General features: G+C 35.7%; 2 protein-coding genes across 10 annotated transcripts; one reads left to right on the top strand and one right to left on the bottom strand.

Moving 5' to 3' along the window:
- The first annotated feature begins 30,200 nt into the window (after positions 1–30,200).
- Positions 30,201–54,305, top strand: Znf711 (zinc finger protein 711). Of its 8 annotated transcripts, none has more exons than XM_076562716.1 (10): positions 30,207–30,310; positions 32,093–32,210; positions 33,719–33,823; positions 40,395–40,940; positions 44,597–44,752; positions 45,362–45,499; positions 48,153–48,287; positions 49,040–49,084; positions 50,758–50,901; positions 51,612–54,305. In XM_076562716.1, exons 3-10 carry the CDS (start codon positions 33,745–33,747, stop codon positions 52,787–52,789), a joined length of 2,421 nt encoding a protein of 806 aa, XP_076418831.1. In that variant the 5' UTR covers positions 30,207–30,310; positions 32,093–32,210; positions 33,719–33,744; the 3' UTR covers positions 52,790–54,305. The 8 variants fall into 8 exon arrangements, with proteins under 8 accessions (XP_015844569.1, XP_076418831.1, XP_076418834.1 ...); XM_076562719.1 differs by lacking the exon at positions 48,153–48,287 and adding an exon at positions 33,112–33,370 and having other exon boundaries at positions 30,208–30,310; XM_076562718.1 differs by lacking the exon at positions 30,207–30,310 and adding an exon at positions 33,112–33,257 and having other exon boundaries at positions 32,091–32,210.
- Positions 54,306–58,644: 4,339 nt separating this feature from the next.
- Positions 58,645–133,160, bottom strand: Pof1b (POF1B actin binding protein). Of its 2 annotated transcripts, XM_076562903.1 has the most exons (17): positions 133,059–133,160; positions 132,619–132,942; positions 118,493–118,567; positions 109,666–109,746; positions 101,461–101,562; positions 97,357–97,530; positions 88,597–88,727; positions 84,293–84,320; positions 82,923–82,997; positions 78,671–78,763; positions 77,713–77,826; positions 76,569–76,721; positions 76,162–76,281; positions 73,897–74,025; positions 72,974–73,056; positions 62,596–62,710; positions 58,645–60,563 (listed from the first exon to the last, which is right to left on the bottom strand). In XM_076562903.1, the coding sequence occupies exons 2-17, from the start codon at positions 132,901–132,903 to the stop codon at positions 60,558–60,560; spliced, it is 1,764 nt and encodes a 587-aa protein (XP_076419018.1). In that variant the 5' UTR covers positions 132,904–132,942; positions 133,059–133,160; the 3' UTR covers positions 58,645–60,557. The 2 variants fall into 2 exon arrangements, with proteins under 2 accessions (XP_076419018.1, XP_076419017.1); XM_076562902.1 differs by lacking the exon at positions 58,645–60,563 and having other exon boundaries at positions 62,557–62,710.
- Between the last annotated feature and the right edge of the window lie 11,019 nt (positions 133,161–144,179).

Raw genomic sequence — 144,179 nt, 5'->3', positions numbered from 1 at the left:
AGCACAAATAGGTCTTGAAATATTACAAATATAAGACACAAAGTTGAGTATGTAGGGGAGGGGTGGTTGATCTGGCAAGAACTGGTGGAAGGGGATGAATACACTCTAAATGTGTTGCATGGAATTCTAAAAGAGGTGTAAAAAGGGGGAGAACTTTAAACAACAAGCCAGCAAGATGAACTCAAACTCAGTATTCTTATAATAACTAATCCACTCCCACATTAAAGACATTAATCCACTAATAAGGACAGAGGCTTCATAATCTAGTCACTATACATTTGCCTTTGGAATTATTTATATAATACATATAATACATAAAATTTGGGGAGTATAACTCAATTATAGCACTATATATCATCAAGTATCTGATGAAGAACATCAGAGGAAAGAACACTTTAAAAGTCACCATAATGCAGTGGGGAGGGGCTTGGACCTGCCTCAGCTGGGTGTGCCAGGCTCTGCTGACTCCCCAAGGGAGACCTTGACTTGGGGGAGGTGGGGATGGGGGGTGGATTGGGGGTGGAGGTTGGGGGGTGGGGGAAAATCTGTGGTTGATATTTAAAGTGAATAGAAAATGTCTTATAAATAAATAAATAAATAAATAAATAAATAAATAAATAAATAAATAAATAAATAAATAAATAAATAAATGTCACCATGAAGGATCAATCAGCAAGACTACGGACATAGCTCCAGGGTAGAATACTTACCTAACACGTATGAGGCTGTAGGTTTCAATCTCCAGCGCGCACACATACACAGAGAGAGAGAGAGAGAGAGAGAGACAGACAGACAGACAGACAGACAGACAGACAGACAGATAGAAGACAGAGACAGACAGAGACAGAGACAGAGATGTAATCTGGAAAAACAAAATGTGAAAGAGAGACACTGTACAGGAAAATTAGTTTGTTTTCAACAACATGTATAAAGTAAATGCAATTAGTAAATTCTATTCGTAAATGGAATGAAAAGTGACCCAAGTCAGGTTAGGTGGTGCATGCCTATAATCCCAGGACTTGGAATGTAAAGGCATAGGAATCATGATAAATTCCAGGCCAGCTTGGACAGCATAACATGTTCCAGCCCAGCTAGAGTTATGAAGTAAGATCCTGTTTCCAAAAACAAAGAACAAATAAAAAAAGTGACTTGGGGAACACATTAAACAATTGCAACATATGGACTGTGTCTGGATCCCAATTTAAACATTTTTTTTCAAAGACATTACATGAATATTGAATACTGGTTGGGTATAAGGAATTATCATTTATTGGACCCTCTGGGCTGGAAATGGGACTCTTAGGATTTTCAGAGTTTAGAGAACTAGAAATAGAGACAACTGAGCAGGGCTCAGATATATAACAATACTCCTTTTTTTCTCTCACCTGCCACCTCCTGTATTTAAGTCAAGCTTAGGCTACATAATAGACTGTTTCAAAACAATTGAGCTCAAAACACTTGTTAATTCTAGTGAAACTGAAGGGGGGACTAGCCACCTGCTTATTGCACCCACTTTTCATTTCAGCTTCTTGGTCTGTGAGAAAACTTAGGACAGGATGGATCTAATGAAAAATATAAATCTCTGAAGAAAGACAGAAAAACAAACACTAAAAAAGAAAAGACATCTCATGCCCATGGATTGGTAGAACTAAAGTGAAAATGACCATTCTACTAGAAGCTATTTGCAGATTCAATGCAATAAAAATATAAATCTCCATCCATTTCTTCACAGAAATAGGAAAAACATCCTAAAATTAATATGGAACCTCAAAAGACCCCAGATAGCCAAAGCAATCTTGAGGACAAAGAATAGCGATAGAGGAATTACAATTTCAGATGATAAGATATATTATAGAGTCATAGACATCAAAACAATATGGTACAATCACAAAAACAGACATGTAGACCAATGGAATAAAACTGAAGATCCAAACATGACCTCACATAACTTTAGTCATTTAATATTTGATAAACAAACAAATAAAAACCCCACAAAAATACACTGTATAAAAGAAAGCTGTCATCAACAAATGGTGGTAAGAAAACTGGATATCCACATGCAAAAGAGTGAAATTAGGCTCCTATCTATCACCTTGCACAAATACTAACTCCAAATGGGTCAAATACCTAAATGTGAAACCTGAAACACTGAAATGATAGAAGAAAACATAGGCAGCACCCAATATGAATAGATATAGGAAATGACTTCCTGAGTAGGATTCCATTTGCCCAAGAATTAAGGCCAACAACTGACAAGTGGACTTCATAAAACTAAAAAGCTTCTGCACAGCTAATGAAACAATCAACATGGTAGAGAGAAAGCCTGTAGAATGGGAGAGAATCTTAGCAAGTTATACATCTGATAGAGGTTTAATATCCAGAATATGCAAAGAACTAGAAAAACAAAGAGTCAAAAAATATTGAAGACCTAGACATAAATCCACACACCTATGGACACCTGATTTTTGATAAGGAATCCAGAAAGACACAATGGAAAATAGAAACCATCTTCAACAAGTGGTCCTGATCTAGCTGGATGTCTGCATGTAGAAGAATGCAAGTAGATCCATATCTGTCACCTTGCACAAAACTGAAGTCCAAGTGGATCAAAGATCTCAACACAAAACCAGACACACTGAACCTGATAGAAGAGAGTCTTAGTTAGGGTTTCTATTGTGGTGAAGAGACACCATGACCATGGCAATTCTTATAAAGGAAAGCATTTAATGGGAGCTAGTTTACAGTTTCAAAGCGTTAGTTCATTATCTTCATGGTGGGACATGGTGATATGCAGGCAGTCATGGTGCTGAAGAAGGAGCTAAGAGTTCTATATCCTAATCCACAGGCAGCAGAAGCAACTGTGTGTATCACATTGGGCATAACTCAAGCATATCAGACTTCTCTAATAGTGACACAATTCCTTTAACAAGGCCACACCTCCTAATAGTGCCTCTCCCTCTGAGCCAAGCATGCAAACACTAGTCTATGGGGGCCTTACCTATTCAAACCACCAAAGAGAGAAAGTAGAGAAAACCTTGAACACATTGGCATAGGAGACAACTTGGTAAACAGAACACCTATATCACAAGCACTAAAATCAAAGATTAGTTAATTCGATCTCATGAAATTTAAAAGGTTCTATAAGGCAAAGGAGACCATCAATAGTACAAAACAGCAACCTACAGAATGGGAAAAGATTTTCATCAACTCCACATCTGACAGAGGGCTACTATCCAAAATATATAAAGAAACTAGACATCAACAAATCAAATACTCCAATTAAAAATGAGGTACAGATCTAAGCAGAAAATTATCAATAAAGGAGTCCCAAAGGGCTGAGAAAGACTTAAAGAAATGTTCAACATCCTTAGCTGTACAAATCAAAATGATTTTGAGATTCCATCTTACAGCTGTCAGAATGGCTAAGATCAATAACACAAGTGAAAACTCATGCTGGTGAGGTTGTAAAGGAAGGGGAACACTCCTCCATTGCCGATGGGAGTGCAAACTTGTACAGACACTATATAAATCAATATGGTAGTTCCTCAGAAAATTGAGAATTGATCTACTTCAAGTCTCAGCTTTACCATTCCTGGACATATACCCAAAGGCTGCTCCATCCTAGCATAAAGACACTTGCTCAACTATGCTTGTAGTGGCATAGTAGCCAGAAACTGGAAAAAAGCTAGATGTCCCTCAACTGAAGAGTGGATAAACAAAATGTGGTACATTTACACAATGGAGTATCACTCAGCTGTTAAAGACACCAACATCATGAAATTTGTAGGAAAGTGGATGGAACTAGAAAAACATCATCCTGAGTGAGGTAACCCAGACCTAGAAAGAAATATGGTCTGTACTCACTTATAAGTGGACATTAGCTTTTAAGTAAATGATAATCATGCTATAATCCACAGACTCAGAGAGGCTAAGGAAAAAGAAGGGCTAGGGGGAGGGATAATTCATGGATCTCCCTGGGAAGGGAAAATAGAACAGATTTTGCCAGGGGACTGGGGTGGTGGTCGGGGAGATGGGAACAGTAACAATCAGGTATGGGGTGGAGAGAAAGAGTATGGAGAGAGAGTGATCTGGAATTGGTGGTCAATATGGAAACTTAGTATAGTAGAAATTTCCTGGAATCTATGAGAGTGACCCAGTGAGGACTCCTAGTAATGAGGGTATAAAGCCTGAACTAGCCATCTTCTGTAACCAGGAAAGCAGTGGGGATGGGACATCAACACTACCACAAACCTTCAACCCACACCTGTCCTACCTGCAAGATGTGCTGGGATAGTGCTTCAGAACATGTGGAAGTGACCACTCAATAGTTGGTTTACCTTGAGGTTGAAGCCACAAGAGGTAGCCTAGGCTGAACAGTGCCTGGATGGCCAGGAACTGAAAATTGTATAGCCCAGAGACTTAGGGTAGAAGCAAACATGATCAGAATTTTTTAAAAAATCAATTAAATGATTCATAATATTATTCTACTATACTCATAGATCAGTGCCTAGCCCAATTGTCCTCAGAGAGGCTTCCTCTGGCAACTGATGGGAGCAGATGCAGAGAGTCACAGCCAAACATTAGGTGGAGCTCAGAGAATCCCTCAAAAGAGGGGGAGAGAGGATTGTAGGAGTCAGATGGGTCCAGGACACCAGGAGAACATGGCCCACAGAACCAAATAAGAGGGGCTCATAGGGGCTCACAGAGACTGAAGCAGCAATCATAAAGACTACATGGGTCTACATTAGGTTCTCTGTATAAATGTTGTGGTTGTTTAACTCAGGGTTTTTTGTGGGACTCTTAACAGTGGGAGTGGGGGTGTCTCTGACTCTGTTGCCCGGTCTTGGGACCCTTTTCCTCCTCCTGGGTTGCCTCTTCCAGCCTTGATATGAGAGATTGTGCCTTAACTTTTTTTAGATGCATATGGAATTTAGATGCTTGCATTTTTTGAATGACTAATGCTGTTTATTGAAAGAGGATGAGGTCTTAAATACAGGTTTACAGCACAATGGGAGAACCCCAGAGGGCAGAAGTTCGCAACCCATGTTTTACAGTCTTGCATCTAAGCTGTTAATGCCCAAAATGCAGGATACACAGAAAAGGAACTTCCCGTAAGCATTCAGGAGGGTGGAATCTGGCAGGGAATTAGCATAAGGAGGATATCAAGGTCAAGGTCAGCAAGCAAAGCAACAGTTACCCAAAATGTAGGCCAGGGACCTACAGGTCCCCCCTTTTACTAAAAAAATGAGCTTCAGACTTAGGTTGCGTGGGACATCAGCAGGTCACCTTACCTATCATGGAGACACCTGACCAGGCCACACAGGCACTCTGTCTTAGGTTGGTGAACACCCCGCAGGCATTACCTGTCTCTGAATACTCATTATCGTACAGGCACAATCATGTGTGAGCTGCCAAAGATCTCAAAGTGGTGCTGGGCTTGGAATCTGTATGTTAGACTCAGAAAAGACCAACAGAAGTCTTAACCCACCCATAGCCAGTAGGCTAAAGGCAACTGAGCTATTCCCTTCCTTAACGAGCCTTACTGCAAATTGGACTCCTTGTAAAATGGTATCCCAAAAGCAAATGGAACTTGAGTTTATAAATTTATAACTTTCAAAGCCAATAAAAATGTATATAACTATTGAATTAAATTTATCATGTCCAATAGAATGAAAGATTAACTAACTGTGGTAGCTACTTTTGCTGCCAGGGTCTCCACTGTGCTAGCTGTAGTAACCAATTATGAAATGGCAATCCCAGAAACAGTAGCAGTGGTGGCCGCCACTGCTATATCAGCAACAATGGCAGCAGTGATGTCAAATTCTCTTCTGGAGCATGTGAGCATCCACTGGTATGGACACAACTCCAAGAACACAAACTGCCAAGGCCCATTTTTCTTTATCCCAGCACGACTTAAGCTGGCAGCTCTGCAAAACAACAACTAAGAACCATAAAAAAAAAAAAAAACAGGCAGCTCACAAGGAGCAGAACTAATGGTCTCATAATGGCTACATTCATGCTCACAAATTTTAAGATATCTCCAAAGGGGGCTAAATGAATTTCAGGAGGCCAATAAATGTTGTACAGACCCACTCCTGAAAAGTACATACTACACCAGCTTGAAGAAGGTTGTGAAAATGAAAAGGCTTAGCTGGCACGCAACTGTTAACAAATGGAGGTCAGTGACTTTCAGGGTTATCCTTAATCTCCAAGGTGTCTGGGTAACACGTTCTCAAATATACTTGAAAAAGCAGTTACTATATATTACCTTCTGGAGAATCCAACCACATGGCTACAGTTCCTAGGCTTACATTACTGCTTGCCAAAGCTGGCCATATTGGGCTCTCAATCCCCATTGGCATCAGAAGGGAAGAGCTTTTCATGAAGATACAATAGGTCTCTGCCATGATGAGCTTCAGCAGCAGCCACAGGGTGCACACAGCGCTCAGGAACCAAAAGAGGAACCTCATTGTCCTGAGGAAAGACATAAAGAGAACCCCAGGCCCACACCAACACCAGATCGGGTCCCCTCCAAGTGCCAGTAGAAAGATCCTTCCATTGCTCCAGAGGGTGATTTGCAACAGGAGTCCACCAGTGCTTATCTGCAGTGGATACTCCAGCATAATCCACTGATAAAAAATTTTAAATATATAAAACAAGGGAAAGAATAGAATGTAGAGATGAATGATGAGGCCCTAGTTCCCCCTTTTTACTTTAGCAAAATATGTTTTTTGGTTTTTTTAATAGTTCAAATTTTTCTTATATTTTTTATTTTTATTTTTTAATTAATTAATTAATTTAGTTTCTATTATCAGCTTGATACAGTATAAATTATCTTAATAGTGAAATGTTTCATTGAGGCTTGCTCAATAATTGAGTAAAACCAAAACTTATTATAAGCTATAGTCATGGTCCTGTGGGTTACAGTCTGATTGTTCTTTGCTTCACATCTAGAATCCACTTATGAGTGAGTACATGCCATGTTTGTCCTGGGTTTGGGTTACCTCACTCAGGATGATTTTTTTCTACTTCCATCCATTTGCCTGTAAATTTCATGCTGTCATTGTTTTTCTCTGCTGAGTTGTACTCCATTGTGTATGTGTACCACATTTTCTTAATCCATTCTTCAGTTGACAGGCATCTATGTTATTTCCAGGTTCTGGCTATTACAAATAGTGCTGCTATGAACACAGTTGAGCATGTATTTTTGTGGTATGATTGAGCATTTCTTGGGTATATGCCCAAGAGTGGTATGGCTGGGTCTTGAGGTAGTTCGATTCCCAATTTTCTGAGAAACCGCCATACTGAATTCCACAGTGGTTGTACAAGTTTGCATTCCTACCAACAGTGGAGGAGTGTTTCCTTTGCTCCACATCCTCTCCAACATTGACTGTCATTAGTGGTTTTGATCATAATCATTCTGACAGGTGTAAGGTGGTATCTCAGTGTCATTTTGATTTGCATTTCTCTGATGATTAAAGATGTTGAGCATTTCTTTTAATGTCTTTCAGCCATTTGCGATTCTTGTTTTGTGAATTCTCTGTTTAGCTCTTTAGCCCATTTTTTAATTGTATTGTTCAGTGTTTTGATGTCTAGTTTCTTGAGTTCTTTATATACTGTGGAAATCAATCCTATGTCAGACGTGGGGTAGAAACAAACAAACAAACAAACAAACAAACAAAAACCTTGAAAACAAATGCTTTCTCTTATTGCATCATGCTATGCTCTGTTTGGTTGATATCCTTGGGAGGCCTGCTGTTTCCTGAAGGGAAACAGAGGAGCAATGGGACTGAGGGAGAGAGGAGGGGGAGGGAGGGAATGGTGCAGTGGAGGATATATTTTATGAGAGAAGAATTTTTTTTAAAAAAAAGGTCCATTGGAAAATGTTCTTGGGACCTGAACAGAGAGTTTTCAAAAGAAGAAAAATGGCTAAGGGATACCTCAAAATTTATTTTTGTCCCTAGTAACTATAAATCAAAATAACTTTGAGATTTCATCTTACTTCAGTCAGAGTGGCAGTGATTAATGGAACAACTGACAACAAATGCTGGAGGGAATGAGGGGAAAAGGGAGTGTTCATTCCCCATTTGTGGGTTTGAAACTGGTATAGCCACTATAGAATAAGTATGGATAGCTCTGAAAAGCCAAAACTAAACCTACCCTATAATGCAGCTGAACCACTCCTTGGCATATGCCCACAACTTGACATCCTACTCCATGACTACTTTTCTCAGTCATATTTACAACAGCCAGAAATTTGAAACAGCCCAATGTTTTACAACTGACAAACGGATAATGAAAATGTGGCACATACATACTATTTAGTTGTAATAAAAAATGAAATCATGAGCTTTGAAGGTAAGTGGATGGAGCTAGAGAAGATCATATTGAGACAGGTAACACATAGCCAGAAAGATAAATACTGCATGATTTCTTTCATTGAAGGCTCCTAGCTCCAAATCTTCCATTGTGAATACATAGCCTACAATAACTACAGAAACCAGGAAAGTAAAATGGGATCATTGCCAGGACAGGGTTATTGGGTAGAAATAGAGAGGGGAGTAGCAGAGTACAAGTTGTCTTATCAGGGAAACGGAAAATGGTAGATACTTTTAGGGAATGGGGAGGTAAATACAAAAAGGTGGGAAAGGTAAAGGATAATAGTTAAGTACAAGTGATCTGAAATGGGAAATGGGAAATGGGGGGCTCTTTAGTGAAGGAGATGAGAGTTACATATAGAAGAGAGAGGGGTAGGGTAAAATAATTATATGGATGACTGAAAAGGCCACAAGGCATCATTCTATTAACTATTTATAATACATACAATTCTGCGTATAAATATGAGTATAGAGTTTTAATGAACTTTTCTCATCTGGGCTTAAGGTACTCCCTCTAAGAGCCAAAGAAAAACTAACAAAAACTCCAGTATCAGAAATGCGAAGCCCTTTTGTGAGTTGCTGGGGAGGGCTGTCTAAGACTCCCAAATCATACAGCCTATTGCTGTTGCCCTTGGTTACTTCCCAGAAGTGAAAGGTAAGTCCACATTGCTGAAGACATCATGCAATTCAGAAAAAGGGGCCAGAGAACCCTGAGCTTGAACTGACCTGAGTGTCCCCTTTCTGAATTCTAGTGGTACCAAAAGACACTATGCAAGCTTCCAAAGGAAAGAGGCAACTAACAGTCCTACCCTGATATGACACGTATGGACCACAAGCAACATTGCACAATAACCCTAAGGGTAAAGTACTGCATGGTAATCAACAGTTCTCTGTACTTAAGACACTCTCAACAAGTGGGGAACCATTCCAGACTGGAAACCTACTATTTACCCAGTGTTAGTAAAGTCGTGGTTATTAGAGGAGAATCTACAATTACTAATTTAATAAACCAGCATAATGCCTAGCAACAATCTATAAATATTTGTCATTATATCCACAGACATAAGTGTAGCCTTCACCTTTTATCAAGAAAACTTCTTTGCAAGAGATTGGAGATCACTAAAGAAAACCAAAAACTAGTAAAAACATAGAGGTCAGGAGCCTACAAAATACTCCCAATCCTAAGGCTCAGGGGAACCCTGTGCAAGAGGCAACAGAAAGACTGCAAGAGCCAGAGGATCAGAAAGCTTGCTGTGAGACTGTGTCTCCTAACAATGTCAGAAGCTACATCCACAGTGTCTCTCCAACATGACTGCTCAATTGTGAGCTGAACAAGGAAGACACCAATGTACATGCCAAAATGGATGGGGAAAAGGCTATGAAGCCTCAATGCTACACAAAGAACTATAGACAATTGAGAAAAACCTGGGAGTGGGAGAGGTGGTCTTCACAAGCGATGAACAGCATACCAATTGGTTTTCCAGTACCAATTTGTCAGCCCTGAAAACATTCATACATGTAACATTATACATACCAAACAGGTTATATTTAGAATATATCACATAAATATATAAATATTGTGTGTGTGTTATTCTAAATACACACATATATGTGTATATATAGTTAAATACAAATGATCTGAAAGGAGAAATGGGAAATGGGAGGCTCTTTAGTGAAAGAGATGGGATGCCTACACGTGTATATAGGCAATACAATTGTTAAAAAAAGAGGTCATGAATTTGAAGAAGAGCAGCGAGGGGTCTGTGGGAGTTTTTTTTTTAATTTCTCATTTACACAGCATAAATTTATGTTTAATGTTAATAAGCTCTTTAACAATTACATAGAAAGAGTTTGGGGGTGTTCATTCTGCTTCTTTCACTTTTAAAATAGTTTATGAAGAACTTGATGTAGATCTCCTTTGAAAGTTTGATAGGTCTCTGCTGTGAATCCATCTGTCCCTCATCCTTTTTTTTATAACCTGAAAGGCTTTTTATTACTATTTCAATCCCCACATTTGTTATGAGCCTGTGATATTGTTGACTTCATGGTTTAATTTTGGTGGTGTGGCTGAATCTGGAAATTCATCCATTTCTTTCATATTTTCCATATTACTAGAGTACAGGTTTTTAAAATATCCCCTCATAATATTCTGAATTAGTTTGTTGTCTTTATGTTTCCCTGTTCATTTCTGATTTGGTTTATTTGGTTCCTCTCTTTCTTTTAATTGGTTGAGTCAATGTTCTATATCTTGTTTATCTTCTCAAAGAAGCAGCTCTTAGAATTGTTGGTTCTTAATATTTTTTCCTTGTTTCTATTTCATTCATTTCTGCTTTGATTTTTATTTCTTGATATTGACCGAGTTTGAGTTGTTTGTTTGTTTGTTTGAGGGTTTTTGAGACATGATTTCTTTGTGTAGCCCTAGCTGTCTTGTGTGGTAATATTTTATTTGTGCTCTAGTAAATAAAGCTTGCATGAAGATCAGAGGAAAAAGATAGCCACTGCATTAGATCTAGCGGCCAGGCAGTGGTAGCACATGCCTTTAATTCTAGCATTCAGGAGGCAGAGATTCCTCCAGATCTCTGAGAGTTAAACGCCACACTGGTAACAGAGCCAGGTGTGGTAGCACACACCTTTAATTCTCAGCCTTAGTTAACCCTAGAAATCTGGTGGTCTGTACAGACAGACAGGAAATGATAGAGCTGGGCAGAAACAGGAAGTGATGAAACTGGGTGGAGAGAGGAAGTAGATGGCAGGGCACAGAAAGTATATAGGCATGAGTATACAGAGGTTTTTTTCTAATTAAGAGATTTGTCTATTCACTTTACATACCAGCCACAGATTCCCTTCTCATCGCTCCTCCCATTCCCCAGCATTCCCCCCCAACCCACCCACCATTCCCACCTCCTCCAAGGCAAGGTCTTCCATGGGGAGTTAGCAGAGCCTGGTACATTCAGTTGAGGCAGGTCCAAGCCCCTCCTCCTTGCACCAAGGCTGTGCAAAGTGTCCCACCATAGGCACTAGGCTCCAAAAAGCCAGCTCATGCACCAGGAACAGTCCCGATTTGATCCTCCTGCCTGGGGGCCTCCTAAACAGTTCAAGCTAAACAACTGTCCCACCTATCCAGAGGGCCTAGTCCAGTTCCATGGGGGCTCCTCAGCTATTGGTCCACAACTCATACATTTCCACTAGTTTGGCTGGTTGTCTCTGTACATTTTCCCATCATGATCTCAATGTTCTGTGCTCATAGAATTGCTCCTCTCTCCCATCGATTGGACTCCTGGAGCTTGGCATGGCACCCGGCCATGGATCTCTGCATCAGCTTCCATCAGTCACTGGATGAGGGCTCTATGATGACAGTTAGGGTAATCAGCCATCTGATCACCAGAGTAGGCCAGCTCAGGCACCCTCTCAACTATTCCCAGTAGTCTAAGGTGGCGTCATACTTGTGGATTCCTGGGAACTTCCCTAGCACTCTGCTTCTTCCTATTCCCATTATGTCTTCATTTATCATGGTATCTCTTTCATTGCTCCCCCACTCTGTCCTTGTTCCAGCTCAAACGTCCCATTCCCCTATGTTCTCATCCCCCATCCTTGCCCTTCATTATCACCCCCACCCCCCCGCAGTTTGCTCTTGTAGCTCTCATCCATTACTCCATCACTGGGTGATCCCTATGTCTTTCCTAGAGTTCTCTTTACTTGCTAGCCTCCCTGGAGCTGTAGGTTGCAGTCTGGTTATCCTTTGCTTTACATCTAGTATCCACTTATGAGTGAGTACATACCATGTTTGTCCTTCTGAGTCTGGGTTACCTCACTCAGGATATTTTCTAGTTCCATCCATTTGCCTGCAAACCTCATGATGTCACTGTTTTTTTTTTCTGCTGAGTAGTAATCCATTGTGTATATGTACCACATTTTTTTTAAAATCCATTCTTCAGTTGAGGGGCATCTCGGTTGTTTCCAGGTTCTGGCTATTACAAATAATGCTGATATGAACATAGCTGAGCATGTGTCCCTGTGGTATGACTGAGCATTCCTTGGGCATATGCCCAATAGTGGTATAGCTAGATCTTGAGGAAGATTGATTTTGTGGGAGGGTTTTTAAGGAAGGAAAAGGAAGTGAGAAATCTTCTAGTTATATATAATCTTAACAATAAGAAAGAGATAGAAGACTTTTAAAATAAACTGCTGTAGAATTTCCTTAAAATATATCCATACATCAACATTTAAAAAAGTAAAAATGTGATTATCTTACAACAGTGCAACAATACCCTTCCTAGACAACAGAGGCTAATCAATGAAATGCCCAGTTCCAGAAATAGGCTACTTCTTTTGAAATTCTTGGCCTGTGAAGTCCCCTAGACACCCTTTAAACATTACAGGATATTGCTAATGCTCTTGTTACTCTCTAGAATTCAATGGTAAGACCTTATTGCTGAAGGAAAACATATTTGAGTGATACAACATTGAGAAATCAAGCTAGTACACAGCTTTTATAATGCTGAAAGTATTACACATGCTACCAGAAGACAAAAGTCATCATCAATTTCATCCAGACATGGACATATGTAACAAGCAGCCTGAATGTCATGTTTATTGGCGCAATAGTGGCACAAACATTATGATAGTAATTTACTTCTTTTTGATTGGATTTAAATACAATTTCACAAGATGAAAATCATATCTGGCACCATTATCAGGTAAAGAAGGTATGGCTAAAGACAAGGTAGATTCTGGGAGAGAAGCTACTACAATTACGCTGATAAATCGACACAGTATTTGTCTTAGGGTTTCTATTTCTGTGAAAAACATCATAATCAAAAAGCAAGTTGAGGAGGAAAGGGTTTCTTTGGCTTACACTTCTACATTGTTGTTCATCATTGAAGAGGGTCAGGACAGAAACTCAAACAGAGCAGGAACATGGAAGCAGAGTCCATAGAGCAGTGCTGCTTACTGGCTTGCTCCACACATGGCTTGTTCAGCCTACTTTCTTAGAGAACCCAGGACTGCCAGCCCAAGGGTGGCACCACCTCCTCAACTTGCTTTTTGATTATGATGTTTTTCACAGAAATAGAAACATATGGTGCTAGGTGCTCTCCCATCAATCAATAATTAGGAAAATGCTCTACAGGATGGTTCACAGACCAATCTTTATGGAGGCATTTCCTCAACTGAGGTTACCTCCTCTCAGATGACTACAGTTTGTGTCAAGTTGACATAAATCTTGCCAGCACAGTATTAAAACAAATCCTAATGACTTATCATTATACTTGTAGAATAAGGTATCTCTTAACCCTCATCAGAGAAGCTTCTATTTTCAGAAGATGATGATCAACACAAAGACTCACAACTGTCCAGGGTGCAGAGACTCAAAGACTGCAGAATATTCAGCCCTAAATGGAATATATATACCACACCTACTCCTCCAAAGATTCAGGAATCCATTTAGAAGAGGGGACTGAAAGAGTGTAAGAGGCAGATGACATGATCTTAATATGCAGAAAATTCTAAATGCTCCCCCCAAAATAATAGGACATTAGACATGAATTCACCAATGATACATAATAGGTCAACATGCAGAAATCAATGGCATTATTGTATGTGAGTAGTAGGTTACCTTTCACTTAAACCAATGAATGAATCCAATTTATAATATCTATACAATATATCTAAAAAATACTTTTATCCCAAAGTCAGGTTTTCATAATGAATCTTATAAATCATTGATGAAAGAAACTGAGGACATATGCAGAAAATAAAATAGAAAGGTATCGTGTATTCATGGTTAGAAGAATAAATAATGTTGTGACTATATAGTACCTAAAACAGTGCACAGATTTAATGAAATCCTTGTTAAAATACCAGCGACATTCTTCATATTACTAGAAAAGAATAATTTTATTATTTAAATAGAAACTCAAATATTTTAATCAGCCAAAGCCACCCTGAACAAAAACAGTCAAGCAAGGGGCATTACAGCACTGAATTTCTAATTGTAGTAAAAATTGAAAGAATGAAAATAGAATTATGTTGGCATACATACAGGAACAAATAATGATATAACAGAATAGACAACCAAGAGGTAAATCTACACATAGATAGCCAACTCAGTTTCAAGAATGGTGTTTATAACACACTTGGATACGGATAATGTTTTCAATAAATGGCTTTTGGAAAATGTGGTGTCCATACATAAAAAATAGTACATCCCATTTCCAGCAATTTTCTAATAAACTCAAAATACGTTAAATACTTATACATAATACTTGAAGCTATGAACTGTAAGATGAAAATATAGAGGCAACACTTTAGGACATTGGAATTGGCAAGGATTTTTTAAACTGAAAAGTTGAACAAAAAAGGAAATAATAAAAGGAGTGAAAAGGTCACCTACAGAAAAAGAGAAAATATTTACAAACCATGTAACTAACAATGAACTAACATCCAAAAATATAAAGAAACTCTAAAAACTCAGTAGCAAAAAAGGCAAATCTTATGGCACTTCCATAAATATAAGCAATGTATTCTGATCATTTATTAAATTTATCCACTGTGTATCACATTATATTTTTTCCTCTACTCTTATGTATATTTGACATTCTCCCTTTTACTTTTATGTATTTTTTAATATCTTAATACAAATAAATCTTTTATTTGTTGATAAATATATTTTGCACATGTCATGTTATATAGTATGGGCCTCAAAGCTTTCCTTGTGAATCCATTTAGGTATATATATATATATACATATATATATATATATATTGAATTCATTATCATCTTAAAACCAAATAATTTTTCTTTATTTAGTTATTTTAATGACCTTGACAGAAGACAGCTACATTCAAAGCAATATTGAAAATCAACTGGACAAATATTTTACTTAATATTTCAGGGAATACACTACTAAGAAATTATGACTGTACATATCCCTGTATTTAAGGCTCAGAAATTACTCCTATAATTTTAAGAATAGTTACAGATTCCAAAGTTGTTTGTTAGGAGTTTTATTCTATAATAACAAACAGCATATTTTTACTTAAAATTTTAGCCAGTAACAATTATTAAATGATGTTATAAGTAAAGCACACATTCAATTTAAATAACAGAACCTGAATCATAGGCAGTGATTAGTGTCACTGGTGAATATGTCTTGGCATTTTAGAATAACAACTATTTCCAGATATTTACCAACTTATGTTTAAAAGTAATTTTTTCTTATGGCTGATATGAACTATCTAAATCAATATCCGCAATGATTCCCTTAATTCCTCTAATTGGACATCTTTAATTCAAAACACAGAGAACAAAGAAATTAGTTAACAAAACTAACAACATATGCTGTAGTATTGTAAGATGAAAATATAAAAATGTACAAAGAAGAGATCTATGCCTTCTTCATGTTAAAGCAGTCATATTTTTTATTAATATGTTCAACTTTCAAGGCTATCTTGGCCTGATTATTTATCACAATGAGCCCAACTTCTCATGGTGATCATTCTTATACATAGTTAGAAAAATAAGTGTTTTACTTTGACTTTTTTCTTTTGATACTTTTGGCTGTTTTGTTTTTATTTTCTAAAATTAGAGTTACTAAATCAGAAACTCTTGTAAATCTCTTCTAGGAAATCTTAAAGCAACTTGTCTACAGCTCTGCATTGCATAACAGCTATTAGGGTATGGGGAGCCCAGGGTGTGTGGGTAGCATGTCTTCTTCAGGCTGTGCTTCTTCAGCCTTTCCCTTATGATTCTGTTGAAAACCAGCTACCAAGTTTTTCCTTCAAATAGGGACTTTCTTACTACACTTTTTTTTGCACACAAAGTCACTATCCTATTACAGAAGTCACCACAGTAATCATTTTAAGAAACAATTCTACCTTTTCAAACAAATTTGTCTCCTCTGTGATTATATGAGATAAAATCCTTATGGATGTCCTTGGTGAAAGAAACCAACCAACAAACAAACAATTCTTTAGAGATTATTATAAAAATACCCTCTCATGAAAAAGGAAGTGTCCTATGTGTTGGGGTCAAATCTTTATGTAATACACACTTTCTAAGTTCTAAATATTTGACTCAGAATACATGATAGCATGGGTCTATCACAGGAAAATATTTTAGATATTAATGTAATTCACTATTCTGTTTAAATATATTCTATTTATGTACTAAAATAATTATAAGCTTTGTTCTTTTTATTATTAGCAAAGAATTTTTTATTCATTTTACATACCAAAGATCCCCCTCTTCCCTCCTCCTGCCCCTCCAACCTCCCCTTCCCAACCCACCCCCATTCCCTCCTACAAGAAGGTAAGGCCTCCCATGGGAAGGCACATTTAGTAGACAAGTCCAAGCCCCTCCCCCTGCCTCAAGTCTGTGATAGGTGTTCCATCATATAAGTGGGCTCCAAAAGGTCTGCTCATGCACCAGGGATGGATTCTAATCCTACAGCCAGGGGCCCTTAAGCAGATCATGCTACACAACTGTCTCGCTATGCAGAGGGCCTAGTACAGACCGATGTGGGCTCCACAGCTGTTGATCTAAATTTCATAGGCTCCCACTAGCTTGGTTTAGTTGTCACTGTAGGTTTTTCCATCATGATCTTGATGCCCCTTGCTCATAGAATCTCTCTTTCCTCTCTTCAACTGGACTCCCAGAGCTTGGCTTGGTGCTTGGCTGTGGATCTCTGCATCTGCTTCCATCAGTTACTGGAGAAAGGCTCTATCATAACAGTTAGGGTATTCACCAATCTGATTACTGAGGTAAGCCAGTTCAGGCACCCTCTCCACTATTGCTGATAGTCTAAGCTGAGGTCATCCTTGTGGATTCCTGGGAACTTCCCTGGCACCCAATTTCTCCCTATCCCCATGATGTCTCCCTCTATTACGTTATCTCTTTCATTGCTCTCCTACCCCATCCCTGTTCCAGCTCAACCATCACGTTCCTTTATGTTCTCATCCTCCATCCCCAACCCTCCACTGTCCACCCCTCATTCCCAGTTTATTCATGGAGATCTCTTCTATTTCCCCTTCCCAGGGCAATCCATTCGTCCCTCTTTGAGTCCTCTTTGTTAGCTAGCTTCTCTAGAGCTGGAGGTTGTAGTCTGGTTATCCTTTGCTTTTACATCTAGTATCCACTTATGAGTGAGTACATACAATGCTTGTCCTTCTGAGTCTGAGTTACCTCACTCAAGATGATATTTTCTAGTTCCATCCATTTGCCTGCAAATTTCATGATGCCATTGTTTTTCTCTACTGAGTAGTACTCCATTGTGTATGTGTACCACATTGTCTTAATCCATTCTTCAGTTGAGGGGCATCTAGGTTGTTTCCAGGTTCTGGCTATTACAAATAATGCTGCTATGAACATAATTGAGCATGTGTCCCTGTGGTATGATTGAGGATTCCTTGGGTATATGCCCAAGAGTGGTATAGCTGGGTCTTTGGGTAGACTGATTCCCACTTTTCTGAGAAATGGCCATACTCATTTCCAAAGTGACTGTAAAAGTTTACACTCCCACCAACAGTGTAGGAGTGTTCCCCTTGCTCCACATTCTCTACAACATAAGCTGTCTTCAGTGTTGTTGATTTTAGCCATTCTGATATGTGTAAGATGGTATTTCAGAGTCATTTTGATTTGCAAAAATGACTTAATCCTGATAACTAAGGATGTTGAGCAATTCCTTAAATGTCTTTCAACCATTTGAGATTCTTCTGTTGAGAATTCTCTGTTTGGCTCTATAGCCCAATTTTTTAATTGGATTGCTTGGTATTTTGATGTCTAGTTTCTTGAATTTTTTATATATTTTGGAGATCAGCCCTCTGTAAGATGTCTGTAAGATGTGGGGTTGGTCAAGATCTTTTCTTATTCTGTAGGCTGCTGTTTTGTCTTCTTGACCGTGTCCTTTGCCTTACAGAAACTTCTCAGTTTCAGGAGATCCTATTTATTAGTTGTTGCTCTCAGTGTCTGTGCTACTGGTGCTATATTTAGAAAGTAGTCTTCTCTGCCAATGTGTTCAAGACTACTTCCTACTTTCTTGTCTACCAGGTTCAGTGTAACTTGTTTTCTATTGAGGTCTTTGATCCACTTGGACTTGAGTTTTGTGCATGGCAATAGATATAGGTCTATTTGCAATCTTCTACATGTTGACATCCAGTTATGCCAGCACCATTTGTTGAAGATGCTTTCTTTTTTCCATTGTACAGTTTTGGCTTCTTTGTCAATAATCAGGTATTCATGGGTGTGTGGGTTAATGTTGGGGTCTTCAATTCTATTACATTGGTCCACATGTTGGCTTTTATGCCAATACCAAGCTTTTTTATTACTATAGCTCTATAGTAGAGCTTGAGGTCAGTGATGGTGATGCCTCCAGATGTGGCTTTATTGTGTAGGATTTTTTTTAGCTATCCTGGGTTTTCTTTTTTTCCATATGAAGTTGAGTATTGTTCTTTCCAGGTCTGTGAAGAATTGTGTTGGGATTTTAATGGGGATTGCATCGAATCTGTAGATTGCTTTTGGTAAGATTGCCATTTTTACTATGTTAATCCTATCTATCCATGAACATTGGAGATCTTTCCATTTTCTGATATCTTCTTCAATTTGTCTCTTCAGAGACTGAAAGTTCTTGTCATACAGGTCTTTCACTTGCTTAGTTAGAGTTGCCCTCAAGGTATTTATTTTATATTATCTGTGGCTATTGTAAAGGGTGATGTTTCTCTGATTTCGTTCTAAGACCATTTATTATTTGTATATAGGAGAGCTACTGATTTTTTTAGTTAATCTCGTATCCTGCCATATTACTGAAAGTGTTTATCAGCTGTAAGCATTCCTTGGTAAAATTTTTGGGGTCACTTATGTACACTATGATACCATCTACAAATAGTGAAAGTTTGACTTCTTCCTTTCCAATTTGTATCTTCTTGATCTCCTTTTGTTGTTTTATTGCTCTAACTAGGACTTCAAATACTATATTGAATAAATATGGGGAGAGTGGACATCCTTGTCTTGTTCATGATTTTAGTGGAATTGCTTTGAGTTTCTTTCCATTTAATTTTATGTTGGCTGTCAGTTTACTGTAAATTGCCTTTATTATGTTTAGGTATGTTCCTTTTATTCCTGTTCTCTCTAAGACCTTTATCAGGAAGGGGTATTGGATTTTCTTAAAGGCTTTTTCATCATCTAATGAGATGGCCATGGTTTTTTTCCTTTCATTTTGTTTATATGGTGTATTACATTGACAGATTTTCATATGTTGAACTGTCCTTGCATCTCTGGGATGAAACCTACTTGGTCATGGTGGATAAATTTTTTGATGTGTCCTTGGATTCAGTTTGCCAATACTTTATTGAATAGTTTTGTATCAATGTTCATGAGGGAGATTGGTCTGCAATTCTCTTTCTTTGTTGTATCTTTGTGTGGTTTGGGTATCAGAGTAACTTTAGCCTCATACAAAGGGTTTGGTAATGTTCCTTCTGTTCTATTGTGTGGAACAATTTGAAGAGTATTGCTATTAGCTCTTCTTTGAAAATCTGATAGAATTCTGTGCTGAAATCATCTGGTCCTGGGCTTTTTTTTTTTTTTTTGGTTGGGAGAAATTTAATATCTGTTTCTATTTCCTTAGGGGCTATTGGTCTATTTAAATTGTTTATCTGGCCTTGATTTAACTTTGGTGTATGGTACCTATACAGAAAATTGTCTCTTTCTTTGAGATTTTCCGATTTTTGTGGAGTATAGGGTTTTGAAGTATGATCTGATGATTCTCTGGATCTCCTTGTTGTCTGTTGTTATGTCTCCATTTTCATTTCTGATTTTGCTAATTTGGATGCTCTCTCTTTGCCTTCTTGTTAGTTTGGATTAGGGCTTGTCTATCTTGTTGATTTTCTTAAAGAACCAACTTTTTCTTTCATTGATTCTTTTTATTGTTCTCTTTGTTTCTGTTTTATTGATTTCAGCTCTCAATTTGATTATTTCCTGGCATCTATTCCTCCTAGGTGAGTTTGCTTCTTTTTTTTCTAGACCTTTCAGGTATGCTGTTAAGTTACGAGTGTGAGATTTCTTCAGTTTCTTTATGTGGGCATTTAGTGCTATGAATTTTCCTCTTAGCACTGCTTTCATAGTGTCCCATAAGTTTGGGTATATTGTACATTCATTTTCATTGAATTCTAGGAAGTCTTTAATTTCTTTCTTTATTTCTTCCTTGACCCATTGGTGATTCAGTTGAGCACTATTCAGTTTCTATGAGATTATAGACTTTCTGTCAGTTTTGTTGTTGTTGTTGTTGTTGAAATCTAACTTTAAGCCATGGTGGTCTGATAAAATTCAGGAGGTTATTCTTTTTTTTTTTTTTTTTGCTATTTTTTTTATTTTACAATACTATTCAGTTCTACATAATAGCCACAGATTCCCTTGTTCTCTCCCTTCCTGCCCCCCTCCCCTTCCCCCCAGCTCACCCCCCATTCCCACCTCTTCCAGATCAAGGTCTCCCCCCGAGGACTGGGAACGACCTGATAGACTCAGTCCAGGCAGGTCCAGTCCCCTCCTCCCAGATTGAGCCAATCGTCCCTGCATAAGTTCCAGGTTTCAAACAGCTAACTCATGCAACGAGCAAAGGACCTGGTACCACTACCTAGATGCCTCCCAAACAGATCAAGCCAATCAACTGTCTCACCTATTCAGAGGGCCTGATCCAAAACAACCAACAGTCCAATTGGGAAATGGGCTTTAGAACTAAACAGAGAATTCTCAACAGAGGAAACTCAAATGGCTGAAAGACATTTAAGGAATTGCTCAACATCCCTAATCATCAGGGAAATGCAAATCAAAACAACTCTGAGATACCACCTTACGCCTGTCAGAATGGCTAAGATCAAAAACACTGAAGACACTTTATGCTGGAGAGGATGTGGAACTAGGGGAACTCTCCTCCACTGCTGGTGGGAATGCAAACTTGTACAACCACTTTGGAAATCAATATGGCGCTTTCTTAGAAAATTGGGGATCAATCTCCCCCAAGATCCAGCTATACCACTCCTGGGCATATACCCAAGAAATGCTCAATCATACCACAAGAGCACTTGCTCAGCTATATTCATATCAGCCTTGTTTGTAATAGCCAAAACCTGGAAACAACCTAGATGCCCTTCAACTGAAGAATGGATAAATAAATTGTGGCACATATACACAATGGAATACTACTCAGCAGAGAAAAACAATGACATCATGAGGTTTGCAGGCAAATGGATGGATCTAGAAAAAATCATCCTGAGTGAGGTAACCGAGACTCAGAAAGACAAATATGATATGTACTCACTCATAGGAAGATGCCAGATGTGGAACAAGGATGACTGGACTGCTACTCACATCACCAGTGAGGCTACCTGGAAAACTGGACCCCAAGAAAGACATGGAGAAATGGATGAGATCTACATGAACAGCCTGGACATGAGTGGGAGCAATGAAGGGAGAGGGTCGAGGGAAAGAGAGCGGGAGATCCTAGCTGGATCAAAAAAAGAGTGGGAGAACAAGGAATAGGAAACCATGGTAAATGAAGACCACACGAGAAAAGGAAGAAACAAAGAGCTAAAGAGGCCCACAGAAATCCACAGAGATACCCCCACAAAAGACTGCTGGCAATGGTCGAGAGACAGCCGGGACTGACCTACTCTGGTGATGGGATGGCCAAACACCCTAATAGTTGTGCCAGAAACCTCATCCAAGGACTGAGGAATCTGGATACAGACATCCACGGCTAGGCCCCTGGTGGAGCGCTGGGAGTCTAATTAGTGAGAAAGAGGAGGGTTTATATGAGCGAGAATGATTGAAACCAAGGTTGGATAAAGCACAGGGACAAATAACCAAATGAATGGAAACACATGAACTATTCTTTTTTTTTTTTATCTGTTGAGATTTGCTTTGTGACAAAGTATGTTTTCAATTTTAGAGAAGGTTCCATGGGGTGCTGAGAAGAAGGTATATTTTTTTATGTTAGGGTAGAATGCTCTTTAGATATCTATTAAGTCCATTTCAATCATAACATATGTTAGTTCCCTTATTTCTCTGTTAAGTTTCAGTCTGGTAGATCTGTCCATTGGTGAGAGTGGGGTCTTGAAGTCTCCCACTATTAATGTATGGGGTTTGATGTGTGATTTAAGCTTTAGTAATTTTTTTACATATGTGGGTGCCCTTGTATTTGGGGCATAAATGTTCAGAATTGAGACTTCATCTTGGTGGATCTTTCCTGTGATGAATATATAATGTCCTTTCCGATCTCTTTTCATTGACTTTACTTTGAAGTCTATTTTGTTAGATATTAGGATAGCTACACCAGCTTGTTCCTTAAATTTATTTGATTGGGAAGTCTTTTCTCAGCCTTTTACTCTAAGGTAGTGTCTGTCTTTGAAGTTGAGCTGTCTTTCTTGTATGCAGCAGAAGGATGGATCCTGATTTTGTATTCATTCTGTTAGCTTGTGTCTTTTTATAAGCGGATTGAGTCCATTGATATCAAGGGATATTAATGACCAGTGATTGTTAATTCCTGTTATCTTTTGGTGGTAGTGTGTGTGTATTTCCCTTCTTTGGGATTTTCTGCTGTGGAGTTATCTATTGCCTCTGTTTTCGTAGGTGCATCTGACTTCCCTAGGTTGGAGTTTTCCTTCTAGTGCTTTCTGTAGGGCTGGATTTGTGGATAGGTATTGTCTAAATCTTGTTTTGTCTTGGAATGTCTTGTTCACTCAGTCTATGGTGACTGGATGTTTTGCTGGGTATATTAGTCTAGGCTGGCATCCATGGTCTCTTAGTGTCTGCATTACATCTGTCTGGGACCTTCTGGCTTTCAGAGTCTCCATTGAGAAGTCAGGTATTATTCTGATGAGTTTGCCTTTGTAAATCAGTTGGCCTTTTTCCTTTGATGCTCTTAATATTCTTTCTTTATTCTGTACGTTTTGTGGTTTAATTATTATGTGGCAAGGGGACATTTTTGGGGGGTCTAGTCTATTTGGTGTTCTATAAGCTTCTTGTATCTTCATAGGTATTTCCTTCTTTAAGTTGGGAAAGTTTTCTTCCATGATTTTGTTGTGCCTTTTTGTTGGTATTCTCCTTCTTCTATCATTATTATTCTTGGGTTTGGCCTTGTCTTGGTGTCCCATATTTCCTGGACATTTTGTGTTATGACTTTTTTGGCTTTGGTGTTTTCTTTGACTGACAGATTTATTTCCTCTATTGTATCCTCTATGCCAGAGACTCTCACTTCCATCTCTTGTATTCTGTTGATTATGCTTGCATCTGTAGTTCCTGTTCATTTACTCAATTTTTCTATTTCTAGCATTCCCTCAGTTTATGTCTTCTTCATTTTTTCTATTGCAGTTTTCAGGTCTTGAACTGTTTCCTTCACATGTTTAATTGTGTTTTCATGGCTTACTTTAAGGGATTTATTGATTTCTTCCAATTTTTGTTTGTCTTTTCCTCAATTTCTTTAAGGGAACTTTCTTTTCCTCTTTAAAGGTGTCTATCATGTTCATAAAGTTATTTTTAAGGTCGATTTCTTATGCTTCTTCTACGCTGTGATGTTCAGGTCTTGCTGTTGGAGGGGAGCTAGGTTCTGGTGATGCCATATTGGTCTTTATGTTGTTGTATGTATTTTTTCACTGGTGTCTACCCATCTCTTCCTCCAATAGGTACAAGAGGTGCCTGTGTCTGAGCAAGCTGCTCTTGTCCAATCTGTGCTTGCTGTGTCTGTGTCTGGGGGGGGCACACTGGGTCCAATCTTAGCTATTGGTCTAATTGGATCTGGTGGATTCTGTGTCTCAGGAAGCTGCCCTTGGTCCCATACAAGCTGACTGATTCTGTGTCTCAGGGTGCCACTTTTGATCTTATCAGCACTCATGGTCCAATCAGACCTGGTGGATTCTGTGTCTCAGGAAGCCTCTCTTGGTCCAGTGAGAGCTCTTGGTCCAATGAAAGCTGGCAGATTCTATGTCTCAGGAAGCCACTCTTGGTCCAATGAGAGTTGGCAGATTCTGTGTCTCAGGAAGCCACTGGGGTTGCAGGGAGATGGGTATATTTGGGGTAGGGCGTGGATCTTGTAGATTGCAGGGTCCAGTGGGGTTTTTGGTCGGGGAGCCTGCCTGCAGGAATCTTCCCTGCTGGCTGGCAACTGGGGCAGCAATGTGTGGGGGTTCCTGGGGACTGGTTATGTCCAGGTGCCTAGGTCCTAGAGGCAGGAATCTGGGTGGGAGAAGAGTCACTCACCTCTTGGTCCAATGAGAACTGGTGGATTCTGTGTCTCAGGAAGCCACTGGGGTCTTGTAGGTTGCAGGGTCCAATGGGGGGTTTTGGTGGTAGAGCCTGCCCACAGTAGTCTTCCCTACTGGCTGGTAACTGGGGCAGCTATGAGTCTACTTTTGTGTCTTTTGATGTTGGAATACATTGCTGGCTGTTAGAAGTTGCAGTCTGCCAAAAGCTTAACAGCTTTTTCTCTTATAGGTCATCCTGAGGTTTTGGGGTTCCTATATATTGCCTAATGGCAGCTATTATAGGAAGGAAGAAGAGGGGAAAGAGATAGCCTTCTTGTGTTCCTGGATTTCTGTTTTTTTGTTGTTGTTTATTTGTTTGTTTTGGTGGACGATGCTACCAGCCAGCAATGTATCCCAACAGTTTTCCTCCCTAAATTCTACATATAAAAAAAATTGTAATACTTGTCTTGGAGAGATTGGTTTGTTTCACTTAACACAATGATCTCCAATACAATCTATTTAACTGCAAATAACATTATCACATTCTTTATAGCTTAAAAAAACGATATACAATTGAAGTCAAGTTGTTAAAAACTTAAAGTTTTTAAAGTTATTAAAACGTCATAACCTAAATGGAGTATCACACAACATTTAATTTTATCATAATTGAGAAAGTAATCAAAGCACATCATTATAAAAAGAAATCAGTGAATTACAAAACAAGAGATCTAGAGAGGATCAATGGGACAAAAGAACTGCAAGACAGGAAATAATGAAAATGGCAATAGCAAGTCCTTCTTTATCAATAATTATTTTTAAACAAATGGATTAAATTTCTCCAATGGGAAAACAGAATGACTCAGTGGGATAAAACAAAAACAAGTTAAAGCAATAATAACTATTCACATACATGCTGTCTACAGGAGACTAACTTAAAGATGCCCATATGCTGAAAGTGAAGGAATAGAAGAGAATATTTCTCACAAAGGCAACACAAAATGGTAGCTAAACTTACTTCATAAAAAGTGCAATTTAAGGAAAAACCTGTTATAGGAGACAAAGAAGGTCATTATATAACAATGGAAAATATACTAAATATATATTTACTCTACATTGAAGATGTAAATATATTAAGCAATATTGGTAGCAATAAGAAAAATTGTAATATAATAATAGTAGAAAACTTATTACCTCACTTTTACCTCACTAAGTAAACTGTCTAAACAAAAATAATCACATAGGTACAGAACATCCCACCTAAGAGTGATAAACTGTACATTAGATTCAAGTGCATAGAAAAATATTGTGTTACAAAACAAATTTTAGTAAAAATTAAGAAGGGCTGAAATAGTATTGTCTAATTAGAAAGGACTATGGATTACCTTACTCAGGATAATTTTTTCCTCGTTCCATCCATTTGCCTGCAAATTTTACAGGTGAGTAATACTCCATTGTGTAAATATACCACAATTTCTTTATCCATTCTTCTGTTGAGGGACATCTAGGTTTTTTTCAGTTTCTGGCTATTATAAATAAAGCTGCTATGAACATAGTTGAGCAAGTTGAGCAAGTGTCCTTGTGGTAGGATGGAACATCCTTTAGGTACATGCCCATGAGTGGTATAGCTGGATCTTGAGAGCACTCTTAAAAATGCATTTGCCATCATTAGGTACCAGACAAGTGCAAGTTTAAGATAATGTAAACTAAAGAATAGTGATAACATCAAATTTTGATGAAGATACTAATAGGGAAGCTGTTAAGATATTTAGGTGATAATAGCTTTACAATTTTTTACTTCAATATTTCATCTCATGTTTCATCCATTGGTGATGTTGCTTGGGTCTGTTACTACATTTGAGATTTAAAAATGTTGATTTTCTACTAAGACTATTTGCTGTGCTGAGATAGTTTCTATGGAAAAAGGAAAATAAACTTTATTTTCTTTTTATTGTTAATTTCAGAGTATTTAAGTTGATATTCTATGGATACCAGAAAAATAGCTTCCTCTGAAGCTTTTGTTTAGGAGATCTCTTTTAAAATCCTGACTCAACTTTGAAATTTTTGTATTTATTATGTTTCCATCATTCACAGCTACTATTATCTTTAGAAGCTTTTGTGTACTTTTCGCACGAACACATTAGTCTTTGAAAGCTTCCTTTTTGTTAGAACAAAATGACAAAATCTCATCTTATTCATTTCCTATCAGAAACCTGGTGTTAGTCATTTCCCCTAAGGTTTCCTGGTCCTGTTCATGGAGGATAGTATTTAGACTTCTGTGTGTAATTTGCAGTTTTTATTCTACATTATTTTGAAGGAAAAATGGTATTATTCAATGTTAATTTAGTTTTATTATAATGTCAGTTAAACATGAACAAAATAAGAGCAGTATAGAAATACACTTTGGTTTTGTGTGTGTGTGTGTGTGTGTGTGTGTGTGTGTGTGTGTGTGTGCAATTCAGAAAACAAGCAAAAACTCCCATTGAACTAACAGCATTAATTTAATATCACACATTATGTTTTTGATGAAACAAAATTGTAGCTCATACATGAAGATGACTGCTGTGGCATATTGAATGTGGCTTGCCCTATTGTATGCTATGAGATGACTCACTCCACCCATCACTCTAACTACCAAGATATTTTATTATGCACAGCACACCGGGTAGTACCACATAATTTACAAATGAAATCTGACTCTTGTTTCAAATCATCCCAGAACAATTAAAACAGCATTATCTAGTTTCAACATGTTTGTAAATAGAAATATAAATATGAATGTTGACAGTGCATGACAGTATATAATTGTAAAGTGTTCTTCTAGGTGACCCAGAATATGCTTATGTTCATTCATTTGGTATTATTATGTGGGAGTTGCCTAGGTTACAGTGAAAGCAAGGAGAGGAATACAGTTCATACATGTGATTCAGTTTAAAGAGAATATAGCTGATGACAAACAATGACTGCAGAATCATTTAAGAAGAAAGAGACAGCAATATTTGGTTTCTAAATGTACCGTAGCAATCCACTATTAGTTAGCTGAGGTTACTCAGGAAGCCAAAGGGAGTGAATTGGACAACCTACAAAACTAAGCATGCTGTAAATTATAGAATTTATGATTAATATTATCGGTCTTGTAGCTAGTATGAGATTGAAGAAGCACCAAAATATCAACATATAAACATTTATTATTTTTTAAAACATAAAAAAACCTGTGCTCCATGTTTTTTCCTTCTACATGGTAGCCATTTTCCTCCTTTAAATGAATATCTTTCATGTTTTGATTTGATTAGATTTAAATTTTTTTCTATTTCATTAAATTGGGTTATATGGAAGAGAAATGAGTCAGAAGAGTATTACAATGGTCTCACTTGCCGAAAGCCTCAAGTGAAGTAAGAATGGAGTGTGGAGACTTAATCTAGATATTTTTCTGGCTTGGAAACTTGCTATTTTGGGATTTCATGATTAAACACACACAATAATTCTGAGCATAGTATTGTAGTAATGTAAGTAAGAAGGGATGTGAATCTGAACAAAGGATGATGTCACAAACAGTCGAAATTTGGTGAATTCTCCAAATGTTGAGGTAGAATTCTCATGCCATTTTGATTGGCCAGATATTTAAGGAAAGAAGAGCAAGGATGAATTTGGGGTTTTTCAAAATTATGTACCACAGTGCTGCCATTCATGAAATTGAATTTCTGTCTCTGTCTCTCTCCATACACACACTCACACACACACACACACACACACACACACACACACACACACACACACGCCCGCATGCACACAAGCCAAACCAATCAAACACACACAAACACTTCTTTTTCAAGTTTCTTCTATGTATTTAGTTGGAATTGTCACAGGAAAAGTCCAGTAAGCAATATTTGACAATGTATTAAGTACAGAAATATGTCACCATATACACTCATAAAAACACCTTTCTTCATCTAGGAAAGAAAATAGAAGTGTAAAGAAATGACAGCTAAAAGGATGAACAAACCATGGCCCGCAGGCCAAATCTAGACAAGTACCATTCTTTTTTATACATATTCTGCACTTAAAAGGGGATTTATATTTTAAATGGTTCAATCTCCGAAAGAATGATTTCAAAACACATTAAATGGAATAAAATTCAAATGTCAAAGTATATAAATTTCTAATAGAGAACAACCTTGCTCACTGTGTACAAATTATGGCTGTTTGGGGGCTACAGTAGGAGAGTTGAGTAGTTGTGATATAGACTTTACAGCCCTCTGAAAGATTTCCTTGGTTTGATTATGTAGTTCAGCAGTAGAGTGCTTGCTTAGATTGTGTGTGGTACTGGGTTTGATCCCCAGCACAATGGGAAAAATATTTATTTTCAAAACTAAAATATCTAGTACCTGGTACCTTTCAGGGAAAGACTATTGATTTCTGGTCAGATAGTAATTAGAATGTCATATCTTTCTAGACATCTAAAAACTCTCTAGAGGCATATGGTTCTAGATACCTGGACAAATAATCAAAGTGATCTAGAACAATAACATCCTTTGTTTTTACACATTCTAATTGTATACTCAGTAATAGTGAGTTACCCTTTCCTCTTTCACAAAGGAACATATCTGCTCCCTGTTTAAACAGTGCTATAGATTCTGAATGAGCATACTATTAAGGCTTAATTCTCAGCACAGAAGGCATGTTAAAATTACTGCCTGGTTCATATCTCCTTTTCTGCCACATTTCATCACTTTTTCTTGCATACCCATTGAATTTTTCACCTTTCTGCAGACAGAAGCTAAAAGTGTCACATTCAGGAATTATTTAGTGCTCATTTCATTTAGTTCTCGTGTCTACCCTTTTCTTCCATTTTTAAAACTGTGTTTTTAATTTTTAATTTCATTTTACTTTCTTCCTCAAATTATCTCCATTATCAAAGGGACGGAGTAGAGAACGGAGGGAGACTGCAAATCAAATATAGGTTTGATTGGTGGAGGGGCAACATCTCTGTGGTCAGCCTAATTTGTTTTAGGTCCTCCAGGGTAGATTCAGGGTAGAATGTACACACACAAACACACACACACACACACACACACACACACGCACGAACGAACACACACACACACACACACACACACACACACACACACACACACACACACACACATACACACACACACATTTTTAAATGGCAAGCAACATCTACTGGACGTTGAGCGAGTGCTTATTCTGCTTTTCCCTCCTTCTCTTCATCTCATTTGGGAAACCTAGAAAACAAAAATCTTCCCACGGAAACTCCTCAGGGACGTCCCAAGCCCCGAGCTTGCGCACTCGGACTGCACCGGCGGCGGCGCAGCCTTCGCGGCGAGTCCGCGGGGTCTCCGAGCACAAACCCAGCGCGGGCTCCACGGTCGGCGGCGTCGCGCGCGCGTGCGCGCCTTCCCCCTTTGGCCCCCTACCCTGCAGCAAGGGTTGCGTGACGTAATGCAACCTCAGCATGTAGGAGCGCTATAAAGCAGGACGAGGCGGCGCGCCTCCCAGACGCAGAGTAGCCTGTGATTGGCTCGGGCTGCGGAACCTCGGAAACCCGAAAGCTCGGACCTTCCAGGTCCACAGCTGCCGCCCCCCGCGGCACTGGAGAGCGCGGCCTCAGGCTGACTGGCGGCGGCGGGGAAGGCGGTGGCGGCGGCGGCCCCGCGGCGGCGGCGGCGGCGGCGGCGGCGGTGACAGGTAAGGAGACTCCTGAGGAGAAACTCGGCGAGCGTCGCCTCTGCCACGCTCAGCGTGGCTCCGGGAAGGGGAGAGGCTCCCACCCAGCGTCTCGGGGAGGGCGAAGGGAACAATGGAAGTGGCGTCTAGTCCCCGAGCTTTCCCTTAGCCGCCCGAGGAGTCCCCGGCTTCCTCCGCCGCCGCCAATCTGGCACCGGAGAACCCTCGGGAAGTGAGGGTCTCCTCCTCGGCCAGCCCCCTCCTCTCCTAGGCCGGAGCCCCCCAGGGCGCGGCGGGGGGAGCTCGAGCCGTCGTTCTGGCCGTCGGTGGTTTAGGGTGACAGGAAAATGGCGGAAAACAAAACGGTGGAGAGTGCGGCGTCCCCTTGGCATTTTTCTCTTAGCGACCCCCCCCCCCACACACACACCACCTCCAGGATCCGCTCGCCCGCGCCCCGCGGCGCGGCGTTTGCTCGCTCGCTGGCTCGCTGGCGGCCGCGGCTGACAGGAGCCTTCGGCACGCCCGAGGGCTAGCGGGGCTCGGCCAGTGAAGTGGCCCGGGGCCGGGCGTGGGAGGGAGCAGGGAAGCCGGAGCCGTCAGAGCCGGGCTGGGGTGTGTGTGGGGGGGGGAGGTGGTGGTGGAGGGGGGGGTGCCGTGTGTGCGGCAGCCGTCGCCTCGGCTCCGACACCACCATTTTGCTTGGCGGCGCCGGGGCTCCCACGTACGGCGGGGCCGCGGGAGCGAGGGGCGGCGCGGGGTGGGGGCAGCGCCCGTGACCGCTGCGCCGCGGGAGAGCAGGGAGGGCGACGCGGGGGACTCCTCCTCGGCCGCCCCGGGGCTCGGCGCTCCGCTGCCAAGGCTCTCTTGTTCTTGGTCGCTGGAACATCAGTCTCTGGGCGACATCGCAAAGGGCACGTGTGTGCGTTCTGCTGGAAATGATTGAAACTTGGCACGGTCGTGGGAAAGGGAGACTTTCTGCGGGAAGAGTGCTGCGTCCAAAGCTGCAATATTGCTACTTGCCAGGGCTCCTTTGTCTATCTCTGCAAATACTACTTTCCCATTCTCTGGCTCAGCCGCCCTTACCGTGTCTCTTCTATCCCTCGCCCTGTTGACATCATGGAGAAGCTTGCCCCTGAACGAGTTGTTTAGAAGAGACAGACGAGAGCAGAATTTGATTTTTGTGTTTTCTGCTTCCCGTGCATTGATAGAAGGATGTTTACTTGAAGCATAGTTCCTTGGTTTCTCTCGGTTCAATAAGCATGTGGGATACACTCTTGAGAAGACGGAGTAGCTTGGCTACCTATTGGTTATTAAATACCATACTGCTGTTCCCTTACATTATTTATTTATTGATCTTATTGAAACTTCCTATATGTGAAAAAGTATTGCACTTTATTTCTTTGCTATTTATACAGTGTGGTACTTTCCATAATATTTGCCCTGTATGTTGTAATTTTCACACTTCATTGAGTGCTAGAGCAGATTTTTCTGTATGGATTTGGCAAAAATACACCTTGCCCTTGGTTGTTCCTTACTTTCCAAATTAAAGTATTATAAAAATCCGATTTAAAGAAAATTTTTGCTTAAGCAGTAGAATTCTAAATGTAATTTTTTTTATATATTGTGGAATTTGGGGGGGTCTGGTGGTGTCCCTCTGGCTGCTTTTTCACAAACACAGATTTGAGCACGTGAGCTTTCGCAACCTCACCCAACAAGTTGAAGAGTAGAGAAAAACATTCTTAAGTTGTGTAAGAGATTTGGTTAAAAATGTCTTGAAGTATCTAATGTGTGTTTTCATAATAGGTAAAGAACATTTTCCCCAAAAACAATGCATTGTTTTGAAGGAGAAAAATAAACAGAAATTTTGCAAAATTTACCTTACAATCTGTAAGGAAATCTACAGTTTCTTCAACCCATAAAGGTGATTAACAAATTACTTACTCTTTTCTTTAGTAATTACAAAAATTTAAACCATAGAGTGACATTTGTAATTGTCGTATTAGTTATCTGATAAAGAAAGCAAATGATAATTGAAGTCCACAAAGTATATTTTTAAGTGTCAAAATAAATTTTTATGGCATTTTTATTTAAATGTATGGATAGACAGGTAATTTATGGGGAACTCCATTGGCCTTTTGTCCTTATCTTGGATACAGCAAGACAAAACATACTAATTTGAAAGAAAGGCAAAATATAGCTAGGAAGTCCTCCCAAATATCTAATTTTGTTCCCACATTCTTTACCTAATAATTTTGGTACATAGAAATAATTACCCACTGATATATAGAATATTTTGTGTACAAAGCATACAATTCAAATGTTTAATAAGGAGTTTGTCTTCAAGATTCTTCTGCCTGTTTGGTAGCTATAGGACTTTACAGCAGAGGACAAAAAGCTTAGCCATACCCAGTACTTATTTTGTTTGTGTGGTAGCATTCTAAAATTTTCATTAATGACATAACCTTTGTGTGATATGGTTCAATTTAACAAACACTTCTGAATGAAAATAAGATAAATACCTTTTAAAATTCACACAATTTTGGTTGTTTGGTTAGAATCTTTTGTTGCAGGGGCAATGCACATATGCAATTATAAGTATTATATGGAGGGAAAACATCTGGCTTTCTGTTCCATGTTGTCTGATTGTCTTAATATAGGAAATGAAGCAGGTTGAGCTAGTGCTTTAAAAACTTCCATAGAACAGCGTGATTTTATAAATCATTACTGGAAAATATAAGTTGAACAATTGCAAGCAAATGATATGCTTAAAGAAACAATGCTAAATGTGTGTATGTGATTGATCTTATCTTTACCATATTTAGGAAGCAGTCATGTTTCATGATTCCTCAAAACTGTGAGACAAGAGAATGTAGTAGAGTGAGGCCAGAAGTCCTTACTGGTTCAAAGAACTCCGGGGAAACTTGTGATAGAACATTTTGCATTATAAGTAGAGCCCCAGGAGCCAGAGGTGAATACAATATCCACAGAGCTCCGCTGCAGGGCTGATCTGGGTCTGGAAGAAATGGATGAGAGCTACTGGATGCCATTCACTAATACTAGACATCTGAGTCCTCTAGTAATGTATATACATCCCAACTATTAATCTGTCGTCATCTTATTTTTATTTATTATGTATATTTTAACTGGACCTCAGTCTTGCAGTTTTGTTCTTTTGCTTGTTTTTATCACGTTCCAGTGGCTCATCACCATAACTGTGGCTCATTTTCTGTTATCTTGGCTTTACTTCCACCTGCCTCTTTTATGTATGGTTCTCACATAAAGCATCTAAGCAGTTTTGGGTTTTTCTTTTCTTTTGTAATGAGCTTTGCATACCTGGTTGTAAGGCATATTTTCTATTGTATTTTTCTCAAAACACCTGACTTGGAGATAAATGTATCTAAACTATTTTTCAAACCATTTATTTTACAGATATTTGTGAATGAACTTTGTTAAGTATGGATTCAGGTGGTGGAAGTCTTGGATTGCACACTTCAGACGCGAGAATGGCTCATACCATGATTATGCAGGATTTTGGTAAAGCATTTTCTTTGTTGTACTTTATGATTTAAAGTATGAATATATTAAAAATAAACAAGGAAGTAGAATTACACTGAAATATTCCTTTACTAGGAAAATTAAGTTGTACAGCTTATTTTCTTAAAGGCATATATAAAAAGTATATTTAAGATCATATAATTTGTTAGAAGTTTGAAATAAAGAAACTTGGGATATAAAAATATTTTACTAAAAAATGAAAAACTCACTATACATGAGTGCTTAATTGCATCATGTTGTGGGATAGTATATATTAGTTTTCAGATGTAGAAAATGTTAAATCAGCTGTCTAAAATACATTTTAAGTTGCATTGTTCATAAAGCTAGAAAGGGAAGTGCTTCTGTCAAAACAAAGGATTAAGATGATTATAAAGAGATAAAGGTAAATCATATATTTGGTAATTATGTTCAGATATCATTTCCTCAAGGCTGTTACTAATAAAATACACTTCTTTTTAAAAAAATTCATACGTGTGTGTGCTGCATGTGTGTAGGTGCCCACAGGCTCCAAAAGCAAGCATTGGATCTCCTGGTGCCAGAGTTATGGCGGGCTTGGAGCTGTCTGACATGGATACTTGGAACTAAACTCAGGTCCTCTAAGAGGGCAGAAACCACTCTTAACCTCTGAGAAATTTCTACAGTCCACTATCATTTCCCTAATAAAAGATTCCTTAATTCTATGTCCAACTTTTTCAATAGCTTTAAAATAGTAATCATTTTTATGAATATATTAAGACTGCATTGATTGTCTAGAAAGGAACTAAATTTTTGGAAGATTGGTCTGAATTTTAGAGGAGATAGTGGTATCCAAATTAAAAGAGACAGGAATGGGATCTTAAGAATTGAAGATGAGATAGGAATAAAAGTAGAAAACAGAAATAATAAATGATTGTAAGGAGAACACAGGACCCATAGGGTCATGTGGAATTGATAAAGCTGAAATCAGTGATGGGGGACTAGAACTAGTGATACTTTGCTCGACTAAGAAAATACTACTACTATTTTCAGTGTGGTTTAATATGCCATTTTAAAGTTCACAGTAATAAGAATTAGAGGAACCGTATTCTAGTCTTGACAGTGGTGTTCTCTAGGTTATAAACTTGGCTGAATTACGGATCCACTTTTATAATGAGGAGGTCTGTAATTCTTTGACATTTGTCAGATAAATACAGCTGGTTACCTCAAGGTTGAATTTCGTAAGGATTGAGATGATTGTTAAAGTGATATATAAAGGACTCATGGATTTATTCTCCTGAAAGATGAGTGAGCTTTGTTGTTTAGGCATAATTTAGAAATGATTTGGGGTGGGTGAAAAAGTACAAGAATTGTGATAGTGACTTGATTGGTGTGAGAGGGTTTTAAAAAATTGTTAAAGCACATGTTTGGTTATGTCTATTAGGGTGGTTGTTTTTTTTTTTTTACACAGGATTAAATAAGAGGAAAAACTCACCTTACATGTAGGCATTACCATCCAACATACAAGGGGCCTAGATGCAATAAAATAGGAAGAATGGAGAATACCTGCTACCACAGGCATAGTCTCCTTCTGCTTCCTTTTCTCCATGAGGTTAGCTGCTTTGCTCTACTACATGCTCCCTGCCATGACATTCAGCCTCTCTCACTTTGGTCCCATAGCAATGGAAACAGGCTGAAATCTCTGAAACTGTGAGCCAAAATGAATCTTTTAAATTTTCTTCTCATGTTTAAATCACAGTAATGAAAGAAGTGACACAGGAAAAACTATACAAGAAAGGAAACAAAGTTAAAGATAAATTTAGTTTTTGTCCTTAAAATTCTCGGCTGGACAGTTTATAAGCTTTAAAAGGCTAAAACCACTTGTGTTTCAGTTTAGGTTATATACTAGAGAGGTACTTGAATTTCAGTATACTAAACAAACTTTCATTTTAGATGTCAACTTTGTAATCTCCTCAGTATGTTGAGGTTTTCTTATATGTAATATTTTATTTACTTTTAGATGCTGGGAAATAGGAGCTACATATTGAATTACTTTTATACAAATATTTTTTTCTTTTTCATTGAGATATAATTCATATGCTATACTGTCCACCCCTTTTAAAGTTGATTTTTAAAGTAGTTATTTTTATTTGTATGTATATGTGTGTGTGCATGTATGCCACATGTATGTTGGTGCCTGTGAAAGTCAGAAGAGGGCATCAGATCCCTCGGAGCTGGTGTTACAGGCAGTCATTAACCACTGAAAGTGCTTGCTAGGACTGAACTCAGGCCCTAAGGAAGAACAGCAGGTGTTCTCAACTGCTGAACCATCTCTTCAGACCCTATTTTAAAGTTTATAATTCCATATTTTAGTACAATTAGAGAAGTATACCGTCATCACCAGTTTAATTTTCAGACATTTGTTATCCTAAAATTTATCTAAAAAAATTTTAAATATAAAAATTAAATAAAAGCCCTCATAGTTATTAGCAGTTATTGCCTGTCCTTTCTGTTTCCACCAGTTCTTAACAACCAATAATTTAATTTATGGATTTACCTATTCTGAAAAATTCCTATAAATACAATTATGAAATATATGGCCTTTCATGCATGGCCTCTTTTTACTTTAACACATTTTCATGTGTTATTTATGTTACTGCACATACAACCACATAACTCCTCTTTTATTACCAATTGATATGTTATAGGTGGTCACATTATGGCTGAAAGAAAAGTTTTCATCTGGTATAGCCTGTGTTGTTCAAGGAAGGAGTAAGAGGATGGGAAAGTTTGAGACCTACTTCCAATTTTAGTTGGCATTGTCATAGTTATCTGAAGGCTTCTCTAAAGTGAACTAATGTAAATATTTTTGTCAGAAAAAAAGTAGAGAGCTACTCTTTGTTATAAACCTATTTATGATTCAACAGCTTAATTGTGTTTTTGAAATAGTAAGTTATTTTAAATTCCATTTTCATGATCACTTAAATTGAAATGGGTAAATCAGTGCCAACTGAATTTTTATATTGTAGCAATATTGTTATTCTTAATTATAGTGAAATCAAGAATTGCTAATATGAGTATAATGTTTACTCATTTATGGATTTATGGTTTGTGATGGTGCTGTTCTAAAATATGTTAGGTTTCCAATTGTCCTTAGTAAATAGATTTTGAAATTTTTAAGTTATTCAGACATGTAAATTCTGAAAGGTTCTCATTTGAGACTATGGGATGAATATTGTATAAAAAATTGGAAGAACTAATTTAGAAGATATTAGATCAATTTCTTTTGAAGGATGATTAAGATTTAAAGTTTTACAATATTGTGTCATATAATATTTTTGCTGATGTTTGAGTACAGTGATTGTCCTTACAGTCAGTGGCATTGAGTTTAATAGTTGTTTAAGATTTTAGTGTTGCAAAGGTAAGTGTTGCTTTGAAACTTAAATAGCAAAATGGCCTTAGATACTAGTCCAAGACAGAATGTTAAGAAAGATTTTTTTGCTATAACTCTTAATGGGGTGCCAGATAACCTTTGAACAAATTCTCATAAAATGGAAAATATTTTGTCAGAATTTACTGTTTATTGTTACATATTTATCTCATTGGTTCACATTTGAAAGATGATTGTTATTTGTAAATTTATTGACTAGTAAAGATAAATTCTCTATGTCATTAGGTGCTGCTTAATAAATTTTTAAAATAATATTTAAATGAGTTTCTATGTGATAGCTCTTTTAATTCTTCTCAAAATATTACTGTGGTAATGCCCTATTTCCTTAATTCTATAAGTCTCTCTTTTAAAACTTATCTAGGATAAGAAACAAACTTTTCCTCCTAGGAGAGTAGAAGAAGAAGAAGAAGAAGAAAATAATACTACAACCCCGAGTCAAAGAATGAATACAGCCAACCTCTCTATAATATAGTTTTGGGGGGGCTAGGTGGATGGTTTAGCGGGCAAAGTGCTCGCCATGAAAGCCTAACAATAACCTGACTTCAATTCCTGGTTAAAGGCGAGAACCAACTCTACCAAAAAAAAAATCTACCCAGATTTTGTATGCACAACAAGAATAAATACAATTTTAAAGAAAAAACATTTTTTTTCTCCACATATAAGATGGAGATAACACTCACATTTATTTTGAGGATTAAATGAGACTATATGTATGTATATGCTTCATCTCACACACACATAGTATAAGATTTCTTGAGGCATTATTAGTGCATAATAAATATTACTTACGCGTATCTGAATTAATGACATTTTTAAGACAATTTCTCCCACTCTGAACATTCCTTAGTTGCAGGTAACTCCTTGTGTAGGGTTGAGCCTTTGTGTCTATTTTGGCATGTCTGTTATGCTCTTTTGATGTAATTTAGGTTTTAAGTGAAAATTGAAGAATGTTGAGAAGGATTTAGAATAGTTGAAAGGGAGGATGGGTGTGTTGGCATGTGCCTGTAATTCCAGAACTCCCGAGGCTGAGTCAGGTCAATCATGAGTTCCAGGTCACCGTTGACTACATAGCCAGTTTGAGGCCAGCTTGAACTGCATGGGGCCCTGCCTCACAAATCAGTACAATAATAATGATCCCAAGACCTCTGTTGAAAAATCAGCTTTCTTTTCATTCTTAGCTTTTTATCATTGATGGTATAAACTGGTTTCCAGCTTTAACTAATGTCCTGATGAATTGATTATAAATAGTGAGCAATGTATATCTTTAGTAGTATCTCCCTTTACATTCTTTCAGATAGTACTTTAAAGGTAAGTGATCATTATGTTAAAAAGGCTATCTACTGGATCATGCATTATAAGTAGAACCACAAACTCTTAATTTACTGTACCACCTCAGCATGGCTAAATTGAAAATTGCTCATGAAGAGAGTTTATTCTCTTTCAGTATTTACAATGGAAGTGGGAGTTGGTGCTTACTGTGCTTCTCAAGAGCAAAATTAAAGTTTTTCTCCCTGTTGCAAACTTATTAATATTATCAGGCTAAATCTTAGTCTAGTATGAGTTAAGATTCTTTTCTCCTAAATCAGGTGTTAAAAGATTCTAAGGTTTTGGATAGCAGCAATTCCTTTAAGTTAAAGAATTTCTTGGGACTTCTATGGTTATATGTTTTGTGATATAATATAGTATTAACTTTTGCTTTCTTTTTTTTAAAGAAATATATAGTCATAGGAAGTAAGAAAAACTAGTGTAGTAAGGTCTTATATACCTTTTATTCATTTCCCCCCAATGCTGGTATCCTATTTATCAATAGTACAATACCAAACCCAGAAAATTAAAGTTTTAGGTAATTCCTGTTATCTAAAACCATATACCTTGTTCTTTTTTCTATCATTTGGGCATACATTTGTTTATGAATTTTAAATTTTTTCATTTGTTCCTTTTTAAAAATGTACATGTGTATACCTTGCATTTTGACTACTTTTACCTCCTACTTCCTACCACCCCTGTTCACTCTTCCCTCCAATGAATTTATTTCTCATGTTCATGTCTTCATTTCACTTTGTGACTCACAAAAATTATTCAGGGTCATTGTGCGGTGGGGTGTAGAGCTATCCTTTGGAGCCTGGTGGGCTCCGTAGAGGTTATACAAGTAAAGACAGTGATTTCCCTCTCTCAAATATAGCCAGTAGTTCACAGGTCAAGGATAGGTCCCTGTGACCCCTTCTCCCTTCTTTGACTGTTGATAGACTGGTCTTGTGGGGGGAAATGCAGGTAACTACAGTTACCCTCATCCTATCTTTAGTTCTTACAGACATCTTGAACTCTTCTTTAATGTCCTCTTAGCCTTTGAAGGGGTGATGTAAGGGAATTGTTTAAGGATGGATCCACATCTGTCATTTATTTTCTTCATTTTGAGTAGCAGGTCCAACTCAGGATAAATTTCTGGAGATTTATTCTGGTTGTTGTTTATATCAGTACCTTATTCCTATTTATGACTAAATATTGTTCTGTGGTAAGCATGTGCCAGGATTGATTTAACCACACATTTATCTGCTGATGGATTAATATTTGGATAGTGTTTATTTTTTTTTTACTATTATGAGTAATAACTGCTGTGAACTATTATGAACATTTAAGTATAGTTTCTGTGTAAACATGTTTTACATTTTCTGGGGAGAAATGTCCTAGAGTAAAATTGTTGCTTTGTAATGAAAATAAATGTTTAGTTTTGTCAGAAACTGCCAAACTATTTTTCTGAATGACTGTTAACATTTTACATTCCCCAAAATATATAAAACATACATTTTCTCTGTCTTCATCAGCTTTGTTTTTTAGTTTAGTTATTTTAATTTCGGTGTTGTGATGTCTTGTTATGACTTTTTGCTTTTAAATAACAGTAAATTACTTTTAAGATCTTAACTTAGATTTTTTCTTTTTGCTTCTTTACAGTGGTATCTAACCCAGTTCCTAATCAGTGACGATTTTTTATTACAGTTAAATTATCAACAATGCTTTTAAAATTATATATATATATATTTATCAAGACATATAATAATATTTAAATTATTTTGTAGTAGATATTTATTAAATATATTTATTAATAAAATAACTTTACCCTTTTTTGAATAATTGTTTGTATTGTAGTGGCTGGAATGGCTGGTACTGCACATATCGATGGAGACCATATTGTTGTTTCAGTTCCTGAAGCTGTATTAGTTTCTGATGTTGTCACAGATGATGGGATAACTCTTGATCATGGCCTTGCAGCGGAAGTTGTCCATGGGCCTGATATTATTACAGAGACTGATGTAGTAACAGAAGGTGTGATTGTCCCTGAAGCTGTACTTGAAGCTGATGTTGCCATTGAAGAAGATTTAGAGGAAGATGATGGAGATCATATCTTGACTTCCGAACTAATTACAGAAACCGTTAGGGTACCAGAGCAGGTTTTTGTAGCTGATCTTGTTACTGGTCCTGATGGACATTTGGGACATGTGGTCCAAGATTGTGTTTCAGGTGTTGACTCTCCCACAATGGTATCAGAAGAAGTTCTTGTAACTAATTCAGATACAGAAACTGTAATTCAAGCAGCTGGTGGTGTTCCTGGTTCTACTGTTACAATAAAAACTGAAGATGATGATGATGATGATGATGTCAAGAGCACTTCTGAAGACTACTTAATGATATCTTGTAAGTGAAACATGAAGTCCATTACTTGGGGAGATTCATTTCTATAATCTGGAAGGTATTCTGGGATCAAGGATATATTTCATAAAAGCAATAGAAGGAACCATTTGAAAATAATTTCAAAGCTGTAGTGTTGAGATGCTTTTCAAGTTTACCTATATTTTTAATATACTCTACCTTTATTTTTAATATACTCTGAAATAGCACACCAAAGTAAAATGAAAAGGCCAACTGATGTCTTAGAATGGAAACAAGTGTTTGAAAGGCTCAATAGAAACATTAACTAATACAAAATTTCAATGATAAATTCGTATTTCAAAATGAGTAAATTATGTTATTACTGCTTGTTTTTTGTTTTGTTTTTTGTTTTTCGAGACAGGGTTTCTCTGTGTAGCTTTGCACCTTTCCTGGAACTCGCTTTGGAGACCAGGCTGGCCTTGAACTCACAGAGATCTGCCTGCCTCTGCCTCCCGAGTGCTGGGATTAATGGCATGTGCCACCACTGCCTGGCTATTACTGCTTTTAAAAGACATAATAGGTGCTGGCATTGCCATCATGCCCAGCCTGGAAATAATTTGCCAGTAAATACTTACATTTTCTTTAAAAGAATGAGGTGCACTACTAAAAGATTGTGGGAATGATATTACCTATTCATGCATATATGTGGCTTACTGGAGCAACTCCATATTTAAATACTAACTTGACACGAAAAGCAATGACCATCATATAAGATGGTATAGAAAAATTTATTAGTGTCTCTATATTAAAATACGTGCAATATGCATTCAAAAATTACTCATTAAATTAAACCAGTGTTAAAGTGCTAGAAAGTTTAAACATGTTTTATAGGTAATCATAATTTTTTTGATGTACCATAACAGGAGTAAACTCAAAAGCCTTGTGGCTTTAAAAAGGAGGCCATCAATTTGGGGAGGAGTGAAGTGGGCATGGGAGACAGAGATGAGGGAAATGATGTAATTATATTTTAATCAATTTTTAAAAATGAGTATTACACTGTATATTGTGGTAAAATGGAATTTTAATCAAATTGTGCCAGTGATCTACAAAAGAATATTGAATACTTCCAGCCTTTTCAGTGCTGGCAAACAATGTACCTTACTTATGTTCTTGTCTTTAATGCTAATAAAGTTTGTAGGGATGTTATATTGCTCACTTAAAGGGGGGTTCAGAAACAATAATGTGCTGTATGCCTTAAAATAACCAAAACAAATTTAAGCAGAATCTTTTAAGTATTTAATTTGGATTTAAAGAACAGTCACTGAAAGACAAGTGGCACATTCCTATAATCTCAGTACTAGAGAGTCAAGGTAGGAAGTTTGCAAGATCCAGGCCTACATGGAAGGCCTGCATAGTTTTCAAGCATGGGCTACATAGAAGCAGTTATATATCCTAAAAATAGGAAGAAAAAAATATGTGAGAATTTATTTCTTAAAGTCATTTTGCTTCCTAGTAGAACCTTGTCAATGTATTTTCTGTAACTAAGAATATAGAATAAATATTAGTAAAGCTGATGGCTAACCTCTTCAAAGTTCATACCAGTTTTAAAAATAACTATCATTTATGGGCTAAAAACACAGAAAAAATTCAGTTGCTTCATACATTTCAAAATTGTTCATTCTGAGATGCTTAATCTAGGCAGGAATCAATGGGTACATTAAATATTAAGAGTATGAAGCTTTTTTTAAGTAGAAGTGAAATCAGAAATAATGCTAACAGAAAAAGTGGCAAGGGTATATCAACTATAATTTCAATATTTACAACTAAAATTATGATACACAGTTTAGAACTAGCCAAAATATTTCATTACATGAATCTTATATTTCAATTATAATTTTAAATTAGTGAGTTCTAGAAGGAAATATGGTCACTTAATCCACTTATGTGTAATAATGACATATTTTCAAAGGTGAGTATTTTCTTATTTTTAACAATTTTCAAATATTCCAGCTTCCAAAAATTTTTTTTTTTAATTTTTATTATGTATACAGCATGTATGACTGCAGGCCAGAAGAGGGCACCAGATCTCGTTATAGATGGTTTTGAGCCTCCATGTGGTTGCTGGGAATTGAACTCAGGGCCTCTGGAAGAGCAGTCAGTGCTCTTAACCTCTGAGCCATCTCTCCAGCCCTCAAACTTTTAAATAGAATGAAATTATTTATATTTAAACAAGAAGATAAAATAGCTTTTCAGTGTTAAATAATTTGTGAAGTGCATTCCTTGTTTTCCATTTCATATGAACAAAACAACGTTTTTAATGACATCAAACTTGACACTGAACTTGGGAGAATGGAGATTCTGATTCATATAGATCTGCCTGAATTTTTAAGAAGTACCAAGGTTATAGCTCTTTAATGCATTTTATTCTCTTTTCCATAGTTCTAAAATTATTAGATATATTCAAGGGCTTCAGTATTTTATGTTTTATATGTGGTATTCTGAAATCTGTAAGGGCACAATTTTGGTTTAGATTATTCTTTAGTTTTTATAGGAACAGGATTGAAATTAATTTGGTAGAGACATAATATTTAGATAATATATTGCTTGAATATGACTTATAGCTGTTTTAAGATTATTAATAGAATTTATATTTCATAGATCATGTAGAGTATTCATGTGACATATTGTGTCTTCCTCAGAAACTGTAGAACAGAATAAAATTGTACATATTGAAAATCCTTAGTAGGCTCAACTGTGGTTGCTTTGCCTTTCTGTATGGTTTTTTTCATATACTCTGAAGCATCAGGTTTTTAATAAGGAAAAAGTATCATGCAGTTATGTATTGTCTTTATTTTTTTATTTTAAAACAAAGCATATACTTAGACACACAAAATTTGTGTTTTGAAATTCTTTAAATGCCTCAACCTATATTTGAGCTCTAAGATAATATTTTCATGATGATTTATGAAAAGTCCTTTTTATTAAAATCATTTGGATATATTCTATTTCATTGTTTAAAATAATATATTTGATAAATTAATTGGTTTTAGAAACAACTGCTTTTTAATTTAGAATTTGTTCATGTGAACTTATAACTCATGTATTTTTTGTTACGTATTTTGGTGATAGGATTTTACTTAAAATGCAGTCTATGCTTTATTTCATAATTACATGTGAAGCAAATACCTAAGTAGATACTATCCCACTTTTCTCATCTAAAGCCTGATGATTCATTGAATATAAGAACATCATATATGAAAAGGTAACGACACAGTATTTAAAGTCACCACTTATTTATGTTAAACTTGTATTCTCTATAGTTTTAAGGATAACAATATCACAGGAGCATTATATATGAACTGTAGTGAATAGATATTCATAAACTGACAAAATCATAAGTCATATTCAAGAAATATGGCCTACCTAAACACATGCTTGCTATTTTAAATTTCAATACTTCTTATACAAAAGCATGTTTTGGGTAATATGATGTAATTTTAAATATTTTTATGTAATTTGATCCTTTGATATAGCTATCTTGAATATTGGTTTCATGAAACACAGCATTTTTAGTGACTGCATAATAGGTCACTAAGGGAATATAGTGGGTGGTTAAAACATTTTAGTTTGCCATTGTGCTTAACTCTTATTAAATGGCAGAGGTACTTTTTGACTGAAATAGTTTCCTTTATATTTTGCAGTGGATGATGTGGGAGAGAAGTTAGAGCATATGGGGAACACACCATTAAAAATCGGTAGTGATGGCTCACAAGAAGATGTTAAAGAAGATGGATTTGGTTCAGAAGTGATAAAAGTGTATATATTTAAAGCAGAGGCTGAAGATGATGTTGAAATAGGTACAAAGACATTTTAATTCCATGATATGAGAGACATTAGAATTCTTATCTTTCATGGGGATTGTTCCAAAATTCTCAAAAGACAAAATGTTCATAGGCTTCTTAGTATATTTCTAAAGCTGTATGTGAATATCTACATATGAAGGGGGAACAGGGACTATGTCATTCTTAGATTCTTTTCAATATGAAACTATTATGGCAGAAAATTTTAAAACAAGTGAAAATAATTGGGATTAGAATAAGGATTATGGAGAGTGTTTAATAGCATTGATGACAGAGGCAGGTATTTTGAGATACCTTCAATGGCTTGTCTGATCTCCTTCTGCTTTGTTTCCTATGACGGCCGTAATTATCATGACTACCTAATAGGATTTTTATGAAATCAAAATGGGTAAATATATATAAAATTTTTGTAGTGCTTGGCATGTAAGTGTGACACAAATGTTAACACCTGAAATGAGAAATGAATGTTTATGGTATAATTTACATCAATATGTTAATGTATTTTGACGTTTATTAGAATTTTTATACACCCTCTATATCCTCCTCATTATTACAGGGATTTATTCCATGATATGTTTCTAGTTTATATGTGTTTTAATTTTTAAGGTGGGACAGAAATTGTCACAGAGAGTGAATATACCAGTGGACATTCTGTAGCTGGCGTGCTTGACCAGAGCCGAATGCAGCGAGAGAAAATGGTTTACATGGCAGTTAAAGATTCTTCCCAAGAAGAGGATGATATAAGTAAGATAAAAGGGCACTGCAAAAAAGCAATGATAAAACTTTAAAAGCAACTGATAACAACAATAGATGTACTAAATAAGAACAAAGTTTAAAAAATAAGCCATTTTTAGCTGGGCGGAGGTGGTGCATGTCTTTGATCCCAGCACTCAGGAGGCAGAGGCAGGTGGATCTCTGTGAGTTTGAGGTCAGCCTGGTCTACAGAGTGAGATCCAGGACAGGCTCCAAAGCTACACAGAGAAACCCTGTCTCGAAAAACCAACCAAACAAACAAAAGCCATTTATTGCAAATATTTAAAAGAAAGAGTCCTTTTAGACATTCCTGAACCAATACATTACTCAGAAAAGGATACATGAGCTCTACATTTCAAATACTATGTTACAAAGAGATGAAGAGTTTATTGTTTTTGATGTAATGAAGCTCATAAATATATAGAAATTGAATCATATATTATACATTATGTCTATATAATTACATCTGTTTAATTGGGGCTGGAGAGGTGGCTCAGTAGTTAAAAGCACTCACTATTCTTGCAAAGGACCCAGGTGAATTTTCAGTTCCTATGTCTGGCAAATTATAACCACCTGTAACTCCAGTTCCAGGGGATCCAACACCCTTTTCTGGCTTATATGATTCAATGCACACATGAACTGCACATAAGCTCACATTGGAATATACACACATAAATTTAAAAAAAAATCTTTAGATCTATTTAATTTCATTTATCTTTAATAATTCATCTCTGAGGTAGAAAATATTCCTGTTTTATAAGACAAATTAAGGCTCAGAGAAAATAAGTTGCCCAAGATTTGTACAGTACTAGAATTTGAATCATTGTCTAACTCTACTGCCAGTGTTTTCTCCACATGGCAGTAATCACTTTTGGCCTATCTGGATTTAGCAGTGGAAGGGCTAACTGGTTGGTCTCCTGTCACTGAAAGGTTAGGTGGGTAAGTATGTATACAAGCCATTCTGCCAGGATCTTATTAATTTATTATGCTGTTCATGGGTAATTGTGATTAGGGTTTCTAGGGAGTGAGGACCACAGGATAAAATCCCTATTCAGATTTGCGTTCTTTGTCATGTCTCACACTTTTTGTTGTTTTTCATTAAGACATTTTTTTCTTTTCCTACATGGTCTTCATCTCATTATGCAGTCTTTCGCTAAGGCTATATCTTTCTCATTGCCATGCTGACAAAACACTATTTTGTTTTATCACAGAAGGGCAAGAGCCTCCTTTTCACAGAAATACCATGATAGTGCTATGTTCTACTTATGCAGCACTCTAATAACTACTCACATCTTTCTCTAGCAAACATAGAAAGCTGTCTACCCCCATATCACAGCTGAAATTATCAAAACATTCAGGGGAGAGTATTTGAATAGGGACAGAAAACGTTAATTGAAATAATGTTTGTTTCATCTCTAAATCTTATTGTTTTTACCTTCCTGAGGAAGAGGCATGGTAGGACATGGGAAACTGAGGCATAGATTTAGCTAATGCCAGAATTCGGAAGGAATGTGGAAAACTTAGTCCAGTATCTTGTGGTTTTTAAAGAGGAGAAACTAGAGGATACCTTTCATCTCACTGTATTTACACATTTCTTCTACAGTAAGTAGAAGATCCAAGTTTTTGAATCATAGTAAAAGCATAAATTAAATTCAATAACACATTTATGACATTAAATAGAAATAATTTTTCACAGCATATAAATTGTCTCTTTAGGTTTAAATTTTTTAACCCCAATATTATCTATTTTTTTTTTTTGAGACAGGGTTTCTCTGTGTAGCGTTGCGCCTTTCCTGGAACTCGCTTTGGAGACCAGGTTGGCCTCGAACTCACAGAGATCCGCCTGGCTCTGCCTCCCGAGTGCTGGGATTAAAGGCGTGCGCCACCATTGCCCGGCCCCAATATTATCTTTAAATGTCTTTTTTTCTCTCTGTAGTGTTGTTAAAAGTCCTGCTTCTTGAACAGGGTCTACTAATTCTTGAGCAACAGCATTTCATATTTATATTTGTACATATATATGTGTTTACATATATAGTTTTAATCATTTTTAAAAGTTTATTCAATGACTAGAGTTTTGATCCTCATTCATTACACAAATGGTACTATCAAAATAGTGCAGGAAAGCATAGATTACTCTGTATCAATATTTTTATGGAAAATAGTTTCTGAGTTCCAAAAAAACTCTCAGGAAAATTTATGGAACAACACTCCTTTTATACATTTCCAGTGTCTTATGGGTTGTAATACCCTCTTGAAGCACATGTTTGTAAATGTAAAAGTCCTTGTCAGAGCCAGGCATGATGGTGCATGGCTGTAATCCCAAGACACAGAAGGCTGACAGTACAAATGCCGTGGATAGGAGTGCAAGTTTTAGACCAGCCTTGGCTGCAAAGCAAGACCTTGTGTCAGAATGCAAAGCAAAGAAGCCATTTCATAGCACTTGTTTCTAATAACAGGAAGATAATAATGTGGGGGAAACAATTGTCTTCTAGAAGTACTAACTCTCAAAAATACCTAATATAAACTTAATTTACATTTGTGCATTTTGAAATTAACTAAGATGAAATCTTGAAAACCTAAAGAATTTTTTGCCCATTTATTAAATACTTGAAAAAGTAAACAAGCACTTATTTCCAAAATCTAGGTTATGCTGAAATATCAAATGAACTGTACATGGAAATAATTATAGGGGAAGAGGAAGGCGCACTCCTTAAGATTCAGCTTGAGACCTCAGATGTTAATAAAACAGGTTTCCTTGTTGTCTATCCTGCATCATATGGTAGGACACTAGTATTTTTACCTAAGTACATAAAGTAGGTAATTTACTATGCCTTTGAATAATTAAATATTATGTGCTATAATGCCACTGTGTGTTGGCTAATAGAATAAAATATTCTGCTGTGAATTACTTCATTTCCAGTTATTATACATGATTTTTCTATCACATATCTTATGCTACTAAAGCTTAATGAATTTTTGTTAGAATCTATTCTAAATCCTACCTGTATAAGTAGCACCATAAGATATTTAATTTTCCTAAAATAGTATCTTTTTAAGATTAATCCTTTCCCTTTTACAAAAATGCATTTCAGTTGTTGACACACAATAATAAAACTGAAGTTTTTTTCTTACCCCATTCTGCCTTTTGTTAATCTCATTTTATCTGTAATGTATGCATTAAAAGCTTCTGATGGACAGTGCATTAATTTATCCAAAGTTGTTTTTCTCAAAGTTTCATTCATTCAACATTCATTCAATACAGTCATGCATCCATTGAACATTTTCATTGCTAAGGGTACTCTGCAGAAATAGCTACTCATTTTCCACTTAAAATTAAAACTGTCCTAGATGTTATCGGTTCTAATGAGTAGTCCTTATTTTCAGTAGAGAATATTATCTAACATGTAAGTTTCAATGACAAATTATTTCATTGAGAAATTGGGGCAAAAGTAAAATTTTATAAGTTAAAATATGATCTGGTAGTAGTTTCGCTAGGCAGTGTATCAGTTTATAACCAGTCCTTTCTTATAGATGAAAGAAGAGTTTCCCGAAGGTATGAAGATTGTCAAGCAACAGGTGAGAGAGCATTGTAAAGGAGATATAAATTGTTTTGTTTTATATATAACTTGACAAGTAAAAAGGTTGGCTTATGTCTGTAGACATAATTTGATGGACTTCACCTATTATAGAAGTTATAGAAGAGTTTGCCTCTTTTTATTTTTTTCCTGGAGCTGAGGATCGAACCCAGGGCCTTGCACTTACTAGGCAAGCGCTCTACCACTGAGCTAAATCCCCAACCCCGAGTTTGCCTCTTTTTAACAACCAACATTTATAAATACAATGTGTATTAATTTGTGAATGAAAAGCATTTTGGATTTCCCTGGTGGTACAAGTATTAAACAATTTACCACATGGGGCATAAAAGTCTGCTATAGAAAAAGTTATGCAAATTACTTGAAGAGAAAAAGAACAGTTGTTCTTATCAACCATTTGTTAATGTCATTCTTGGAGTGAGACTGCCTTCCTAATTTCTATGGCAAACATCTAATATGAATATATCATAAATTCATAACCCAGCTTAATAACTTTACTAGTTTAACACCCTCTATTTAGTGTTATTCCATGGTGGATCCGTTTCTTTTTCTTAAGGAGACTTTTTCTTATGACAATGTCTACAATTGTTCTGTTTCTTCTACTGAGTAACATTTGACTCTAAATTTTAATGTAAGTTTAATTGAAATTAACTGAGTGTGTGTGAGTGTGAGCATATATACGAGTCTGACAGTTTTGTAGATTTAAATTTTAATGTATGTCTTAATTATAGTTTTACTGCTGTGAAGAGCTGTGATCAAGGCAACTTTTATTAAAGAAAGCATTTAATTGGTGGCTTGCTTACAATTTCAGCAGATTAGTCCGTTATCATCATGTCAGGAAGCATGCTAGCAGGCAAACAGGCAGGCGGACTTGAGGAAGAGAATTTACATCCGGATCCGCAGGCAGGCCAACAGAGAGAGAAACTGTGCTCAGGGTGGGGTTTTGAAACTTCAAAGCCCACCCCCACCTTCTTCTACAAGGCCACACTGCCTCCAACAAAGCCACAGCTCCTAATCCTTTCCAAACAGTTCCACTAACTGGGACCCAAATATTCAAACATATGAGCCTATAGGGGCTATGTTTATTTAAAGTATCACAATGTATTTGCATGATATGATAGATTTGCGAGAACTGGTTTTATTAAAGACTTTATTTTGTATGCATTGGTCACATTGAAATTGCAGCAAATTACCTGCCATGTCTATTTTAATCCCTGAAGTCAGTGTAAATAATAAATTTCATATCATAAAACATACATGTATTATCTATTTTACATAATTACCATGACTATATTGGTTCACTTAGTTATATATGTTCTTTTCTGAATCCCTTTAATTTTATCAGGTTCTATTCATAAGTTAGTCTGATAACATAATTTTGTATAGTTTCTTAAAATAAAGTTTCTTATGTTACTTTAATCTTACCAGTTTATTCCTTTAGGATGGTCATGTTGAAATAACTTTGTGTGCTAACTTCCTCAGTGTGCTTTCATGTACACAAGAGGATATGGATTAAACTAATGAGAATGAGAAAATGAGTATACTTTCTGAAATTTAATACCATAACTTAACACCATATCACATCAAGTAATTTGTCTAACAAAACCTTGAAACTATAAATATATACGATTTAACAGTTTACCTTTTTGTTTTCAGGAAACACTTTTGACTCAGCATTAGAAAACAGAAGCACTACGGCAGCACAGTACCTTCAAATTTGTGATAGCATTAACACAAATAAAGTACTTAAACAAAAAATCAAGAAGAGGAGAAGGGGAGAAACAAGGCAGTGGCAAACAGGTAAGATATTTGTTTTGTGAATAGTATAGTCATTTGAGATGTACAATTTTATGTAATACAAGGAGGAAAACCAATGTTTGCAAGATAGTTATTCCCCCATATAGCCCTGTATATTCTATAGATAACTATATATATAAAAGATTTATTTTAATTTGGTGTGTGTGTGTGTGTGTGTGTGTGTGTGTGTGTGTGTGTGTGTGTATGTGTATACCACACATGTGCAGGTATTTGTGGAGGCCAGAAGAGTGTTGTATCTACTGGAATTGAAGATACAGGCAATTGCATGCAGCCTGACATGGGTGCTGAGAAACAAAGATCCTCTACAAGAGCAGCAAGTGTACTCAACTGCTAAGCTGTTTCTCCAGCTCTGATATTAAAGTTTAGCAGTATATGATTGATGCTTTTAAAATGGTTTTTCTCCTTATTCAAAGGATATTTTAAAGACAAATTTCATATGGTTTAATTATAAAGGTGTTTTAGTCCTCTTTTTAATATATTTCATGCCATCAATGAGTAATTTACAATAGAGAGACACTCATTACTCAGGCTACTTTACTAAAAAAATTATAATATGCATTTTTATCTTATAAGGCTTTTATTGAACTAGTATTTTCACATAGTGAATTTCAGCTAGTTTCAGAAACCTGTTTTACAAAATAGTTTAAAGCAATGTGATCAAATGTCACAATTTCCTTTTTTTCCCCATGCAGCTGTTATAATAGGGCCTGATGGACAGCCCTTAACAGTATATCCTTGCCATATTTGCACAAAAAAGTTTAAATCCAGGGGATTCTTAAAAAGACACATGAAGAATCATCCTGATCATTTGATGAGAAAGAAATATCAATGTACAGATTGTGACTTTACAACTAACAAGAAAGTGAGTTTCCATAACCACTTAGAAAGCCATAAGCTCATAAACAAAGTTGATAAAACCCATGAATTTACAGAATACACTCGAAGATACAGAGAAGCTAGTCCACTGAGTTCAAATAAACTCATCTTAAGAGACAAGGAGCCGAAGATGCACAAGTGCAAGTACTGTGATTATGAAACTGCCGAGCAAGGACTGTTAAACAGACATTTGCTGGCTGTTCACAGCAAGAATTTCCCTCATGTTTGTGTTGAGTGTGGAAAGGGTTTTCGTCATCCTTCTGAACTTAAGAAACATATGAGAACCCATACCGGTGAGAAGCCATATCAGTGTCAGTATTGTGTCTTCAGGTGTGCAGATCAATCAAATCTGAAAACTCACATTAAGTCTAAGCATGGTAACAACTTGCCATATAAATGTGAGCATTGTCCTCAAGCATTTGGTGATGAAAGAGAGCTTCAACGCCATCTGGATTTGTTTCAAGGACATAAAACACACCAATGTCCTCATTGTGATCATAAGAGCACCAACTCAAGTGACCTTAAGCGGCACATCATATCTGTCCATACCAAGGACTTTCCTCACAAATGTGAAGTCTGTGATAAAGGTTTCCACCGTCCTTCAGAGCTTAAAAAACATAGTGATATTCATAAGGGTAGGAAGATTCATCAGTGTAGGCATTGTGACTTTAAAACATCAGATCCATTTATTCTTAGTGGTCATATCCTTTCAGTTCATACTAAGGATCAGTCATTGAAGTGTAAACGGTGCAAGAGAGGGTTCAGACAACAGAATGAGCTGAAAAAGCACATGAAGACACATACTGGAAGGAAGATTTACCAATGTGAATATTGTGAATACAGCACCACAGATGCATCCGGCTTTAAACGACATGTGATTTCAATACATACAAAAGACTATCCACACAGGTGTGAATTCTGCAAGAAGGGATTCCGAAGACCATCAGAAAAAAATCAGCATATAATGAGGCACCACAAGGAGACTCTTATATAGTAAGATCAGTATAAGGAAAAAAAAGTTATTTACAAAATAAGATTAAGATATGCTATTTGGGAGGAGAATCTTACTGTTTTATCTGTTTTCAAAGCTTGATATTAAGTCATACCTTTACATTCTTTCTATTAAAGATCTTAAAATATTTGGATTAGAAGGGTAATCTCATAGCCCTTTGAAAATTACTTAAAAAATTTAAGAAGCACCATAGGATGGTTGCAGAGGGACTTAATTGTGTATTAACAGTATTATATGCATAACTAAACTACAGAGGGCAAAGTTAAGACACCTTCTTTGAGTGGTAACACTAGAGTAAGTGTTTTCGAAGGGGAATACATAATTGATTTAGAAATGCTTTGCTGTAGCAAGCAGCCTCACTTTTATGCAATTTTAGAAATGGGGTGGGCAAAGAAAATGCAGTCATCCATCAGTCACTTAGTCATTGAGCCTTTTATATTGTACCTGGACATTGGATTCCAGAAATGGCAAACTATTGTGTATTCGTTACAAGGAATCTCACTGAGAAACCAAGTTATATTCATTCAGTACTAGTAAAAAAAAGAACTTCGGAGTTGCTGATATTTTATCACAGGATAGGATGTTTAAAACATAGCATTCTGTACTGAAATCTAAAGTGAAATATAAGAAATAAAGTTCCAGTTTTGATGTTCAAGTAGATTCAGTATGGCATATATGATAAAAGTGTATTTGAGTCAAATGTGGCTTTCTAAAATGGATGCAACTATAATGTTACAAAGTCAGCACTATGTTTCTTATAATCTAAATATTAAATTGAGAGAACAGTTTTCTTAAATATTAAAATATTTAGAATTTTTAGGACAGTTTTAGTAAGTATGACTGTTCAAGTCTTACTTGCTCTAATGTTTAAAGGTGCAATTTTATGCCATTATTGAAAAGTTTGATTTTTAAAATCTATATACCATATTCTTAACATGAATTTTCAATGAGGCGGTATTTATGCAGTAGTTGACAGAACAATATGCTGCCAATAGAGTTTGGAGGTGGATATTCAGTTTACAGTGTATAAATTTAAAATATGCATCCCTTTAACAACGCTTTGTGTTAGCATGCTGCAAATCAAAATGGCGCTTAATATTAAAAGCTGGTGTAGGGAATTTTAATGAAAATCCTGTTCATAAATGTAATGCATATGATGTGTACTTTTAAGTTTTAGTTGCTTAATTTAGTTTATATTCAGCTGTTCAGCATAATTAAAATGAAATTTTTCTTCATGCTATATTGTGGCTTTGTGTTTTAAGTAATTTTCACCTTTCTGTTTTTGCACCAGATAAGAATCAGTTACTTGAAAATAAATTTTTTATCTTTCTTAACTTCAGAATACTAAATTTGGAAAATCTACTAAACTTGTGTGTTATGTGGCTGTAAATGATGTACACGCTGTAAAATAAGATTGTTACTGTTATGTGGACTTATTATTTCTAAATGTTACTCATTGAAATGAGCATACAATAAAAAGCATTTATTGCACTTCAAAGTTTTATAAAATTTATTTAAAGTTGTGTTATAATGTGCATTCCTTATTAAGGACTTCTCACTTAAACTTTCTCTTAGGCAGTTTGATCTTAAAAAATACGTTGTTCAATTTTGTGCATTAATTAACGTGAGCTGGGATTTAAACAATTAACAATGATTATGGCATGTTTATTCCTCAAAACTAGGTATTATTTGATAAAACCATGATGGAAGACTTTAAGTAAAGGTGCTCATTTTAAGACCTGAGATTGACTATTAGAAAGACACCTAAAAATTCTTAAACTGTTTACATGATCTTGTTCTGAGAAATGAGTTAATCTAGTAATTTTCCCAATATACATTCAAAAGAAAAAGTATTGTTTCAATCATTTTGGAAATATTTCTGAAAATAAGCATACAACAATTTGCTATTCTCCAATAGTTATTATTTAACAGAATTCATATTCCATATATATATATATATATATATATATATATATATAGCACTGTAAGTTAAAATTCTCCCGAGTGATTATTCTTTAAAGCCCATTAGCAGCAGAAGAAATCTATTAGCTTCATGTATTAGACCAGTGCTCTACAAATTTAATAAGTATAAGGTTCACCTAGGGATCTTATTGAAATGCACATTCAAATTCAATTGTAGTGGCTACAGTTTTACAGTTCTAGCAAGTTCACCTTTGTTGTCACCCTGTGAGTACTAAGTACTAAGGTGTTACACAAAGAGCATCCAGTGTAATTCTAGAACTCTTCGGTGCTCTTGCCTAAATAACTGGGTAAATGGATAAAGAAAATCCATATTAGGGACATGCCATTAAGAGCAAGAAAAAGAAACGTGTAAATACAAATAATCTGAGATGAAATAAGCTGTTGCCAGACAATTGTGAGCAAATAGGACTGATAAAGAGATGGGGTCTGGGAGAAGTCTCTAGTAGGAAATCACTGTGGGTCTGAAAGAATGGGGCACTTTCTTTTTCTTTCTTTCCTTTCTTCCCTCCTTTGGTTTATATTTGAAGATCATTTTGGAGACTATAAGGACTATATCACAAGGTTGCTGAGGGAAGCAAGGTGCCATGTAAAGAGATTGTTCATGGTTACAATGGAACTAAACAAAAATAGATCTGTTTCTTATAAATTGTCCCTAAAAATCATCAGTCCAGACAATAAAAATTCAGCTCATGTAACAATTTAAGATAGTCCTTTAAAGAACAGATTTTCCTGGCAGACCACTGCCCAGTGTGTCTATATTGGAATTACTAAAAAGTCCTTTTTACAGAATAGTTCATAGCCATCACATGCAGATGGATTTGTTCAACTCCTCCTTTAAAATGATCTATGGCATGACACAATATATCAGGAATTATTTCCAAGATAGAGTCCTCAAATTTAACTCGTGTCTCAAGCAAGACAACCACCAATATCAACCTTGCACTTCTAAAGATTTTTTATACACACATCAATTCAAGAATAAAATTAACAGTGCTAGAGAGGCCCACAGAAATCCACAAAAATACCCCCACAATAGACTGCTGGCAATGGTCAAGAGATAGCCCGAACTGACTTACTCTGGTGATAGGATGGCCAAACACCCTAATTGTCGTGCTAGAAACCCCATCCAATGACTGAGGGAACTGGATACAGAGATCCACGGCTAGGTCCAAGGTGGAGCTCCGGAAGTCCAATTAGCGAGAAAGAGGAGGGTTTATATGAGTGAGAATTGTTGAGACCAAGGTTGGATAAAGCACAGGGACAAATAGCCAAACGAATGGAAACACATGAACTATGAACAAATGGCTAGGGGCCCCCAACTGGATCAGGCCCTCTGGATAAGTGAGACAGTTGATTGGCTTGATCTGTTTGGGAGACATCCATGTAGTGGGTAGCCATTCCAGCTTGGTTCTGGAAGTTCCAACCCCCATTGAGACTCTGGCAACTGTCATGCCTACGAGGCGGGGCGAGGGGAGGCACCGGGGGACCCGAGAGCTGGATGGGTCAGCGCTCTCGCTGCGCGCTCTCGGTGTCGGGATGCTGACCGGTGCAGATTGACTGTGCAGAGCTCCGGAGAACACTGCTGGACTGCGTTACACCTTCCCCAGACCCTGCTACCTACCCATTACTTAATTTGTGAGTTACGCCATTAAATAAATATCCTTTTAACTATGTGGAGTGGCCAAAATAATTTCTCCAATACATCCAGGCAGTAGGACCGGGTCCTGTGCTCAGTACATGAGTTGGCTGTTTGAAACCTGGGGCTTCTGCAGGGTCGCTTGGCTCGGCCTGGGAGGAGGGGACTGGACCTGCCTGGACTGAGTCTACCAGGTTGATCGCAGTCCTCGGGGAGGGGAGTCTTTGCCCCTTTTGCTGGGGGGGGGGGGAGAGGTGGGAATGGGGGGTGGGATGGGGGCAAGGGGAGGGGGAGAACAAGGGAATCCGTGGCTGATATGTAGAACTAAATTATATTGTAAAATAAAATAAGATTTAAAAAAATTAAAAAGATACCTAATAAAATAAAATTAACTTCTATGCACACATTATAAATCTTCAATGATTAACGTTACATTACATAGCTTGTTTCATTTATATTTGTCCTCTTCTCTTCATTCATTTACCAATAATTGGTTATTTGATGTCTCCTTCCCCCATAGTTTAATTTGAAGGGAATTCCTGATACTGTTTAAAGAATTTTTGGTAAGTGATAGAATTCCTCATTTATGAAGGCAGAGGAACAAAAGAATCATAGCCAGCGAAACCTGGGACTCTATCCAATTAAGTTTTCTTTAATTTTTGAATTAGTAAATCTTCATGTAGAAAAGCATGCATGTATAAGGCTATATTATAATTCTAGAATGTCATTAGTTTAAAGAATCTTCCTTATTTCTCAACTTTGTGCAGATTAACTCTACCCTTCTAAAAGCATTACCATGTACACTTGAAACCTATTAAGAGACGTTGCATCCAAACTCTGATCCTAGGTGCCTGCCTGTTCCAAGGATTATGCCTTTATGTTTGTACATTTTTCAAATAAGTACTCCAAAGAGAATTTTGTTTCATTTAAAAATCGGAACCAGTTGACAATATTGATACTGCCTCATACACCCCTTAATGTCTTAAGTCACCTCCCATCTGATTTACAAACTCTCTTACCCTAAGAGCAGATATTTTCCACAATATGATTGTCTCACTAGACTCCTTTAGGAAACTACATAAAAATATGTATACATTTGCTCATTTAAACAAATTGGTTTGCTTTGTTGGGTCTTGATCCACACAGAGTATTCAACACTGATGGTAGTAGCAAAGTACATATATTTAAAGCATTATATTTTAAAGTCTGTCCCTTAAAGAATTTCTGTAGCATGTATTTCAAACAAAAAATATGCTAGGATGGGAAACCAAAGTGTACAAACACATTTTTTTTTTGAGACAGGGTTTCTCTGTGTAGCCTTGGCTGTCTTGGAACTTACTTTATATATCAGGCTTGCCTCAAACTCTAAGATCTACCTGCTCTACCTCCGGAGTGGAGTGCTGAGATTAAAGGTGTGTGCCACCACACCCAGCTTTTTATAAACACATTCTTTATAAGATGAATTCAAGAAATTTACCAAGAACATCATAATTGATACTGGCTATCATGTAATTGTGTCATATAACAATTCCATTATTCCTTTGTATAATAAAAAGAGGTATGACTTGTTCTGGAGTAAATATTAATCTTTATTAATGAAAGATGTGCTTATTATACTCTTTACTGAAATACCTTGTTTACTATTTATTCTAGAGTAAGCATGAAATACTATTTTTATTTCAGTTAAACAAAAACCCCTACATAATCAAGTAAATTTTGTAATGATTTGTCATGGTGAAAATGGGCTATATGAGGAAATCTTTTGAAAACATTTAATTTCAAAAGAATTTGTATTTTCCAAAGAAGTGTAATCTTCATAAATTGCAATAATGAGAAAAAATTCAGAGACAGGTTTTTGTTAAATTGATATAAATTTTTATAGTTAAATATTTTTTTAAATTGTGTTCTTTTTATATTGTTCAAGTTTGAAAAAAGTAATATGATTAAAGCACCAGTCTTAACAAACCATGTTTGGGCTTACAAAACTACATTTGTAAGCAAAGGTATAATACTTTTCATCAGCTGGATGTCAAACTTTTGTTAAAGTTCCACTTGAGTAGGCTACTTCAAGAAGACTTCATTTGTTGTATTTGTTTTACAGTATTGTCTCTTACCTCCTGTATAAACATTCAAATGATAAAAACTTCCTGGCAAAATATGAAGATAAGCTAAAAATCTTTCCTGTACATTTCCTATTCAAACTTCCACAAAGACCATATAAATGTTTAACATATTTTATTTAGACATATAAACAAATTTTGCATGCCAGACTTTAGTCTTCATTTTATTTGACAAATCTGAAGTGAAAACATACGGAAATAGAAATGAGATAAGCAGGCATCCTCACCTGACATCACTGGAGTTTTCATTGAGAAACTTCATGAATTGGTGGGAGGAAAATACATCACTTTTGTTCAAACTCTTATTTCTATTGATCTTATTTTCAAATACAGAGAAAATCTCTCTGCCATTAAATTTTGTACGAGTTTTTTTTTTAAAGCTGGTAAATATAATGAGAAATTTATGTATGACTCCAATTCACTATCCTTGATCAAATGGGCCGTCTTCTTACTTGCCCTATAATTTTGGATATGATTAGTTTTTAGTAGTTTTGAAAAAGTCTTACTTATTCTTATTTTCAAACTGTAATTGTGGCAGCTTTCTGTCAAGGAAATTAGAACATCTTACAACTTTTGTAATGTATGAATAACATAGCACACTTTTGCCACAGTTATGTATATGAGTAGCAATCAGAGAAGAAACTGATCTTTTCATAAAATATAAGGGCATTGCAGTAATATGAAACATTAACATTTTATATGATAAAATTTTGATACAACCAATTTTATTCATGTTGTAGAACTTAATGTTTAGCTCAAGTGTTATGAAAATATAAATAAGACTCTTAATTTTATATCAATACCTTTTCAATATTTCTCTCCCATAGTTCCAGTTAGTGTAGTGCCACAGCCATGCTTATCTTATTTGCTTCTTAGTATAATGAATAATTATTGGAATATGCTTATAAAATATTGAAAAATTTTATAAAGGTTTCTGTAGATATTTTAGTACTAAATTATGTACTAAACATGTAACCTGAATACATTCGTTATGTTAATCCTAACTTTGATGAAGAAAATTTTGTACCTTTTAATTAGGTTATATTATGAGATTTCATCATTGTAATATATTTAACAAATACTTGTATGCACTTTGTAAAATCATTACAATTCAACTTAGAAACTTCTAAATACATTAAAGACTCAACTATAAAATATTTTCCAAGTAAGACAGTTATCAAGTACCTTTTATTGCCATTTTTACTACTAAAGCTTTTATGACTATATATTATGTCTATTTATCACTATGAAAACTTCTACATTCTTATTGTCCCACTACTACAGTACAGTATTATATGTTTTTAAGAAAGTGAATGGGATCACTTACAGAAAACATGTTTTGAAAGAACAGATTCTCCCAGATACTAACATGTACTTAGAACCAAGTTGCATAATGTATAATTTAATTAATGTAGTTATTAAAAAGACATTAGCCCATTTCCTTGATTAACAACATTAACCTCCACCTTTGACTTAGATATATCTGAGGCATGTTAGTATTGCCATACTCTCATTTAGTCACAAACTCAATGTGAGAAAAATGCATTTAGGCTGTATATTTCATGCTCTAGTTAACCTATTTTTTAATTTTATTGTCCTTTGCCTTTATTTTGCTGAAAGACAGCATTGAATCTAGTAGCTAAATTGCATGTTTAACATAATAGAAAAACTTGTAAAGAGTCTATCCTTATGAAGAAGTTCAACATATATGAAGCACCCTATATGAAAGTAGCAGGTTAGGTTCTACAATGTCTGCAAACAGAGTTTAAACAGTTTTTTTCTTTCCATTTGTATGGCGTTGTATCAAATATATCAATGTATACAAAAGGATTCAGGTCTCCTGAATGGCTGGGGAACTCATCTTCACAATTAAATCATCCCATTAGATTGATTGGGGTAGGACCATGGTTCACAATTTGATTGCGCTTTAGCAATAGAAAAATAACAATTAAAATACTGATGCAGACAAAGAAAATCTCCTTTGAGTTGTAGTACAGCAAAGTGGATTCATTCATGGCTAGAAAAGAAAAAAATATATCTTTTAAAATTGGTTCACAATTATCTTAAAATACTGCCATTACTACAAGTATATAGTTCTAAAATTATTCAGTTGGGTATATATACTCCTAACAGAAATGTATCATACTTTTATATACTCTTTTATATAGTGCTCAATAAAATGATGATCTCTCTGACTTAAGGCATGTGTTTTAAATGACTAAACCAGAAAGAGGGAGATCGGGTGCATTTTCTTCTTATTGTCATATTTAGAGGTTAAGTATATGCTGAAATAGCTCTAGCAATTAATACAGATCTATCATCTGTGAACCTGTATAAATATATTCCTCTATATCTCTTTCAGATCTAACTATTTCACTGGAGACAGAAGAAATGGCTACTACACTAGACCCTTTATTCCACACATACTCACTCTATTGTCACCTCTGAGACACATGTAGTTAGACTATCAATTGTTTCTGAGTCTTAACTTTCAGCATCAAATCCTTAAATTAAAATTGTGTACCCTGTGCAAACCTCTTTTGTTAATAATCTTATTGTTGAGTTATCAAATTCTCTTTATCACTTGATAATTAGTAATTGTTCCCAACTAATTAATGACCTAAGAAAATGACTTTAAAAGATTAAACTTTGCATGTATTATTATTTTTGCTGCAGATTTTTTAAATACTGCTTACTTCCACTGATTACTTAAAAGATTGGTGCCTATGTACTGTGAAAGACCATTAGAACTAAAATCTTCATTATTTTTATTATTACTCAAGTATTTGAGCTTATTTGACTATACAATATATATTTTAATGCATTATTTAATAACTTTTAAGTTTAGTAACAGCATAACTGAAGTGTAATTTTAAGATGTAAGATTTATTGCTTTTCACCATATACTTACCAAAATACAATAAAAATGTTAAAATATATGTATTATAAACACTAGTTTCCAAACTGCACACATATACTCAAAACCACACATCTCAGAAAACAAAACATTATTAGTAAACTGGATGCCCTCCTTTGCTCCCTTGCAATCAGCCTGTACTTTCCCTGATAAGCCACTTCTTGTGTTTACTAACCATGGATTTGCTTTGCCTATTTTTAGCATATAAGCCATTTGACAGGTAAATGTTAACACTGAAGTTACTTTCCACATGGTTTTGAATAAGGTCATGTGTGGTTTGAAGGGTGAGATTCTGAAACTTGTTTCTGTCCATTGTACCTGAGAAATGTTACACATTCCTGTGCTCATGATTGGTGAATTACTATTAAATATCATGTAAGACTGTAGAAGTATATGATTAAGAAAAACTGAGGAGCTCTTTTTTAATATTAGCAAGTTTTCTCAATCTCAGCACTATTAAAATTTGGGGACAGATAATTCTTTGGTAAGGGAGGGTCCTGCACACCATAGGATGCATGGTAGTACATGTGGTCTACACCCAGTAGATGCTAATATAGTTAATCTTTAATGAAAACTGAGAATATCTAAAGACAGTAAGTTGAGAAGTGGATGCCACTGGAAAGAACCACTGTGCTAGGAAAGATATATTTAATCTTTGATGATCACTACTATAAAGGTTAACAAAGAAAGCAGTAAAAGTTTTAACAACATAGCTGACATTCATTATAAGAAAGAGATTTTAAAATAATCAGCCCTTAATAATGGGTTGAATTATTTAGAATGGTGTTGATATCTATGTTGTCTGGTTATGTTGAAGGAAGTTGTAGAAAGTAAATATTAGAGTACATGTCATTTGCATGGTTATTCAGCCTTACATTAAACTCTAGAATTTTAAGCTGAAGGATTTTACAGTGTAGAGAGAAAACAGACACAACTCTCTTTTCAGATTTTAAAGAAATGAAAGGTAATACAAATCTACATTTAAGATTACAAAACATATTCTATTGATGCATGCACATTCATGCTCCATTTCCCTTCAAATTGTCTATGGCATTTGATATTTTACCTAATTTTTCAAAGCTGTAAGTATATAATTAATTAAAACAGACTAGAAATGCCCAAATAAACTTACACAAGTCCATTTGTCTTCGGTTTTCTCAATCACAATAGTCTGTGTGTCACTTCCTGGTGGTATATATTCATAGTCATCATACAGGAGACCTAGGATTGGATATTGTGTCCTGTACCTATGCACCAAAAACAGAATCACAAGTATTATGAAATAACTTTCATTTGTAGCCACTCCCATTTCCAGTCTCCTGTTTAAATCAATTTATTGCTGAAAAATTTTTATTAGTTTCAAATGAAATGCCTTCTCAATATAAAAGAACAACTATCACTATTTTTATGTTTAGTAAATGGGAGAAACTTCTGCCTCTGTCCATGATGGATCATTGGTAGCACAGGACAATGATACACAGAAAAGATAAAAATAAAATAAGTACCATAAATAACGAGCTCACTGCTTAGAGAATTTTTCATGTTTACAGGACAGGAAAAAAAGAAAACAAATGGATTTCAGAAACCTTATCAAGTTAAAGTGACACAATAATATACACCACAGCCATATCTCGTGGGGCAGATCTCTTTAGTGCTATTCTCTACAGAGAAAAAAAGCAGTATTCTGCCCCGCTCCTGACTATGACAGTTCCAGACACTCCTTGTCAAATGTGTCCCAAAATACTAGATGAAAATACCCTAAATAAATAATTCTTAGCTTATAAATATTGCACCATTCTGAGTAGGGTAATAAAATCTTGTTCTGTTGTATTATATTCTGTGTATGTATTATTCCTTTACTTAATGTATCCATGCCATATATGCTACTCACAGTAACTCAACTTTCTTTGTTATCAGGTCAACTGATGATACCACACAAAACCATTTTATTTTCCTAAAGCACAAGATTAGTGATGCTGAATATTCAGATATATACATTCTTTAAGAGAACAGGTAAAAAATCAGTACTTAATAAAGGAAAACATTATATGCTGATATTGATAATATCTGTTTTAAAAATCAAATAAGGAAAGACAATTTATGTAAGGGTTTATACTTTCCAGGGTTTCAGACATGCAGTGTGATTAGTGGAGCATATACCTGTCACATAAAGAAGGCAAGATAAAGACTGCTTTCCGCTGGGTGGTGGTGGTGCACGCCTTTAATCTCAGCACTCGGAAGGCAGAGCCAGGCGGCTCTCTGTGAGTTTGAGGCCAGCCTGGGCTACCAAGTGAGTTCCAGGAAAGGCACAAAGCTACACAGAGAAACCCTGTCTCGAAAAACCAAAAAAAAAAAAAAAAAAAAAAAAAAAAAAAAAAAAAAAAAAAAAAAAAAAGACTGCTTTCCAAGCTCCTGGGAACTCACAAACTCTTGACTTACAACACTGGAGCCTGCATAGGACCAAATTAGGCCCTCTGAATGTGGGAAACAGTTGTGTAGCTTGGTCTGCTTGACAGGTCCTCTGGCAGTATGACCAGGATCTATCCCTGCTGCATGAGCTGGCTTTTTGGAGCCCATTCCCTATGGTGGGATGCCTTGCTCAGCCTTGAGATGGGGTAGGAGCTTTGTTGACTCCCCAGAGGAGGCCTTACCCTTTTGGAGGAGTGAATGGGGGATGGGTTGGAGGGAGGAGGTGGGAGAAGGAGGAGGGAGAACTGTGGTTGGTATGCAAAATGAATAAAAAAATTTCTAAAAAGACTGCTTTCCAACGTAAAAGTCAAGAGAATTGTTCGCTAGATGAGCAGCACAAATATGTAGCCAGATAAAAGGTGATACTAGTTAAAATTTGGACCCAGGATAAAGAATTAATAGAATCAGAAAAGGTAATTATGTAGAAAAACCTAAAATATTGTTTTTGTTATTATTAATATGTTTTTAAAAGGTAGTTAACTTTTAAAAGTAAAACTTTTCATAATGTATATGAGAAAGTATATATGGTAAAAATAACAAAAAGATCATAAAGAGTAAAAAGAAATATGCTACATATGATAAGTATGATAGTGTTTGAAGGTAGAATGATAGGCTAAAGAATACTATATATTATAAACTATAAAGTAACAATGAAAACAAATACACATAATAAACAATTAACAAATGATTTATATCATGAAAGAAAATCTAAAATAAAAAATGTGAATAAGGAGAATGTTGAACAAATACCAAACATCTAACAAGATGGTAGATTTCAACACACATTGTAGATAATTGCCATAAGTATAAGGGTTTTTAATATGCTTTCTAACAGTAAATTTTCAATTGTATAAACAACCAGCTAGTTGTACTATTTAAAAAATAAGCAAACAAAAATTATTCCCTAAATATAAAAAATAGCCTTAGAACAAAATGATTATAACACATATACCATACAGCAGAAAATTCTGCTATAATATAGGTAAGTTTTAGAAAAGCAGACGTTGTTGTCATTCTGTAGCACTATTAGGAAGTGACATGACCTTTAGGAGATGAGATCGAGTGAAAGGAACTTAGGCCATTGGAGGTGTACCCTAGAAGATGTTGAGATCATAGCCTGTCCTGTCATCTTTAATTCTTGACTGTCATGAGCTAAACAGCTACTTCTGCCATGTGTTCACTGCTGAGAATTTCTGTTTTATCATAGGCCTAAATAAAGGCAGTGAGACCAAATAACCATGGACTGAAACTTCTGTGGGGTGGTTTGAATGAGATATCTGCCATAATCTCAGAGATTTGAATGCTTGGTCCCTAGTTGGTAGAATTGTCTGGGGACATTTAGGAGGTCTGGCCATGTTGGAAGAAGTATGTCACTGGCTTTGAGAATTTAAAGACTTATGCAAGACTGTACTATAAGAAATTGAAGACCAAGATATTATCTAACTAGGTCAAGACCCTTTCTTTGAAGCCTGGTGATCTGAGTTCAATCCTCAGAATGTACTTGGTGGAATAAGGAAATCATGTCACATAAGCTCTCCTGTGATCACAATATGTATGCCATGGCATGCACAGACAAAATAAATAAACACAATTTCAAAATTTATTTTAAAAAAGTTCTGGAGACAATTTCAAAAGGCATTACAAAAATTATAAACATATATGTACCTAATAACAGAATTCAAAATTACATGAACCAAAACTGGGCAGAATTGAACATGGAAAAGCTGGGCAGTGGTGGCGCACACCTTTAATCCCAGCACTCGGGAGGCAGAGCCAGGAGGATCTCTGTGAGTTCGAGGCCAGCCTGGTCTACAAAGTGAGTTCCAGGAAAGGTGCAAAGCTACACAGAGAAACCCTGTCTCGAAAAATCAAAAAAAAAAAAAAAAAGAAAAAAAGAAAAGAAAAAAGAAAAAAGAATTGAACATGGAAATAAGTAAAAAATATGTGGAGGTTTCAATAACCACTTTCTATACATAATAAACTGGACAGAATGTGAACATGGAAATAGGCTTGAATAGCATTTTACGTCCATGCCTAGTGAACATCAATATTTTCTACTTAAAAAGAATTAAAATATATATATTTGAATATATATGGAATTTTGGGTGGGATAGACTAAATGTTAAGACTATGAAATGAGACTCGATAACTTTAAGAAAAACAGAGTATGTTCTAGTTAAAATGGAGTGAAATCAGATATAGAAGTGAATACCTTAAGAAATTCACAAATATTTTGCAAGTTAAGTGATACAATTGATGAGTATATCCCCCCCCCCAAAAAAAAATCACAAAATATTTTCCAGAAGCTGGCAGTAAATGTCTCACAGTGCTTGCCTCTTTGTTATGTATGAAGCCCTGTGTTCCATTCATAGCACAAATGAAAAAGAAAGGAAATATCCTAAACAACTACAATAATAAAGCATACTTAAACTTGGGCAATACAGTGAAAGTAAGGCTCAAGAGAAAATATTCCAGCTATAGTGCCCCTTTTATGAGGAAAGAACAATCCCAGTCACCTAGGCTTGTATCTTAGAAATCTTTAAATAAGAGAAAGCAGCCAACACACACACACACACACACACACACACACACACACACACACACACACACACAATAAAATTGTAAAGATTAGATGGGAGATAGAGATTACTGAAATCAAAATTCTTTCTAAATTATTAACAAATAATAGATTGACCAAGAAAAAGTGAAAGGTCTCAAATTGCTAAAATTGCATAGGTAAAATAGAAGATCACTGTTACTGACGTTGAATAAATAAAAAAGACATGGATCTGGAAAAGGGATTTGGAGGAAAGAGGGGTAGGTGATAGATGAGAGGGAAATAAGAGACAATGGGAAGGGAGAATAAAGAGTGCATTGTGTACATGTGCGAAATTGTTAAAGAGCCAATTTAATCAATAAAAATAAAAATATAAATGACAAGGTAAAAGTTAATACAGATTGACCAAGAAAAAAAAGAAAGAACTCAAATTACTAAAATCACATGGGGAAAAGAAAAAATCACTATTACTGACTTTGAAGAAATAAAAATCAGTATATAAAAGTACCATGAAAATCTGTATGTGAAAAGACTAGGTAACACAGATGATATGAATAAATTCTTGGGAGAATACCAAGAGTAAATCTATCTCAAGAACAAACAGAAAAACCATGAAAAACAAAACAAACACAAACTAATTTCCCACAAACGAAAAACAATCCTCAAATATTTGCAACTAGCATAGTGTATCAGAAATTTACAGAATTAACGCTAATCCTTGGAAACTCTCCCAAAGACTAAGATTAAAAAAACACTTTTGATTTCATTCTCTGAAGTAAGTTGTAACCTGCTACCAGAACCAGAAATATATCACAAGAGTAATAGAAAAAACAGATGAATAGCATTTGTGAATGCAGAATTAAAAATTCTCAACAAAATGCTAGTAAACCAAATCCAATAACATATAAAAATAATTGAATAACAGGAACAAGAGCATTTGACTCAAACAATTCTGAGATTCTAACATCTTAAAAATCACTTAATGGCCGGGCGGAGGTGGCGCACGCCTTTAATCCCAGCACTCGGGAGGCAGAGCCAGGCAGATCACTGTGAGTTCGAGGCCAGCCTGGTCTACCAAGTGAGTTCCAGGAAAGGCACAAAGCTACACAGAGAAACCCTGTCTCGGAAAATCAAAAAAAAAAAAATCACTTAATGTCATATATTATTTATAGAACCATGCACATACTCTTTTGATCATCTAATATAAATTTTCTAGCACTGTCATAACTTGAAAAAGAACTCCATAAGGAATGAAAGTGAATATCTTCAATTATATAAAAAATTACAGCTAACATCATATTTGAAAAATAAAGAGTAGATTTCACCTACATACCTGCTAAGCTCAGGAAAAGTGAAAAAAAAAATCCCTTTATCTCTTTCCTACTTCTATTTAACATTGTGTTAGAAGCATCAGGGTAATTAGGTAAGAAAAAGGAAATAAAATGTACCTAAATTGAAAATGAAGATGTTATTTCCAAATGAAATGATCTCATATAAGATAATTTTGATGAGTTCAGTAATATATATATATATATATATATATATATATATATATATATATATATATATATATAATGGATCTTTAACCTTGAGGAATATAAAATGAATACATAGACTACCAACTGTAATCCTATATCCCTATAATAAAGGATCTGAAAATAATTCTAGGAGTTGGAGAAATGGCTTGGAGGTTCAGAACACTGGATGCTCTTTCATAGGACTCTGGCTCAATTCCCAACACCCACATGGTGGCTTAAAAACCATCTGTAACCGGTTGCAGAAGATCCAATGCTGTCTTCTGGCCTTCCCATGCACCCAGACATGTACATAGTATACAGACACACTTACAGGCAAAAACCCCATACGCAGGAAGTTTTTCTCCTAAAAGGAAAATAATTGTACTAATAATAGCATGAAAAAACACAGCAAAGAAGTGTAAGATTTATAATTTAAAAACTACAAATTACTGTCTCGTTAATTGAAAGACAGCTGGGCATGGTGGCATACACCTTTAATCCAGCAGTTGGGAGACAGAGGCAGGTGGATTTCTGTGAGTTGGAGGCCAGCCTGGTCAACAAAGAGTTCTAAGCCAGCCAGGTATAAGGGTTTGAATGAGAATGGCACCCACAGGATCATACATGTGAATGTTTAGTCCCTAACTGGTGGGACTGTCTTGGGAAGGATTAGGAGTTATAGTCTTGTTGGAGGAGATATGTGACTGAAGGTGGGCTTCAAAATCCCAGTTCCAGTCTTCCTTTCACTCAGTCTCTCTCTTCCTCTGTCTCTCTCTGTCTCTCTCTCTCTCTCTCCCTCCCTCCCTCTCTCCCTCCCTCCCTCTCTCCCTCCCTCCTTCTCTCTCCCTCCCTCCCTCGCTCCCTCCCTCCCTCTCTGTCCCTCCCTCCCTCCCTCCTTCCCTCCCTCCTTCTCTCTCTCCCTGTCTCCTCCTCCTTCTCTTTGTCTCTCTCCCTCCCTTTCTCCCCGACTCTCCCCTGTGCTTGTGGATCAGATGTGACTCTCAGCTACTGTTCCAGTGCAATGCAATCCTGCCTACCTACCATGCTACCTACTATGATGATCAAGGACTCACCCTCTGAAACTGTAAGAAAATCCTCAATTAAACATTTTTTATAAGCAGTTTATAAGAGACCTTGGTCACAGTGTCTCTTCACAGCAATAGAAAAGTAACTACAACACCAGTGCTGTGTAGTGAGATCATTGCTAGGAGTCTTAGCTAGGGTCAGCCTCATAGATTTCCATTGTGCTAGGTTTCAAGTTGTCCCCAAGATGTTCCCCAATTCCTGTTATCTCTCTCAGTACTCTATTCCTCTTTCCCTCTCCCACCTGATCCCTCATGTTCCCATCCCCACCTGCCCACAGTCCACCCATGAAATCTCTTCTATTTCTCTTTCCCAGGGTCTTCCTTGTTACTTAGCTTCTCTGTGTCTGTGGATTGTAGCATGGTAATCTGTTTCAACTAATATCCACTTAGAAGTGAACATACTATGTTTGTCTTTCTGTGTCTGGGTTACCTTACTCAGGATGATTTTTTTTCTAGCTCCAGCCATTTGCCTTCAAATTCTATGATGTCATTGCTTTTAACAGCTGAATAATACTCAAATAAACAGTTGAGGGACATATAGGTTGTTTCCAGCTTCTGATAATTACCAATAAAGCTTCTATGCACATAGTTGAGCAAGAGTCCTTGTGGTAGGATGGAGTTTCCTATAGGTATATGGCCAAGAATGGTATAGCTAGGTCTTGAGGTAGATCCATTCCCAGTTTTCTGAGAAACCACCATATTTATTTCCAAAGTGGATGTACAAGTTTGCACTCCCACCAGCAATGGAGGAGTGTTCCCCTTGCTTCACATTATCACCAGCATGAGCTGTTTCTTGTGTTTTTAATCTTAACCATTCTAACAGGTGTAAGATGGAATCTCAGAATTGTTTTGATTTGCATTTCCCTGATGGCTAAGGATAATAAACACTTCTTTAAGTGTTTATCAGCCATTTGAGATTCTGTTGAGAATTATGTTTAGAGCCTGTACCCTATTTTTAATTGAGTAATTTGGTGTGTTGATGTCTAGTTTCTTGAATTCTTTATATATTTTAAATATTAGCGCCCTATCTGATGTGGTATTGCTGAAAATCTTTTCCCATTCTAAGGCTGCCATTTTGTCCTATTGATGGTGTCCTTTGTTTTATAGATGTTTTTCAGTTTCATGAGGTCCCATTTATTAATTGTCAATCTTAGTGCCTGCATTATTGGTGTTCTATTCAGAAAGTTTTCTCTTGTGCCAATGTGTTCAGGGATATTTCCCACTTTCTCTTCTATCAGGTTCAGTGTATCTGGTTTCATGTTGAGGTCTTTGATTCACTTACACTTGAATTTTGTGCAGAGTGATAGATATGGATCTATTTGTATTCTTCTACATGCTGACATCCAGTTTGATCAGCACCATGTGTTGATGATGCTTTCTTTTCTCCATTATTTAATTTTGGTTTCTTCATCATCAAAAAATCAGATGTCCATACATGTGTGGATTTGAATCTGGGTCTTTGATCCAACATCATTGACCTTCTTGTCTGTTTTTATGCCAATACCATGCACTTTTTTCTATAGCTTTGTAGTACAGCTTGAAATTAGGGATGGTTATAACTCCAAAAGTTCCTTTATTGTACAGGACTCTTTATCTATCCTGGTTTTGTTGTTGTTGTTTTTCCATATGAAGTGAATACTATTCTTTCAAGGTCTGTAAAGAATTGTGTCAGACTTTTCATGGGGATTGTGTTGAATCAATGTTGCTTTTGGTAAGATGGCCATTTTTACCATGTTAATCCTACTAATCCATGAGCATGGGAGGTCTTCCAGTCTTCTAGACTCCTAGCAATAGGGAATATGGAGCCTGAACTGGTCATCTCCTATATAACCAGGCAAGACTTCCAGTGGGGGGATTGGGACACCAACCCAGCCACATAACCTTCAACTTACAATTTTTCTTGCCTACAAGATGTGCTGGGGTATAGATGGCACAAAAATTATGGGAATGGCCTACTAATGACTGGTCCAGATTGAGACCCATGCCACAAGAGAGATCCTATCCCCAATACTACCTGGAGGTCGAGGAACCAGAATCTGGACAGCCCAGAGACCTAGGATAGAACCAAACATGACTAGAAAAAAAAACAATAAAATGATTCCTAATGATATTCTGCAATACTCAGTTGATTGGTGCCTAGCCCAATTGTCATCAGAGATACTTCATCTAGCATCTGATGGAAACTGATGCAGAGAGGCACAGCCAAACATTAGGCAGACCTCAGAGAATCCTTCTAAAGATAGGGAGGAAAGATTGTAGGAGCCAGAGCGGTCAAGGACACCACAAGAAAACCCACAGAATCAACTAACCTGGGCTCATAGGAGCTCACAGAGACTGAACTACAACCAGGGATCCTTCATGGGACCTACCTAGACTCTCTGCATATACATTACAGTTGTATAGCTTGGTCTTCTTGCGGGGCTCCTAACGGTGGGAGCAGGGGCTATCTCTGACTTTCTTGTCAGCTTTTAGGACCCTATTCCTCATACTAGATTGCCTCATTCAGCCTTCAATTTGGTATGCCATGTTTGACTGATATCCACGGGAGGCCTGACCTTCTCTGAATAGAGACAGAGGAGGAGTAGATGGGTGCAGAGGGGAGATGGGGGGAGGGATTGGAAGGAGAGGAAGGAGGGGAAACAGTGGTCAGGTAGTAAAATAAATAAAATATATATTTAGAAAAAAAGAAAAACAAGAATTGACTTTGGAATCAGAGGTGGTCAATAAGATCAAGGAAACAGTGTTTTCCAGAAACAACAGGGCAGGCACACATATGAACTCAGAGTGATGGTGACAATATGCACAAGACCTGTACATACTCCAGCCAAAGGAATAAAGAATTTGGTGAGGAAGGAATGAGTTAAAGATAGGCTTTAATTTTAAAAGTCCCCATATGTGTGCATTAGAATATTTACTATTTTTAAGATGTTGATAAGAACTAAAATATTATATATACTTTATGAAATGCAGTGAGAACTTAACAAGGTTTAAATACATTGTGTTTTACATAATTCTACAAACTTATCCTAAGATTCATATAGAAAAGCAAGAGTCAACTAGTAGGAAAAATAATCTGGCTTTAAACTTACTAAAACCTATAGGATTAATAGTAGTGTGACAGTGACATAAATACAAAGAGATCCATGGAATAAAACCAAGATTCTACAATAAAAACTAGTCAATTCAAAGTGGAAAAGGAATTTAATGGAACTCTATCCAAAGAATATATGTATTTCATATGTGTTTATATATATGCATCATTTATATAAATATATTGTGTCATATATGTGAGATATATGACATAATGCAAGAGTGTCATCAGTAGTGAAATACAAATCAAAGCTACAAATGGATAGCACACCTCAGCAACTAGGTTGTCCAAGAGGACACTAACAAATATTGGCAAAAGTAGAGAAACCTTAGACCCTCCATCCACTGTTTGTAGTATACAATGGCGCAACTGTTTTGGAAAGCAGTGAAACTACTACTATCTTACCCAGCAAACTTCACTCCTAAGTCTATATTCAAATGAATTGAAGTACATATTCCACACTTGTACAGAGATATTCATTGTAGCTTTGTTCATAATAGTCCAAAATTGAGCACAACCTAAATATTCATCACCCGATAAATACATACTGTGTCATACATAATAAACAACTGATTATTTGTTTTTACTTCTATAATATTTAACATACTATCGATATGATAAACAATTGTCCTAATCATGGTAGCAATGTCTTTTTTGAATATTCATTCTTCAGTGGGATTGCTTACAAGTAAAAAAATAAATTCTTTTTAGTGATATACACACCAACTAAGAGAATAATAACTTAAATTTTATGATAATTTCACATATTAAAGTGCCATTTTAAAGTACATTACTTTTTTGTGGTGATTGTAGTCCTTCCACTACTGGATGGTTGGTTATGGGATGCATATATTTCCTGTCTCAACTTTGAGAGTTCCTTACAAATAAAACATAATGATTATTTAAACAGAAATATAAACATGAGGTAATAAGGTTACTAATAACAACCCCAACCACTCCTCCTGTTTTGTTTTTATGTAGTGTTCTAATCCTACTAATGTTGATCCACAGTAGCCAAAATGCTAAACATGCCTTTAAAGAAACCCACTAACTAAGGTAGGATATCAACAATTGACTGGATATGGTTCTCTAAGTATGAGAATGTGAGTTGTTTGTTTGTTTGTTCTGAACAATTGAAAAGTAAGGTTAATGAATAATAATAATGATGGTGAAATTTCATTAAGGAAGCAGATTCAGAATCCAAACAGGAATTTATCATGAATGTTACTGCAAATGCCATTTTTTAAATAATAACAATAAAATATTAGCCCATTATTTTTAATAGTTCCTTTAGTACCTATTGTATGGCAGATTTGGGGCTACATGCTGCTGATATAATACAGTTCTTAAATGAAAGAGGAGTTCATGACCTTAGAATGAGCTCACAGGCTTTGGGGAATTTCACTGCTAATGAAATATAAATTACATGTCTTAGAAATAGTAAAGGTATAACACCAGTCTTTTTTATTTAACTTCCATTCCTGCTTTCAGTTGAATTGTTTCTCAAACAGAAATTTTACTATTCACATACATGCTCTCATGTGTAGTAAAGTATATCTTGGTAATGGATCCTTCCCTTAATGTTTTAAGAGTCTAGCCTTTAACAGCTGAACCATCTCTGCAGTTCAATGTGTCCTAATACATGGGAAGTAATTGTTCCATAGAACCTAATTATACTTTTCTTCTCCACCCTGTGTTTTCCTCTTCTTTTTCTTACCTCTGATTGACGCTTTATAAGAGAATCCTTCTCTTCCAGCAAGCTTGTCAGTTCATGAAGCTTAAATTGGAAGTCACTACAATTTCCTTCTCTTTTTGAAACATCTTTTTGGTACTGGTTTAATTGAGACTAAGGATTTAGAAACAATAATTATTATGATGCTCTTTTTTAAAAAACATACAACTGAATTCCAGTGAAGTATAGTTATATCAAGTCACATAGCTAGTCATCAAATGAAAAATGCTATATCAATTTCCATAAATGTCTATAGAATTTTATTGATATAAAATATAACTTGAAGTGTTAGTTAGATATTTCTAATTTTAAACAATCTGTGTTTGCTATTTATGATTAAGTACAATAATTGCTTTAGGCCATAACAATAAAATAAAGCTAAGAAAATAGGCATTTTGGATTTCTTCAAACACTAATTAAGGCACCTTCAATCTTAATGTTATACTGTGAATTTTAGTTCACAAAATTACTTTTGATGTGTGTCTTAAATGAATTTTCACAGAATCCCAGGGAGATAAGCATTATTTTCAAGAGTTAAATGAATCCTAGAAGTAACCCAGAATAACATAATAACGGCACAACTCAAAAAAAAAAAAAAAGATGCCTGAATAAATGTCCTGTCTTTCTTACTTCCCCATATGTGGATATAGAACCTACTTGGTTAAAGTGTTACTAATAATGTTAGGTTGGAAAAGAGGAAACCAGTGGAAGATATTTGGTAGAATAATTAGTAGAACTATTATCAAATTAAGTTTTGTTCAATTTATTTTAGAAAACAATTTCACTGGTCATTTTGTCTACTAAGATATTTAAATGCATCTGTCTACATTTAGGACTCAGTAAATTAAGGGTTAGTTAAATCCATTCAACATAGAATTATAAGGCAACATACTATATCCTTGCAAATATCCTAATTAAACAAAATCCAGTATAACTTATCATGAATGACAAAGTCCTTAATATGTATAATTTGTTAAAATACAGAGAACAAATGATCATAAGGTATCAAGCCCCAATTGATATATCTAAAACACAATTTATGAACCTAAGGCTCAGGGAACACCATGGAAGAGGGGGCAGGAAGCTTGTAAAAGCCAGAGAACCAGTAAATCTGCTGTGAAATTGACCCTTCTAGAAATGACTGGGAAATTTCACCCATGATGCTTCAACATCATGCCTGCCTAAACAATACCTGAAGAAGTATGACAATAGACATGCTAACACAGAATGGGAAAATCTCACCAGGCTGCACCCATGGACAAAGAACTACAAGCAACTAAGGAATGCAGAGAGTGGGAGAAATAGGTTTCCCTAGGGATGAATCCCTTAATTGGTTATTCAATACCAATATATACACACACAAAACACTAAATAGCTGAGCAGGTTGTATTTATTTATTTAGGCATTTGTAAAAAATATGCAATAATAACATTTAAAGAAAAAGAGGCCAGGCTCTCGAGAGGGAGCAAAGGATGGGTATAGAGAAGGGATTTTAGGGAGGAAAGAGAAGGAAAATGGAGTAATTATTTTTTAATTTAAAAAAGTTAACTAAAATATTCATAATCATCCAGCTAAACTATGGCTTAGCTATATAATTTTAAATATTACAAGTTTCTGAATAAACATGCATTAAGTAATATTATGAAGGGTCCTCCACCCATTTCCCAAATATAAATTGCTAAAAATTAATAAAAATCAAGATAATGAAATTAATATTCTTTTTCACCATCTGAGAAGAAAAATTAACCTACAGTATAAAAAATTTAACTTGAAATACCAGTTAGAAATTTCACTGTTTTTTAATATTCAGAAGTATATTCATAAGAAAAGGTTTAAGAAAATATTTAAAAAATCAACTTACTTATTTTTCTCTTTAGCTTTAAAATTATAAAAATCATTCTATTTATTTATTTTTATTTTTAAGAGTGGTAGGGTGGGGGAGTGGTGGTAATGGTGATAGTAATTATTATCTTTAATAAAATTTACTGTATTAAATTATCTGTTCATGCATGTGTGTGCATGCTTGTATGTGCATGCAGAGGCCAGAGGAGGGAGATAGATCTTGCAGAGCTGTAGCTATAGGCCTTTGAAGGATGCCTGGCTTGTTACATTGGTGATGGGATCCAAACTCTGCTCCTCATGATTGAAAAGCAAATGTTTTTAACCTCTGACTTACCTCTCAAGGTCTAACATCACTATTGCTTTTAAAAGTTTATATATATGCATGCATGCAATGTACGATCAACATACCCTTAGCTTGCCAATTTCTCTGTCTTTCTCAAGTCTCAAGTTTTTTACCATCTCCATATAATGGTTGCCAATCTCATCCATTTTAGCTTGTAGTATCGGGCCTGTGCAAGTCTCAGATACCTATACAAAATCAAAATAACTGTCTATAATTGGATTGTTAAGAAGGAAATATATATTAAGTTTTAATATTTATTATTACAAGAATACCATGTGATTAAATACGACATTGAAATAATAAAAATGACCATGAGAAGCTATTTGATAAGGTTCAGGTGTAAGAATAATAAAACTTTCATTTAAGGTCAACAGAAGGGAGTTAAAGTACTTCACAAGGTAAAGTTTTATATTCTATTAACAGTGACAGCTTTATAATTACATATCTAGGACAATATGATAAAAATTAGTACCTGTATTCGAAGGTTTTTATTCTCTTGCTCTAAATTACGTTTACAATATTCAAGTTCTTTTAGTCTATATTCCATGTCTGATAGTGTATGTCGAAGAGAAAGGTTATTTTCTTCCAGTGTCTGACATTTTGAGCTTGAGTCTTGAAGTCCTTGCTGTAAGGAAGACACATGTAGTCCATAAGAAAAATGCATTTTGATTTTACAGAGGAAATGTCCTTTTAAGTGATTCATTGAGAAAATTGAAGCAAATGCTTTCAAACTGAATCTTTTTAAATTCTTGCCTTTAGATGATATTTTAAACATCATACTACATATTATGCTTGTCCCTAATCTCATTTGCCTAACTTGAGCAAAAAGAAGTAACATTCATATAAAATGTTCAGTGTCCCAGACCTGCCTGGACTGAGTCTACCAGGTTGATCGCAGTCCTCAGGGGAGGCTTTGCCCTGGAGGAGGTGGGAATGGGGGGTGGGCTGGGGGTAAGGGGAGGTGGTGGGAGAGGGGAGAATAGGGAAACCCGTGGCTGATATGTAGAACTGAATGGTATTGTAAAATAAAAAAAAAAAATTTCAGTGTCCCAATTTTGTATTAGATTCTTGATAGATTCACCACATCATAGTATGCTAACAGTCACTAAAATGGTCATGCCCTTGATTGTGGTAAAAATAGCAACTTTGTAAAATCTTTGGGCAAGCTATGAGACAAAAAAAGAGAAAGAACTCTAGGGGACCATTACAGTTTGCTTAGAATTATCTCTGCTCATACAACTATAGAATGGGCCTAAGTTCATTCCCTTGTTTATTCAGTACACAAATGTAAGATCTACAGAAGCTTCTTTTTCCCAATTAATGTATCATTAAATTAGATGAATGAGTCAACGTAGACTTTCACTGGCAATTCTTGTTGCTCCAAAATACAGAGAACTGTGTGTTGTGTGTACTATATAACACATAAGGTTGCCCTTTTTTTCTGGAGGACATTCAGTTGTTGAAAATATGCGAAGCTGTTCAATTTTCAGATGAAGAAATTGTTCCATCAGATTTTAACACTGTCTGGGTTGTATCTCAGAACTTAAATATGCTAGCACTTGTGCATATGGAAAGCTATCAATCTAGAGTATCACCTACAAAAGACATCAACTTACTTGCTGTTGGCGATTATTTGCTCTCACTGATGCCAAGAGTTCTTCATACTCTTTTATTTGATTTTCTTTGAATGCCAAGTCCTTTTCAAGTCTTATCTTGTCATTTTCCAGTGACTAAAGGCAAAATTACTTATTAGGACTTGGAGTAATATAAAATTGTTAAGAGGCAAAGTCTTGTTTATGTTGTAAAATTTAAATAAAAACTTGTTTCATCTGTCATTGCTTAACAAAGTAGAATTCTTCAAAGTCAAGCAAAATATAAGATAGAAAAACACAAACTTTGAACACCTGTGTTAAAAGGAATATTTTGATGGATTGGCTACTGCTAAGTGCAATGAAGCAGAAAGTTCTCAATCATTTTTATGTTTTACTTCAATGTACAAAGACTTCTTAATCCCAGCAGGTGGAGAATTTTCAAATTAAAGTCCAACTACACTCATGAGAAATGCAGAAATAAACCAGAAAAGTAGGGGAAAAAAACATTCCAAAGTCCTCAAGGTGTTTTTCACTGTGAAGAGATTATTCAGAATGTATCTACTTGATGGTACCAAGAATACCAATTAAAATAAAAAATAGGAAAGTTAACTATTGGGAGGAAGGGAGTTTCAAGCTTTTTTAAAAGAGAAATTCAAAGTATGCTTTATTATCACAGGAAAGAAGAAAATTTTTATTAAATAACTACAGTTGTTCTAGTTTTGTAGGTGACTCTTTGGCTTTAAGCATTAAATTATCTTAGTGGTAAATTAAATAATTAGTGCATATCAACATACATTCATGTATTCATGGGGCAGTTCTTTTGTCATCTTTCAATGCTAATTAGCTGTTTCACAAATAATTTATGTCTAGGTAGATGTAATATTGTTGCAATACATTTAAAAAGTATATTGAATATTTTTATTTCTGTTAGGAAGCAAACAATCAGAAACACTTTGGAAAGAAGTGTCAAAATCAATCTTACTGTCAAGTCATTTTGAAGATGTCCAAGTTCTTCCCGTATGTTGCTAAACGTGGACAGCACTAGTCTCAGTGACTTATCTGACATACCCCTCATCTGGGGAAGAAAGCAGTTGATGGTTTATTTGTACTAATGTTTCAAAATAGATAACACAAGCAAACATATTTTTTTTTCTGTTCCTATGAAAAAAACTTTAGAAAATTTACTTTTAATGCATTTTTTGAAATAGTTGCTCATTGTGTAGCCCTGACTGTCTTGGAACTTGATTTCCAGATAGAGCAGGCTGGCCTTGACCTCACAGAGATCCACCAGCTTCTGCTTCCCAAATTCTGAGAGTAAAGGCCTGTGCCACCAAACCCAGAATTTTATACATACTTTTAATTAAACTACAATATCATCACTTTTCTCCTTCTTTTCCCTTCCTCCAGACCCCTCCCATGCCCTCTCACTCTCAGCACATTATTTGGTTAGAGACAAAAAGAACTTTCTGAATAATGCTCTCAAGCAGGTCAAGCAACATTCCTCAAAGGATTTCAACTATGCCTTTGGAAGACTTTTTTTTTTCTTTTGTATGAAAAAAGTATCATCTTCATACAGCAAAATTCTATCATCAAATTTTGCTTTTATTTTAATCTTTGTGTAAGTGATTAAAAAAGAGATGAGGCACTTAATTTTCAAGCCCTAAAATGAACTTGCCTAAGTGTGCAGTGATGTGTATGGACTGTGCCTGAGATAGGAAGAATAAAGAAGTCTGTGGAGTACAGTGTGCTCTGTTCTAAGCCTCACAACTATTGTTTTCAGGAAGTACCCTGCCTTGACTGATTCTGTTTGCCCCAAAGGCTGTTTGCTACATTTTAGAATGTAAGATACCTCACAGCACATTCCTTGAAAAGATGTGTTCATTTTATAACATGTGTATGAGTGTTTTTGCCTACATGTATAGATATGCATCACGAGTGCCTGATGCCTGGGGAGGCAAGAAGAGGGCATCAAATCTCCTGAAAGTAGAGTTACTGAATGTTGTTAACTTTATATGGGTGCTGGGACCTCAAACCTGATTCTCTGCTATGGTAAAAAGTGATTCATCTGTCCAGCCCCTCAAAAATCACACAAAGCTGTTGAGACTGAATAGGGAACAGAACTAGATTGCTGCATTTTGAATACAAATCCTGAGGCAGAATGACTCCCTGTTCTGTTGGATGCAAGTGATAACTCAGTAAGAACCACGAGGCACAAACTGAAAAATAAATCATCTGTTTAGACAAATTAAATATTTTCACCTATGAACTTCTGCAATTAAATTAGATGAAGAACACATGGGAATATGGGCATATCAAAACCATAGAAAACAAAAACCAGGTCCAAAAGTCTATCATACACACCAGACAAACAAATGATGCAACACTCATATAAAAGGAGGTAAACCTGACACTGACTTATGGAGACTTATCTACATATCACCAGATTTGTGGTACTTGCATCTTGGGATCAACAAGTGATCAACAACTTTCAGATCTGACCCCAGAACTACGGCTGGTGATGGCCCTATCTTCCTGACATGGTTTACTGGAATTGACATTAGATGGGATGACTTTATATGGACTACCCTTGAACCATGTCTTCCTTGAAGAGATTTTGTCTTGAAAAACTCCTTCTGCATGGGTTCCTTAATATCTTACCTAACTACCTCCAATGGCTCTCATTGAATTTGTATGCGTGTACTGCTCAGGCCTTTAGGAAAACTTCTTTGAATCCTATAGTCTCTTTAATGGTTTCTTAGCAATTCTGCATCCTATATGTCATTGTGTGACATAAAATGTATAATATGTGCATTAATAGTAGTAGCTGAGATGTGAATAAAAGACCTTGTTATGTCCAATGGCCATAATATGAAATCAATGAGGGGTAATTGTTGAAGTACAGCCAACATACTGACAGCTTCTGAATTTGTTATTAATCAATAAATTCTGAAATTGTGGAAATACATGTAAAGTTCTACGCTTTTGTCAATATTTTTAACATAACATACTCCCCAATACTAATAAATTTTAGTGTTGAAATACAGATGAAACTGACTCATTTCAAAGGAGAGAAAATTCTTACAGTAAATTATTCACATTTGTTTATTGGGAAACTTCAGCTTCTGTAAAGAAGGAAGAGAAATACTTTTTCCTAAAGTTCTTTTTGTTTGTTTGTTTGTTTTTCAAGACCAAGCTTCTCTGTGTAGTTTTGTTGCCTGTCCTCGAACCCACAGAGATCTGCCTCCCGAGTGCTGGGTTTAAAGGCGTGCACCACCACCACCTGGGCTTTCCTGATGTTCTTATTATGACTGAAAAATCACAGACAATTATACATAAAAAATATTGAAGGGCTCAAGATGATGAAAAACTTTGTCTCTAGGCTAATGACCATGAAAGGAGCAGACAAACAATGAAAAAAAAAAACTTTAAACAATAACAATTTTATTCCAACCAACACATCAGGTTAGACTGAGGAAACTGACTGGATCTCACCTAAGGAAAAGAGGCTGAGAAATGAGCCCAGACTTCCGCCATGATCAGGATTTAAAGCAATACGCCAACCCTATTTTCTAGGATCTTGTCAGAAAAAGCAGAGTAGAGAGATGAGACTTTCATCCTAACAGCAAAAAAATGATCCCAAACTCTCTTGTATTCTTAATGCCATAAAGCCTTCCGTCCTATCATATGTAGACAGGCCAATTAGGAGAACCTTCACTTTCAATTCTCAGTAATAAAAACTGTTACTTCCTCTGATCTTTTACTGTAGGAGGTGACCTTCTAAAAAAAAATCTGAATAAGACTCAGAGTTTCATACCACAGTAAGAAAATGCTCAAGTTTCCATCTAGATTCACTAACCATTGAAAGACAAAAAAAGTCTCAAGTTGATAAGGAAAATCAATTGATAGGTGCCAATATCAAGATAAAAAGAACTGTTAGAATTGTCCAACACCGGGAAAGGAGGAGTCAGACTCTTCCATAAAATAAGCGAGAGAGAGAGAGAGAGAGAGAGAGAGAGAGAGAGAGAGAGAGAGAGAGAGAGAGAGAGAGAGAGAGTAACCTTAGTTACTGGGAAAACCAGATAAAACAATAGCAGATTTCACCTAGAAATCACAGAGACGGGAAAAACTGATACAATATTGTTTTTTCAAATACTCTAAAAACAGAAATATCAACTGTAAATTGTATATCTAATGAAATTGAGCTCCTTTTCAAATGAAGAAAACAAATCATGATATTTTTTGGGCCTAGGAAAATGGAAATAATAAGTCACTATTAGACCTACTTTTAAAGACCAGCTAAAGGAATTTCTCTAAATAGAATATAATTCTAAATCAAGAAATTTTGGACATTAAGAAGGAAAAAAATCATATGGGTAAACATGAAGGGCTATAAGTATGCTTAGCCTTCTTATGTTTGGTAGCTGAAACAAAAATTATAATACTAATATGTTGTTTATGAAAGGAGAAGAAATGTTTCAGAATAATATTATAAATACAAGATAAAGAGACATAAAACCCCAAAGCTTTCAGCTTTCTAAAACTGGAAAAATGCTCAAATTCACACACTGGATTCACAAATATATAATTTGATAGCAAGAGAAACCACTGAAAAAGTTGCACCCCAAAACAATAACAAATCAAAATGGAATTCTAAAGTGCCATGTATTTCATAAAGAAGCAGAACAAAGAATATCTGTGGGCAATTGTCTTGACTGATGATTGAAGTGGGAGGGTCCAGATCTCTGTGGACAGTGCCACCCTTGGGAAGGTGATTCTGAGTAAGCCAATACCTGATTTCCTGAATGCTAAACATTCTAGTTTTGGTGATCTATCTAAGCTATAATGTGATCTCTTAAAACACACACACACACACACACACACACACACACACACACACACACACACACACACACACACACACAAAGACACTTTGAGTTTACTAAGAAATTATTAAAAATTAATGTAAGTTGATCTGAAATTTAGTGTTACTACTACTTTCTTTTTTTAATTGAAAATATTTTGTCACACAATATATCCTAATTATACTTTCCCCTCCCTCAACTTCTCCCAGTTCCTCCAGACTCGCACCCTCTTCTGGAACCACTCCCTTTCTGTCTCACAGTAGAAAAGAACAGGCAGGCTTCTTAGAGATAACAACCGAACATGACAAAATAAAATACAATAAGATGAAGCAAAACCTATCATATCAAAGTCAGACACTGATCCCATCTTACCTGCAGAATATAACGAATTTGCTGTTTTGTAAACTCTGACAGCCCTTTAGGAATCAATGACTCAATGTCTTCTGACTGTAAGAAAATGGAATTTATCCATTGAAAACATCAATATTTTAGTCTTATAGGCCGCAGTTTATAGGCTTTTGTGTAAAAAGGCATATTTGGGGAGATTAAGTTACTTTTCAAAGAATAGTTTCTATGAATACCATTTACAGTTTTACAAATTCTCACTTTTAAATCCTTAGTTATATTACACAGATTTTGAAATAATACTAAATTCCAGAGATTGTTAGAGAAAAGATTTGGGCAACCAGCCAAATATTCCATTTCTACTTTAAAAGATCAGTTTAGGGCTAGGGCCAGGTGGCATAGTGCTTCCACAGCATTAAGGGGGTGGAGGAAAAAGCAGTTTCAAACAAAATGGTTACTTATCTGGGTATGGTGCTACATGCCAATACTCTCAGGACCCAAGTGTTTGAGGCAAGAGGAGCAAGGCTAGCTTGTGCTACATAAGTTCAAGGCAAGGCCATGATATATATAGCCAGATCCTGTCTCATAAAAGCAAATAATAATGATGATGGAGATAATAACAATGTTATAATAATTCAAATTCCACTGAAAATAACATCACTGTATCCTCCAAAACCAAGTTTTGTTGGATGGTAGACACGTTTGAGAAGCTTAAATTTTAAATTATGAAAACTGTGAAATAAAATTATAGATATTATAGGACTTAAAGAAAATTTGCTTGAGGCTATGGTGACTTTTGAGAGATTATAATGTTGCCACAGCAACATTTGTAAGCTTCAACTAAATTTAAGAGAGAAGCTAAAATAAGTGCTTTTCAAAGGCAATTAAAGACATACACAATTACTTTGGTGAATGTAGAATAGTGATACAATGAAAATAATGATAAAATAAAATAATATATAAGAGGCAGTTGTTCTTTTTGTTATACTAAAATAAACTCTATTTATTGCTTATTAAATTAAAATAGTTTTACAAAATTGCAAATGTAAAGAAATTGATACAAAGGTTTTTAAATTCCAATTGATGTCACACACTATATTTAAAGCATATTAGAAGAAATTGATTTTTATTGTATAAATTTCTGTCTTCTGAAAACAGTTTTGTGATCAGGCAAATTTTAATTGTGCATTCAACAATGACAATTTAAATCCTAGTGACAATCACAAAACTATTCTTTGTGGTTATTGTATTTGTAGACATTACAAAGATATAAACATTATTTATTTTACTAACCTGTGTTTCCAGTCTAATAAATATACTAAATAAAAGAATATTATTGGTATCACAATCACGATGTACTTTGTTGTCTATTTAATTTTAATGATTTTTGGACTTACTGCATCTGAAGACTCAAAGTCTTGTTTGCTGCAAGAATAACAATAAAAAGACAACTTTAGGAAAATGGATTCAGTAATTTTATATAAATATGCCTGATCTACTTGTTTTATATTTTGTATATCCTAATAGTACTAGTTTAAGTTAGAATCAAATATATATATATATATATATATATATATATATATATATATATATGGAACTTTCACTTAGTTTGACTAAAATAACTTTTCTAGAATTAGCTGACCTACTAAAAATGGGTAACATCCAAATAAAAAATTATAAAATATGCAGAATTAGTTAGTACATCATCCATTTTCACCAGTCTGTCTGAGGGTAGATGTAGAAGTGCTTGACAGCAAATTGTCCTTAGGTAATTAAACAATTACAGGTTTTCTCTATTTCTACCTCCCTTTTCTCCCTCTGGTTCTCACTTTCAATTTTGAGTCTAGTTTCTGTTACTGTTTTCATGTTATTCATTCCATTTTATCAAAATGAAAACTTTCAAGATAAGGTCAATTCATTTAATCTATGTGTACTAGAAAGACATGAGGTTAGAACAGTATTTGAATCTACACCAAACAAAGCAAAATGATCAAAATTTTAGTTTGACAATAAGATTTTGAGCAAGAAAATGAATATTTGGACAGAGAGATTGAGACAGTGTTTTTTTGGAGCCAAATTATGAAGGCAACTCTTATGGGATTGTCAATGTTTATACCAATCTGGTATATGCTCCTGTAGGAATTGTGAAGACTTGGAAGAATACAGTTACAGTGTTGTCAAGGGCAACAGATCAAATTTTATTTTTGTCTAATTGCTCCTCTGCACGTAGTAGAAGAATGAGGTATGAACATGTACGTGAACATGCCAAAATAAACAGAAAAACAGTTGTATATGTTCTGACAGCAAGACAGAAATATTTTAAGTTAGAGTTTTAGTACATTAGTTCCTCCCTTTATCCCTTATGTAATTGCTTATGAGCAAAATGTTGCTTATAGAGATAAGTGGGTCACTGTTAAAAGCCTCTTGCATACATTTATAAAAATAGACAAGCTACTACAGCAAAAGAGAGCTGTACATTCCCATTCCCAGTGCATGCCTAATAGTACATGTACAATAGTTTACATGTATGTGTTTGGCATTTGTTGTATTGTGCCAAATAGATATATTGGGATAGACTTAAAAAATGAAATATCCACAAAACATAACTACAGCCCAAAAGAGGAGCATTTAGACCTAATCAAGATCTTGGGAGCATTTTGCAGAAAAGCTGAGTCATAGTTTATAGCTAAGAAAATAGAATATTTAAAAATATTTGAATACATCTCAAGCCATCAGAAGATAAGTAATCTTATTAATAACATGCCACCTACATCTTCATCTGAAATTTTATAAGGTTAGTTTTGAAATTTTATGATACAGACAAACAGTACAGTATCTGGCATATTATGGTCATTCAATGAATAGGCTATTGTGGGGAAGAGAAAAACATTAACATAGCAAACTTGTGCAAAAGAAATTGAATGCATCAGCTAGTTCTTTGGGTCATGGGGGAGAAGAAAGTAGTTTGGGTAATTTGAGAAGATGTTGATTAGGTATAACGATCAAAACTTCACAAAAGAGAAAACTTATATTTTATAAGGGAATAAATGTAACAATTAGCTGTACTTTGCTGTATGTTAAATGAATTAACAGTAATGATAGCATACGTTTAGTCAACAGACACTGAGTCCTGTATTAAGCCAAATGAATTCCAAATTACATAAAACAGCTTTTGTGTAGCTAGCTCCCTAAATACTATGGACGGCTGACAGCAGCTGAGTTTTAGAAATGGTAGTAGAAAGAGATAGTGGAAACAGAGTCCTAGTGAGAACATTTGACTTACCTAAAGTTAGCATTTTGCTAAGTGGGATAGCCAAGCAAATAAGAACAAAAAGTAGTTGAGGAAATTGGTAGTAGGAAGGTAATAAAGTTGATAGAAAAGAGATGGGCAAAAGATTAAAAGAATATATTAAAGGCACTAAATATAAATGTTGATCTGGAAAATATATCGCTTCTTTAACTTAAAAGGTATACAAAATAGTACATATTGGTTGATACCCTCTATATTGATATGCTATATAAGTTCTATATTATAAAAATTTAGAAGCAAAAGAATGCAGTCAATGAAAATGTTGAATTAAAAAAATCTTTTGACATTCCTTTATCTTCCAAATTACTTTGTAATTTGCTGTCACAGTCATGCTTTGACTAGATAGCACTAGGTAACTCATTTAATAGCCATGTGCTGTCATTAACAAATTAATGATTCCTTCAAATTCCAGGGAATCCAAATTCTACTGGTCTGTGCAGGCACCTGTAATCATGTGGTGCACATAAACTCATGCAGGCACACACATGTACACATAAAAAAGGTAAATTATTGAAGTATATAGAGTTGCATGTCATCTACTAAATTAAAATTTTTTATTTATAAATATATAATACTCCATAATTTATATGTTACATACAATATATTATATAAATCAATATAGTATGTGATTTATATGTATAAAATATAATCTTTACAGATAAAATATTTATAAATTGAGAACACATCAATGGCATACACATAGTGGTGTATTGGTTGTAAAAGTATACATTCTATTATAAATGTAGTATGTAAAAATCAAGTCAAAATAACCATATATTTTTAATTGACACATAGAATTATATGTATTCATGAGGCACCAAGTGATGTTTCCATACATGTGTAAATAGTGTAATTTTCAAATAACTTTAAACATTTCTATTATATCAAACATATTTTCTTTATGAGGAAAACACTCAAAATCCTTTCTTCTAGATTTGAAACTTAAAGTTCTTTATCATTATCTGTAGTCAACACTCTCAGGTAGCACACTAAAATTTGCCCTTATCCAGCAGTAATTTAGTGTACACTGAGTAACATTTACACCTTGAACCCTCTACTGCATTGAGCTTGTGACAATGACCATCCCACTCTCACTTTCTATGAAATTCTTTTTTTTAATTACAAACTATGTCATGTGACACTTGCTTTATGTGCCTGTGTTGTTTTACTGAATAGAGTCACTTCCAATTCCATTTATGTTGTTGAAAATGATAGAAATTTATTCTTTTTTTCTGCTGGTAGATTGTCAGATTGCTTCCATTCCCTGGTATCGTGAACATGGGAGTCAAGGTGTGTCTTTTACATACTCATTTCATTGTATTTGATTATATACCCAGTGTTCAGATTTCTGGATCACATGGAAGCTCTAGTTTTCATTTTGAAAGTCCTCTATATTCTTTCCTATAATGACTAGTGTATACCTGTACATTACCACAATATTCATTTCCTTCTCTACATCTGCACCATCATTTGTTATCTTTTGTCTTTTTAATATGTCAGTCATTTTATTTAGCTTCTTTCCCAAGGAGTGGTTTTTGTTATCAAAGTACAATACAAAAGAAAACATACATAATTCTTAACGATCTAAAAGTAGTTAATGAGGTCTCTGCTGATTTTCATAAAGTGCATTAACTCTCCTTTGTTTGGTTTTGATCTTTTTGAGACATAGACTTGCTATACAGCACCACCAGGAAAGATAAGATATGTAGCCCAGGATGTCATCAAAATGAAGGCATTCTGCCAGTTCAGCCTCCTGAAGGCTGGGATCACAGGTGTGAGGCCACCACAATCAGATGGATTAACTTTTTAAAAAATTTGTATACAGTGTTCTGCCTGCATGTATGCCTGCACACCAGAAGAGGGCGCCAGATCTCATTATAGATGGTTGTGAGCCACTATGTGGTTACTGGGAATTGAACTCAGAATCTCTGAAAGAGTAGTCAGTGCTCTAAACCTCTGAGCCATCTCTCCAGTCCCCTTGATTAACTTTTAAAATGAAACATTTGCTCAGTTCTCTGATATAATTGATCTATTTACTCATTAAGAGTACTGGTATTCTGCTGTAAACCTGAATGTACTCTTCAAAAAGGCTATTTTAAGGGCTATAGAGATGTTCAGTGGTCAGGACCACATACTGTTCTGTGAGAGGATCCAAGTTGCATTTCTAGAACGATGCTGGGCATCTCACAACTGCATGTAACAAAAATCCCAGGGTCTCCAACTACCTCTGGACTATGAGGGCACCTGAACACATGTGGTGTACATTAACTCATTGAGGCATACATGCATACACATAAAAAAAAATCTTTAAATGTTTAATTTTAAAATTACAAGAAGAGACTAAATTATTTGACAACTGCAACATCAAGACAAAAAATGCATTTATAGTACCTTCCTCCAATTCTCTCCAAATGTTCTAATAAGCAGTGATATAGGTCTGTATTCTTGCGGCTTAGGTCAGCAAGCAACTCTCCAAAATATTTGGGGTCCAATTTTTCAGGGCCATCATCCTGAATTATCACCTAAAGCAAATATCAATTATAATTATAAGCAATATTGTTTTTCTAAGCTCACAGATACATTGATATGAAAATTTAAAGAATAAAAATTCTATTAGAATCATCACATGAATCAAGCCACTGAATTGTCTATGCATCAGATGTGTATATTTTTAGTAGGGAAAGAACTGCAAGGAAAATCAACATTGAAACAGTATTTTCAATTTAATTTCTCTCAATTAGAAGTAATCTAGTGAATGCAAAACTTGAGTAACATTAATTTTTCTTTCTTTTATTGAAAATAGGTGTTTTTCTTATAATGTATCTCTGATCACAGTTGTCCCTTCTCCAAGTCCTCTGAGATTCCCTTCATGTTTCCCCTCACTGGACTCTACACCCGTTCTGTCTCTCCTTAGAAAACAAACAGGCATCTAAAAATAATAATTAAATAAAATAAAACAAAATCTAACAAACTGGAATAGGATAAAGCAAACAGAAGAAAAAAGATAAAGAAAAAGCACAAGATATATACATAGATGCAGAAAGACGATTGTTTATACACATAATAATCCCCTGAAAGCATAAAACCAGAAGCCATAATACATGCACAAAAGACATTTAAGGTTAGAAGGAGGAGGAGGAGGAGAAGAAGGAGGAAGGAAGGAAGGAGGAAGAGGAAGAGGAGGAGGAAAAGGAGAAGAAGAAAGAAGGAGAAGGAGGAGAAGGAGGAGGAGGAAGAAGAAGAAGAAGAGGAAGAAGAGGAAGAAGAGGAAGAAGAGGAAGAAGAAGAAGAAGAAGAAGGAGGAGGAGGAGGAGGAGGAGGAGGAGGAGGAGGAGGAGGAGGAGGAGGAGGAGGAATAATAGAAAATGCCCTGTCAAAAGCCTTTTGACACAAAGAACCTCCAAAGATGCTATTGAGTTTGTTTTGTGTTAGCCATCTACTGCTGGGCATGAGGCATGTACTTAAGAGTGGTTTGTATACCCATTGAGACTCCCTTCGAGAAAAGTGATTTTGGTTTTTTTTCAGTTGTGAGTGCTTATTAATTGGGAAGAGCTTCTGGGTTAGGGATGGGGGCTTGTGTCCATGTCTTCTCTCAGCACTGAGATCCCATCTGATGTAAAACTATGCAGGTCCTGTGCATGCTGCCACATTCTCTTTGAGTTCATATGTGTCAGTACTGTTGTGTTTAGTGTCCTCCATCCCCTCTGGAGTAATATTAAATTCTTGAATATAGTTGCTTAAATGAAATAGCTAAATAAATAAATAAATCAGTTTCCAATTATCACCAAATTTCATTTCTTTTTCTTAGTTGTGTGTGTGTGTGTGTGTGTGTGTGTGTGTGTGTGTGTGTGTGTCTGTGGGTGGGTTTGTACATGTGCCTTTGGAGGCCAGAAGACATTGTCAACTCTCTCAAACTGGAGTTACAGGCAGCTGTGAGCTACCTAATATGGGTGATGGGAATCAAACTCACGTCCTCTACAAGAGCAGTACATGTTCTTAACTATTGAGTCATCTCTCCAGCCCACAACATTCCTTTCATATCCACCTACTGTGGATAAACAAAATGTGAATATCTTCAATTGTACTGATTATAGAAGAATTACTATCACTTTGATGAAAGTCCATTTGATTATTAGTGTATATTAAAGTTAGACTAGCCGGGCTGTGGTGGCGCACACCTTTAATCCCAGCACTCGGGAGGCAGAGGCAGGCGGATCTCTGTGAGTTCGAGGCCAGCCTGGGCTGCCAAGTGAGTCCCAGGATAGATGCAAAGCTACACAGAGAAACCCTGTCTTGAAAAATCAAAAAAAAAAAAGTTAGACTAAAAGAAACTATTCATTCCAATGTCCTTTATATATTTTTACCTAATACTTCACTTTTTTATTTGGATTTAATATCTAGTCAATCAGATATGGAAAAAAAAGTAGCTCAGGGCCAAGTGAAAAAAAATTACAGACATAAGAGACATTTAAACTCTTTGAGACAAATTATTATGACTACTGTCCTAACTCAGACATATTTTATTGGCCTCATTCCCTTGCTAATCTTTCTAATACTGTTGACTACCTTGTCTATCATTCAAGGACTCACTGCCTGGAGAGAAATAGCTTAGACATACTCTATACTGTCTTAATTTTGAACATGAGATGAAGAGATGAATAGTTCAAATTTGACTACTAATACTTCCTTTTCAACCCCTCTGCTGAAGGAATACCCTAAAAGTCCATGTATACTGAGACAAATGGAAGGACCAGAATGCAAGCAAGAACAGGCACTCATAACCATATCTGTAATAAGAAAATCAGTTTACAAAACACAGATTAGCAAAAATAAATGCTGAATAAAATCACAGTATATTTTCATCATAATTTTATAAAGAAATGTATATTCATGGGCCATAGCCCTTCTTAAAAATCCCCTCATACTCATGCAAGCTCTGTTTTTCCTTAATAAATCTAACTGATTTCCTTAAAAGGAATGCAGATTCATATTTTGGAAAGTCTGGATGAGAGGACTGGATAAATGACTCAGATATCTCAAATTCAAAATCAGCAATGCTCTTTTAAAAGAAAGAAAAAGTCAGAGCCACTGAGATCATTCAGTGGGTAAAGGCATTTTCCTCCAAGCCCAATGGCCTGCATTAAAATCCCCAGGTCCCACATGGTCGAAGGAGAGAATAGATTCTTAAAATTTTCCTCTGACTTCAGTGTGTGCTCCCGCAGCATGTATATGCCATCTCTCTACACACAATAAGTAAGTAAATAAATAAACACATGTTTTAAAAAAAGAGAAGAAAATCTGGGTGAATAGTCCACAATGTTAGTTTACTTGACTATATACATTGTGGAGTTGCTTTCCTAGAGAAGTAAAAGTTGTCTATTAAACAGTGTAAAGTCTCCTATATGAAGTCATGAAGTAGATGAGTTAAAATGTAATGTTAATATCACAAGTATGTTTATATGTCATAGAACTTAGAAGTTGTACACAAAGATTTATATAGATACTATTCTATATAAAACCTTTAAACACTTATATAAACATAGTACCTCTGTTTTCCAATATGTTCTTTACTTTATCAACAGTGGGATTCATTGTTCTATACCTACAAAAATATCTCAAGATTTTCTATCTCCATGAATACTAAAACATGCCAGTTAATAAAGATAACTGAATTCTTTTTTTTTTTTTTTTTGGTTTTTCGAGAGCTAACTGAATTCTCACACAATTATCTTGAATTGTTTTCTTACTCTTTTCATTAACATATGTCTTGCTTTTTTAACTGCTCCCTCACCAATTTAAATAAAAAGAAACCATTGTAGTAAACTTCCTGAGGACATTTCAGACAAAGGACTTAAAACTAAGAGATATGTTATATTGATGTTGACAAAAATGTAAGTTTTAAAGACACTGCATCCCTAGAGTAGTTTTCCATTAACAAAAGTGAACAAGTGAGCAGGCCTGTTCTTTACCACCTGCCATGACTCAAAAAAGGCTTGCCAGAAGACTCAAGGTAAACAGAAGAGTGTATAGATGTCATAAATAATTATTTGTCTTCATTATGAACTCCAATAGGACAATTTCTATTTATGTATGTGTGCATGTGAATACTCCAGTGCATATGCATGTGGGTTGTGGGCACATGTACACAGAGGCCAGAAGCCAATGTTAGGTGTTTTTTCAATTACTCTTCCTCTCATTTACTGAGACAGAGGCTCTCAAAGAAGCCAGAGCTCACCAATTTGGCTAGAACACCTGGTCAGAAAAAGACCTACAGATATTTCTGTCTTCAAATTCTCAGAGCTGGGGTTCCAGACACAAGCAGCCACATCTAGCTTTTTGTGAAGGCTGTGGAGATTCGAACACAGGTCTTCTTCATTCTTCTGTGGCAAGAACTTTGTTGACTAAGCCATCTCTTCAGCCACCCTCTGACTAAACAATAACTTCTAAAATGGGTTCAACTGAGCTTTTTCCTGTCATTAACTGTGTGAAATTATCTATGTCTTGCTAATAGCATGAAAATGATCACATCATGCTATTCTTAATTTGTTCTAAGAAAGGATACATGACAAGAGACATTTTGGAATTTGAAGCTAAAATTATGTGGCTAGAGACAACCATGGGGCACATTCATATAACAATTTTGTGAAAAATACAGTGAAACCAGATTTGAGTTCGCCCTATTTTCTGTTTGTTCTGTTTTTAATCAATACATTTTGCTTTGGGAAAAGCATTTTATAGTTCATTATTTAAGTTACCATGCAAACTAATACAAAGTATTTTAAAGCAAAACATTTCTTTAAGTAGTAGTATAGGGGCTGATGGAATAGTGCAGTGGTAGAGCATATTTAGCATGTATAAGGGTTTGGGTTTAACCATAAACACCAAAAAATGCTTTACAACATAACCAATTTCTAATAGTGATCCTTAAAACATCTGAGGTCTGAGACTGAGGCAGCACAAAGTTCAGTAATCAAACATTGATTTGAGAATCTCCTATAGGATTGACAGTAAGCTGGATGCTTTGCAGAGTTTATTTCAATCTTCTTGTAGGATATGCCATACATAAAAGTATGATTCCCTGTTACATAGTAGGAAATTGAAGCTTAACCAAGTTTACTGCTGAAGATCATGTAGCATCATGTTTTATAAACTCAAGCAACTGAATTGAAAAATTGTGACTTTTTCCTTTTCCACACTACATCCAAATTGCAATCTCAAATACAAATTTTAAAAATAGGTCAAACTCCAAAATATAATGGACTCCACAGTTTTCTGTGTGCTTTTATTTTGTTACAGTTTTGTGTTGTTTTTTTTTTCTTTTATGGGTGTTGTTTATTTTGTTTTCTTGGTTTTGGGGACGTTTATTGTTGTATTGGTTTGTGTGTGTGTGTGTGTGTGTGTGTGTGTGTGTGTGTGTGTGTGTGTGTTAGAAAGAACTTAAAATTGGATGAGTGGGGAGGGGAAGAGGATCTGGAAGGACTTAGGGTAGGAGAAGAATATGACCAAATATATATTTAAATCCAAAAATTGTTTTTGAATAATAAAAACTATAGCAAAAGTAGGTAAAACTATAATTTTAAAAGAGTCCAATTTACATCTGGTCTGCAATGCTTTCAGGAGAGTCTTCCAACTCTATGTCACACCTACAGGGGACATGTGACTACCAAGGCCCTCCTTTGTCCATGTACTTTGTACACCTCATTATTATCCTCATAAAGTTCCACTCAGACAGAAAACTGTATATAAGAAACAGTACTTATATTTTCACAACGTTGAAATTGCAAACTGTAGTGTAAATAATGAAGCTGGAGGAACTACATTAGTTACCTAAATATGATTATTATTTTCTAAGTAGATAATAATATCAGCTGGTCATATATATTATAGTTAAACTGTGAGTGAATGGATATCATTGCAATACTGTTGCTCCTAGAAAATTTTTGAATACTATAATATTGCTTCCATCTTTGAAAATTATCTGTTATACCAGTCCTATCATCATTAATCTAATTTAGGCTTTATTCTTTTCAAAAAGTTTCCTTCATGACATTTTTACATGTCTTCATAGTTTATGGGAATCTTTCCTCATGTATTTCTTTTAGTCTTTCTGTCAATTCTGTGAGGTAGATATAACTACCAAAATTTAATGAAGGAGAATGTTGCAGAGACATCTGATATTAATATAAGTAGCTTAAATATAAAGTACTGGAAATGAAACTTGGAACTTCTTACCCTGAAGCCAATCCAGACTATTACACTACCAATTCATCTCCAGTGTCAAAATGCTCTTACCTTTTGTATGAAATTTGGATCTAACACATGCTAACTGTGTAAGTCTCTACAAGTAACTTCTTCAAACTTTAGTTTCTTTATGTGAACACAAAGACAATAATAATACCTTCCTAATTTGATCATTATGAGAAGAAAATTAAACAATACGCTAGTCTACTTGGTACAAAGCTGCCATTGTTAACCTTCTAAAGTAGTATTTTTATTGGTACTTTCCTATTTAAAACCTTTACTAACTATCCATTATATAGTCCAAAGTTGTTTTTTGTTGTTATTGTTGTTTTGGTTTTTTGAGACAGGGTTTCTCTGTGTAGTTTTGGTGTCTAGATCTCGCTCTGTAGACCAGGCTGGCCCCGAACTCACAGAGATCCACCTGGCTCTGCCTCCCGAGTGCTGGGATTAAGGGCGTGCGCCACCGCCGCCTGGCTCACCAAAGTTGTTTTTTTTTTGCCTTATCATTTTAGAACTTCATGACCTAGGCTTAATGAACCATGTTAATACTTCAACCTAGTATGTTCTTGTCATGCACCTTCCATTCTATTCAGATGAAACAACTAACTAGTCTTATTTTTGTTTGTTCCCCTTCTTTACTCTGTATGTGTCTGTGGCTGCACGTGTGTGATACATATGTGTGTTCCTGTGTGTGAATGTGGCCCATATGTGCCACTGCATGCATTTAGACGTCAGAAGACAATCTAAGTGTAAGGCCTACTGTGTTTGAGAAAGAATCATTTGTTTGCCACTGCATATACCAGTCTACCTGGCCTCCATGCTTCCAGGGATTCTCCTACCTGCCTTCCATCTTGCCATAGGAGCACTGGAATTACAGATGTGCATACTGTTGCCTGGCTTCACAGTTCTGAGGATCTGAACGTAGGTGCTCATGCTTGCATGGCAAATGCTTTACAATCCTACTGAGCTATCTTTGTAGCCCGTGACTAAATTTAGAAACACAAAAGATACTTCTCTAAACCTGTAATATTATCCATATGATTTTTTCTTCCTTGGCCATTGTCTCCATGTAACACCATGGTATCAAATGTGGGAATATTGCTCAGTTTTCAAACCTACTGAAAACACCCTTGATCTCCCAACTGAAATTAATTTCTTCTTTTTCTCCTGAAACACATTGCTTGTTCCTTCTTAAGGGAAATGCCAACATTTTGCTTTGCATTAAATTTTAGATGCTTCCACTTTCCTCTATTAGAGGAAACCAAGGAGAAGCAAAATTAAAAATTAAATTGAACTGTGCAGAGGTATTTCTATTTGGTCAATTATGACCTATAAAATAACAATTTCAAATGATTTAATCTAATAAAATAGCTATTTTTGTCATTACGGATCTATTTAATGTAAGAAATTTCACACACTACTCTAGAGGCTAATGTTTCCGAGCAGACAGTCAGAGGAAAGATAATTTTAGGATTTTTTATATTGGAAAACATGAATTTTAAATTACTTCTAGTTATTTTTTTTACCAATATAGCCAAAGTATATATTTCTAAGCATCAGAAATAATCCCATGTATATTTAATATTAAAACATTTCTAATTCCTCAAGTGGAAGCTAATTTTCTCTTAATAATTTTCTTTCTTATTCTTTTATCTTCTCCTAAGAGTTGTCCATGAAAGAGGTCAATTTGAAATTGCACTAAGTACAAATGGTGTCTGACTCTCCATTATCAGTCATTATCATTAGTTTTTACCAGATTGAAGAAAATCTTTTTTTCCTATTATCACTTGTGCAGCAGATGATTACAAGACTCCAAAGTCTTCACAACATAAATTAGTCACTCAAGATTGTATCTAAGGAGGTTTCTCCTTAGCAACTAAGTTTTGATTTCTATTTTGTTATAATACACAATAAAGTATAAGAATATTTTGACTTGAATTAGAATAATGTATTCTCAAAGAATATATACAGCAACTAATTACCAGCTTGTGAAATGATATCATTAACAATCATCTCAAATGATAGCATTTGCAACTTGTTGTTCATTTGAATATTATATATCATGGAAATGTGTAACACTGAACAACTGTTGGGCTCATTTCTAAAGATCAGTTATCAGTTACAATTAAATATTCATGAATCAAGTCATAACTTCATACATTTAATTAATGAACCTGAACTATTTTGTCTTTTGAGAGGAGTCTGGATAAGCTGTTTGTAAAATGTTGTAAAAACACAAATACCAGGGGTGAATTAGCTAAGGCAATACTGGAGAGCTCACCCTAGTGGTGAGAACAGGGGAGAACTGGCAGTTGACCAACCCTGCAGCTGCCTAGGCCCAGAACCAGGGTTATGAGTTGATTCACCACAACATCTAACGCATCTATGATCTGCTGGAGCATGTGAAGGAGCCTGACCCGCAGACCCAAAGCTACAGGATCTCCATGACACAGAGCAACAACAGGATATCCAAGAGAAGTCCCAATGAGGGTCAAACATTGATAGTGTAGTAGAAATCAGAGGCCTCGAACCAGACCAATGACTCTTGCAATGAACACTTGCAAGTAAAGATATATGGACAAAGGGGCTTACTGAATGAGTCAACGTGTCACATTACAGCTTCCATGACAAGATTTTTTTCCCTTTTTTTCTCTTAAATTTTGTTTTATTGGAGGGGGTGGGAGGTTGCAGAGCTGTAGGGCAGATGAGAAGGAACAGGGAAATGAATGGAATCAAGATGCATGATGTGTAAGGCACATAGAATAAATAAAGAGAAAGTAAAAAAAAAAAAAACACAAATACCAGTGGTATAATTCCTCAATGTTTGAATGGAAATTTAATATGAATATTAGAATACTGGTGCAAGAAATGTTCAAGAACTTTGCTAAGCATTCAGCTGGTTGGTCTTACCTGTTCATGTATCTGGCTTGGCCCACTGTGGCAGAGTTCATGCCCAATATTTGGGTCATTTTCTGTGATGCATTGGATTTGATGGCTAGAATGGGACTGTTGACATTGTGGAGAGTGGATGATCTGGGGTTGCTGGACGACATGATGATGGCATTGAATTTGAGGATAACATTCCTAAAACACATATACATGTCAAAAAATTGCCACCTAGAATCAGAACTACTAATGAATCAAGAAAAATTTTGAACCAAATTTGAAAACTACAATGTATCTTTTATCAAATAATTAAAGATGTAGAATTTGTAGTTTTAATTAGTGATATATTATTTACTTTATACATTAAGAAAATATTACTGAATTTTGCTTTTATTTAATCAGTAGCTATGACCATCAAACTACTTACCTAGGTATGCCATAGAATTACATGTCTAATTAAATTAATATTCTAGTTGTACTTAATCCTAAAACTACTATGAATACTAATTAAACTTTGATGTTTCAACAGGCACTGCAGCACCTAATTATATAATAATCCTATGATGATGAACATGTAAAATAACTTAAAATTAGGAAATAATACAACAGAGTGATTTTCAATATCAGAAAGCATGTTTGTATCCCTCTTGGGGAGGCAATGATCTTATGCTTATGAAAATTGAGAAGAGGCTTTTTATTTTTCAACATTGAAAACCACTGATTGGTGCTTTTAATCCAGAAAACATACGACCTTACTTTAATTCTACCAGGTACTCTTATTTAAATATTGTTTTCATTGAGTTTCTGTGTGGAGTAAATGAATTGTCTGTAAATTTTGTATTACAAAGTAAGTGAGGGATAAATGTGTATTACAATCATTATATCAGTGTTGACACCATAATTCATTTTTATTATCATCTATCTCACTAAATTTAAACATATAAATAGTATTCTCCCAATGATGACAAAAATCAAATGATGTACTTCTAGTAATAAAACTAATTAATGCCAAAATTGTGACTTGAATTCATGATTTGTACCTCAGACTCTCTTAGTATAAGGCTTCATTTATATCAACTACAAAACATCTGGAATTTGCTTTTAAACACAATCTATTGCACCTGCTTGTTTATGTCATGGCTTTTCTTCCTGAGAAGTACAGTGCAGAAACTAACATTTACATATATCCATTGTGTACACTTCAGGTATACTTGAACATTTCTATAGTATGTCGTTATGCTGCTTCGAAAAGCTCCTGCTAATAGCCTGCTTTCAAAGAAACATCACTCAAGTTTTAGTCAGAATGTTACAGTTACTCACATATAGTCAAGTTTGAAAGTATAAATTCTGTGTAAATTTTCTTTTTGAGTGTAAAAAGTTGACTTTTATTGAAAAGTTATGTAATTCAACAGTTTAGACTCTTAGATAAAACAATTTTCAAACTATGTCAAATAAAAATACCAAGGTACAGAACAACAGAGTATTTTTTCTCTGGTTTAACATATAAAATAATCTACACACACACACACACACACACACACATATATATATATATATATATGTATATATATATATGAATATATATATAGCTGCTTTCATATGAATAGAGTAATAAACTTCCAAGAATGGCTATCTGAAAAAAAACCAAAAACTAGACACATGAAGGCCCAGATAGAGAAGTCAAGTACCATTAATGTCATTTGCATTATTTTTAATATTCATTTTACACTCTGAACCTTCTTACTCTATTGCTTTTTAGGTGCGTAAATTATTTTAGAATAAAGAAAAGTATATGAGGAAGCTTATATTATAAATAGAAACTGCCTCAGTAGATATATAAAGGTCATAGAGTCAGTTATTGGCTTTCCTTTCTCTAGACTGTTTAATATGACTCATTTTACAAGTATGATAGCACTGAGATCTTTACAGTTTAGAAAACTAGCTATATGCTTTAATCAACTTTGCTACAATCTGATATATATAATATATATATATTCTGTTCTTTTATGGCATAAAACGTCACCATGCAGCATTGGGAATTTAAAAAAGTGTGTTTACTGTTTTCAGTCTTGGTGTTAAGATGGAAGCCAGAGCTTCATACACTTAAGTACTTTACAGCTGCAGTTCTTAAATTAGCTATCAAGATTATTGTTTTAAAGAAAAATGTTCACATGGAGATCATATTTTGAAGTATATCATAATCTAAACTTTAAAGCACGAAAATATCAAAACATTATGATCTCATCATAGGTTATTTCTTTAGCTAGAGGGTAAAAAAGAATGATATAAAAGACAAATATTTTAAGAGGATAATTATCTTGCAACTAGCACTACTTTACCAACTTCTTACGACAAAGGCCTTTTTTGTTCTTAGACAAGTCTAATTTCCGTAGCTACTTGTATTTGATTCAGTTACAAGTGTCACTAAATTGTTTTGTTTGGACATTAGTTTTGTCCAGCATGCCATGGTATAGCCTCTATCACTGAGGAAACAACAAAACAAAAAATTATGTTTTGTTCCACTTGCACAGGTAATTGTAATTTGGACAGCTTACATAACAGTTATAAAACTGGCAAATCATTGAAATTATTAGTGAGAAAATGTGAGTACAGTCAAAAAATACTGATATCAACAATAAGCAAAAGCAGTGTTCTTAAAAAAAATCTTAATTGTTTCAGCTACATGAGCAGTAAGACAATGTATAGAATAGTCAACATTGTATTCTAGAGGCTATAAAATAGAAATACTATTCATTCTCATTAAAACAATAACCTGAAAGCAGCAGGTTATTGATGCACCTCAAATACTCCTTACTACTTAAAATGTGTGAAACATCATTTTTAATAGCCAAGTTGAATAAATATAAATGTAAGTTGATAGTTTTGGAAAATATTACTTGGAAGATAAAGAACATCCAGTGAATTTTTTCTACTTGATATCATAATGTTGGGCTCTTCTTCAGGAACACTTGTGTTTAATGCCCTAGATCTTTAGAAACTATTCTGTTTAACAAGCAAACCAAAAAGTAGACATCTTGATGGTTATCATTCTGGAAATTTATGTCATTTCATTTTTACTGGGCATAAAATAAGGAATAACATGTTATTCCCTACAAGTCTACTAACAACTGCCAATAAGTGCTTATAAAAATAGAGCGTGTTCTCTTGCCAAGAAATTTTAAAACAAAATCCAATACATTTTCAGTGTGCTTCATTTATAAATGAAAAAAAATGATTTTGTTATCCAAGCTGATTTTTATAATATTTAACTGCCTATTATGTACTTAAATGCTACCCATACTTCAAATTTATGGTGATGTTCTAAGTCCCAGTAATACAGCATTTGCTTTTCTTTAAAATATGGTCTTTTCAGATAGAAACAATTTAGAGTGGGATCAATTTACTAGGGTGAAATCCAATCCAATATGACCAATGTCCTTATAAAAATGAGAAATTTGACACAGAGACAGCCATGCAGAAGGGGACACTGATGTGAGGATGCACATGTAGGGCAGCATGTGAGTACGGGGGGGGGGGTGGAATGTTATTATGCAATCAAAAGAATGCCTGAGGCTTCCACAAGCTAAGCTAACAACAAAAAGGATTTCTTCTCTGAGAGTTTCAGCAGGATCATCGTCTTGTCCTACACAGTAGTTTTTTATTTCTGCTTTATAGAACTGAGACAATACAATTTTTTTCTTTAAAGAACCCAACTAAAAATGCTACTTAAAGCTTCAGTTTTCTATATCTTTCAGAATATTTTACTTATCTGTTAATGCATACTATTCATTTAAGTCTGAGCATATTAAAATAATGAAGATAGCATTATAGTCTTTAAATTTTTTTTGTAAACTAGTTTAAAGAGAAACATATAATATATATTAAGTTCAGTTTCTACCATTAACTTTTTATGTGACTTCAGATTCATTTTGGTAAAATGTACTTCACAATAAAATAAATATAAAAATATTAAGGATAGCATGAAGAACTGTAGACATGATGACACAGTACAACTCACAGCGGTCTTGCCTGGTACTTGGTAATTGAGTATTATTTCAGTTCTATTAAAACATTCATAATTCAAAAATTTATACTTGTAAAACAAGTTCTAGAACAATTATTACTTACCTGATCTGTATTTAACTTCTCCACTTTTCTTATTGTTTTTTCATAAATTACATTGTTCCCTGGGAAGAAGTGACTGCCTCTTAGGAAAGGAGACAATGGTTCCTAATAAGAGATTAAATAACATGTTTGGATACGAAAGGTGCAGTTTTTATAGGAACTCCAACAAATACCCAATATCTAATAGGCTCTGAGGCGGTAAGAGATTTTAGGAGGATAGTGGAATGATTCATCAATAAGTTTCTTCCAGTAGAAGGAAATAATTTTAAGAACAGTCCATTATCAATGAGAACAATATGAATTCCTCTTATTTGTTCTAGTTCTCTGGGGGAGATTTGAAGGAAGTAGGAAGGATAGCATTTGTTTCTCTGGGTGAGAAGTACAAAGCAGATTGGATTTGAGCGTCTGTGGATCCATTGGCTCTAAGACAGGACACAATACAAGTTTCTTCTAAGGTAGTCTAGCATGAGGTCAGTATCATTTAAACTGTAGTCATAGGCAGGTTTCATTCCAAACAAAGGAATTATTAGAGAAATTTAGAATAAATACAAATCAGTCACTCCTACTAAACCATAGAGTAGGTAGAACTGCATTAAAGTATTTTCATAGGACTCAATTTGCATGTCATTGAAGTGTACCATTCCTATTTGTGATGATAATCAAGGCTAAGATTCTCAGTACAACATATGTTTTGAGAACTGACAGCAGAAGCTTTAAGAGCCACTGTATCTCTGTATAATCAACTAAATTGCTGTAATATGAGCCAAGTGCTTAGAAGATGTCAATAAATGAAATAAGGGCCTGTGATATGTCTTAGATCGAAAGACTAATAAAGAATCAAACAAGGAGTCCAAAAGAAATGTAATGCACATCACATTCTTTTTTCTCCACTTTTTTTTTCTTTTTGAGAAAGGGTCTCACTATAGCCCTGGCTGCCATGGAACTCTTTATGTAGATCTTGCTGGCCTCAAACTCAAGTATCGGCGAACCTCTGCCTCCAAGTGCCAGGGAATTGAAGGTGAGTGCCACCACACTCAGTTTCTCCCTTGTTCTGATTTTAATTTGAGTCATGAGGTTGTTTTATTCATTGATTTGTCACAAAACAAAACTGTATTCATTTGTTTTTAATGTACTTATATTAGATTAAATTGCTAGTATACAGCAGAGATTGTTGATTGGAAAACACTGTAATTATTCTCAGTGCATAGACTGATGGGCCTAAAAGACTGATTGTTAAGAAGGGAAGAAATTCTGTAGCTCAAGTCTGCAGATCCAGATTTCTCAACGACCAGATTAGAAGTGGTGGTTACAATCACACAATTGCAAAAACAAACAAACAAACAAAAAAACAAAAGTAGAAATAGGGAAGTTGTAAAGTTTTAGAATCAAGACAAAAAATCATCATTGAAATCAGAGGGAGAAATTTTCAGCAAATTAGTAAGAAATTGAACGCCAAAAATGCTCCCGAGACATCAATGGGTGAGAATCACAAAGCAGATTGGATTTTAGCTGCTGTGAATCCATTGACTCTGACTTAAGAAAATCAGTGGAAGCAGGCTAATGGAAAAGAAAGGTATGAAGTCATAAAACAAGAGTTAACAGTTCTTTCTTCATAATCTATATGCAGTGGATACTTAGGTAAGTAAGGCATTAACCTTCTCTGAAGTTCAGTGTGCTTATCACAAAGTTAAAATATACAAGATACCCTGGATCAAGTGAAATAATATATTTTAAGGTACCATCAATTTTAACTTTTTTGTACATTGGTTTTTAATACATAGTATCATAATATTATAATATATTAAAATGATTTTTGAGAATTTTGTCATAATATTTCTAGGACAATCATTTAAATTATACAAAGTAGACTGTTTTGAAGGTAAAGAAAGTATTGACTCTGAATATTCAATACTATATAAACCGATAAATGAGTGAGAAGGGATGGTAATAATTTTTATCTTGATGATTTAGAATTTTCTAAAAGAGGAAAACAAATATGAGATTTTCTTCTCTAAGAAATGTAACTCATTTTAAAGCTTTCTCTATTATTAGTGGTTTTTCAAGAAAAAAGAAGCTAAGATTTATGAAATACTGATTTTCTTTAGAGTATATTTTGGTTTTCCTGTAGAAATAACAATAAAAAAACCTCATCCAAATTTAGATTATTACTTTCCCAAATCTATAAGAATGTAAAAATAAAATATTCATATGAGTAATTGCCGTAGAAAAACAAATCAGTTAAAAAACTTTAATCAGGCATTTTTGAGTTCTTAACCATCAAGGAGTTCAACAGTTTTAGTGCTTTGGTATCTTCTTTTCTTCAGTCTCTATATTTGATTTGGTGCCAAATCCACCCTAAAAATTAGCAGGTGTTTTCAAAATGATTGATGTTATAACTTTAATTGTTACTTTCAAAACCTCTGGCAGTAGTTCTCACATTTAACAAAGTATATAATTCCCAACATCTATTGCACTGTTCCCAGGCCACAAAGCTATAATAGAGAAACATTTTTTAAAACCAAAATAAAAATTTGTTCATTACAAGTTCAAGTTATTCAGTTTCAAGCATTGCCTCCGAGTTTTATGATCACACTTAGAATAATCAAATTCTATAACTGTGGTTCCAAAGCCTTTTATTTTCCACAACCCCTATCCTCATGCTCCCTCACCCCTTTGAGATAATCAAATTAATGTAGTTAATGTGATCTCACCATGTTTCTCCACACTGCAAAAAACTACTCTTTACATTCTGTCCTTTCCAACTCACCAAGGAGGAATTCATACCCTTGTTTTCCTAAAGTTGCATCTCTATGTGTACCTGAAATTTTTATCCTCTTTTTTCTCCTTCAGAATCTTATCTCACTTGTCTCTTTATTCTATTGGATCACTACCCTTACCCATTACTGGTTCATTCTATCTACAAATCTTCCAGGGTCTCCAAAATTCAGCTTTCTCCTCTAATGATACCTTTTCTCTTGCCCTTGATCAATATCCTTTTCAGAAAGGCATCCCTCAATTAACTTCCTCCACTTCCCTTTGAGAAGTCCATCCATTAACTTTCTGCAACTGGATTTTGCTCCTATAAGTATATTGAAAGTGTTGTTTTAAATACCACTGCCAATTTCTTGATTGTCAAAGCTCATTCTCATATCTATTGTCCTTAGCTTTATGCTAATTTGATATGGTTACTCAATGATTCCTCTATTTCAGTGGGTCTTTATTTCTGCTCCTCTGAAATAGATATTTCTCAAGGTTCTGACCTTAATCTTCCCCATTGCCTCACAGCAATCACACTCATGTCTTTACCTTTACCGTCTATCTGATATGTGACATTTAGCTGTGTCATTTTAAATATTCACTAGGTACCCTCTCTCTATTATGCACCTCAGATCCCACTGGCTCAAGCAAATCTCATGGTATTCCCCTTTAGTAAACCAACTTCTCCGTTCTTCTTAATCTTTTCTATTGAGCCACCATAGCCCAGCGAGCGTCTCCACCTATCAGGCCTTTAGGCTCACATTTAACTTTTCTTCTGTCAGCCTCCCTACCCTGGATTAGCTGTCAGAAAAGAGAAGAATTTGTGAAGACTTGAACAAAGCACACCTATTTAAATTTGTTTCCTTGTGAGTATAATGATTCTAACATCATGTGAATTGTATCAATATATTACATGTCAAAACAAATCTTTTCCTTGATTTTCTACAAATAGCAAATGTGTTGTTATCTGAAGTCAAACTGCAGTATAGTGATTGAATGAGCATAGCTCCCACAGGTCCATCTGTTCTAATACTTGGTCCTCAGTTAGTGAACTCCTTGAGAAGAATTCAATATGTGACCTTGTTGGAGGAAGTGTGTCACTGGGAATGGGCTTTGAGGTTTCAGAAGCCCACACTATTCCCAGTTAGTGCTTACTCTGTCTCTGTGTCTCTGTCTCTGTCTCTGTGTCTGTCTCTGTCTCTGTCTCTCTCTCTCTCTCTCTCTCTCTCTCTCTCTCTCTCTCTCTCTCTCTCTCTCTCTCTCTCTCTCTCTCCCTAGTGCTTGTTGATGAGTTGTGAGTTCTCAGCTCCGGCTCCTGCTCCCCTGCTATAACTGTCTGTCTGTTATCATACTTCCTGCCACTATAGCTATGGACTCACCCTTTGGAACCATAAGTCACCAAATTAAACTCTTTCTTTCAATGTTGTCTTGGTCATAGTGTCTTATCATGGCAATAGAAAAGTAACTAAAACAGGAGTTGGTATAATGAGTGAGTTATTGCTGTGACATGTCTAACTATGGTGTTTCGTATTTTTTGTCTGTTTGTTTTTGGAGGAAAGTGGAAAACTTTGAGACTTTGGACTAGAAAAGTGGTTGAATTTTATAAGTGGGGCTTTATGATCCATTCTAGTAGGCTATTGGAAGACAATAAGGCTTAGAGCAATGTGGACTATGGTGATCCTGATCAACTGGCTTCAGAGGTGAACAGTATTAGCAACTAGGATAACAACCATTCTTGGTGTATTTTCGCAAAGAATGTAGCTGCTTTTTGCCCTTGTGCTAAGAATCTGCTGGAGGGTAAACTGAAGAGTTTCAAACTGGTAGAAAAGATTCTGATATAGTCAACTATTGACTTGTGTCATGTGGTTATGAGTGATCACTATTATGCAGATTTACAATGAAAAAGAGCAAGCAGAACAAAAAGAAACACAAAATGTACAATTTGAGGAGAAAAAGAACACTAGGATATGTAATGTTGGAGCCTTAGTTTGTGATGAAAGATAAGGAGAAATGTAATAAAGGTAGTGCTATCCTCAAGGCAAGACTCCACCCAGTTGTAAGCTCTCAGCCACTGCTCCCACATCATGCTTGCCTGTTTGTTGCCATGCTCTCTGCCATGATGGTCATGGACTCACCCTCTGACACTGTAAGCAAGCCTCAAATAGAAGCATTCTTTTATAGGGTGCCTAGGTCATGGCATTTTGTCATGTCAATAGAAAAGTAACTAAGACTATTTGCATTTTTCTACTCACCCTACAATGCATTTTCCAATGTATTTTACACAGCTATTTGTATACATGCCTTACTTCCTACCCTAAAAGAAAATATAAGCACCTTTGGTTTAGGAAAAATACCTTATTTCCTTATTCTTGCTTGAAGGCTATAGAGCAGTAATTTTCAACCTGTGGATCTCGACCCCTACAGGGTTACCTAGACCACCAGAAATATGTTTTCTCTTTGTGCTGCTCATGATATGGAGAAGATACTCTATAGCAGTGGTTCTCAACCTTCTTAATGCTGCAACCTTTAATACATTTCCATACTGGTGTATGGGTTTATCTGCATGTAGGGTGGACCCACCTGGACAGTCTCAGTTCCAAAGACCATCAGAAACATCACAAAGAGAAACTTAATGAAACTGATAAATATCATTAGATTTCATCTACTATGAAATAAATGTGTTGTCTTCATTTTGGGATAAAAAATCAGCATATATAAATCCTATAATTACAATGAAAAATTGAGAATAAGGAAAAATCAGGAGCGACCACAAATAACAAGTCCTGTACTCATTGCATGAGTTGGTTGTTTGAAACCTGGAGCTTATGCAGGGACACTTGGCTCAGTCTGGGAGGAAGGGACTGGACCTGCCTGGACTGAGTCTACCAGGCTGATCGCAGTCCTCTGGGGAGGATTTGCCCTGGAGGAGGTGGGAATGGGGGGTAGGCTGGGGGAAGGGGAGGGGGCGGGAGGGGGAGAACAAGGGAATCCGTGGCTGATATGTAAACTGAATGGAATTGTAAAATAAAATAAAAAGTCTGAATAGAGAGAGGTAGAAGGAATTGCAACTAGACAAGTCGCTTGGGATCAGTTTAATTCCCAGAAGAAGAAATAAAGCTTAGAAAACCTAGGAGGTGAAAGAGGATGGGGTTATCATTTAAGAGCCTCAACTTACTGTAAACATTGCAATTAAACTAAATGTTCTCCTGGAGAGATTTAAAAGTGCAAAATACAAAAGAAGTACACTTAAAAAAGAAAACAGGGCTATATATGAACAGTGTTAAAGCTATTTTGCAAAACGAGTTAGGTTATTTTTGTTTACAAAGCATGTGGCTTGAAACCTGTTTTATTGTTCAATAAAGGACAAAGTTCAAAATCTTTAAAATGACCATTTTTTCTTCGCTCTTGTTAGATTTTCTAGAGGAAATGTTTGTAGTTCAACATGTCCTGAAATAACGAGTTCTTAGAGAAGCAAGCCCAGTGTTCTTAATATGTCCTTACTTATACACATATGCCTAATTTTGCTACCTTTTAAACAACATGGTGTATAAGTACATATATAAATACATAATTTATCTGGTAATCATTTAAGGTCCATTATGAGTTGTCCTTCATTTGTTAATGTTTCTTCTGCATTATTCAAATCCATTTCCAACTTTGTCACTTTGCAACTCAGTGTTCCTGTAGCATTTAAGAACTTAAGTTTCTTCAAGAATAAGGAAAATAGATGTTAAAGAATGCGAGTTCTTAAAATCTGGAGAGGACTTGCTTGATAAAGTGCTTGTTGTGTAGGCATGAAAATCAGAATATGGACATCCAGTATTCATGAAAGTCTGTTCCTGGTATCATACCTGTCATCTTAGCCTTGGCGAAGGAAAAACAAGTAGATACCTGGAGCTCACTGACCAGGCAGGCTAGTCTTACCTATAAGCTCCAGATTCAGGAAGAGACTTTGTCTCAAAAAGAAAGGTAGAGAGTGGTTGAAGAAGACACATGATGTTAACTTCTGATCTCCACATGTACTTACACACATGGGTACACATAAACATACATATACATATACATATACATCATATTACCAAATACAAGGATATATACCTATGTAAGTATAAGGACATGAACCATGTGGGTAAAAAGCAGATTAGATGTATATAAATAAGTACAGAACATACTAGAAATTCTGTCTTTGTAAGAAGCCAATATTATAGTCTATATTCATTCAATTCTCATCACAGGATTGAGAAAGAGCAGTAGAGAGACAAAGATAGGGAAACATACTCTCCCCACTAAGGTTCCTCACTGCCCCTTGTCCAGCCACCTTGCCTGTTTCCAGACTTGTTGCTTAAATATTTGATTATTCAAAAGAAGGAGCAGGCAACTACTTTAACTATAATCACACCCTCTTTCTATGTTTACACAAACTTATGAAAACTCAAGCAAATATCCAAAGCAATCATCACCTTACTCAGATCCTGTGTGTACACAAGTTCACACAGACATGCATGCACAACTAGCAGCTTCCTTAACTAAGGAGACACAAGAACATGATTTTAATAAGTAAATTAAAAAACAGGAAGTGGAATTGATAGTAGTAGAAGTACATCCTCTACACCATCTAGATTTGTAGAAAACATGAGACTCCACGTGAACCCCTTCCTTTCTACAGCTGGAATACATACTTCATCTTTCAGGAGAGGGAAAAATTGTTTCTCGTTATAATGGAGAAATGTAGAGTTAAGGGAAGAATGCCATATTTATATCCATACTGTAGTGTTTCCTATTGGGAGACTGATGCCTTAAAATGCCAAGATATTCTATTGCCACTATAGATGTATATGTGGGTGCATATGTGTGTGTGTACTTAAGGGATGTTTATTATTATAGAAAAATGTTTTCTTATTTTTCTTCTCAAATTAGACAGAAAATAATATGTACTCCGTAAAACGTAAAGTTATATATCTTAGTTAGAAATAAAATAAGGTAAATTTCTAAATAGCTTATTATTAAGTATATAATTCATACATCACAGGCTATAAGTACATGAAAACATTTTTGAGCTTTGGACTTTTAATTTTCTTCTTACTAGTCCACATCTGAAAGACAAATCCAAATACACTCAACCTTCCAACTCCTGGTGTTGTAGTTGGTAGATTTTATGGGAAGCCTGTGGAGACCTTTGTCCCTTTTTTCTCTGGTTCAAAGTGCACAAAAGTCCCTTGCAGTGCATGGGCGGGGCTATAGAAAGGAAAGGAGTATGCCAGCCAAGCTGCTTGGAACTTTTGCTTTGCTATATCAGTATTCAGTGCATGGCTTCCTGAAATTAAAAATAAAATTTTATATTAATGATTAGAAGTACACTTTCTAACTGGAAGATAGGCCAGTGATCTGTTTTTAAGGGTCTGGTAACTGACTGACTCATCCATTGGAAAGAGAGATCACATGACACCTTACCTGGTCAGGGTTTTGTACTATGTATCTCCTAATGGTAGTTTGTGGATATGTAGTAACTTTCACTGTTGGAGAATGGAGTTCCTGTAAAGAAAAATTAAATCCATATAACTACATAAAATTATCATTATTTGGTAACTTAGAGCCATCAATAATAAGGAACAAATCTCATAGTGAACATTATATAGTCATTTTCATGAGCAATGATAAGTGACTTTATGATTTATTTAACTTCAGTGATGGAAATACTTTTGCAAAGCAGCATTTTGTTCAATGCTGTTGTAATTATTTGCACTATACTAATTTCTATTTTTACCATACTTTTTCACATTTTATTATTATTATTATTGGTTTTTCGAGACAGGGTTTCTCTGTGTAGCTTTGCGCCTTTCCTGGAACTCGCTTTGGAGACCAGGCTGGCCTCGAACTCACAGAGATCCGCCTGCCTCTGCCTCCCGAGTGCTGGGATTAAAGGCGTGCGCCACCACCGCCCGGCGTTATTATGGTTTTATTACATATTCTTTTCTACTGGAGTTTGGCAAGTAAAAATTTCTATAAGAACTAACAGTTTGTTTTTCCTTACATTCTATCCTACATCTTAAGATTGATTAATTCACGAGACCAAGTGACTCAATAAATATTTTACAAAAATAATGGAGGTATTTTTCTTTCATAAAATATTGAAAACTAATATTTCCATGATTCCAGTTCTTAATTCATATTTATATTTGCATACTGGAGATATATTGGAGTAGAGTAAAATTGCATAAATGGTGCTAAAATATATTAAATACGGTCAACTATTTTCCCTTTTATTGTACTTCTCTTCCCACTTTGGAACAATGCTGCTCCTTGTTTTTATGTCTAAGCTTCCTGCAGTCTTCTGAACCATCTAACATGCAAACAGAAATGATAGCGTTCATGGCATTGAATAGAATCATAGCATTGTTTTCTGCTTTATATTAAAGCCTGTTTAAAATAAGGGCCTCTGAACTGCCCAAAAAATTCTCACTTACCTCCCTACCTCCTACCTAGTCTGAGGCAAGAGAATTTGGAAAATTGAAAATCTAGCAAAGTGACTTGAATCTAAATAACAATTGATTTAAAGTGGGTGTCTCCACTGGGGTATTTATTTTTAAGGTGTTCATTGCAAATTTCCCTTTTCCTACATTTTACCAATCCCTTTTCTTTCTAGACTTTCTCAGAGCGAATTGTTTACATTAATTTCATATTAAATAAGTTACATATAAAAATTACTCATAATGTTTATTATTTCAATTTCTTTTCTCTTGGAGACATGTGATCTGACTGTGAATCATATGCACTATGGCTTCCAGGCTCTTTGGTTTTTGTTTTGTTTTGCTTTGCTTTTGTGTTGCTCCAATCCACCTGCCCAATCTGGCTGCTAGACATATTTCCAAGGATATGGACAGTCATCATACATCACAAGGATAGCATCATATGACAAACCCTATGGCCTGGTACATATCCCTAACATAATCAATAAAAAAGACTCATACAGTATAAGCAAATATGCACATAAAAATAAGCGGGGACAATCAGTAGAATAGCACAGTGTATTTGCATCCAAAAACCCAGAGAGGGTATCTCCCCCTCTGTTCTCAGTTCCTTTATTACTTGCTGGCTTCTTGGAACTGTTTGATGTACTCACCATCTAAGGAAGTCTACACATTTCTGTCTGACCTGCTTGTACATGCTTCTGTTTACTTTGGAGATAATCTACATCAGAACTGTGTAGAGGAGTTCAATGGAGAACTCGGTGCTGAGAAGGTTGGGAATTTCCAACTAGTTGTTGCCAGCGACAATTTGTCACCACAGAAACAACACTAGACAGCCACTCTGATGCTCCCTATGCAATATGAAGCAGATGCAATCTTGGCCCATGGACGTGAAGATCTCCGTTTTTTTTTCCCATACCCGCCCCCCCCCACTATAGCATAATTAAGAGGAAGTCTTCAGGCTTTATATGGTCAAAGATACTAATAGATTCATGCTGCAGGTCACTTGCACAGAAAGGAGCAGAAAGGAGCAGGAGAAGCTATGAGCTTATTGATCACCTTGCGTGCTTACTTCTTTTAAGAACTTAACTTTTTTCAAGCATAGTCATCACCCACAGATGTGTCCTTTTTGAAAAGGTTAGTAGCTTCCCAAATCTAATACACTTGGGCTCCAGCTCCTTTGAAAATGCCTTCAATTTATGGACAGGTTGGAGTGTCATAGTTCTAGATTTCATTGCAATGACTGCATTTCCACCAGACTTGGTGTGTTTGGGGTTGTCATTACAGTAGATAATATTACAGACAGACCAGAAAGCTGAAGTCACTCTTGCTGTCTCTGGGATTGTATTCTGGTTGTTCTTTGCTTTCAAAAATTTGTTGGTCTGATTCTGGATCCCATCTTGGGGGAGTGGTGGTTTGAATGATAAATTTTCCCTATGGACTTGGGTACTTGAATATTTGGTGCCTAGTTGGTGGTACTGTCCGGGTAGATTATGGAATCTTTAGGTGGAAGAATCTTGTTGGAGGAAGTACTTAACTGGGGATGCCTTTGTGGGTTTATAGACTCACTCTACTTCCAACATAATCTGTTACATGTTTGTGGTTAAGATGTGATCTCTCAGCTTCCTACTCCAGTCACGTGTTGTCATGACTCCACTACCATTATGTACTCACCCTCTGGAACTGTAAGCCAAATAAACTCTTTCTTCCTGTACTACCTAGTGTTATGTCAACTTGACACAAGCTAGAGTCATTAGAGAGAAGGGAGCCTCAATTGAGAAAATGCTTCCATAAGATCAGGCTACAGGAAAACCTGTAGGACACTTTCTTAATTAGTGGTTGATGTGGAAGGGCCCAGGCTATTGTAGGTGGGACTACCCCTGGCAGGTGGTCCTGGGTTCTGTAAGAAACCAGGCTGAGCCAGCCATGGAGAGCAAGCCATTAAGCAACACTCATTCATGGCTTCTGCATTAATTTCTGACTCCAGGATCCTGCTCTGTTTGAGTTCCTGTCATAAAAGAACCAAGCAGACACCATAACAGACTGCTCAGCCTTCTCTCAGAGATCAAGCCTCAATTTCAGTTACTGAGACTTGAGCAAGCAGTTTCTGGGAGGGCCATGAACAAAAGACATAATCCTTGCAGATGTTTCCTTTCTGTATGTACTCATACTCTGCTCAACGTTCAGCCAATTGTTTACTGTCTAGAACCCCTCACCAACTTAGAGCTACATGCATGAGTCAAGAACAGAGCCTTGGGCCACTGAGTTAGCCCCTACAGTCAGTATGTGCTAGGCCAGCCAGCCTCTATGGCAGCTCAAGGACAAAGCCTGGGACTTGTCCTGGCCTGCCCCAAAATGGATAACTGTAGCCCACAACTGACTCCAGCCAATTAAAAGTTACTAACATGATTGCCACATGATTCACATAAACCAATCATGCGTCCGTTACTATGAAGTCTGTAGACCTCAAACCCCCTTTGCTTTAAAAACCCTACCCCATTGCTACTTGGGGTCTCTTCTGCCCTGCTGCTGTGTCAGATAGATGGAGAGTCCAGAGTTAACTCATAACAATATAAAGACACTTTGCTTTTGCTTCGGATTCGGGCTCTTGGTGTTCTTTGGGGGACTCTGGGTACAACACTAACTTTATTGTTGAAGAGTAATGTGGAAGCATAAACTAAATAAATCCAATCCTTCCCAAGTTGTTTTTGGTTGTGGTGGTGTTTTATCACAGCAATCATAACTCTAAGCAGAAGTTGGTACCAGGATAGTCGGGTATTACTGTGACAGACATGGCCATATTGTTTTGGAAGGATAGTGGAGAGACTTTGGAACTCTGGGATAGAAAAGTCATTGAATGTTGAGAGTTCAATGAACTCTTCTGGAAGATATGAATATTGAGAGAACTGCAGATGATAGAGCCCTGGCTTGTGACATTCCATAAGGAAGTAAAGCCTCTATCAGGTCATTTGTGTGAAGGATGTGTGGTGTCTGGTCAGCAGGAGCTGAATAATCGGCTATGGTTAACAAGAGACGGGAACCATTAAAGTAAAACCTTTTCCTTGCTGTGACATTTGATGTTGGTCAGCTGGGATGAAGAATTGGTGGTCATTAAGAAGAGACCAACGGGTTGGGAATTTAGCTCAGTGGTAGAGTGCTTGCCTAGCAAGCGCAAGGCTCTGGGTTCGATCCTCAGCTCAAAAGAAAAAGAAAGAAGAAGAAGGAGAAGAAGGAGAAGAAGGAGAAGAAGAAGAAGAAGAAGAAGAAGAAGAAGAAGAAGAAGAAGAAGAAGAAGAAGAAGAAGAAGAAGAAGAAGAAGAAGAAGAAGAAGAAGAGAAGAGACCAGCATCACTTGTAAAATCTTCTGGAAAGAGTCTCCTGAAAGCACACAGAAGCTGTATTCCAGAGGTGGCCAAGGTTGTACCTTGTGCTGGCAGCTGAACTTAGTAATATGTAAGCAACACTCAGGTAATTCTAGTTTTGAAAGCATGAAGAGGTCGGGGAGAGCAGCTAAGGCTTGGCACTGTGAGAGGCCAGGAGAGGCCATTAGTGAAGGTGCAGTCTCAGTGGCAGTTGAAGTCCCAGGAGTGAAGGGTTTATTCAAAGAAGTTGAGGCTTGGCACCATGAAAGAGCACAGGAGAAGCTATTGGTGAAAGTGCAGCCCAGTTGCACCAGAAGACCCTAGCATTTGGAAATGCCAGCACCATAATATGACTACCAAGAACAGCAGCAGTAGTGGAGTAAAGCCAGCTGGATCCTAGAAGACAAGCTGTGTGAGCTGAAGAGGGTGGAGCCAGAGAAATGACTCAAGCCCTTTGGAGGAGCCCAGAAGATACTGAGTGAATCCCAGACTTTGGATACTGAGTTATTTACAGTTGGAATTCATTTTGCATTTTTTCAGATTGTAACTATGCCTTTGTTCTTCCTTTTTGAAGTAAGAAAATATTTAAAGTATTTTTGTTTTATAGGAATCCACAGTTGAAAGATACTGGATTTTAAAAGACTTTGGATTTTAAAAGAGATTGGATATTTTAAAGAGACTGAAATTTTTAGTGCTTAAATTTTTAAAGACTGTGGGACTTTTTAAATTTATAAAATGTTTTATATTGTAATATCAATATTAATGTGTGATCTTGGGGATGGACAAGAAAGATGAGGTTGTGGCTTAACAGTGAGTTATTTGTGTGTCAAGTTGGCAAGGGGTCAGTTGTGCTGGCTCGGTATATGTCAACTTGGTAAAATTAGAGTCCTTAGAGAAGGGACCTCAGTTGAGAAATTGCTTTCATAAAATCAAGGGGTAAGCAAGCCTGTAGGACACTTTCTAAGTAATAATTGATGGAGGGGAAGCTCATAGTGGGTGGGGCCACCATTGGGCTGGTGGTCCTGAGTTTCATAAGAAAGAGAGCTGATGGCCGGGCGGTGGTGGCACACGCTTTTAATCCTAGCACTCGGGAGGCAGAGCCAGGTGGATTTCTGTGAGTTCAAGGCCAGCCTGGGCTACCAAGTGAGTCCCAGGAAAGGTGCAAAGCTACACAGAGAAACCCTGTCTCGAAAAACCAAAAAAAAAGAAAAAGAAAAAAAAAAAAGCAAGAGAGCTGAGCAAGTCATGGGAGCAAGCCAGTAAGCAGCACTCCTCATGGCTTTTGTATCTGCTCTTACTTCCATGTTCCTGCCCTATTTGAGTTCTTGTCCTGACTTCCTTCAAAGATGAACAGTAATTTGGAAGCATAAATAAACCCTTTTCTCCCCAAATTAATTTTAGTCATGGTGTTTCATCACAGTAATAGTAACCCCAATTGAGACAATTCTCTAATCACTTTTGGTCATAGTGTTTTATCATATCAACAGGAAAGTAACTAGTATATGATATGTAAATACTTATTATTCCTACTTACAGTCCTGGTCCCCACTGTTTTCCCTCGCCAAGGAAAAAGGCTTCTGCCATCAAGGTTGCAAGTTCTAAGAAGAATGGAGGTCCTTGTGCTCACAGATAAGCACTAGGGGAACCGGGAGGGTTAAACATACGGAGGTGTCTTTTCAAAGGAAGAGATATATAACTTGGTTTTTGGTTTGGTTTGGTTTGGTTTGGTTTTGCCCAGAAGGCTGAGAACAGATGTGGTTAATAGTCTGGTAACATCTGCTCTGTCTGTATGGCCAGGCAACACCAGCTCTCCTAGACTTACGTTTATCTCAGTCAGTCTATGGTGCCATCCTCCCAGAGGATGTTGAACCTACTTCCTTAGTTAATATATATAACCTATCTTTATAGAAGATGTCACCTGTATTTTACAAGAGTTTCAATATAATCATGTTTTAAGCTTTGTTGTACATGCGGGATAGGGTTAATTATCATGAGAAAATATTTTTCCAAATTGTATTGTGCTTACATATGCCTAAAATAAACTGCCCATTGTCAGGCTCTGGAAGTTTGAACCAACACTGCCTACTGAGTCTTGTTTAAGCAGACTTTCTTTTCCACTCATAGAGACATCCTACTGGCTGTGGTGTTTTCAGAGACTCCCACAGCAACTTAGGGAATGAGACTGCCTAGTTTAGACTTTATTTATGGATATTGAAAGGCTTTAGAGGAAGGACTTGGAGCAACCTCTACAATGACTTGGGTATTTGTATTCTGCCCATTGATATCAGCTTTGAGAAAATCTAGAAAGTTTCATAGATTAAGGAGAAAAGATCTGGACCTAACATTTTGTAATTAAGAGTGCCCAATCTCTTGTCTGATTTGCTTTCTGGAGAAGGGGTGGTGGTGCCTGCTCAATGGTCAACTAATCCTCTAGTACTTCTTTGGGAGAAAGGGAAAGGCATTTCTAATATGGTGTCACTATCCAAGTTAAGGCTATTCTCCAGCTAAAGCTAGCTGATGTAGCCACATGAAGCACATTGGAGACCACAATGAATTGTGCTATGCAAGCATGACCAATAGCAACTCCAGAAGCAACAGCAGCAGCTTAATGTATAGGTACCTCTCTATACTTTTTAAATTACAATGGTGAGATATTTTAAAGTATTTTGTTTTGTTGGATGCATCCCTAACAGGATTAGAACAAAATACTTCTTAATGTTAGTCAATTAAACATTTGGCTTTATCTGGGCATGGTAGCATACACCTTTAAATATTCATCATGTTGGAAGTGGAGAGCCATAGATTACATTAAAAGGGACAGAAAGCCTGTATGTGGTGCTACAGGCCTGTAATTATAGTACTTAGGAGGCTGAAGCAAATAGATCTGGCATTCCAGAATAGCCTTGTGTACGTACCTAGACTTGTCTCTGAAATCCAACCAAAGGGAAAAAAAGAAGGAAAGAAGAAAGGAAGGAGAGAGAGAGAGACAGAGACAGAGACAGAGACAGAGACAGAGACAGAGACACACAGAGAGAAAACACTAGAATAAAGACAATTGGAAATGTTTTATGGAAAAAGTCAGTATTACTAATATGAGAGGCTTGGTACATATCAATGAGAAAAACATCTGTAAATAAATAGTGAAGTGATAAAGTACATATACAATTTAATAAAATGCTCATGGGTTATGAAAGAAGGGGTGGGAAGTTGGGAAGATTGTAAGAGCCTGAAATAGAGGACATATCCAGCAAAACCTTCTTTACTGGGCATAACAAACCATTGTACACATGAATTCACAATGGCTGTAACTGCATGGATAAGGTCTGTCCAAGATCAAACCAGCCAAATACCACCGTGGTTAGAGGAGGAGATCATGAAGCCCCGCCCTTGGCTAAGGAGTTTCTGGGAACGGATGGCTGCTAGGGGATAGGGAGTAATATTTTGTCTGGGATGTGTTCCCTAAAAAGCTACTCAAACTATAGCATGATGTCCAACAGCCATGCCCATACAGGAAGCACCCAGAGGATTCTGTTTGAAAAAATGAAGTTTGGAGAAACCGGTGTTGTGAGGTAAGGATGGGAATTTAGGGGAAAGAAACAGGGAACAGATATGATCAGAACACATTATACGCATATATGAAATTCTCAATAAAAATATAAGGGGAAAGGAAGTGGTTAATAAACAAACTATTCCAACCAAACTAGGAATCAGGGTTTAACGACAACAAAATACCATGTGTTTGCCAGAAACTTAAAATAGCATCTTCTCTCTTATTTACACCCGAAATTGTATGCTCCTCTCCTATGTAAATATAAATATAATATGCTTTATTTTTATTTCCTTAGACTTTACTTTTTTGCACATATCAATTAGCTAAATAAATTTTATTACAGTATTAATTATTATTACAGATCTCATTTGGATGTACAATGCTTACATTGAAACCTAATCCAATAACTAGGATTATTAGGTCATAAAGGTATAAGGAAATAAGAGTCTGTGTGTCATTGAAATCATATACTCATAATAAGGAAAATCTCTTGCCCTGTAAGAGTCACGTTCTAAATATAAATTTTCAAGTACTACCACTTGCAAAAGCTGTTCCCCAGTCAACTCAAAATCCAGATACTTTATTTGTACTAAAACCAAGGACCCTTAAAATATCCACACTCACTAGAAGATTCTAAGCAGAAGTTAATCTACACTTAAACTAAAAACAGTTGGAGTCAGAGAATAATGGAAGTAAAAATGTAATTCATGGCACTTGTTATACATTCTTTTTCTGGGCAAAGATTATATTCATATATGAGAATATCTTCTTCTGTTTGTGAGCTATGACATTTTGTGAATGTGTAGTTCTATAAAGACCTAAAGATTGTTCACACATATGAACAAGACTTACATAAAAATAAGAAAAACAAGTCTAATGTAACACACAACTTTGTTTACCTGTTCAGCATTTTGTGTTATATGTAGAGTACTTGGTGCACAAGTAGATATTTTCAGAGTTGGAGAATGGAGCTCCTGTTGAGAAAAAAAATTCAGAAATTGTTTCTGAGCATTGTACTTTGTACAACTGAAAGGCTGAGGTGTCCTTTATATTTTCGTAATAATTAGCAGTCACAAATAAGAGCATTGTATGTAAGCTTTCTCTGATGATGTCTATCTTTCCAAAGGACACATTTACTGAATTACTTGACCAACTTCTTGTTAGATTACCTCAAGTTGGCTCTATCACACTTTATCTGGTCTGGTACCAGCTTAATTCTGGAGTCAGCAGTGTTGCTTCAAAATCATTCACAGAAGTGAAGGAATGTGGTATTCATAATGATTAGACAAAATTATCACCCTTTTGACTATGCTATTATTGTTTATCTTTCTCCCCAAGTTAGTTAATATGCATTGCTTCATTAGTGTGTACAGGTACTGAGGATCAAACCCGAGACCTCACACGATACTCAAGTGCTTACTACTAAGCTACTCCCCCACCTCCAGATTGCACAGTTGATAGCATTACTCAAGCTCCTCACGCCTTCCTATAATTTACAACAGATTGACATGCCTCCAGGATATTTTCCCACAAACAGAAAAATGTTTTTCTAAGAAAGGGATAATTAAAATCAGAATCACAGGTATACAAAGTAAACACTGACAGGTTTATCAGAAGCCAAGGTACAATGTAAGTATAACATGTGTTTTTGAAACGTTTGCTCAGACTAGAAAATGTTCTGGACACTTGGGCATTTTTTTTTTAATCATTTTGTCCTCAACTCGGTATATTTTCATCTTCCCCTTCCTTTATGTCAACTTCAATAATATAAATTCAGTATTTTCAGGACACCTCTAAATAGGTTCCTGGATTTCCTACTGGAAGCTAAAAATTGTTCAGGTAAATGCAGAAGGTTACAGACTGCAAAGCAAACAGGTACATATTCTTCACTTCAGAAAAATTATTCCAAATACAACCATGTGTTAATGGATCTGGCCAAATGATCATGGAGAAAAAATGTGTGTGTGTGTGGGGGGGGGGGTGTTCTACATGAACATAATGCTTCTTTTCTTTCTTTAAAAAAAGGTTAGTGAGATATTTTACTAGCATATTAATCATACAAAGTAAGTGGTTTCATCATGACAGTCACATGCATATAATGTTCTTAAATTATAATTATCCCCTTTATTGATCCTGCAAACAGTCATTTCCTGTTCCATACGAAGTGAAAAATTGTTTGTGAATGAATCAATGAAGAGCATGTCATAATTTAAAGGTCACCCCAGGAATAAGAATTTCTTTTTTAGTAGACTTTCTAGGTGTTTAATTTTGTATAAATCACACACACACCACATCATTTAGGTCCTTCATAATGAAATCATTAAATTCAATGGGCAGTGCTATTTTTGGTTCACGTGCTTTTGTACCACAGCCTTTCATTCCTGATAATTAAGAAATTAAAGGTCCAGATGAGGTGTTTTGGTTATCATGGTATATAATAAAAAGGTGCCAGAGCTTGGAGTCAGGCTCCTTGTGTTTGAACCTCATTATAGTACTGGAAAGTTTGTGATATTGGGTAACCCATGTCTCTTCAATGAGCTTCCGTTTCCTTATGTGGAAAATGGCATGAGATTGTGTGTAAATGTGATTTAGACACTCCTTAATCTATGTTCTGTTTCTGATATTCTATAGTCAAAGGGAGATCATTTTTAACTTTTTTCCATATTAGTTCCATATTGACAAAACAATTTTAAATGCCTTAAGCTTATCTATCTTATTTTCTTTTGATGATGATGATGATGTTACTAATGATGATGATGATGACAACACATATTAAGAGTTTTTTTATTTCAAACAACTTATATAGCATTTTCTAAGTCAATACTTAAAACAAACTCATAAGGAAGGTACCAGTACAATTCTATTATACTCACAAGTAGTGTTAGAAGAAAACAGCCTAATTTAATAGATGAAAGTCATACAGGCAATATTGGGTACTAGAATTTCAACAAAAGTAGCAATGTCTCCAGAAATCATACATTTAATCAATCTATATTACCATATTTATAACTTGCTTGATTATATTTTCAGCTTTATAAACTGAAGAATCTACTTATAAGGTAAATTATAATTAGATCTTATATTAGGAGTCTAAATATAATTTTATTTGCCTCCTTAAAATTAGTTCTTGTAAAAAATAACATTTATATTTTTGGCTATTGGAAAATTAACTGAGGTCTTTGTGCATGCAAAAAAAAAGTGCTCTACTGCCAAGCTGTATCCTTGCTATTTTTTTCTGTGGCAGCATTTCAGTTTGTCCCTCAGGCTGGCCTCATGATTCCCCTGCCTTTTCTTACAGTATACTTGAATTACAGGTGTGCATCATCACACCCAGTTCAAAAGCAACTTTTCTATTCTTGAAAATATTACACCTATCTAAAAGTGATTGCATGAGGAGACAGCCCTGATTAAATATTTAAGTTGTTAAAAATTCAATAAAGGGTACCTCTAGACTTTGATGGTATATTTGCAAAGTGTAGCCTCAGGGCTCTAAATTAAATAAAACACTGAAGTTCTATTTACTACTTTTGCCATTTAATCCCTTTAATATTTCAGGACAGTTCTACTTTTTCTTATAAAATATATACTATATTATTGAGTCATTTATCCTTGTGGCTCAGAAATGATAAGCACCACTGTGTTGTCAACTTTCTTTACATATAAGCCTGGTAAAATCAATGTTCATAATTACATAGGCTAGATCTGGTATAAAATCCAGGTCTGTTTGTCCTGTGATGCCTCAGGTAATGATTTTTAGCTTTGACAAAGTCGTAAAAGCGTTCCTTCTTCTCTTCCTCATTTACTTTTTATGAAGTAGACATGGCCTTGGCAATTTTAAAATCAGAGTAGGTTGAAATCAGTTGGCTTTTTGAGAGAATTTCACCACATCACTCAAGATAATTTTCTGCACCTTAGCACATACTATATCAGAACTAGGAACTTTAGTTTCCAGTAGGGAATTCACTATTCACAAGTATATATCCATTTTCAACTGTTAAAATAGCTATGTTTTTTCAAAGTTAAATCAGTTGAAGTGCAAATGGCCCAGAGTTCCTCAGTTATTTACTCTAATGACGGTGCTTTTCAGTATCACAGTGCAGTGAAGAAAGAAAGAAAATCAGAAGCTGGGAGGCTGTTATTCTCCTCTAGACAGAAAGGAAATCTGAAAAACATACACTATGTTCTGAATTCAAGGATTGTTTGAAGAATGGAATTTAAAAAAAAAAACAGAATGGATGCTACTTCTAATAAATTTTTTTATGCCATTCTAGGGTGATAAAAATAGCACTATCACCAAATGACTTATCATAATAAAAATATAAACATGTTTAAAGTGAGACACTTGACTATCTAATTAAAATGAACTAATGTAGACAATTGATACAATGGCATTATCCTAAGTTTCTAAATTCAGTGATACATAATTCATTAAAATAGCTGTGTTAACCTGGGCAATTTATCTTGGACTGTTGGAACATTGGATTTTTTTCATTTGTATTTTTGTTTTATTTTTTTCTGGAAACAGAATCTCGTGTAACCCAAACGAGTCTTAAATTGCTATGTAAGCCAAGAATAACTTTAAACTTCTGATTCTCAAGTGCGGGGAACCCAGGCATGTATGACCACATGCAGCTTATGTGTGTGGAGATCACACACAGGGATTCATGCACGCTAGGCAAGCACTCTACCAACTGAGCTATATATCCAGCCCTCTTTATATGTGTAATGGATATCACTTGCTATGCAACAGTGTAGCGAGGTATAAGAATTAACAGAATGTAATCTCTATTGTTACCAAAGTTATAATCAGGTAGCAGATAAAAATTTACAAATAAAAGTGAAGAGCTATAATGAGTTTACTACAGGAGTTTCAAGCATTAAGAGGTAAAGTTAACCTTAGATAAGCAAAGATTAGATCACAAAGAAACATTAGAAGAGGGTAATATATTTTGCTACAATTTTGTCATGTAGAAATTGGTGAGAGGTGTAAACATTGGGGTCCTATGTTTATATTTGGTCTGAAGCACAGGACAGTAGAATAGGGTTTCAACAAATTAAGGTCCATAGGAAGCAGATCACAAGTAGATCTGGAAGTCAAACAAAGAAATTTATAGACTGAATGTCACTGAAAGTTTTATGGGGAGAGAAATGAGATGAGGTGTTTGTAGAGAACTTGAGGAAGTTTTCTAGAAAAGACATTTTAGGTGTAATTAAGTTTGGGAGGAATTTAAAATAATTTTATGTTGGAATCTCTACATCAGATCCAGTCACTTTTGGATAGTTTTGATCAAGTACAAAAACAGGCTACTAGAAAAATCATTTTGGATCGTAGTTTCAGAATGTTTGGTCCCATGTGATTAAGAACAGTTGGCAGGAGCCTGTGGTGGAGAACAGCTGATCACACACCATGATAGAACAAGAAACAGAGAGCGTGTCCAGGAATTGGCCAGGGAAAATATGCTCTGAAGGACCTACCCAAAGTGATCTTATTCTTCTAGGTAGACCACATTTGACTTAAAGTTTCTGGATTCTCCAAAAATAGTGTTACCAACTCAGGAATAAATGTATAAAACATGAGCTAGGTAGTGCATTTTATAATCAAGCTACAATAACATCCAAGCTAAAGTTGTGTAAGAAGATAAATAGGTAAGTAGATGGTATGTTTGAGGCAAAAATCTTTCTTTAGAAAGTTCCAAATATAGTTTGGTGTGTGGATGAACAATGAGGAGTTATAATAGTCTTTGCAAGAGAATCTTTGGGCATGTAACTAATATGTCAAACCATTAGAGGTTTATAGAATGAAATTTAATAAGTAAAAGAACTTAACTTTGACAGAATTTCAAATGTACAGCAGGGCAAGTACATTGAATATATCTAAAAGCTAACTAATTAATGGCTACAAGTGACAATAGTTGATATGAGGACCAATCAAAATACCTGTCCTTTAACATCATATGCCATAACAATTGTGACAAATATTTATCCATCAAAGTTACAGACCAAATATAAACAAGTCAATTTCAGATGTTTAATAAGACCTGAAATCTGGAAAACAAAACTAATTGACTCATTGAATTACTTCCTTATGTCTATTATGTTTATTTTATGTGCTGTTTAATTTTTTAAAAGAAGCAATATGTGCCTTTCTAGTTTCATTTCAAAGAGAGGTCATGGAAGAGTAACAGTCTGAAACAGTTCCATGTCTTTACAAAAACCATATTCAGTAATTTGGAGAAGCCATAATCATAGAAAAGGAAGAAAAAAACAGAGGTATGAAAGAGGAAGAGGGTAAGGGAGGGAGCAGAAAAGCAGAATAAAGAGAAAGAAAGAGCTTCAATTATTTTGATTTGCCTTTGAGTCTTGATTTTAGAAATAATGTGTCAGCCTTTAAGAGGTGTAAAGCCTGGGTGGAAGGACAGACCAAAGTAGTATTTTATATGTCACCCTCTAGTTAATGCAAAGTAACATTAGTTGAAAAAGTAGACCACATCTAGGGTAGTTTTAGATGGAAAGACATAGGTTATGAAAAACCTTAAAGATGACTTTATAGGTGCATTTTTGAGGAATAAGTAAGATGAACAGATATCTGAGTCAGGATTGAGTATTTACAGAAGGTAAATAACAAAGGTGGAAGTGGAGACAGTGGCAAACTGAATTTGTTTAAGAAACAGTAGTATGGATATCTGGAACACAAGACAGAAAGATGTAGCAAATGGGGGAGACATTAAAAAGCAGAATTGGAGGTCCTAAAATGTTCTTCACATCACCAAAGACATTTTGTGTCATTAAGATCATAAATTTCACATTAAGGTAAAGTGAGATCTTATTCTTTCAGTATTTCCATCAAAGTTATCCCAGAGCATTTGGACCTTTGAAATAACTAAAAATTAATAAAATTCTTACATCATGTATTTTGATAAAAATAATGAGTAAAATTATTGAAAAAAAATTTAAAAATATTTTAAAAAGTAATTCTGAATGACAACCAAAAAATTTGTTCTTGAGAAAGAACATAGTTCAGACAGAATGCTATTCATGCTACATTTTTTGGGGGGAATTCTATGATGGCCTCAAATTCACTGTGTAGCTAAGGCTGGTCTCAAATTCATCATGATCCTACAACCTCAGCCTCCTGAATGATGAGACTACATCATGTCCACCCTATGTTACTTATTTATGTTCATCTATATTATCTTAGGTAGTTCATGATGGGTATATATGAAAGAAAATGATGATGAAATATAACAATGAATCAGATAGCACAGACTTTGTAATGTAAATGAGTCAAATGCACATGCCAAGAATATAAAATATTACATAATAGTTATAGGTATAGACTTGCAACTAACTGCTAGGTTTAAATCCCAGTTTTAGTATACGCTAGCTGTATAGAATTCCAAAGGTCATATTACATCTCTGTTACTTCATGGACCTGGTCTGCAAAAATGGGAATGGTATAGAACTTCATTTACTAAAGTTCATAAAATAATTCAGGAGAGTAAAAATTAAGATAAAATTCCAGAGAGGATATGAAATCCAAATCATGTGTACAAAAGAAAGCAAGCCTGAGCACAGTGGGATGGATTTGTAGGCCTAGATACTTGGTAGGCTGAGGCAAGAGGATCACTTGAAATTGGGAGTGTCAGGCCATCCTGGTTATCATAGTGAGACCTTCCAAGCTCCTCCAAATGAAACAAAGACAAGAAAATGCTCTATGATTAATAGGAGTCACTTTTCACCTTTCTCCTATTCCTAACAATTTTCTCTATGAAACAATGGGATTTTGAAAAGAAAAGGATAAAAAGATACATGTTTACAAGCATACACTTTTTGTTCAGGTCTTTTAAAGTTTTTGCTTTGTTTTTACTTCTTCTGAAATAGTTACTGTAACCTCACACTCTGGAAGGCTGTAACTTCATTATTTTTTCATCCCCATGTATCCATCATCACTAATCTAACAAATTAGCAGGATGTGGATCATACATTTTTACAGTCAAATATTCCTTTAAATTCAATGGTCTTTAGAGGTATTTCACTACTTAGATAACAGATGGCTTGAGTTTATAGACACACACTCGTAGAACTCATGGCAATGTGGGGCATGTTCTATATCGGCACTGATTAGTACACAAACCACTAGCCACATAAGGGTATTAAATGCTTAAAATGACAGTAGTGTGACTCAAGAACTGAATTGGGTTTTATCTAATTAAAATATGAAAGTTAATAGCAACATGTGGCTATGGCTTCTGTACTGGAAGTACATTTCTTTTGTTTGTTTGTTTTTCCAAAATAATATTTTTATTGATTATTTGGGAATATCACACAATGTATCCCTGATCACACTTGCTTCTCAGTCCTCCCAGGTCCACTCCCTCACCCTTGTGCCCTACCTTCCAAAAAAGAAGAAAAAAATACACCAACTCCAATTTGTGTTGCCCATATACTCACTGGAGCATGGTCAAATTTGCAGTGGCCAGCCCCTTAGAGAAAACTCAGTCCTTCCCCATCCCCCGCCAGAAGCCATCAACTGTGAAGAGCTATACTTCAGCATTTCTATTACAAATTTTAAGGATACATTTCTAAGGAAAATATTAGGAGGCTTTAATGCTTAGTGCAACCTTACTCTTAAAAAAAAGAAAAAGAAAACAAATTTTAAAACTTTACCTCAAATATTGGGTTTCAAGTTAAAAACTAAGAGCATGAGGACTTCCAAATGATGTTCTCTAAAGGATATTTATGTCATTAAGGATTATAAATACAATTTTCTATTTAAGTCTTCTAAACATATACTATACACTTGGTAAAACTGCTTTAATACTTTTTCTCCCTATTCTTCCTTAGTTGACAAAGCCCTATTAAGCTTTTCAAGCCCATGAAGTCTACCTAACATTCTAATGTTAAATGAATTCCTACTGTGTGGTGTGCTATTTAGTTGATTTCCTTGCTTGTACCACAAAGGGGTTTTGTTGACCATACTTTTAAGGAATCAAATAAAAAAGGATACAAAATTATTGAGTGCTAACTATCTCTAAGATTGCACTGAATACCTTCACATTTACTTTATTCAGTAGTCTCTGCAGTTCTGAAGAAAGTCATTTATTTTTCCTTTCCAAATAAGCAAACAGAGGTTCTAACAAGTGACTTATTCAAAGTAATACAATACTTATCATTTAACTATGTATTTTCCACTACATACAATCTCATTTGACTATAGCAATAATCTTATGTATTCCTTTTTATTGCCCCACTTTATAAAAGAGAAAAATGACATATACAGCTAATGGGTTCTTGCACCAGGAATTAAACTCAAGCTTAAAATCTAAAGTACATTGTTTCAGAGTTCTGTTCTATCATAGTCCACCTGAACATTTAGTATCTGAATGTTTAGTACCTACAGCAATCCCTAAGACATCCCATAGAGAGCAATTTTGTAGGAATTTTCTCTGTAACTGCTCTTTAGACTGCAAAATCTGAACCTCTTCAAGCATCTCTTACTGGCTTTCACTTATCTCTTGGTGGCTCTGTTCAAAGTACTTAAGATATTCAAGTAACAAATAATAAATAAATGAATTAGGTAGTAGAGAATATTATATACACAGTGAAAGATTTTTTCTGTATATATTTGGAAGTATATTGCAATGAACATGGAACTTCTTCATGATTTTTAATTTGAACCTTAAGACTTTACTTAAAGACTAATATATAACGTTTTCTAACAAAGATCATGGGAGCATTATGGATCCTCCTGTTAGAATCACTGAAAGTAATAATACTGAGTTAGGTTTAGGCTCAGTAGCTTGAAATGAGCAGTAATTTTTTTAAACTTTTTTTTTTTTCTAGAAAGGGTTTCTCTGTGTAGCCCTGGCTGTTCTGGAACTCACTTTGTAGACAAGGCTGACTGAGAGATTCACCTGTCTCTGCCCCCCAAGATTAAAGGCATGCACCAAATATATGTTTTTCGAGACAGGGTTTCTCTGTAGCTTTGGAGCGTTTCCTGGAACTCGCTCTGTAGCCCAGGCTGGCCTTGAACTCACAGAGATCCGCCTGCCTCTTCCTCCAGAGTGCTGGGATTAAGGCATGCACCATCAATGCCCAGCTCTTATAATTGAAAATATTTTTTTCATACAGTGTATTCTGATCACAGTTTCCCCTCCCCCAACCACTCCCAAATCCTCCCCAACTCCCCATCTACCCAGTTAGAGACCTGCTTTTCTCTCTCTCTCTCTCTCTCTCTCTCTCTCTAGAAAACAAACAGGCCCAAGGCTGATATGTAAAATTAAATTTAATAAATAAATTTAAAAAAAAAGAAAACAAACAGGCAAAATAATAATAAACAAGAATAAAAAAGAAAATACACACACACAAACACAAAACCCATAAAAACACAAAATGAAACCATAATATATTTAAATCTACCTGACATTTATCCTGAGGGAATTTCCCAAGGCAGACTAGCATTGAATAACTTTCCTGCATGGTGTGGAGAAAGCTTTTGTTAGAATCTTTCAAAGTCAGTAACATTGTCAAACACCTGCCTTAGGTTCAATGCTTTATACAAGAAACATGTAAATTATAAGCACCTTCCCCCACCCATGAGACAAACATTTCATTCACTTAGAATAAAAGTCTATGATTGTGTTGTAATGTAAAGCAAAGAAAAAGCAGCTCTCTTTTCCTCTTTTCAATCCGAAATCCCTCACTTAAGATACATATTCCTGCTTCTTATTCTGTCTTTTAAAAGAAAACTATTAAATGGAAATGGAACAGAATATATAGTTCTTTTCAGTGCATGCTTCTTGTCTTATATGATCCAAAAAATGTAAAGAAGACCTACTACTGGGATTAGCGTCTGATGCTAAATGTCTGTTTAAATCTGTTTATTTAGAAAAGCTTTAACTTTTAAATGAAGCTTAAGAGCATGACAAATCTCCCAGTAGTTTCCCCATAAATTGTGAAGAAAGACTAGTTGATAAAACACTTTTTCTCTTCTTCCACTGGCTACATTCCCTGCCCATTACTACACCACCAGGACAGCTTGTGAATGTCACTGTCTGAAAACTGGCCCAGAAATTTATCAGATCTGCTTTAACAAGGGACAATTGCCATGAACGTTTTCACCCAGCAATTACTCGCACTAACAAATTCTAAAGCTTCATTTAATTGTAAGCACAAAGGGGATGACCAACTCTGAAAACAGCAGCCCCTTTATCCCATGACCTCATTCTTTATTCAGGCAACCTACTTCCCTGAACAATCATTCCTTTTACTGACCACACCCTTGAACAACAATTTCTCAAAGCGACACACCTCTCCACCCAGAACAGGAAAAATTTCTGGTAGTAAATAGCAATCTTAACACAGTAGGGAAGTCATTCACCGTCTTTGCAACCCAAGACAAAGGAAAATAATAATGTAAACAAACTTATGCCCAGGTGAATAGCTATTGGCAGCGAAGGTCATTTACAAATTCACATTTACCTCTAGGCTGCTCTCTGAGGTCAGATTTTTGTTAGAAGTTTTTAAATTAAAAAGAATGGCAGACTTTTTAGCCCATACATTAAAACCGAATATTTTATTTAATAAAATCCTCATGAAAAATAGAAATTAATATTTTAAAATGTAGATAGGCATATGTGCCACCTACAGCCCAGACTCTGTATGTTGATCCTCAAAGTGGACTTTCCTTTGACAAGCAAATGGTATTTATCCAGAAGACAGCATTTCCTGTAAAATAGGCACTTAAGGAGCATCTGTTCACTGAATGACTGGAATTTAAAATATTTAATTTTGATCCATTTTTCTTTCTCAAAACAGTTTCTCAGTATTCATGGAAAATATCTTGACCTTCATGAATACTTAAATTAGCCAAAGGAACAAATATAAGTCCAATGAATAATTCACATCAGTGTTGTTCATTTAAAGCAGTATGCCACTTTGAGTTAATTATGGTGGTTTAATATTTAAGCGTTAAGGATTGAATTATAAAGGAGTTTGTTGTTACTGTTTTCTTTGGCTTTAAGTAGATTCTAGAACATTATTCATTTATTTGTAAGACCACATTGTTTCTGGCTTTGTATGATTATACTTGTTCCTGAAGGCAAACCTAATAATTTAAATTCTACTATTAATTCAGATAACTTAGTAGCAACTGGTATCTACACTTAATTTTATTTGAGAAATACCCTATTAGTCAGACAAAATAATAACCACGAAAACCATAAGTATGTCTCATCAATTATAGATGAGAAACGAAAGCAATATTATGTATCATACAGAGAGAAATATAAATATGTTTATATCCATAAATGTAATTTTAGTACACAAGAGCACAGTAGTAAAAAACAAACAAACCTGTTCTAAAACACCAGAGATAGAAAATTCTAAATAGTTGTAAATGGCATTCGGTTAAGTCTAAAATCAAGATTGAGATTCATGAAACAAAGCAGTGTGGCATGAATTGTTTCTCAAAGGGAGCATATTTTACTACTGGCAAGGCTTACTTTAAAATCTGAGTTCTCTAAATATCCTATATTCACCAAAACAAAGTAAGAATTTAATTGAATTCATCATGGCCAGAAATTGAATATTAATCCTCATTATCTTGGCTTCCCCTGTAATAAACTCTGACATCAACATAATTGCCACATATTAACTCATCTAAAACACTGCATCTTAAAGAGAAATTTTATTAAAATTATAAAAGGAGTTTTGAGTAATATTCACTTCCCAGTGCCTCGATGGTATGTAATAAAGGTACCATTATAGCGTAGACATTTTGTCAGCATGAAGGTAACTTAAGATCACATCTAGGACTGCTTTACATAGTGTCACACTATCATCCCAACAACAAACAGGAAGAAAGGAAAACTAAATAGAAGTGATTCCTATTCATTATCATTGTGGTAACTATCTTAAAAAACTGGTTTGTTGTAGGCCCTTTTAGTGGATTTCATATCCAAGTCAACTTGAAATTTTATAGTCAACACTTCTCTTTCCTATCAAAGGAATCTTCTTCCTTTCTGCCCACATAGCTTGAATCTCATCCCCCTTCTCTTCACTCATCCATATTTTTATTTTTCTCTAGTGATAAATAACTCCAGAAATCACAAGGAAATCCATCCCAGTCTCTTATCTCAGCTACTAAGGTTACACTTTCTGCCCCTAAGGGTCTATACTATTTTTTTCTTCAGGGAACTAACTTTCAGAATGGAAATAGTCTTAGAGGGATTAACTTAGCAAATTCCATATAAAAGAAGGAAAGTCATATGAAAAGCCATCTTAGTTTAGCCCTGACATTATTATTAAGAAGGAAAGTTGAAACAAGGAACAAACAATAAAACACAATTCTCAAAAATGTCCTATATTCAGTATATATATATATATATATATATATATATATATATATATATATATATTGCTCTTAAGTATGTATCTATCATTCTTTTACTAGCATGAAAAAAAAGGCTGTAGGTTGAAATAACTGAAAAGTAGGATGACTTCAGCATTCCTATGATAATAGTAATTGTTGTTTTTAACCTTCCTTGTTTTGGAGGTATTAAGGATCTAAGATGATATCAACTTTCTTGCTCATCAACATGCTAATGTTAAATATTGGAATGTAAATGTGCGTCACTATGATCACTTATACAACCTTGGAATTTTTTTAACCTTCATACTTTTCTACCCCTTGAACTCAATACAGATGACAGTTTTTCATAACTACAGACAGAAAGGGTGTGGATTTGGATGGCAGGGAAAGCGGGGAGGGTCTTTGAGGAGTTAGGAGGACACTAAATATATTCTATTAAAAAAATCTATTTTCAATAAAAGAAAAATAGGATAAAAAGGAAATTATAAGTATTAAATCCTAGATTTATTTTGTATTTTCCCCTGAAAGTATGCTAAGTGTTTAATAAAACAATGGTAAAATTGTTGTGCCTATAGTTTGTAAACCATATGTATCTTGGAGGAAATCTATTTTTTAAGTTTCTCTGTAAATTTTAAGGATGTTGCTTCATATTCTACTTGAACTTTGGACTTTGGAAAAATAACTTGTACTCTTTCCAATTTATATAATAATGTAAAATAGGAAAGGACCTCAGTCATTGCTTTATGAGGTCTTCACAGTATAAACATCTTGAAAATAAAATTTCAGTTTGGACACAAGTTCACAGAAAGCTTAAAGATATGTACATTTAATATAAAGAGAGTTAGAGAATCAAAACACACATTAAGTTGTCATTTTATATCGGCTTTCCACATTGTTTTTCATGTACTTGAAAGACTATTAGTACAGATATTGATGGTAAAAACAAAACAAACAAAAATCTTAGAAACTATTTCATTTTCAAGAATGCCTTAGAGATCCATCTTTTGTAGCTTTTATATAATACTGGCTTACCTCTTTCTTGCTTTTCAAATCCTATAACCTGACTTCTACCAACATTCTGTAAATTATTCAGCTAGTATATATAAGAATCAATGTGTCATTTTGACACATAAGAAAATTCTAAGACATGTGCACCTGTCATTTAGCCAGGATCAGCATACTATTAGCTGAACACGAATAACTACACGTCACTCCATATATGCCATTGTCTCTATATCATTCTACTTGGCACAAAACACCTGTTTGCTCCTGATATGAAGCGAATCAGTGGGGAACTCTTCTAAAAATAAACCTTTTGCATTTCGGTTGATGACTACTTTTGTCGTTAAAGGCAAAATGGTTTGCCACTTACAACACATCTTTCAATCAACTTCAATTTTTAAAATGTGCCTTCCTGTGCTCAGGTTAGGTTATGTAAATCATTGGAATGGCGTCCAACCAACCACAGGCACTAGTAAATGAAAAAAAAAATGGCTAAAAGATAGAATTTGGGAGACTGTCCAACACATACATAATTGCAGTTCACCAAGACCTATCCTGTAGATGACAGTGAATAAAGCAAAAAAGAAGGCAAGTGAGGATTAAGATTTGTTTCTCTTTTCCCAACAATCTGGAATAACTGTCTTTTATTACCTGCGAATGGTCGCTCCAAACCAAATTTTGGTAGGAGGAGGCAGTTTTGAGGGGGGAGAGCACTTCCCGTGAGCCGAGGGGGTCCAAGGCCTGCACCACCTTATTCATAGGCCCGCTGTAGGTCCTCACTCGCTCATACACTACATTTTTTTCTGGAGGCTGCTGGGCTTGACTGGACTGATGGTAACAGTGGTAATGCTGAGGCTGGCACTGCAGCACTTCTGTGGGCTGCTGGGTCCCACAACTGCTGCTGCTGGTCTCGCTCCAATAGCTTGAGCTCATCATCTTCTCAGTGGTCAGAAAGGGTTTCCCCAGGTGCTCTCCCTACGGAATAAACAGAGAAAGATGACAGCAGAGCAGGCAGGCAAGCAGGGACACGCAAAGAGGGTCTTTTATCAACCACCTTTTTTCCCTCACGGTGCCAGTCAGAGATGAGTTACCTGAGCAGCAGCAGGAGCAGGTCTGGCAGCTGCACAGTAGACAGCAAACTATTTGAGCTCAAATGAAAAGTGGAGCCACCCTGGGAGATTGCTCCAGGAAATGGCACTGACACGCCCCTGAGGGGCGGATTCACCTGGCAGGTTTGCGTGCCAGGAAAGGCCCTGCCTTGCCACAGAGATAGCAACAAGGCTTCACAGTAGGTAAAGGAGTCTGAAAAAAAGAAGAGACAGACGTTCAGGGCAGGAGATCCTAGGCCTGGAAACCTGAAGACAAAGACACCAGTGTCCAAACTTGTTAGAGAAAACAAAGCGACTTTCCCATGGCTTGTAAACTTAGCAAAGGTGGTTTCAAGCCTAAGTACTCATTCCAGGATCTCAGAGCAAATTAAAGGGTATTAGCCTAGGGACAAAGTAATTTTCAGAGATAAATTTGCATTCTTCACAAACTCCTGGTGATAATGCAGATAAAGCAGATTGCCATGGGGACTCCAGGAAAGAATTCTCTAATTTGTGAACCTGTTTATCTGGCTCCAGTCACAGTACGTGTTTTGAACGACATTGACACAGATGTATCCAAATGATTGAATTTCTGTCTAGATATTGGAGGGGTGGGGTGGGAATGGTTCAGGAAAATGCTTTGCGTTTTGCTGTTTGCTTTTACTGGTTTGCATTTTTACAAAAGAATTTGCCCTGACATTTTGTGGTGCCTTAGGAAACATGGAGCTCCACTGTTTCTTTACTCTCCAATTGTTAAAGGAACTGTAAGCCTTTAAGGTGCTTTTTGAGACAAACAGATTTAAATGTGTTCAGCACTTATTTGCAACCACTTGCAAATCCAATCATAATGTTATTTACCAATCAGGTAATGCCTTGCAAGTCACTCCAGCACAACTCAGATGTGAAATACTACCTGAGGGCACCTTCAAAAAAGAGTGTCTTCTTTATGTGTGTATGTACCTTGAGACCACTATTTCAGAAAGGAGATAATGTCTTCCATCTGGGTAGCCATCTTTTTTGTTGTTGTTGTTCTGAGTAGTAAACAAAAGCTAGTCACTTCCTGTGTGCTGGATCTCGTTCAAGAAAATATATAAATTGCTACATTCTCACAACTTGATAAGGATGGACTGGTGAGAAACTGAGGCACAGATATAAAGACACTGAAAAAAGTTCCCACAGTTAAATAAGTGTTAAAGATGGATCTGGAATATGAATATAGGGGGATTTCCATCAGAGTCTAAGCTTTTAGGAACTACATTATATAGCTAAATAAATTTTTAATTGTTCATCACATACCAATCTAAGAAATCTCCTAGGTGACAGGGAAATGAGTTACAAGAGTCCTTCAAAGAATCTGAATCGTTATGGAAGGAAGGTATATGAAAAATTAACATTTAAAATACTTTAAAATACCTTGTTGGTATTATACATTTATTGCTGTTTGCAGAGCTTTCAGACACAATTCTTGTTCATTTAGATGTTGTTCCACAAAAATCAATGTAAATGATCTAGACATGGTGGTACATGACTGTAATCCCAGTCCTTGTAATGTTGAGACAGAAGGATTGCCATGAGTTTGAAATCAGTTCCAGCTAAACAATGAAGTCAAGTCCAGTCTGAGCTAAAGACTGAAGCCTTGTCTCAATATCCATATAATAAAATAATTAATGAAATTAACTAGAAATACATGGTCTACCATGTAACCAGGTATAGTATCAGATCAGTATCTAATTACTAACCTTGGCTACATCATTGTGCATAAACTTTGTGTGAATGGGAACTGGATATAAATAGTATCATCTAGTTAATACCAACTGAAATCTGAATTTAACATACACACACATGCCATTAGTGTCTGTTGCCAGTCAATGGGGAACCTTGTCTGTAAAGAAGAAATTGAGGTGAAGAATAAAAGTATGGTACCCATAAAATTTTGACTGTATTTGCCCTCTGCATTTCTTAGAAATAGAGGCAGTCAACTTTGACATAGTTGGGCTACAATTAATGTGTGAAATTGATATGCTCACTCAGTTTTTAAGCATCTTATATTTTTGTTCCCATTCTTAGGTATAAAGAATACAGCTTGAAGCTCAAGAATAAAGAAATGATCTTATGCACCACATGGCAGACATATCAAGTCTAATTACAAATCAGATTCTGACCATCCTCATTCACTTCCAACAATTTAATCAATCATTCTAGAGAAAGATTCTATTCCTTCTCTGAGAACTCCTTTCTGAATTCATAATCTGCATTGCCAAATCTTTTTATTGATAAATAAGTATAAATGCACTTATCTATGTAACAATGTACCTACAACATTTCACACTTGAAAATCCAGTGGCTTGACACTGTGGTCTACAAGCTTCATGATTGTATTCTCCATCTCCCTTTGGTCTATGGGGTAATACAAGTTCATTTCTTATATTTAGCACTAGACTTGTTCAAAGAATTCTTGATTATATTTCCAGCAGTCTTTTGTTTCAGTCTATAATATAGATATTTTATATTTGGTACCTAAAAAACTAAATTTGGATGTTTGATTTGGGAGAATAGAACAGATATTCCCTAAGAAGATAATTTAATTTAAAACGAGCTACAAATTTTATTCACTTTGCCTAGCTATAAAAGCAAGTCATTCTTTAGGAATTCAAATGAAGGTGTTAGGGTGATGATTCAGGTGTTAAGAGCACTTGCTTGCTCTTGCAGTGGATTGGGTTAAGTTCCTAGTACCCGCATGGTTGCTCACAACCATCTGTAACTCCAAGTCCAGGGTAATTGATGCCCTCTTCTGACCTCTGAGGACAACAGAGATATGCACATGGTACACATACATACATACAGGGAAAAGACTCACACACAGTAAATAAAATGTTTTAAATCTAAAAAGGAAAAAAAGTTAAAAGTTCAAGTGAGTACATACACAAGTAAAGTAGAAAATGAAATTCCCATATTAATGATAGACATAAAAATTAAAACATCAGCTAAATATATTAAAAATAATAAAAAATAATTTGCTTTTTGGCTGAGCCATCTTGAGGGTTGTTTAAAAAGTACTGATTTGCCCTACAGAGGATACTGGATAAACAAATTCAGAGTCTCTTATAATTACAGCACAAAACACTCGTGTAAACACAGTTATGTGTGCAGAGGGGGAAGGAAGGGGCTTTTCCTGCATGCTAAGCAAGCTGTTGCTTCTTCCATGGATACCATCTGAGTGCCCTCTAATTTAAGTCACTTTTGATTTGGGGGCCTCAATCCTACAAGATAGCCTGAAAGCCTTAATGTGCTCTACTTTAGTGTTTCCAGAATCCAATGATCATCTTGTAGGTACCTATAGGCTGCCAGTGGTTAATCAGTTAATTAACATGCCAAAAAAGGCAAATCATTTTAGAAATTACATTCCACCTCCTGGTAGATTCACAGACCTTCACAGTCGTATACTTCTACTGTACAATCAGAATCATAGAGACAGGGACAAGTGACCACAAAACCTCAGAAACTGTGAGGCAAAGACCTACATCCAGTAACTGATGGAAGCAGATGCAGTGATCCACAGCCAAGCACTGGGCTGAGCTCCTGAAGAGCAGTTGAAGAGAAGGAGGAGGGATCATATGAGCAAGGGGTGGGGGCACCACAGACACGGACTAACCTAGCTAGTGGAAGCTCATGGACTCTGGACTGACAGCTGGGGAACCTGCAGGGGACCTAACTAGGACCTCTGAATGTGGGTGACAGTTGGGTGGCTTGATCTGTTTGAGGAGGCCCTGGCAGTGGGACCAGGACTTATGCCAGGTGCATGAACTGGCTTTTTGGAGGCCATTCCCTACGGTGGGATACCTTGCTCAGCCTTGATGCAGGGGGGAGGGGTTAGACCCTGCCTCAACTTGATATGCCAGACTTTGTTGACTACTCAAGGGAGGACTTGCCCCCTCTGAGGAGTGGATGGGGGTGGGATGGGGGAGGTGGGGAAGCTGGAGAAGTAGAGGGAGGGGTATCTGGAGATGGTATGTAAAATGAAAATATAATTTTAAATTAAAAAAAGAAAGTTAAAAAAAAGAAATTATATTCCAGGAAAAGAGGAAGACCAGGTGTGTGTGTGTGTGTGTGTGTGTGTGTGTGTGTGTGTGTGTGTGTGTGTGTGTGTGTGTGTGTGTTTTAAACACTATCCTATCTATCTCACAAACTTATTAGGTTCAAATATTAAAATACTTGCTAGTTGCAATATACTATCCAGCTATATGACTTTAAAAATACATTGTTCATAGAATTCAGTGTAATTTCTCTGAATTAGTCTATTTGAAAACCAAATTAAATGTCCCAGTGAAGTATGGGGCTGATTTTGGAAACTTTAGCTGCCTGAAATCATTACGATAAAACAAAGCAGCAATTAATTTATCAAAATTGACATATAGAACTATATTAGATCATTAAACAGCAAAAGTAATTATAAATTTGTCACCAACTATATTTCATCAGCATCAGCAGTTTTTATGTGTATTACTAATCCTTTACTCCACCTTCTGTTTTATGAGGATGATGCTTAGATCTATCTCTAGTCCAGGCTCATAGCTTGGGGCTAATGATACAAGAGCAACAGATAGAGTTAACAGAAAGTTACTTAAGCCTTTTTTGCTTCTGCCTTCTTTATGATAAAGAGAAGAATGTTCATGGTATAAAAGGTCATCAAGCATTGGTCGGAAGGAGGTAAATCCCAAGGTAGGTGAAACCATTGTATGATTATATGAAAGCAGCTGTGTGTTATTAACTGAGCCCAATTCATTTGATCCTGCAGAACTCCATTCCAGCCTGCTGACAGGACTTAACACCGATCTTGTTTAACTGCTGTTGGGAAATTTTTGACTGGGCAATGGTTCAGGATATGAGCTATGAAAAAGATATTTATTTTCATTTGAACAAAAATGAAAGGCAGCATTTATAAACAGGACAATTTAATCTGAAGTGAGTTCAAATTAAAATTCTATATCAAAATACTAGCTGGTTAATGATACATATAACTAAAATGAAGGCAGATAATCCCTTATAAAACCTGTAGTATCACTGCATCAGAGTACCTAGCTCTCTTCCTAAAGAAGAGTTTACTGGTGGTATACTTGTGTTCAGAACTAATTGACTTCGTGTTCTAAAGCTAGAGAAAATAAGACCTGGGTTCTAGACAGATTATCCAACTCCTTATGTGTACAATTGCAGTGGAATAGGCTCTATGATTCTGGAAGATTTTTAGTGATGCAGCATTTCCCAAAGTGTGTCAAGAACAATACTAACTGTACTGGGTGCTATACAAAGAAGTGTTTTATGGCCCAATGGGTTTAATATGCAGTTGGTTAAATATAATTTGTGGAATAGCTTTATTACTATAGTTTCTATAGCCTTTTACAACATGATATACATTATGACCATAATTTTCCAAATGGATCCACTGTGTGTAGTGTTTATCAAATTTTTGTTGACAGTGAAATATGTTTATATATAATATATATACAATATATCATTTATGTAATAGTCTTCATATTTTTCTGTGTGACTTTATCTTCTGGATATTTTTGGCTGAATTCAGAAAGTAAATGAAAATACATATCTGGTTTTTAATTCTAACCATATCATGAAGACATATCAAAGATACTTAGTCATCTGTATCAACATATCTGTCATACTCAAAGAGAGATCTTGGAGCCAGAATCATTAATAACACCTGGAAAATTTTTAATGCAAAAATTCAGGCCATATTCCTTATCCTTATCCAGCCAGGAACTCTAAGAGGTGTGTTCCAAAAGTTGCTCCTAATAAGCATTCTTGTTAAATGTGATATATAGTAAGGTTTATAAAATCTCCAACATATGCCATGATATTGGGAGCAGTAAGCACAGAAGAGGACGATGATAATGGCAGAGATCTGAGACATTTTACTTTGTAAGAATTTGTTGGGTACTCAAAGTCAAATGGTTCTACACATACAGAGATGACAGGGAAGTACAACCATACTACATTGTTTAAAGGTGGTATGACATCAAAAATAAAATAAAAGAGGATACTATTGGAGTATATCAGAAAGTTGTGTATTGTAGTGGTGAAGAGTAGATTTGTAATCAGACAAACCTAGATTTAACCACTTGCTCTAACATATAACAGATCTATCACTGTTTAAGTTTTTGTTTTATAAGCTAGACAAGACTAGACTAGATAAAACAAATATGATGTATTTCACATTATGTCTAGTATCTTGTAGCAGGCAGTTTCATTTAAGAATAAATGATAGTTCTTAAAATTATATCCTAGGTCTGAGTTAGGATGAAAGATAAAAGGGCTTGCTGCACCTTCCGAGAAAGAATTACCTCCAGTAGAAAGTATTATGTGATGTAGGCCTAATATGAAAAGGGGAAAACAATAAAATCAGAGAAATTCCAGATGATACTGTCACAGATCAGGTTTAACAATCTCATATAAAAAGCAAAGATAGAATGAAGCTGAATGAAAGACAGTCATTCATAATGTAAACCTTTAGCTAAAATAAAAGACATTAGTTGAAGGTAAACTTCCATGTTATCTGCTCTAGATATCTGTATTGTAGCACAGAAAAATTATAAGAACAATTATAAAGTAATAAGACAGTTTAAACTCTATGCATTCAAAAGTAACTAAAACAAATAAGGGGAGTGGATGAGAACTAAAATCACTGAGTTTGAAAACAGAAAAATAGAGGACATGAATGCAACCAAAAAATATCATTCTTTGAAAAAATAATTCAATATCAGTTAGAAACTTCTGGTGAGATACACACATTAAAAAAAAGAAAATAGTAATACAGAAGATACTAATAAGAATAAACGTGGGCACAAAACTACTGAGCCCATCTAAATTAAAAGAATAATCAGGTATTCTGTGAGCAACTCTATTCATGTACATCATAGAAATCAGGAAATGGAGCAGTTCCTTGGAAACCACATATTACTACAACGTAACCAAAATGAAATGTATAAAAAGAGTTTGAAATCACCATTACTACCTTTTCACAAAGAAAAATCCTAATTACACTAAACATTCAAAAATTTCTGTCTCTGTCTTTCTTTCTCCTCTCTCTCTCTCTCTCTCTCTCTCTCTCTCTCTCTCTCTCTCTCTCTCTCTCTCTCTCTCCCTCTCTCTCCCTCTCTCCCTCTCTCTCCCTCTCTCTCCCTCTCTCCCTCTCTCTCCCTCTCTCCCTCTCTCCCTCTCTCCCTCCCTCCCTCCCTCCCTCCCTCCCTCCCTCCCTCCCTCCCTCCCTCCCTCTCTCTCTCTCTCTCTCTCTCTCTCTCTCTCTCTCTCTCTCTTGCTCTCCTTTCTCCCTCTTCTCTCTTCTTTCCCTCAGTTGATCCCAGAGCTTTGTATTTGCTAGGAGAGCACTCTAATTCACCATTCTACTACTACTAAGCCACACTCCCTTATATTTGAACATAATTTTTTTCCTATAAATTAGTAGGGAATGCTTTTAAAGACATTATTGTTCTTTTACCTTCAGCACAGTGGCTGTGCCTTTACTGCTATCTCAGCCAGCAATTGCGAGTCCACATGTAGGGGCCTGCTTCTCTAGCAGCAGCCTGGTCACTCAGACAGCATCCTGGCAGGAATTTTGTTATCATAGGCACTGGCTCTGCCGCTGCCACTAAAGGTAACTTTAACTAAATCTCTATCATTCTATTTAAAAATAAAACTGGAGATTCAAAGGCTGGGGTAAAAACCTACTAGATTAGAGAGGTTGAGTAGCACCTAATTGTAGTTGGAGTTTTCTCCAGTCCCGCTCAGACTCGCAGACACTCGGACCCAAATAAACACACAGACGCTTATATTATTTAAACTGTTTGGCCTAGTGGCTCAGGCTTCTTGCTATCTAGTTCTTATATCTTAAATTAACTCATTTATATTAATCTATAAGTTGCCACGTGGCTTATGGCTTACTGGTACCCTACATCTTGCTTCTCATGGTGGTGGCATCTGGCAGTGTCTCCTGACTCAGCCTTCCTGTTCCCAGAATTCTCCTTTCTCTTTATCTCGCCTACACTATACGTCCTGCCTGGCTACTGGCCAATCAGCGTTTTATTTATCAACCAATCAGAGCAACACATTCATAGCATATAGAACATCCCACAGCACCTAGAAAACCTTTTCTCCTTGCTGGCCTCCTAAAGAGAGCTTTCTTCTGCTCCATGAAAACAAACAAAGCCATGTCCCTCCAAATCCCTCCCCACTACTTCCAGTGCATCTCTCTTATCTCTTCCAGATGCTATTTGATGCTCCATGATTACTGTTAACTAGTTGCTACCTCAGCCTCCTGATTCAAGGAGGTTGATTTTATTTAATTAATTAAAATGCAAACTCAGGGTTCACAGTGTGATCAAATATCTCCCAATACATTATTCTAGTATTAATACCAGATAAAATGATACAAGAAGTCTATAAAATGATGAACAACTCACAAGTCAAATCCAACAACAAAAAAGGAGGGGATATGTCATTAGAGGTGGGCTTTGAGATTTTAAAGGCCCACACCAGGCCCAGTCTCTCTGTTTCTGCCTGTTATTTGTGGATCATAAGTAAGCTCTCAGCTACTGTTCCAGTGCCATGCCTGCCTGCCTGCCTTCTGCAATGATCCCCACCATTGTGGTTATGGCTCACCCTCTGAAACTGTAAGCAGGCTCCCAAATTAAATGTTTTCTTATATAAGTTGCCTTGATCACGATGTCTCTTCACAGCAATAGAAAAGCAACTAAGACAATAAGAAATAGAACACTGACTAAACATTCCAAAATCAACATAATTCAATGACTAGCAAACTGATATGTTCTTTTTAGTCAATGAAGGCTAACATATTTGTCAAAATCCTACATCAATGTCTAAAAAAATGCTGTAAACTAAGAAAACAAAGGATCTTCCTCATTCTGATCAATTATGCCTTCAAAAAATCTAGAGTAGACATCATGCCTACCTAATGATGAAAGATTTAATGTTTTACTTTATACTAAAGAATGAGCAAGACATCTATTGTGACCACTCCCATCTAATATCATACTTGAAATTCTATAGAATGATGAAACAAATGAAAATAAAATAAATGGTTTTCAACTACCCCTATTTACATATAAAATTATTGTCCAGGTACAAAATCCCAGGGATTCAACAAAACTTTCTTATATAAATTAATTTGAAAGACTTCAATATACAAAATGAAGTTACAAATGTTAATAGTGATTCCACATATTATCATTGTGACATAAGACATGGTTTGACCAAAATTATTGGACTATAACTTTCTCCCTAAGGTGGATCATAGAAAGTGCAATCCTTTCTCCATTTTTCCCCCTTGGAGCTGACCATAAAAGGTTTAGCTGTCCTAACCCAAGCAGATGAATGCTACACAGAGAGACCAAGACAAATCTGAGTTGAGAGGTTTTTCTATATTCTCCCAATGTGGTGATATATTGTGTACTCTAATAAACTTGCCTGAGGAGTAAAGGACAGAGCCAGCCACTAGATTAGACACAGAGGCCAGACAGTGGTGGCACATATCCTTAATCCTATCACTCAGGAGGCAGAGATCCGTCTGAACCTCTCTGAGTTCAAGGCCACACTGCAAACAGAGCCTGGCAGTGGTGACATACACTTTAATCCCAGTACTAGAAAGCACAGACATTTTTAATCCCAGAAAGTAATGGGGCAAGACACAGAAAGGTATATAAGGCGTGAGGAAACAGAAACTAAGGCAGTTCAGCTGAAATCCTTTTGGGTGAAGACTCAGAGGATTTCAGTAAGAGGATTCGTGGAATTGGTGAGGTAATAGGTGGTGGCTGTGTCTTGCTCTGCTTCTCTGATCTTTCAGCTTTTACCCCAATATCTGGTACCAGGTTTTTTATTCTTCTAAGATTCAAACAACACCCCAACAAGTCTCTTAGCAATCACATCTATGCAATGTACTCTCAAAAAAATCCAAAAGCCATGTTTGGTGAGTTTCCTGCTAGAGCAGTGGTTCTCATCCTTCCTAATTCTGGGACCCTTTAATACAGTTAGTTCCTCATGTGGTAGTGACTCCCAACCATAAGGTTATTTTTGATGATACTTCATAACTGTAAATTTGCTTCTGTTATGACTTGTAATGTAAATATCTGACATGCAGGATATCTGATATGCTGCCCCCGTGAAAGGGTCATCAGACTCTCAAATGGCTCATGACCCACTGAGAAACGCTGTCCTACAGGAACATGAGGAGGTTCCTGGAGGATGGCACATAGAGACAACATGGAAGCCCCATGACCTCTCTTTCAAACCTGCCTATTTCATATCTTTATCAGTGTACTTTACAATACTCTTTATAATAAATGTGTGTTTCCCTGTTATATGAAATGCTTTAGAAAATTAATTGCACCCAAAGAGTGTATTGTGGAAATCCCAGTTGTATATCAGGTCTGTCACAAGTACAGATAAAAATAGCCTGGTGCTTGTAACTGGCATCAAAAGTGGGAAGAAACAGTCTTATAGATTGAGTCCTCGACCAATAATATCTGACACCATCTCCAGGTGGTGTCAGAATTAAATTGGATTAGAGAACACCCAGCTGGTGTCCACTACAAAATTGATTGCTTGATTGCTAGTGGGATAAAATCTTTACACCTTTGATGTCACAAAAGTTCTCTGTGTTGATTGTAGTGTGAAAGTCGATGAAATAACAAGAAATAATCATAATTGAACAGCTGGAAATAGAAATCATTCAATAATAACACTTACAATACTATTCTTACATCACAACAAAATATGTGTAAAATATTTATGCTAAAACTATAAACTGTTCATAACAGAAGTAAAAGATATTAAAAAGAAAGATATCATATGTGAAATAGAAGATTCAGCATACTTAAGATGTCCATTTCTTTAAGTTGGTTTATATTTACTAAATACAAATTTAATATTTATGATATAAGATAAATTTAAAACAGTTCCTGTGTAAGTCAAAACAAGATTATTTGAAAGTACATTCTAAAATGTGTATGAAAGACAATGTATTTAGAATAGTCATACTAATTTTGAAAATTGTAGTTCAGAGTCAGAATGAATGTTTAGCATACTCAAACCCCTTGATTA

The sequence above is a fragment of the Peromyscus maniculatus genome, chromosome X (genome assembly GCF_049852395.1).
Source record: "Peromyscus maniculatus bairdii isolate BWxNUB_F1_BW_parent chromosome X, HU_Pman_BW_mat_3.1, whole genome shotgun sequence".
Classification (NCBI taxonomy): Eukaryota; Metazoa; Chordata; class Mammalia; order Rodentia; family Cricetidae; genus Peromyscus; species Peromyscus maniculatus.
This window is presented reverse-complemented; position numbering and strand designations above follow the sequence as displayed.

Coding starts and splice junctions, on each gene's coding strand:
- Znf711 (XM_015989083.3), top strand. CDS start 33,745: ATGGATTCAGGTGGTGGAAGTCTTGGATTGCACACTTCAGACGCGAGA. Junction 44,753..45,361: donor TGAAGATGATGTTGAAATAG/GTACAAAGACAT, acceptor TTAATTTTTAAG/GTGGGACAGAAATTGTCACA. Junction 50,902..51,611: donor AACAAGGCAGTGGCAAACAG/GTAAGATATTTG, acceptor TTCCCCATGCAG/CTGTTATAATAGGGCCTGAT.
- Pof1b (XM_076562902.1), bottom strand. CDS start 132,903: ATGATGAGCTCAAGCTATTGGAGCGAGACCAGCAGCAGCAGTTGTGGG. Junction 118,568..132,618: donor TTTGGAGCGACCATTCGCAG/GTAATAAAAGAC, acceptor TTTTCTCAACAG/GAGCTCCATTCTCCAACTCT. Junction 82,998..84,292: donor ACTTTGAGTCTTCAGATGCA/GTAAGTCCAAAA, acceptor ATTTTCTTACAG/TCAGAAGACATTGAGTCATT.